Below are 140869 nucleotides of genomic sequence, written 5' to 3'. Positions count from 1 at the left end.
ATGGCGTGTTGCGATGCTGGATTCACGTGTCACCGACGTGTTTGGAGCACCGATCACGTGTCGGTCGGTTGTCGAAGAGTGTTAGAGTGTCGGACACTACACGTAGGCCTTTGATATTGAGGTTGATGTCTTGTATTTTGTTATCCAAGAGATTATGAGGCGGTTTCGAAAGGCCCCTTGACGACCGGACAGCATGGGGGTCCCGCTCCCCGATGAGCGGGCGGGGGTCCGGGGGGGACCACCCCGGCGGGAGTCTCGGGGGCAGCGCGCCCGAGCCGCCATAGGTGTTTTATGTTGAGTCATATAATAATTTATATGGAAAAGTTAAATATTTTAGGCTATGTAGGCAATTTTGTAATTTGTACCATGTAAGATTTCGCTATATATATTTAGGACAAAACAAGTCTCTAAAAGATAGAGAGGGTGTGAGAAAGAGTGGCTGTACACTTTTTTACGTTATTAGTGAAACAGATCTCATATCCCCATGGACGTAGGTAGGCGGAACATCTTCCCTGCTGAAAAAACATAAATTCTTGTGTTGTGCAAATTTCCATTACTTTCTTGCATCGTTGATAGGATCGATTTCAGAAATTCGACATCTGGAGAGTCTCGGTGCTACATAGGCTATCATGCGATTCTCCTTCTTCCTTAAACAACAAGACAAAAATCGCTCCCAAGATCGAGCTTGATTGGTGAACCAAGATTTTTCTTTTCCTGGTATATTTCATCAGGTGGTTCTATATCTCTATCTGCTCATATTGTTTGTGTTATCTGGAACCTTCTTTTCGTATCCATCAGCAGAGACATGACCTGATTGACAAAGCAAATGGGGATAACAATTCTTACAATCTAGTGCCAAGAGTTCTTGACATGAGCAAGATTTTTACATGAAAATGGTAGCCCTGATACCAAATGCAGAAGTAGAAGGAACACCCACAAAAAAAAAAAAAAAAAAAACGAAACTTTAGCAGATTTTCTAGGTTAATTGTCTAGGACTCTTGAGGATGAAGCTCACCATGCTCAGCCCCCTTCTTACCTTTGAGCTTCTCATAGAAAATCTCCCCCATCACTTTTGCGGCCAGCGGCAGACCAGCACTCTTCTTTTCGACCTCTGGTTTCAGCTTTTTGATGCTGTCATCTTTCAATCTTTCGCCATCTTTCTCCACCTCATCCTTGAAGATACACCAGCAGCTCTCACAGTCCGTGAGCAGTTGCAGGTGCAGCACTTTGTCTTCCCCAACCATGGTTTTGGCTACTTTATCCGACCTGCTCGTGATAACAACTGAACCACCATAACCTTTGGGAAACCCATCCCAGTCACAATCGCAATCGCAGTCGCCGTCGCCGTCGCCGTGCCATGGGTTGGTGTCCCGCATGTCGTCGAGCACTATCAAGTACTTTTTGCCCAGTAGTTGCAGGTGGAGAGCGTAGAGAAGGCCGCGGAGGCCGTGGCTCTCGATCGAGCGTATTGTGTCCGTTTCAACTCCCAGACGGGCCAGCAACTTCGTGATGATGGCCTCCCTCGGGTTCTCGGCCATGTTGGGCTGTGGGGATAACGATACCCAGATTCTTGGAAGGAACCGTTCCTTCACTTGTTGTTTGTTGTACACCACTTGGGCTAGCGTGGTTTTTCCGACGCCGCTCATGCCGGTGATCGCGATTGCGTTGAAAGAGTCGGACGATTTTCCTGGTTGGAGAAGCATCCTCTCCAGAGTCTCCACTTCATTATTGAGCCCGTGGACTCTTGACGGAGCGACCCATGTGGAGCTTCCTCGAGAAGCTTCTAGCCTCTGTGCCACTTCATTATTGGTCCCATGCGAACTTGCTATAGATTTCTTGATCTTGTGAAGTTCCTGTTCGATCTTATCCAGGGTTCTACGGATTTGAACAATCGAGGGACTTAGAAATGTTTTGAGATAGGCAAGGCTTTGCTTCCTTGCTAGCGTTTGGCACTCCTCCAAGACATTATTGAGGCGGTACAGCTCCTCCTTGATTGATCCATTTTCAGGGGATACTGAGGCTGGGATGCTCTCGAGCAGGGACTCCAGTTCTTTGAAACGGCCATGGAATTGAACTCTCGGTTCCTCGCGCAACTTCGTTTGAAATTTTTCAGTGAGATATTTCACAATGCTTTCTTCCATTTGATTCTCTGAGTGGTGAGCACTCCTCTCTCCTGAAAACTATCTCAATGCTATGTCGTTCGAAATGGCAGCCTAAATGCAGGGCATGGATAGTTTCCGTGCACCATAACCTTTGGAGGAGTCTAGAGATGTGGAAGTCACACGATGGACCCCTCAAATTGACTGAATAAACAAACTTGTGCTCATTGTTTTTTTTTTGGTAAGGAACTTGTGCTCATTGTTTGAGACTTGAGTGTATAATAAAGGGGACACGTGTGTACTGGAAGTCCTAAAAATTGAAAATTATCACCAAAACGCAATCAAGTCCTAAAACTTGTCAAATTGATGCAATTCGAGTCTATTTAGACCGTGCCGAGGGCTAAATGGATTGGGTGCCCGTAAGCTGTAGAGTTCATGGACAAAGAGATGATCAAAGTCTTGCGGAAGTCCAACCTATGTGGGTCCAGTTTGAGGACGAACCATTTGCACGACACATCCAAGAAAGAATTCTTCATTGCTGATCTTGCGTTCTATTCTGCATACCCACCACGGAGTTCGAAAGTTCGAGAGAGAGAGCTGAGCTGAACCATGGGAGTGGCTTCGTACATCACTGACCATGCCAAGAAGATTTGGGATGTATGGAACCTGAGGGGAGCCATACTCCTGAGTCTCTCGCTTCAGGCCTTCCTGATCTTGTTTGCGACCTTCAGGAAACGAGCCTCCAAGCCTGCGGTCATCATGCTAATCTGGATCACCTACTTGCTTGCCGATTGGGCTGCTAGTTTTGCAGTTGGTCTCATCTCCAAAAGTCAATTTGACCGTCCGGGGCCCGATAACAACGGCGACCTTCTCGCGTTCTGGGCCCCGTTTCTTCTACTCCACCTCGGCGGTCCAGACACCATTACCTCCTTTTCTCTTGAGGACAATGAGCTGTGGCTCAGGCACCTCCTCGGGCTCGTATTCCAGGCGATTGCCGTAGCTTATGTCTTCTATCAGTCGCTGCCTAACAAGTTGTGGATGCCGACTGCCCTGGTCTTCCTTTCCGGAATCATCAAGTATGGCGAGAGGACTCGGGCATTGTACCTTGCGAGCATAAACAGATTCAGAGATTCGATGCACACGAAGCCGGACCCCGGACCGAACTACGCCAAGCTCATGGAGGAGTACTCCTCCAAGATAGAGGCCCATCTTCCAGCCAGAATTGACATGATCCCGGAACCTAACAAAGAATCCAGGATCCCGAACACCACAAATAGCACTGCTATGGATGATATCGAGGTGGTTCAGGAGGCTCGCCGCTTCTTCGAAATCTTTAAGGGACTTTTTGTAGACATTATCTTCAGCTTCCGTGAGAGAAACGAAAGCCGGGACTTCTTCCATAGGACAAAGCCAGTGGCTACTCTCAGATTGCTGGAGGTAGAACTCAACTTCTTTTACGATATCCTCTACACAAAGGTTGTGGTAGTGCGGGATAAGTTCGGATACTTTTGGCGCTTCGTTTGTTTTGGTTCGGTGGAGATCGCTCTGGCGCTCTTCTTTTTCATGGACAAAGATGGCTTCGGGAGATTCAATGTTAAGGTTACCTATATCCTGCTCCTTGGTGCTTTAGCCTTGGATGTCGTTGCTCTCCTCCAGCTCATCTTCTCCGACTGGACAGTTTCAGCATTGAAGAACCCCAAGAAACACTGGGTTTTAGCCGCAATCATCGGAAGTTACCTTTCTCTCAAGAAGTCGCCCTGGTCAGACGAGGAAGAGGAGCCAGAGATCAGATTCTTGGCCTGGATTAAGAGGCACCTGTTTCGCAGGTGGTCACGGTCTATCTCGAGATACAACTTGATTGATTATTCTATCCGGGAACGCCCTCAGAAAATTCAGACCATTTGTGATCGTGTTGGACACTCATTCAGCAAGATCATTGTTCTGATGGGCCTAAAGGATTTTGTAGACCACATGAGGTACTCATCGAGGACATCTTTTACTAAAGAACTATGGTTATTTATCCATCAGGAGCTGCAAGACAAATCAAGGCTCGCTAACGACCTGGGATCTGCAAAGAGGATATATTCAGCCAGAGGTGAGTGGGCGCTTCACAATCCTCATTGGAATGAGCTGTTGCCATTCGTTACTGAAGTTGAGTATGACGAGAGCATTATATTGTGGCATGTGGCCACAGATCTCCTGTATTCCACTGCCACTGAAACTGAACAGAGCAACGATTGTCACGTAGGATTTTGTAAGGATCTCTCAGATTATATGCTCTATCTTCTCGTTGTGCAACCTAAGATGATGTCTTCCATTGTGGGTATTGGACGGATAAGATTCCAAGACACTTGTGCCGAGGCCAAGAAATTTTTATCCAGGAAGGAACTGTCACCCCACGAAGAGCATAAACAAGCCTCTGATTACATTCTCAAGGTGAAAACGACTGTGAGACCTGTCGATGTAAAGGGAGACAGAAGCAAGTCGGTGCTGTTCGATGCGAGTTGGTTGGCCAAAGAGTTGAGGAGATACGAGGATCAGAAATGGAAGATCATGAGTAAAGTATGGGTGGAGTTGCTGTCATATGCCGCGAGTCATTGCACCGCAACTGCTCATGCTCATCAACTGAGCAAAGGCGGGGAGCTCGCCACTTTCGTGTGGCTATTAATGGCTCATTTTGGTCTAGGGGAGCAATTTCAGATCAGTGAGGGTCATGCAAGAGCAAAGTTGATTGTGAAGCACTAGCTTTATGGAGTCTCATGTTCCTGGAATCCTAGCAATAGAAGAAATTAATCATTTGTTGGTTCATCTTGTGGGCTTATCTTGTGGCATGTAATCCTATGACTGAATGTAGAAGTTTCTCCTTTGGCCAAAACCAAAATGTAGGAGTTTCTCTTGTTTGGAGCTCGGTAAATGACTATAAAGGGAAAGTCCTTTTGGATCAATAGTGTGTTTAACTTTGTACTTCGAGTTAAGCAGCTTTCTTTAACATGTATGAATGCTTATCGTGCCACCATGAAAAACTGTCTTTATATGCAATGCTAATACTTTCATTCAAGCAGCTTTATATCTATTCCATCGAATAATCATAGCACGAATATTTTATATTGATGTGCTGCTTTCATTATATCAGGTGTCTTCTTGTATTTCTTTCTATACTTGTTGGGATGACAAGCATGAAGTTCAAAACAGAATTTCGCTCACCAGCATCCTGTGCATTTGATGTCGCAATAGGTACAGAATCACAATTATTCTCGCAAAGTGGAACTTGTCGTCAACCATAAGAAAGGTAGATAGATGTCACACTTCACCATAATGTCGGAAGATGGCGAGGCGACTCGCCTTTTTGACTTGTCATGATAAAAGCAAGATAAGATTCCAAAACAAGAGGTGGTGGTGGTGCTGGTGCTGGTGCATACATCTCTTTCATGGGACATAACCAAAACGTGTTTGTTCTATTTTCTGTCCAATGATTCCTCACGTTATCCAACTTTCAAATTTACATATGCCCAATAAGAGCATAGGATACTTTGGTGTGGTAAGCTTTTAACGTCTGTCCATGGTTTGACAGACTGTGAATTTTGTGTACTGATCTCATTTGTAATGCTGCAGAAGTTACCGGGCTTTTCCTTCTTTTCTTCTGCAAACGCATTTAAGTGTACTGATAAGGGATTCAAGGACAAGGACAACAGTAATGTTATATATTAAAGGCGCACCAGGATCTAGCTAGGTAAGACGGTGGAGCGCGCCAGGACAATCTCTTTGTTTGGCTACCGTTAGGACTTCTTTTCGTGTCTTGCCCGGTCGTTGAGGTTAGTAAAGCATTTCAGGAGCCACAAGACTTTTCGTAGCTAATGCGGGCTTCGTTGTCATTCGAAGTTGTTGATTTTCCTCTATGTTCGTTTGATCCTTTAGTGTCACACCCAGTTTCTACAAGAATAGTACAATGACACGGCTATCCTTTTTCTCAAAGAATGCAGCCTCAAAATATAACACTATTCAACCTGATATCCATATATAGACACACACACATTCACATATATATGATAAAAGATCATGTGGTTATAATAACAAAGCTTTCTTCAAACAGACCTATATCTACATTCATCAAAAGAGCTATCTCCAAAGCTCAACACACCTACGTACACTTCGTAGCAAAAATTCCTCTACCCAAAAATCTTTCGGCTAACGTTATTCTTATGTCCTACCGGCAACTCGTCGAACCCGAAAGACAAAGAAGATGAAAGGAGTAAGATAACACGGCTTAGTAAGTAATACATTTTTTCTAAGCGGATCGAACAATCACTATGCACATTTAATCTTCAAACTATAAGATATTTACATCAAGCTCGAAACATACCAAACCTTTATGATAAAATCAAGTTATATATTATCTTAACATAATATATTCATAGTAAAAGTATCCATATCAGATGATAACATCAAAGCATACATCAATGGTCTAATCCATCGATCAATTTCGTCAAACACATATCAATGGTTTATCCATTGACTAATCTCATCAAATCACATGCCAATGGTCTATACATTGACCAATCTCATGTTCAAGATTCTAACCATGGTCACGTATAACGTCCGTGACAAAAGACAACCAAGATTCCTCCTTGGCAAGGTCTCCACCTACAATGCCGGTGGCTCGGCTCACAAGGATATCCTAAGTAGTATGCACATACCCACAAATCCCATAACCGGGTTGATAGCTATCTTGAGCACCACATAAACAAACAATAACATCCTCCTCATAACCAAAATGTAGCAGAATCAACTTAAAACTAGCAGCACAAATCGTTCGCAAAACGTATAAAAAAGAACAAAACAACAAGAAATATTCGATCTTGTTTTATGCAACAAATAATGTTATTTTCTCAAATCATAACGTACTTAGCATTATCATTTTTGAAATATGAGTTTACAAATACAAAGAAGAAATTGTATCACTCACTTGACAACGCCAAAAGCAAACTATAAAGCTCATTCGGATTGACACGTTCAAAACCCTATCAAATATATGAAAAACAATATAAAAAACTAAATAATATGCTACCCTAAAGCATAACTTGAATGAAAAAGGCCTATTTTTCGCTAAGGCGATACCCATGCATCAACAAAATGATCGCCCGTAGTGGACACGCATGTTGTTCGTTGTGCGCAGCTTGCGCGACAAACTTAAACGGACCGTAACTCCCTCACTCGAGCTTCGATTTAGACAAACTTGTAGTCTAAAGAAAGATCTTTTAATGTACTACAAAAGCCCTAACACGGCTTGACTAGAATATATTAAAAAATTGGCAAGAACGAGCACAATAGTTCTGGTCGAGTGCTGTTTCCTTCGCGCGTCGAAATCTCTCGGATCATATCTTCCTCCACCGAGTTCCGTTTTAAGTGATCTTATAATCCACACAAAACTTATTCGATGTATTACAAGATCCCTAACATGGCCAATCCAACCGACAATCAAAAACTAAAGAAATCAGCCTTCCAAATCTACTGTTCGTATTGTACTATAGCGTACCGCATTTGAAAAAAACTTGTTCCGGGCAAACCGTAAGTCCAAATTGAGTTTTGTAAAGTCCCACAGTTTCACAACACCCTAAACTATCATTCTCCCAGAGAATCTCGACTTAACGACTCCAAAATCTGACTTCGCGGCTCAATTTTTTCATAAATCCTAATTGAGCCTTAGCTACAAAAACCATTCCGATTAGGTAAACGAGGAATGCGAGCACGTGGCGGCACGTAGTGAAACGAGCTCGACGAGGCGTCTGTGGTGGTGGTGCACACGTGCGATCCTTTCTTCCATTTTTCTCTCTCTTCCTTCTCCTTGTTTCTTTCCCTTCTCCTTTTGTTTCACTGATGGGCTTTTTTTTTCCCCCTCGTTTTACCTTATTTATATGTGGAAAAAGATAGTGTTAGGTTTAATTTTTGGGCTTTGGGCAACATGGGCTGGTTTTTCTTTTTTCTTTTTTTTTTGGCCCATTTATTACATTTAGGACAGAACTGTTCTTTAACCAAAGAAGCCTGGAAACTGATAGCATAGACAGTCACTGATCAGCTTTCAAGTGTTCAAGCGTACGAGTTGTTTCACCTCTCATATTCAGAAGCTTATGGATCCAGGTCTCTCTCTCTCTCTCTCTCTGCCCCTCCCTTTGTTATTCATGATATTTCTCTTGAGTTCTTTTTGCTTCTTTACATGCCAAATTTTCCAAAATTGTTGCTTACGTACTACGACCCAATTTAGGTTATGCTGTGAAAATTGTTGTTTGGATTCTAAATGACTGGTCGGTTAGTCGATGAATTAAAACACTTCTGTTTTGCCCTTATGAATAGAAATAAGTTCCTACGGTTTAACTATTGAGAGAAAAGCAAAAAAGAGATAGAGATAGGCAAAATACTGAAAGAAGTCTCGTTCAACTTCATCTCGTTAGTTTAGTTGATTGTAATAACAGAGCACTCTAAGGGAGATCTGTTGAGAGAGGGAGGGGAAGGAAGTTAGTGTCAAAGTGAGGTTCTTCTCATATTTTGGAAATTGTAAGACCCATATTCCCATCTCTACATTTTTTCCCTCTTCTGTACTGATGAAGGATCATTTCTGTACTTTTCAGCAATGTCTTTGACGAAAGTTGAAAAAACAAAAGGGGAGATATTAAAGCTGTTAGAGGACAAAAGTGTGGTAATAGTTGTTATTCGAGGGCTAGCCGGTGTCGGAAAGACTTGGATGGCAAGAGAGATGAGTAAGTGTGTGTTGGAAAAGAGTCTATCCTGCTGCAGTATCTGGGTGTCTTGCACGAGCAAACGGGACATCAAATGCATATATGCAGATATCGGGCATCAGCTTTCGCTGATTCCCCCTTGTGAAAAAGGGGATGGTAGCAAGGAGGGCACTGATAAGACCACAAAGAGCTCAGTCGACCTGAAAGATGAGGTTCTCAAACTTATCGCCAAAAAAACGTTGTCAGATGGTCAGGGAGAGAAGTTTTTTTTTATCATCTTGGATGATGTTCCCACTGAAATGAAAGAGGCCGATATAACCGCAGAACTGCTTGTGCCTCATGGACAGAAGGTTAAGATTTTAATCACAAGAAGAGACTATTCTGGAAGTGATTCTATCGAGGAAGCAGCAAGAACAGTGAAGATTGAGCCATTCCCTCCAGAAGATTTATCGACTATATTGCATAAGCTAGTTGATAAAGAGATCCGCGAGTTCCCAAATTTCAAGACGCTATCGATAGCAATTGCTGAAAAGTGCAGGGGTCTGCCCGCTACGATTGTCATGATTGCTGCTGCTTTTAATTCCATTGCTCGAAACAAATCCAGCTGTTGCAACCTAGAGAGCGTGATGGAAGAAGTTGCCAATAGCGAAGGCCTTCCTGAAGACTTGACCAAGATTTTGCATTGTTGTCATGACATGTTGCCTAGCACAGAGATGGCCAATTGCTTTCGGTACATCAGGCAATTCCTTCCCAGGCATGGTGGGATCCATTACAATGAGCTCATTGCCAACTGGATATTGGAGGGATACTTCAGTGATGCCGACCATGTCGAGAATGCTTATGCAAAGGGTCATTGTGTATTGATGGAGCTTCTGGATCGGCGCCTACTGAAAATAATGCCGAATAATATTGTCTCCATAGAAGGATTAGCGCTGAAGATACCTGACCACAGATATGGTGGATATGGCGGAACGAGCAGTCTAGGACTGGCTTGTGCATTTGATGAAGGTGAATGGGAAGGCTTTGGGAGAGTCACATGGACAGACGGTATGATACAAAAGCTCTGTTGGTCAAAGGACCAAACAATCACCACTCTACTGCTTGACGGAAGCCATCCCATCAGGGAAGTTCCTGAAACCTTCTTTGAGCCCATGAAGGACCTTAAAATTCTCGCCCTCTTCAAACCCAGATTTAAATCTCTGCCCTCGCCCCTGCTCAAAATGGAGGAACTTCTGGTGCTGGCAGTCAGAGGCTCTGATCAGCTTGAAAACATAAATGGGGTTGACAAGCTCAAAGCATTGCTCATTCTTGAAATATCCGGTGCTAGCTCCCTGAACATGATTCCTGATGATATTTTTGAGCATGCTGTCCATCTTAGAACTCTAAACCTGTCGTCCCTCCCAATAACCAAACTTCCTTCTTCATTTCCCAAACTGAGCGGACTGCGTTGGCTCATCCTCAGAGACTGTCCTTGCTTAGAAACCCTCCCTAGCCTTACAACTTTAGGGAACCTCGAGATGATTGACGCTTCCAGGACGAACTTGAACAAAATCTTTGACAAATGCTTCGCCCCACTCGAGAAACTTCAGTATCTTAATCTCTCGCAAACTAAGATTGTGCGGTTGCCCTTAATTTGTGATGCTGCAAGGCTCACATGGTTAATACTGAGTGGCTGTTCATGCTTATTCAGACTGCCCAGTCTGCCAAGAAGCCTTGAGATTCTTGATCTTTCAGATTCTGCCACAACTGAAATCGAACCGGGCCTCAGAGCCACTCAAAAGCAATCAAATCCAGGTGTTACCAACCTTAGACGTCTTAACTTGAGTCGCTGTGGTGGGCTTGAGAAACTTCCACCTACTAAAGCATTTGAGAAGCTTGAGTTACTTGATGTTTCAAATGCTGTTAATCTGAAGGAAATCGAAGATGAATCCTTCAATCATCTGAAACACCTTACAGTACTTAATCTCTCTGGCACCAAAATTGACACCTTACCGCCCCTTCACGAACTTGGCAATCTTCGTCAGCTCTTGCTCAAGGATTGTAAGTCATTGAAAAGATTGCCCATTATGGAAGGTCTTCTGAGACTCAAGGAACTTGATCTTTCGGGTGCCTCCTCTTTGGAGGAAATGGGTCCCCATTCTCCTGACTGCGAGAAATTCAACCTCCCAAACCTGCAAAAGCTTTTACTGGCTGGTTGTGGTCACCTGAAGAAGTTGCCTCTATTGAATACCTTGGGGAAACTGGAGATTCTAAATCTTTCAGGTTGTGCTCTTCTCGACAAAATACCAGATGAATTCTTTGAACACCTGCCTTGTCTTCATCAGCTCAATCTCTCTGAAACAAAGATTCAACGCCTTCCATCCATTGCTAAACTTGGCAATTTGCGCCACCTCATCCTAAGGGACTGTCATCTCCGCACGACTCTAGCTGGATTGGAATCTCTAACAAATCTTCAGGAGCTTGATCTTTCTGGCACGAGCTCCTTGGGGGAAGTCAAAGCTAAATGCTTGGAGCGCATGGATCAACTTCAGATTCTCAAGTTATCTGGAACTAAGGTTGATGAATTATCATCCATATCAAATCTCACCAATTTGACTCAGCTTTCGCTGAGCGGCTGTTCAGGGTTCTCAGAATTGCCACATTTGGGTCAACTGACCAAACTCGAGGACCTGGATCTTGCGGAAACAGAGATCAAATCTCTACCCTCCATTGAAACTCTCTGTAACCTCCGGCAACTTTCCTTGAGAAATTGCATGAGTTTAGAGTTAGAAAAGTTGCCACCTCTTAAACCCCAGAGTCCTGTGGAGGTGCTTGATTTGTGGGGGATCAGGATCAATGAGTTTCCCTATTGGATTTTCAAGATGACTAATTTAAAGTGCCTCGATTTGCCAGACCTCAGAGTTATAGGACAAGTTGATTGGGGTAAAATAAGGTGCTTACCTGAAAAAGTTAACTGGGAGGAATGTGGGATCTTCGAGCTTGTGGGAACTGTTACCACCAGCAACAGGCCTTTCATCTCTGTTCGTGGTACCCACTTTTTTCAGTTGCTGGAGCGAAATTCCACACTGAGAAACACATGCTTCAAACGGTTTCATTTCAGCGTGTACCCTCCTCCCAGAGAACAAGGTGAAGGTGGCGACATTTATCACTATAGGAATGACACCATTTTCAGGGAAGTATACAACAAGATCAGGCATCTCCCTGATCCTGGACAGCCTGACCAGGATCCTGATCCTGAACAGCCTGACTGGGTTCCTGATCCGGGACAACCTGACCAGCTTCCTTGTCCTGGACAGCTTGACTGGTCGGTAGAGTTCCACAGTTTCAAAAGTTTGGGTGAATATCCAACAGAAGTTATCAAGCGCAGTAACTGTATTTCGTTTATCGATGACTCATGCATGCGTCATTTGTCTGATTTGGGAGATGACTACTTGAAGGCACTCAAGGATTGCTGGCTAGAGAGGTGCCATGGCATGGAATGCATTTTTGCCGGATCAGATGTAACTACTTTATGGGTTTCCAACCTTCCAGAGTTAAGAAGCATATATAGCGAGACAGTGCAATCGAAGAGCCATAAGAATCTGAAGAATCTGTACATAGATTGTTGCCCCATGCTCGTGGGGACTTTCTCTTCTGGCCAGCTTCCGGAAAACCTTGAAGTTATCCAGATAAAGTTCTGCGACAAATTGAAGACTCTAATTGAGCATGAAACATCTGTGGAGAGCACGCTGCCAAAGTTAAAGACCTTGCATCTGTTGGGACTCCCCATGTTGAAGAGCATAGGGCTTCAGCTTCTCGAAAGCCTTGAAATCGTCCAGATACAAGACTGTGACGGAGTGGAGACACTGTTCGACCACGAAGCATTGACGGTGTGCACGTTGCCAAAGTTACATACCTTGCATCTATCGGAACTGCGCTTGTTGAAGAGCGTAGGGGTCAGCAGTGCGTCTCTGGGAACACGGGGAGTTCTCAAATGCCCAAATCTGAAGAATCTGTACCTAGATTTCTGTCCCATGATTGTGAGTGTTTTCTCTTCTGGCCATCCTCCGAAGAACCTTGAAGTTGTCCAGATACAACATTGTGACAAACTGAAGAGTCTGTTTGAGGACACATCATCTGCAGAGCACTTGTTGCCAAAGCTACACACCTTGCGTCTATTGGAGCTGCCCAGGTTGGAGAGCATAGGGATCAGCAGAGACGGATCATCTCTGGAACCAGATATTCGCGGATGCCAAAATCTGTCAAAGGGAATTCAAATTCGCCAGCACGAAGGAGCTTTGAAATGAATGCCGTCTGCTGCTTAAATCCTGGAACAGCCTATTTCTTGACGTATTCAGACAGTAACATATGCATGTTCCCTCATTATCCAGTGTGCTTTCCTCTGTCTTCATGAAATAAAGCATGTTTAGAAGTTCTGAAAAGATTCTCGACTTCGAAGTCCGTGTAATTTCTTGTTAGTTGTGGTTTATGAGATTGATTCTAGATTGGATTTTAGATGTTGAATGATGATGATTTGATGGTTAATATTACTATAAACCCGAGTAGGGGTTTCCAGATATGTATACTGGTTTTAGGATATCTTTCTCGGCCGAATCACCAGCTGATAGTAAGTGGAGACCTTACCAAGGGAAAATCTTGATCGCCTTGTAACCTGGCATTTTGAGCAATAGACTATAAACCATTGACGTCCGATTTGATAGAGATTGATCAATAGACTTGATCATTGATGTTTGAATTGTGATGATCGATTAGATGAGTACTTTTGCTTTGTATAAAGCTTTATTAAAGCAAAACGACTCGTATTTGATTCGATATGTATGTTATATCTTAGGTTTGGATTATGAATTTCAATTTTATACTAGCATAATGGAGATATTTACTACTCTTGCTTTTTATACGTGCATAATGGAGATATTTACTACTCCCTAGGCTATGGTTGCTCATATCATTCGTTTTAAATGTTTTTCAAGTTCTCCGGTTACAAAATCGCTTACATTATCGCCAAGGCTTTTTGATAGAGGGGTTTTTTGGGTATGAGCGGTATATGACCGAGATGAGTTTAGTTGTTAGGTGGAGATGCCAACCTATTGGCTAGTTTCGTTCAATCAATTTCTTTTTAATCTTATTTCACTCTTATGTTAATAACCACATACGTAGAATATTATAGATCATTGGGTTAATATCATGAAAAATCTCAAACTGATAGGCATGTGACAAATTTGCCCTAAATTAAAAGTCCCAAACTGATACACTTGTGATAAATTTACACTCCGTTAGTTTTCCGTTGAATTTTATTGTTAAATTGCTGAGTTAGACAAAAACTTCAAACTAGTACTCTTATGATAAATTTGTCCTCGTATCTCAAATTGGTACAATTGTGATAAATTTACTCTCCATTAGTTTCTATTGAATTTTTTGGTCAAATTACTGAGTTAGATGACACGTGTCGGTTGACAAATATATCGGTTTGGGGTTTTTACTCTCTATTTATCACAGATATAACAGTTTGAGATTTTTCTTGGAATTAAATCATGTTTTTTCATCGGTATTAAATCAATTTAACGAAAACTAAAGTGGGTAAACCGATAACATATGTTCCAAATTGGGATTTCTAGTGATCAAAAAATTAATTTTGAGTAAACTTGTCATATATTGTCAGTTTAGAGTTTGTTGTGACAAAAAAAAAATTGTTCCATTGGATTTTTTTGGTGCTATTTGCCCATTTTAGTTTACATCTTTTCTTTATTTATAGAACCCCATATCAATGCAGTAGAAATCAACCGGACTGCGCCAGCTCCAACCAAATTATTATTACTATTATTTTTTGGTAGCAAGCTGTGGATGATTTTCTTTTTTTTTTCGGTCGAAGCTGTAGTTGGTTTGGAAAAAGCATAATTGACGAAAACGTCAAAATCAAGAGGACGAGTCGTCGCCTTTTGAATTTTCTTCGAGTCATCGTGCAACATGAAAAGCCAGTAACGAAGTGGACCGGTGAATAGGAAAAAAGATGGTGTCGTCATCTTCTTTCTGTGGTGCAATTCTATCCGGTGCCACCCAGATGAATCATTGTACGAACGAGCAGTGGGTGTGTCATAAATTTTACTATTGATCAGAGACATTTTCGGAGGATTGATAGTAATCTGATTGATGAATTTGAGTTTGTAAAGAACCATCCTTTTGCTCATCAGTCCCGGTCGGCCATGGGGTACCTGCACTTCGGCCACCGGGATCATCCCCTGGTGATCTGCAGCAAGGCGGCCGACGGACAAGCCCGGTGCGCCGCCTGCGACGACATGTGCACCGGCCTGACGTATGGCTGCAAGGGGTGCAGCTTCTACTTACACTACTCGTGCCTCCTCCTTGAAGAAATCCTCCACCCCGCCCACCCTAGCCACTCCCTCGTCCCCAGACCTGTGTCTGCCGACTTCACCTGCTCCGCCTGCCGCCGATCCCAGAGCAACGGCTTCTGCTTCCTCTGTCCGGAGACTGGCTGCAGCTTTGCCATCGATGTCAAGTGTGCCTTCCCTCTCCCCGCCATCTACTTCCCCGGTCACGGCCATCGCCTCCACTTCTTCGGTGAGGTACAGCCGTTTAAAACCCAATCATGTGTTGTCGGGTTCGAACTTTAGAGTGCAAATTCATTTCTCTCTCTGTTGTTATTTCCCTACCCAGTTGCCGGAAGATGTCGACCATCGTCAGTGCGAGGCTTGTGGCGAACCTTGCAGATCGGCTGTCCTGGGCTGCTTGGACTTGGGCTGCAAATTCGGAGTGCATTTGGTGTGCGAACGCCCCTTGTGCTTGTTCGAGCACGAGGTTTGGCGAACGCTACCAGGGTTCCACTGCCCCAACAGAAATGGCCTCCAGCTAAAGGCTTCCATTGATAAGGTGGACGACCGCCGCCGGCGTCCCTGCCGTTACTGTTCGAAGGAGATAGGGCCCCAGACTCCGCTTTACCATTGTGACTTTTGCAAGTTGATTGCTCATGTTGAGTGTATATTCTCAAGGGTAAGTCGTGTCTGAGATCTCCCGGAATTGGATTGCTCTGTGATTTAATCCTCATCGGATTAGTTCAATTTTTCTCCAACGGAATCAGCGGATATAGCTCAAGAATGAACCGCGACACATCAAGCTGACGAATTTTGCTATGTTTCTTCTGATCTGACAAATTTAAGCTGGTCAATTTGTAGTACATTCTCGGCAAGTGCAAAGTCCAAATACCAACTCCAGATCCCTGTCCTATCTTGGATGCTTTGAAGTGGATCATAATGTTCTTTACCTATTTATGAAGGTGGATCGAGGCGAGGACCTGCAGATGATTCACCCGGAAACGAAGCAAGATGGCAGAAAAGAAGGAAACTCAGAATCCAAAGAGGCGGCGATGCAGCATGGCGAGACCTTCCGACGAATGGTCGATTCTCTGAACAAAAAAGAGGAGGCAGAGCTGGAGGACGTGTACAGGAGGCGGGTGGTGGAAATCATAAAGGTGCTAGCCTGGCGAAAGAATGCCAGGGGTAGCTCCGACGGAGTCCCGAAATCGCCGTTCCTGGACGAGGCGTTCTCAGAGTTCAGGAAGAGGCTTCCCCACGACATCCGGCGGATGACTTCTCTCGCGGTGGCATCCGAAGACGAAATGGTCAGGCCGGTGGCCGAGTACAAGATGACCTGGAAATTGGCTCCAGTCCTGAAAAAACTGTTTACGATCCATGGAGACCTCAGCGAGGAATCCAATTTAAGCCGGAAGCCAAAGAACCTGGTCTTCGTAATGCTGTGCGGTACCATCTACAGCATGGATAGCACCAAGGTCGCCGAAGTCACCGAAGAGTTGCTGTACAACTGGTGGAAGTACCTGATGTTCGTGCACCTCTCGAGGTTCAAAATTGAGTTTGCGATCGACCGGCTGAAACTTGTAATGCGCGCTCACTACAATCTCCGGCACGATAACAACGCCATCTTGAGAATGGCCATAGAGATCAGGGAGCTCTCCCAAGAGATCCAGGAATCCAAGAGCAAATTAGATAGATTGAGGGACGAACACGAATCGATGTTGGAGGACGAGCACGGTTCGACGTTGAACGTGACGGAAGACTTGGTAGAAGCATGTTCGAAGAACGCGAGAGCTTGGAAGTACTGAAACGTAGAGCCATCGCTAACCGGAGGAGAGGAGTTAAAAACTTGTGTGTGCTAGAGTTTGATCTATAGCTATATGTGAGTGTTTGTAGAAACAATTTTTTTTTTTTTGTAGAAGCCAAAATTTAGTTGGATGGTATCATATTGAAAAATTATGGAAGTTTTAAGAGATTCTACATTTTATGACAGCTGCACAAACGAAAGTCCATTAACCAAACGATGTAATTTAAATGGCTTCAAATAACGTTAGTGTTTATTTATTTTTATTTTTTTTGTAAGGGACGTCAATAGAAGTATTGCAACGTTGCAATTGGCACCCCAATTTTGCAAAACCATTTTCAAGGGTAGTTGTCCAAACCTGAGCTTCATATTCTAGGATTTCCAGTTTTCCCTTTGTTTGTGATTTTAATTAGTCGTTATATAATTAGTTATAAATTATGAGATTTTCCGATATCGAGTGGTTCAAGGGAAAGTTGTCAAAAAAGTCCTAAACCTATTTGCATATTTGCCAATTCATTCATAAACATTTTAATTTTGCCAATTCAGTTTTAGACCTTTTGCATTTATGCTTATTCATTCCATCCAGCCAATTTTGACCGTCCAGAGATGACTTGGATGCCGGTTCGCACTCACGTGGACACCGGCCGGCACCGATTGGGCAAATTTTTAATAGTATTTTAATATTTTTTCAAATAATTTACCTTTTATCGATAAAAAAAAAATAATTTACCTTTTGCTTTTATCCTTTTCTTTTTTTTTTTCTTTTCTCTTTTTTGTTCATCTTCTTCCTCCATCCGGCAATCGACCGGAGCAACGGTGACCGTCGAGCCTTGCCATCGCTTAGTTGGGCGCCATAGTTGGGCAATGGCGAGGCCGGACCTTGTCTAGCCATCGATTGACTCGACCTCACCCGGCAACGGTGGCGCTAGCCTTGCCCCACCCTCGGCGGCGCGAGTGGCTAGCTCTCCAATAGGTTGTCGGATCGGCGACGGGATGGAGGAAGAAGATGAATAATAATAATAATAATAATAACAACAACATATTATAAAAATTAACATGTCGGTGCTAGGTAGCGAAAGTTGGTCGGATGGACTAAATTGACACAAATGCAAAAGATTTAGAACCGAATTGGCACAAAAGAAAATGTTTATGACTAAATTGGCACAAATGCAAAATATTTAGAATTGAATTGACACAAAAAGAGGTTTAGGACTAAATTGGCACAAATGCAAAAGGTTTATGACTAAAATTAAAAGGTTTATGATTGAATTGGTAAAAGTACAATAGGTTTAGTACTTTTTTGACAACTTGCCACATGGCTCAAACATTTTTCTGTGTGCGGTAGAAAAAGGAACTCTTGAGTGAAAGAAAGTAATCTTTTTTGGATTTAATCTTACTGACTTATGGTTTTTAATTTTATATTCTCTTTTTCCTCTCTTTTTTTTCCATCATGCTCCATATTGTCATATACAATTAAGTATATACTTATGAGTGCTTTACATGTTAAATAGCGCGAGTGGCTACTATACTAGTCTACCGGGTAGTCGCTGACCGAAATCAACCCGGGTCTTCCTTCCCCAGCTATCGTCCCTAAGTTCCATATGAATGTTTTTCTTTTCCAGAGAAAGGAAATATAGAGAGAACTTACGGGAATATCCCTCTTCCATACCAAGGAGTTCCTTCCCCCCTATCTCTCTTTAAGACCAAGTATTTACTTATGAGTGCTTTATATGTTAAATGGACCCATTTGATCGTGCTCCTTAATATAAAAGATGCGAACGGGATTGATGCATGAAGCAATCATGTAAGTGACACGGACCGAATATTACGTGTCCCCATGCGTACCCGTGTACGATGCGACGGATCGAAAACCCCGTACCCCAACTCCTCCCACTCTCATGTATCGTGGTGAGCAAAGCTTGATGATGTCGTCATGGTGAGTGAGCAACACAACAAGGAAGAAGCAACTAGTTTGTGGGAGTAGCGTTAGGGCGGTTTGTGCTAGGAGCTCTAGGATAGAAGGATTGCATCGCTAGTAGTGTTAGGATGGTTTGTATTAGAAGTTCTAGGATAGAAGGATTGCATCTCTAGGAAGCTTTGAAGGAGGTTTTGGTCTCCTGTATACAAACTAGTCATACCGCTCTCTTGATGAGGTCATGGCGGGGCGAAATCAATTGTTGTTCCTAAAATATTCTACTCGTCTCGCTCGATTCACGGAACTCCCGAGCTAAGATGGGCACGGTACAATCCGATATGAGGAAGCTATTCGCCGTATTGTTCTAAGGGCAACATGAGCAAGAAGGTTGGCCTAGCGTGTTTTCAACCTGCTAGGTGCTGCAGTAGCTGATTTCGCTACTAAAATCTGCCGGTCCGTGACAATTTGGTATTAGAGCAAGAATCCCTTCGGTAAGTGAGTAAGTTGGAAGAAAACCTATCATCCACCCGGTGTTGCGAGGGTGGAGAGCGAATTGCCGGGGCGACCATGCCCAACAAGGAGTGGCTTTTGACTAGCTAACAAGATGACAATGGGGACACAAGGCCGTTGGTCCACCTGGTTCCATGAGAGCGGAGAGTGCCGAGGCAGCCATGCTCGAGTAATGCGCGACTCTCGACCAGCTTCTAGGATGCCGATTGGGGCAAGGCAAGAAATCGATTCCTTATTGAAATGGGATAACATTCCTGGATCAAGGCGGTAAATGTCAAGATGGTCTGCTACCACGTTTTCAACAAGAGGAGAAACCTCCATTGGTTGGCTAGATGTGAGAAGTGCTTATTAGACGAAAGAAGGTGTTGCTAGCTGGCACAGTTGGCCCTAGTGCCACACTTGTCAAGAATGCAAGTGATTGAAAGACCCCGAACAACTGTTGATCCAAAAGAAGCTACTGACGGAGAGGAATTCTTCTATTGGGCGAGCGGCCCCCATCCATGTAGGACCCCACAGCGGCGTTGATGGTGCAATAGCATACGGAAGCAACAAAACAACCCGCAACAGGGATGTTGCGAATTGAGTGGGGGAGAATGACACAAACCATATGTTCTGTATCCCCATCCGTGTGTATATACGAAGTACAAGACCGCAAACTCCTCCTACTCTCATGTACCCTAGTCAGCGAAGTTTGATGGTGTCGTCATGGTGAGTGAGCGATATACCCGAGAAGAAGCAACCGGTCTATGGGAGCAGCATTAGGGCGATTTTTGTTAGAAGTTCTAGGATAGAAGGATTACATTTCTAGGGAGCTCTGAAGGTGGAGTTAGCCTCCTGTGTACCAACTGGTCATGTGACTCTCCCGATAAAGCCATGGCAAGGCGAAACCATTTCTTGTGCCTAAAGTGTTCTACATGTCTTGCTCGATGCATAGAACGCTCGAGCTAAGCTGGGCATGGTAAAATCCAATACGAGGAAGCCATTCGTCGATCTGTTCTAAGGGGCAACATGAGCAAAATGGCTGGCCTAGCATGTTCTCGGCCCGCTAGGCGCCGCACGAGCGGATTCCGAGCTCAAATCTGCCGGTCGTGACAATTTGGTATCAGAGCAAGAATCCCTCTAGTAAGTGACTGAGTCGGAAGAAAACCCGTCGTCCACCAAGTCTTGCGAGGGCGGAGAGTGAATCAGCGGGGCGACCATTCCCGACGAGGAGTGGTCTTGACCAGCTATCGGGATAATAATGGAGGCACAGTCTTGTTGATCCACCCAGTCCTATAAGGGCAGAGAGTGAATCACCGGGCAGCCATGCTCGAACAATGAGGCTCTTGACCAGCTTTTGGGATGCCAATGTGGGCACGGCAAGAAACCGATTCCTCACTAAAATGGAATAACGTTCCTGGATCAAGGCAACAAATCTCAAGATAGGTCTGCTACCACGTTTTCAATAAGAGGAGAAACTTACATTGGTCCGATGGATGTAAGAAGTGCTTAGTAGGCGAAAGAGGGTGCTGCCCGTAGGCACAATTGGCCTCGCTACCACAATTATCAAGAACGCAAGTGATCGAAGGAGCCCGAACACCTGTTAATTTAAAAGAAGCTACCGATGGAAAGGAGTTGGTCCGTTGGACGAGCGCCCACCACCCATGTAAGATCCCCCATCGGCTTTGATGGTGCAGTAGTGCGGGGAAGTCGTAGAGCAGCCCGCAACGAGAACGTTGTGAATTAAGGGGAGGAGAATAACACGGACTGGATGTTTCGTGCCCCCATCCATGTGCATGCACGATGCGACGGACCGGAAACCCCGTGCCCTATCTCCACCCACTCTCATGTACCCCGGTGAGCGAAGCTTGATGGTGTCATCATGATGAGGGAGTGACGTACAACGGAAGAAGCAACTGGTCCATGGGAGTGGTGTCAAGACGGTTTATGCTAAAAGTTCTAGGGTAGAATGATTACATTTCTAGAGAGCCCTAAAGCTAGGGTTGGTCTCCTTTGTACAAACGGGTCATACCGCTCTCCTAATGAGACCATGGTAAGGCGAAACCCGGTTGTTGTGCCTAAAGTGTTCCACTCGTCTTGCTCGATGCACAAGATGTCCGAGATAAGCTAGGCGTGGTATGATCCGATACGAGAAACCTATACGTCGTATTGTTTTACGGGGCAACATGAGCGAGAAGGCTAGCTTAACTTGTTCTCGGTTTGCTAGGCGGTGCATGGGCTGATTTCATAGCTGAAATTTGCCGGCCTAACATAGCTTTCAACTTATATTTAGAGAATGCATCTATGCGGGTTTATCGAGAAAAGTTGGGGTCATCAATTTTAGGGTGAGAAGTTCCGGAGTAGGCGCTTCTCACCCTAGAACCAAGAATCACCCACTAAGGGCTGGTTCCGAAAAATTGAAATCGAGAACCACCCGTACTAGTCTGATCCTTGGGTGGGTCTAATGGAGCTGGTCCTACCAAGCTTCATGCGATCAATGGCTTGTTTTTCAGCAAGCCATGAACCGACCCCATCAAATTTCTTTTTTTTTTTTCAACAAAAAAGGAACACATTGTTCTTCAATTGCCCCGTTGTTTGTAAAAAAAAAATTCAAATTAAAGTGCAAAAAATACTTTACTTTCTTCTCAATAGTTCAAACAGTGAGTAGATTGAAGAAACTAAAAAGAGGTTAATGGCAGCAATTAGGGTTTCCAACTTACTACAAATGAAGGCGATTGAGAGCAAGAGATGGAGGTGATGCCATGAGTCGTGTCTGTGCGGAACGACCCGAGGTACGGCCATGAGTTGACGGGAATTAAGAGTCGAGAGATGGAAAGACTGAGTGAGTTTCTTGAGAGAGTTGAGACGAGATGGCTGGTAAGCGAAATTAGGGATTTAGGGTTTGAATTTTTCTTAAAAATTATATATATAAAAGAGTTACGGTTGGGCGGGTGGGCGGTTCCACACATGGAATAGAGAACCGCACTAGTACTAACCAATTCCAATTTATTGGAATTGGAAATCGGATCGGTTCCCTTGGGACCCAACGGTTTTGTGTCCGATTCGATTTTTGGTGGTTTCTAGTTCCTTTTGCACAACCTTAAGGAAAAGTACTAGAAAAGTCCATCAAATTATATCGTCAAATTGCCGAGTTAGATGACACGCGACGGATAACGGGTATGCCGGTTTAGAGTTTTTTTCCTCTGTTTGTCACATGTGGACTAATTTAAAGTTTTTCGTGGTATTAGCTCAATTTAACGAATACTAACGGATGATAAATTTATCACATGTACACTAGTTTGGGATTTCTGATGGTCAAATAATTAGTTTCGAATAAATTTATTAGAAGTTTAGCAGTTTGAAATTTGTTATGGTCAAAAAAATTAATTTGAAATAATTTTGTCACAAAACTACCTGTTTGAAATTTCCGTCATATTAACTTTACCAAAACTTACGGCCCTTCCGTTCACGCACGGGACAAGATTCCCTTGTTCGTTTCAAACTGGACCAATGCAATGAGGTGTCCCCGCTCCATGGTGGCTACCATAATGATTACGAAATAAAGACAAAGAGGAAGGCAAAAAGTGAAAAGGGCGTGGGGATTTGTGGACTTTCTGCTGCTCAGGGGAAGATAATTTGATAAACGTTTGCTGGAAATAAGCAAAAATGTGGTTTCCACCGATCTATTTGCACTGTGCTTTTATTTCCAGGATAAGTACACGTGCGTGCTTTTATTTCCAGGATAAGTACACTATGAATGTCATAACTTTTGTATGACGTTTACTTGAGGGTCATAATTTTCAAAAATTATTCACTTGAGTGCCATCGCCGACGTGGACTCCGGAAAAGCTCACGCGGCACGTCAAAAAAGCTAATGTGGATGCCAAAAAAGTTGACGTAGCATTTAAATGAACGATTTTCGAAAGTTACGGTACTTAAGTGAACGATTTGTGAAAGTTATAGTACTCAAGTGAACGTTTTAAAAATTATGGCACTCAAGTAAAACCGGTACATAAGTTATGGCACTCACGGTGTACTTATCCCTTTATTTTCAATTTTTTCTCTTTCGTTTTGGCTAGCGACCTCGACAGCTGCTGGGCGAGGGCCAACAAGGCCTTGCCTGCCGCGTGTCCCTCGCCACCAAAATAAAAGGAAAAAAAGGGAGAAAAAAATAATTGAAAAAGGTAAAGAAAACAAAACAAAATTATTGAAATAGTAAAATATCGATGAAAATTTGTTCACGTCGGCCTCGGTCAAGCCATATAAGATTGAGGAGATATATCTTGTGGGATCTTGAGGCAAATTTTAAAGGACGGTTACCAATCATCAATTTATGACTACTTACAACAAAACTAGCATTATCGAGGGTGATTGCTGGGTATAAATAATTATAGAAAATTACTAAAAAAATTTTGAACCTATTGTAATGGTGTCAATTCAGTCGTTCTAAACCTTTTTGCATTTTGTTAATGGGTTAATACCACGAAAAATCCTAAACCGGTACACCAATGACAAATTTACCCTAAATTATTTTTTTAACCACCAAAAATTTCAAACTGGTACACTTATGACAAATTTACCCCCAAACTAGTACACCAATGACAAATTTACTTTCTATTAGTTTTCATTAAATTTAACCGTCAAATTGTTAAGTTAGATGGCACGTGGCAGTTCATGGGTGTACCACTTTAGGATTTTCACCTTCTATTTGTCGCATATGTATCAATTTAAAATTTTTCGTGGTATTAACCCAACTTAACGAAGGGTAAATTTATCACAGATGTATCGGTTTGGAATTTTTCGTGGTAAAAAAATAGTTTGGGGTAAATTTATCACCGTGTACCAGTTTAAGGTTTTTTATTGTAAAAAAAATAATTTGGGGTAAAGTTGTCATAAGTATACAAGTTTAAGATTTTTCGTGGTTAAAAAATAGTTTGAGATAAATTTGTCGCATATGTATCGGTTTGGGATTTTTCGTGATATTAACCTTTGTTAATTGAGTTCATCCGATTAATTTTGACTAGAAATTGATAATATGGATGACAGTCCTACATAATAATATCGGTGCTGAGTTGATTTGTTTAAATTTTTTTTCAATTTTTTAATTTTTTCTCCTTTTTTTTTTATTGATGAAGCCAACAGGAGACCGTCGGGCCTAAGAGCCTTCGTCGGTCACTGGCGAGGACAAGTCCCATGTAGGATAGCCGGTGGAAAAAATCAATAAAAAAAATTATAGAAGTTTCAAGTGAGCTTCAATAGTGCCTTATAGGACGACATGTGGATGGCTAACGTTTATATCATCAATTTTCGGTCAAAATTAGCCTGATGAACTCAATTAGGTTTAGAACTTTGGTGACAAAAAAAAAAGTTTATGGCAGGTTTAAAACTTTTTTTTAGAATTATCCCATAACTTTTTTTTAAGAAATTATCCCATAATTCCACTTATTGCAATTTGAGGTAATTATTTTGCTATTGATTTCTTAGTGAAATGCTGCTTGTAAAAGTAAATCAAATTTTACGATTTCAGCTTAATGGTTGCCAATCGGTTTGCTCGAGATTTTGAGGGGCATTTTGTTTTCTCCGAATAGAAATTTCCGATGAAATATCTCCCCGGCTTTTTTCCGATCGGTCGAGCTCCGTCCGTCAATGGCAGAAATTTGGGGAGAGAGAGAGAGAGAAGGTGGGGCCGTGGGTGTGATTATGGAAGAGAGAAGGTGAGTGGGAAATGGGTTTTAGAAAAATCTGAAATGTGGGCCTTGGTACAAGTGTCGATCATTGAATGGGATGTCTTGTTGCTAATATGGCAAGTCTGATGTACCCAAATAATTTCTCCCGATCGATGCAAGGAGCTGTTCAATCTCCATGGTGGGCACAATAATAATTTGCGAAAAGAAGACAAAGGAGGAGGCAAAAGGTGAAAGGCACGCGGTGATTTGATAGACGTTTGCTGGAAATAAGCAAAATGTGATGCCTGTTGGTGCACTGTGTTGTTGATGCTAGCGTTGCATACTCTTACTTCGACCGATCTACTGCGTGGATTGACAGGCCTGGAATCGCAGTCCCGTCGCTGACACCCGTTTGAAATGAGCGGGTACAGTGTCCGTTAACGTTACTGGTCTAGACTTGTCGTCGAAAAGTCGGGAAGCGGGCGGCAGGCCGTTTTCTTTTGCAGGCATGAACCAATTATCAGCGAGCGAGCGAAAGAGCGAGAGGCGGGAGCATCTCGGAGCTTGAGGCTTCGTTGACAGGTAAGAAGTTCATAGTCTTCATTTGGATCGCTAGTTTTTACACTTGAAAAATCATTTCTGTGTTGAAGAATTCCAAGAGTTTGATTTGTTTAGCCTGTGCCATCTCAGCCCATTTCTGGTGTACTGAAAATTCAAAAACACCAAGAAAAATCCAAAAGAACCCAGCAAGTTGGGATTGTGTTAGAATTAGAAAAAAAAGGGGAGGTTGAGTGAAGGCGGTGGGGTGCTATGACCTGTGAACTTGGGGTTTTACATAACTTTGCTCTTTTTGAATGAGATTAGACTCTACTTTATGAATCTGCAGTTGCGAACTCTCTTCATGAGAATAATAGTGTCCTGCAAAAGAAGATGTGGAACTGAAATTTTTTTTTTTTTTCCTTTTTGGGTTTGAAGTTTCATCTTTATGGGTGTCCTTTTAGCAGAATCTGCGCGATCAGGTCACAGAACATCTTTTTATTTGGCATAGGAAGTTGTGAATCTCAAGCAGTATCTGGTTTGATTGATTGTTTTCATGGACAAGCATAGTTTCTTTCTGAGTGCATTGTTCATGGTGATGGAATCACTATTTGGTGCGCCGCAGATGTGCCGGGAGTGCCTCACATGCTTAATGCTGGAGGGGTAAGAGAGGAACTATGAGGGTCCGAAACCGACAACGGCCCGCGTTGTTCTTGGTTCAGAAGTTCTTTTACAGATAATTAAATGCACTGACTGGGAGCTTACACCAATGTTAATTTGAGCACGAATCGATGGAGTCAATCGGACATTTCAGCCACCCACACTTGTTGACAAGATGCTTGATCAAGGATAAAGAAGAAGTTAAATGCTTTGCTTGCACAAAATGCTGCTCGAATCAATACTATAGCTGCGACGAGTGCCGATTTTTTCTCCACGAGGAGTGCACAAAGTTGCCGATGGAGATCAAAAAGCATCCCTTGCATACTGACCACACTTTGATCCTTGGGCCGACGGCATATTACATCGGAATCGTCTACTGTGATGCCTGTGACAATAGATGCCGTGGTTTCACATTCCGGTGTGAGGAGTGTGACTTTGACCTCGACATTGACTGTGCTCTAAAACTCATCAGTCCCAGAGTAGGAGGGGTCCCATTGCTAGTTAAGCACTTCAGCCATGACCATGACTTGGTGTTGACGGAGGAGATTGATAAGGATGAAAGCGCTCGGTGCGAAGGTTGTGATAGGCGCTGCTTGAGCGACACATACACTTGCAACTTGTGTAAGTTCTTCCTCCATAAGTCATGTGCGGAGTTGAACATGGAGCTCCAACACAGGCTGCACGAGGCGCACAGTCTGAAGCTGCGCACTAGTAGTAGTGTGTACGATGGAAGAGCATGGTGTGATTCCTGCGGGAAAAGGGTTCGTGGCTTTGTGTACCATTGTGAGATTTGTCAATTCGACCTGGATATAGTATGTTCACTGCAATCGGCTCCTACCTCCGAACCTGGAGATCAGGAGCAGGAGAGAGATCAGGAGCAGGAGAAAGATCATTTTAGCCATGAGCACCCGTTGATCATTGGAGAGGAGGAGGAGAGAGATGTCGTCCTCATATGTGCAGCTTGCGGTGGTTATTGCAGCTCGAGTCGTATCTATGGCTGTGAGGAATGTGAATATTTTCTCCATGAGTCATGCGCGAATTTACCTCCAACGATGGAACACCTCTATCATGCAGAACATCCGTTGAAACTCCAGGTGGCAACGTACAACTACTGCGATTTTTGCGAAAATCCAATCGAGGGATTTACGTATCGCTGCGATCAATGTGATTTTGACCTGGACATTGGATGCGCATGGATGCCTTCCATCGAACCTGGAACTACAAAGAAAGATGAAGAGGTGAAAATCCAATTTTTTGGACATGACCACCAGTTGACAAGAAGCATCAAGAAGGAAGAGGAAGATGTTGCTTGCAGTGCATGTGAGAAACAATGCAGTGGTCTGATATACGCTTGCGATGATTGTGGATTTTTTCTACATAAAGGTTGCGCTAAATTGCCGCAAGAGTGTCAACACTTCTTTCATCCGCTCCACAAGCTCACCCTCCAGCGCTGTGATTCGGAGGTTAGCTGTAATGCCTGTGAAAAGAAGTGCCGTGGCTTCACCTTCTCGTGTAGGGAATGCAAGTTCCATTTGGATGTTGACTGTGCTATGAGGGTTGAAAAAATACATCATTTCGGTCATCGACATTCTTTGAAGCCCACTAAATTGGAGTCGAACTCTAAGTGTTCAGCTTGCGACCGATCGTTATCGGAATCAAGCCTGATATATGGCTGCCCGGATTGCAAGTATTTCCTCCATGAATCATGCGCCAAGTTACCGTTAGAGAAGAAACACCAGGATCACCAGAGTCATCCCCTGAAACTCCAAGTTGCATCATGTAACTACTGTGATTTTTGTGGAGAAAAGATTGAGGGCTTCGTGTACCGCTGTGATCGGTGTAATTTTAACCTGGACATGAAATGTGTGGAAATGTTTTCGATCAGCTCTGAAATGACGAAGAAAGTTGAAGAAATGAAAATAAAAAGTTTCGCGCATCCCCATGAGTTGACAGGAAGCATGCAGAGCAAAGTGGATAAAGTTGTTTGCAGTGGATGCAATAAAAAATGCACGGGCCTGACATACGCCTGCGGCTGCAAGGGTTGCAGCTTTTATCTCCACAAGGGTTGTGCTGAATTGCCTGGAGAATATGCGCACTTCTTTCATCCAAGCCACAGGCTCCACCTCCAGAACAGTGATTCAAAGCTTATCTGTGGCGCGTGTCAAGCGAACTTTCATGGCTTCACCTTCTCTTGCAAGGAATGCAATTTCCATTTGGATGTTGTATGTGCTATGATGGCTGAAAAACCAAATCATGGTGACTATATACAGCATCTTAGTCATGGACATCCCTTGAAGCTCACTAAAAAGGAGTTCAAAGGTCGTTGTTTAGCTTGCAATCAATCGCGCTCGGACTCGGACTCAGACTTGGGGAAGATATACGGTTGTGACAGCTGCAGTGTGTGGCTCCATTTTTCCTGCACTGAATTACCGCAGAAACTTGAACATTTCCTCCATGATTTTCGTAAGCGTGACCATGAACGTGACTGTGAAATCACCTTGGAAGCTCGAATCGCCTCAATAGGTGGGCAAGGAAAGTTAGAGTGTGCGGCCTGTCAAAGCGCATGCCGGGGTTTTTTTATATACCAATGTAAACTCTGTGATCTCAACTTGGATGTTGAATGCGCTTTAATGCCCTCGAGGATCCAGGAAGGTACCCTGACAAAAAAATTTCCTGCTGGCCATGGGCACCCGCTACAGCTGTGTAGTATCAAAGAAGATACTAATGCTCCTTCGTGCTCTGTATGCTCCAAACGTTGCACTGATCCTACCTATCGATGCATTAAGTGTGAGACATTCACAGTGCACGAATCTTGTGCTGAATTGCCACGGAGTATCCAGAAACGTTCTCGTCATTACCACCAAATGTTTCTGCGGAAGAAAATCAGATTTACATGTGCAGTCTGTCTCGACATAAGTTATGGCTTCACTTACGACTGCAACATGTGCTCGCCATCATTCAGCCTCCACATTGGCTGCATGAATCTCAAGCCCATCATACAATGTGGTGATCTCAGTCATTACCTTCACTTCCTCGACAATATACACGAGGATGATCCATGTAGGACCTGTCATAGAGTTATATTCTCTTGCTCCAGCAAGGAAATGGAAGTGGAAACTGAAAACAAACAGGGACTTTTCCGTTGTGTGATCTGTAAGTACAGTCTCCATTTACTATGTGGTCCATTACCTTGTCTGATCAAGTCCGACAACCACAGGCACGTTCTACAACTGAAGGACAGGTTTGTTGAGGACGATTCGGGTGAGTATTATTGTGATGCTTGTGAGAAAAGAAGGGATCCAGACAAGTGCGTCTACAAATGTTCTCAAGAAAATTGCCCATACGTCGCTCACTTTGAATGTATGAAACCTGAGGTATGTCTAGTTCCTTTTATAACCTCAATATTTGTGTCACTTGCTGAAAAAGTTAATGGTACTCTGCTGCAATGTCAAAGCAGAGAAGCATGGGTCACAGAATCAGATGCTTCTAAAGTTTTCCTTCCGAACTATGTTCTTGTACTGCAATTTCAGTGCAAATGCAAAATGTAGGACGTGGACATGCTGTAGGAAAAAACGCAGTAGGTTGTCTTTCTCATTCGGGATAAAACAGCTGTCTGAGTTTCATAGGTTTATTCTCTATCTTCTGCCAGTAATGGTAATGTTTCCTAATGGTCGATGTTCGCCTCTACCTATGAGACTTACCTAGTTCTCTTAGTCCTAGAAAAAGAATTGCAGAATCTGAAAATTTGAGTCCGTACAGCAATAGATCAAGAGAAGAGGCTCATGATAATTACTCAATCACTTTTCCAGATAAGAGAGAACTCTTTATTTGGGCTACACCAGCTGATGATACGAAGGACAGCGACCTCAGCTTCATCCTCAAGACTTCTCTTTGATGCTTTGTCTGTGCTTCGTTTACTTTTGCTGCTGCCGTAACGTCCTGATTCTGCTTCAAACTGTTATCTCAATCTATGTTCGATTCTCAGGTGCTACGTTTACTGAAGGGTGAGCAAAAAGAAAAAGAAGTGGAATTAAGATTTCTTGGTAGTGAACGCATTTATAGTAAAGTTATGAACGAAGTCCAGGACATGAATGAGGAAGATGCATCCGGTAGACCAAGAGAACAGGACATACGGACCTTAGAGGATTTGCTAGAAGCTTTCATTCAAGACGAACAAACCAAACTCCCGGGCACTATTCAGATTTTAAAGAAGGAAACGATAGGAACAGGGCATTCATCTTTTTGGGAGCGACTGGAAGGTAGTGGTAGCACCGCAGATGTTTCCCCATACTCACAGCAAACTCTCACCCAGTTCATGGACCGGACAGAACCAAGCATAGAGAACTTAGAGTTCTCTGCGATATTCTTCGAAGACGAAGAACTTGTCGAAGTTGACAAATACAGAGTCATCCAGAGCCTGGCCCCTACTCTAAGGCTGCTGCTCGAGAAGCGCGGAGATATAAGCACCGGCTCTAAGTTGAAGTTAAAATCAAGGAGCCTGATCTTTAACCTGCTGTGCGGGGCAATACGCAGCATGTCCGCCACACCGGTCAACAAGCTCTCGGAGACCTTGCTCCATGATTGGTGGAACCAGGTTATGATGGCCAAACATGCAGGGTTCGAGATCCAATTTGCTTTGGATCATTTGAAAGAAGTTTTTCGAGCTTACTTTGCTCTCCGAGCGGAAGAAATTCAGAGCCACAGGCTGCTAGAGATGGAAGATCAAATCGGAGCATGCCAAAATCAGGCAGCAAAAGCAGAAGAACTGACCCGTACAAGCAGGCAGTATGAGGAATCTGCAGAAGCAAGTTTGAGGCAGGAGCTGCTGGGCAAGGTGAAGGCCTTAGAGGGTGAAACAGTCGGCAGAGGGTTGTTGTGATGCTCATGCTCTCATGGGCCTATGTTTCTAGAGACAATATAAGACGAGGTTGTACAAATGGGTTGTGGTATGAATTTGAGTCACTCGTGTACAACTCATCTATCTGTGTACTGCATTTGCCATTCTCATAAATTTTTCGCTTGATGGAGGGTTGTTGGATTCTAACAGATCTAGCTGCTATAGAACAGATTTGGAAGCAGTAGCGACTCTTGCATCGAAATTTAGCGGTCGAGATGTTCGGCTGTTTGAAGGATCTGCTCCATACCTGCTTCTCTTTAATTGTATCTTTCACCTCCTCGCTCACCTATTAATCACAAACGTTTGGTTCGCACAAGAAGTGTCTTTGTCCGTGTTGAATGTTCGGGAACATGTTACCCAAACAGTAACCACAAAGAAGCCGGGAGCTATATATGCATACACAGATTCAGACATTATTGCGGAGGAGAAGAGTAAGGGAAGTGTAGGGATCGAGAGGCTAATGTTGTCACAGGGAAACGTTACCAGCATTTTCTGCATATTAGAGCTCTGCACTGCAGAAGATTGGAGCTGCACCAGTACGCCATTTTCCTTACATTGCGAGGAAGACGGTATTGCATGGGTAGCTTTTCCACGCTCACACACCAGATATCGCATTTCTGGGCTGTGGATTTAGCAATGGAAAAGACTCATACGGCATTGCTGTGGGTTGCGGGACGTAGTCTGTCCTCTATGTCCCGATTCTCTCACATTATCTATTCAGGCCAATACTCTTGAGTCTATTTTCTCTCTTCAATGTCAGTTTGATCATTTTGTTCATGGTTTCTGAAGAAGGGTGCAGGGCCAACGACCATAGTGATCACGTTGCAATTTGTCATCTCATCTGCTCTTTCTGCTTTTCATGTTCATGAACCAATCGCTTCTTAATTTCGCTTGAATATAACCTACTTGTTCGAATACCCGCTTATGGTTCACTACATCAATTTGCAAGCTTAACAGGAAATCCAGGATCTGTATCACTAGCATTATACCAACAGAGTGAGAGTAAGCCATATGTAATTAGTGTAAGCTTATAAGATGCAAAACCGAAAGAATGCCAACAGCCAAGGTCACCTACCTGGTTATTACCCGCAACAACAGGAGTAGAGTCATACACTTACAGACAAGGGATCTACATCTATCAACAAGTACTGGGTATTCCTATGAGCATAGAAGACAATGATGTGATGACTCATTTGATTGGAAGGACATTTGCCATTCCCCAATGGCTATAATTCAAATGCCAGTGCATGGATTGGAAGAATTTAAAGGAGCTCTTTGGCCAGTCTCACCGGTTTTTCCTTCAGAAATGCAAAATCTCCATCAGGCGAGGTCAGCAGGTGATGATCTAACTCATCCTCTTCGCTGTCCGCTGTTACAGACGATGCAGGTGAGTCCAAGGCATCATCTGCATTACCACAATACCGATCTGTGAGAGAAAGAGGAAAGAAATCGAACAGAAGAACAAATAAAAGAGCAGCTTATTCCTTGAATGATGGGAGATGTTCAGTAGTCACCGAGGACGCTTGTAGAAGTACCGAAAAGGAGAACTTGCCCGTTATCACAACATCTAGTACAACCCTCCTCATGGAAACGAAACCTTTTTCTTTTCTTTTTTTTTTCTTACAAATCTCTCGTATAAACAACGGCGATGCTTGAATAGGGCTTCATCCATATTCACCCATCATATTCGGGTTGTAAATATGATTCTTGTGCATGTGCTAAAAAAAGATGGGTTAATTCCAAGAAAAATCTCAAATCGGTATACCCGTGATAAATTTACCACAAACTAATTTCTTGACGGCAACAAACCCAAACTGGTACACTTTTGATAAATTTACCTCAAACTTATTTTTTTACCATCATAAAAACTCAAAACTAGTACATCCGTGATAAATTTACTCTCGCTTAGTTTTCATTAAATTGAGTTATTATTATGAAAAAAATCCAAACTAGTACACCTATGACAAACAAAAGGTAAAAACCCAAAATTGTTATACCCGCCAGCTCCCACGTGTTATCTAACCTAACAATTTGATGGTAAAATTTAATGGAAACCAACGGATGGTACAGGTGTACCGGTTTGACGTTTTTGGTTGTCAAAAAATTGGTTTGAGGTAAATCACATTACGGTATATCGGTTTATGGTTTTTCACCGTATTAATCCTAAAAAAATGGATTCATTGTTAAGTTTTTGCAAATTCATGTCTTGTTAGAGTTTATTGGTATTTGCTCCAATCTTGTCAATTCATATAAAAATTGTTAGCCCTATGTTTGAAGGATAGTGAAGTGTCGTGGTGTATGCTATTTGCAGATGATATTGTGCTTATTGATGACACCAAGGCTAGGATTGGCGCTAAATTAGAATTATGGAGAAGCATTTTGGAGTCTAAAGGATTTACATTAAGTCAAAGTAAGACCGCCAAATACATGAAGTGTGAGTTCGACACAACAAGAGGAAGAGATCAAGAATCCGTGAATATGCTCGGACAGGAGGTACCCAAGAAAGATGCTTTAAAATATCTCGGATCAATATTACAAAAGGAGAGAGATTGACAAAGATGTAAGCTTTAGAATCAGAACAAGTTGGATGAAATGACACAGTGCATCGGGGTTTTTGTGTGATCGCAAAATCCCTCTTAGGCTAAAAGGAAAATTTTATAGAACAACAATAAAGCTTGCAATGCTATATGAAGCTGGATGTTGGCCAGCACAGAGGCAACATGAGCATAAAATGGGAGTAGCGGAAATAAGGATGTTAAGGTGAATGTGTGGTCATACAAGGATGGATAAGATAAGAAATGAAGATATTCGACGAAAAGTTGGAGTAATACCGGTGGTAGAAAAGATGAGAGAACATAGATTGAGATAGTTTGGGCATATTCTTCAAAGATCCCTAGATGCTTCGCTAAGAACAAAAGTATATTACCGAGAGCATGACATGAAGAAAAGAAGAAGTCGGCTGAAACTTACCCGGGGAAAAGTAGTAAAATAAAATTTAATGAAATGGGAAATAGATTGGCGTACGATTTCTCTTAAGACGGAGTGGAGGAAAGCTATTAGAATTGTGAAAGGACAGAATTCCTATGTTCCAAACTGTACTTTTTAATCCTTTTTCCCTATACATATTTATATATTTTTATTTTTATATTATTATTTCTTTTTCCCTCAATCGGTCTTATTTTTATTTAATTTATTTTTGAATTCATCGATTGCCGACCCCAACTAATTTGGGATAAAGGTGATGTTGATGTTGATGTTGATGTTGATGTTTGAAGGATAGTATTGAAGACTGGGACATTAACATCTATACATATTATGACAAACTTTGAGTCTTATATTTTGATTCACTTACTAACGGCAGATTATCCACACTACTCATTTGATCTATTAATTAGGAACGCTATTACTATTTATTATACATGTAACTAAAACAAAATAAATAATGTAAGTCTTGTAAAGGGCGAAAATGTGGAGAACACAACAGGTGCATCAAACTTACCAGAATACGTTGGATGGTCAGGCAGATGTCGAACTGCAGCAACCTGTATGCTTTGTGGAAGTAAGCAGTTGAAGAATGAACCTGAAACTTCAGAAGATTCTTCAATCAGACTAACAACCAAAGACAAGCATAGCAAACTAGAGCATGTGTTTCTGAAGCCAGAAAATGCAAGCGGGTAAAACCCAATCATAGGAAAAAATCTCTTTTCTTAGTATCATTCGATAAGGGCATCTTTTTTTTTTTCCCCAGACCCCACCGTTTCATGACAAATGGTCTTTCTGACACCCAAGATACGGATGGCAAGATTCACTTCAAATCATGACAGACACCAGTGAGTCAATTTATATGTAATCGTCTAGCAGATATCCACCCCTGCGTACCAGAAATATGTAACTGCTCTAGAAGCAATTGTAACCGGAGAAGGAGCCACACCTTTTTCATGCAGTAAATAGGCACGCAAGAAATGATTTTTGGATTTCAATTCTCACCTAATCGGGCCAGTCTATTTACCCATCCAGGAATGGACTTTCCAGTCAATTCCTTGCACACATCATCAGTGAAATGGTTGCAATTCTTTGCAATTAAATGATAAGTATCTCCATGATATTTTTTGCAGAGGTGCTCCATAAATGATCGAAATTCTGAACGAGACATGTTGGTGCTGCCCAATAGCACTGATCTTCTGAAGATAAAGCCAGGGCAACTTCTTGGCTCCACCTCGAAAACCCCACTTGTAGGATATTCATGAGCTCCAAACGCAAATTCTAGGCCATGGGCTAACCAAACAAAACCACGAAAATGTGTCAGCTTTTTATTGTCCTAGTAAAAAGAAGGGATAATTGCGCTGAACACTGAGCACAGTGACGATGTTAGTCAAAAGCTTCCATTGGATTTCCTTAATTTAAAAGGAAAAAAAAAAGTTAAATATCAACAAAAAAAAAGGAGACTTAAGTTGAAGGATTCTAAATGATTTAGCCTCGCTTTAACCATAAGGAGAAATCTTGATGTAATCAGCTGGAGCAACGAAGAGTGCTTGCAAACCAAATAACTCATGGCAACATGATGAGAGCACCAGAGTCATATTGTCCTTGCAACTTGCAAAGCTCGACGAGTTTCAGCTAATCTCGGAGTTTCCAGAACGGAAAACCAAGTATTGATTAAAACAGAGAAATTCGGATTTCCAACTATTTCTTCCAGAGCAGAATACATTTTAGACTATCTTAGTCCAACCCCACAGAAAGCAAAAATGCGTGGTTAGACACTCAGATATGTGTTTGATCAGAGACTTCTGAAAAAAAGCCTTGTCAGCCCACAAAGAAACGAGTGGATTTGAGTAGTATGAGATGTAACAAGGGAAAATGCAGGAGGAGGAGGTCAAAATAACACGCAAATATATACCAAAAAACAGTAAAAACCCAACAAATGTAAGTGAACATGTTATGCCTAACATAGACATTGATCTCTCCAGCATATTAACTAATACACTCAGCGTTTGGTATGATGCGCTAAAAGCACAAAAAAAGAACAAAAATCCCCACAGAATGTCATTCATCTGGTTGATTATTTCTAATATCTTCACTGACTAGTTATGCCTAATGTGGACATAATCTCTTCCACTCCAATGTTATTTACGCCCCTTTTTGTTGTCTTTATCATCAGAAACTAAAATCCCAGCAACCCCTTCAGTCCACTCCTGCACAAATATTACCCTTGACATTGTCAACAATTTCCAATGAGCAAGACGCAGATAAAACAGCTTTTACTTAAGATCAATCAGTCACTTAATTCTTAAGACCATAGAAATACTTCCACCACCCTTTAAGATAGACCACATATCTGAACTACTGCTGATGCCCAACTCGGTGACAATAAATAGCTTTAACAAGACACCAAGTTGAAAGCAACATATTGGGACCCCATGTCAACTATCAGAGTGAAAAAAAAAATTCACAGCGACGCTGTCCAGCAAAATTACGGATAGAGCTACTCATCACTCATCAGTCGTGCCAAGGGTTTGTAAATCAGGAAGAAAAATGTTTCACTCCGCTAAACATTCATTTCTATCAATGGAAATTTTACAGTGATTCAACTCAGCATCAGAATTTGAAAAGCAGCATGATTACCAGCAATGCCTGCAATAGCCTCAACCAATCACTACAATCTCATAGAACTATAGAGTGAAAGCATTAGTTCATTCTCTTTAGTTCGAACTACATCTTTTCAACGACCTATCAGAGATGTCACAGAATGACATATCTAGCTTGAACAATAAAAAGAACTCACCTTCAATACCCGAATGGAAAATCCCGAGCCCAAACCAGTAGAGATAGTTATTAATTGGAGTGAGATCATAGACATTGAGATACAGCAAAGCATGGTCGCCTCCGTCCTCCTTCACCAGGCTCGAGCCTGAGCTCGACCTCGAGCTCGAGCCCAATGGAAACAACCTCATGATAATCGAATCTTCCCACTCCAATTCTCCAATTAGAGTCACGCTACCACCAGCTCAACATCTTACAAACCAAAGTAGAAAACCTCTTGAAGACACTGGAACACACTGAAGAAAAAAATTTAACCATACTGCATCACATCCCATTTCCAACATCCAGCCTATGATAGAAAAACCAGATAAAAATCTCAAATTGAAGATTCAAGAAAATGCGTGCTTGGGTCCCAGCTTTCTCAGAGTGACGCCATTTCCTTAAGAACCGAAACGACCCAGAATCGAAAAAATTAACTCCTTACCATCTTCATGGTCTCACCTCACTAAATTTGAAACCTTTAGTATCGACAGAGAGAGAGGCTTGCAATTCACAAACGGGAAATCAGAGGGCGTAAAGCGAAGATGATACAAAACGAGACAAGGAAAAGAAAGATTTGGGAAAAAATAGAGATGAGATTGGGAGTTGAAGATCAATTTGGGAGGAAATCTGGAATTGGAGACCAACGGGGAGAGAGAGAGAGAGATCGGAGGCCGACGAGAAAGGATTTCGACGGCATTCACCCCTCCCCTGTTTCTTCTGCGCGTCTGTCTATACCAATCAAGATTTGATGTTCTCTTCCGAGTCACGAGTGACGAGACACTCTCTCTCATGAGCTCAACAAAAAGTGCCATCTTGGATTTTACTCTTTGATTTTTTTACTTGTTTTTTTTTTTTTGTCAGAATTTTTTTTACTTGTTTATTAATATATATTTTCCATTTCGCGAAAATACACAATATAAATATGTTTTCATGAAAAATAAGATAATTAACTAATAAAAATATTTTCATTATGAAAAATATTTTATGTCCAAATATTTTCTTAGGCTATAAAATTATTTTTCATCCATTCATTCTTAAACGGGATACAAGAGGGGAAATTTACACACAAAAAAGAAGAAGTCATAAATATATTGTAATACGCAATATAAGTGGAAAAAAATTACAAGAAAAAAGTCGTAAATCTATTGTCCGAATTGCCATATCCGACGAGGACAAGGCTCACCTGTGGCTGATCACCGAGGCTCTGCAACTAGTGAAGGCAGAAAAAAAAATTAAAATAAAAAAGAAAAAAAATTGTTGAGGCCCCGCAACCGGTGGAGGATGAAGGAAAAATTGGAAAAATTGAAAACTTTCCAGATGCAAAAAAATATCCATATCAATGCCGAAAGGATTAAATTGACAAATCGTCAAAAGGTTTCGGACTAAATTAGTCAAATTAAAAACTTAAGACTAAATTGGTATCCGTACAATAGGTTTATGACTTTTTTTTTTTTTGTAATTATCATGATCTAAGATATCGTTTTTAGAAAAATGTTTTACAAATTATCCATTTTCCGCAAACAAACCGTGAGTAACATGTATTGTGTTGTGCTCGGAGTTAATTATTAAAAGATAACAATTATTTGACAAATTTTGAGGCCAAAAATAACTTAATAGTTCGCGTTAACCAATCCCTCACAATGGTATAATTGAATATGTGATTGAATAACATATATTACATTTTCTTCCTTAGAAAAAAGAAGAAGTGCTAACTAGTTTCTTTATGTTTTTTTAAAAAATAATACCTAGATATAGGAAATTGTCGCTGCTGTGTGAACTGCTAAGATGCTATATAATTTACTGGGTGTTCTTCATAACATACATTTGGTCAATCTTTGGTTTTTTTTTTTTTTCCATTTGGTTAAATCTTAGTTAACCAATACTTATTTGTTTAGCAAAATAGGAAACAACTTAGCTTATGGTTTATATTAGATTGACTGCAAAAGGAGAAAAAGGGTTCTCAAAAAAACCATTTGTCACACAAAATGCTTTGAATAAATCTGAATTTCTACACTAGTCCAGCAAAAGCTGCTATAATTTGCTTATTTTAAGCATATATATACACACGCGCGCGCGCGCCCGCGCAACTGTAAAAACTAAAAAGCCTTGCCGACAACAACAGTCAAATAATAAATAAATAAATAAAAACGGCTGATGCTTTTCAGGAAACGTAGGCCAACCCTCTCTGGAGCATAAACTGTCCTCTGATTCCTAGCACGATATCTTGATCATGTATAGTTTGGTGTCTATCACTGTCACTGGTCAATGCATTATTTATTGGAAAATTTTTTATTGAAAAATGCTTTCCTCACAGTATTATTAGAAACTATATAATTTCAACCATAAACTCATACATCATCACCGACACTCATTGATTAACAAATCGTGTGGTCAAGAACTATTATCAGACCGTCGGGTTATCAGAAGTCGTCTGGTCAGAAACAATTACTGTTAGACCATCAAGTTAGCGGTTTCCTTCTTTATTTTTATTTTTTAATTAATAAGTGTATTAAAAATTCTAAAACTAGTCATAAAATATAATTGAGATCTATAACTTTCAAAAAATGCAATCAAGTTCTTAAATTTGTCACAAAAGTACAATTAAGTCTTTAAATTTTTAAAAAGTTCAATCATATTTTAAAACTTGTCAAATTGATCAAATCAAGTCCTTTCCTTGATTACACTTTTTTGAAAATTTTAAGACTCGGATTGCATTTTCATGACAAGTTTTAAGGCTCAATTTCACTTTTTAAAGTTTTAGAACTTAATTACACATTTCTGATAAGTTTTAGAATTTGATTGCACATTTTGAAAGTTTAAGACTCAATTGCACTTTTGTAACAAGTTTAAATCCCTTATTTTTTGTATAAATATTGCAGACCCGAATAAGAAGGTTTCAAGAAGAAGCTTTGTAGGACAATCACTTTCACTTCATTCATCTTCTCGTGTATTCAGACCAAAAACATATATGGAAACAAAAATCTAGCACAACTAAGTGGAATATACACCGACGGCCTTGTATATACAAATTACAATGCTCATCACATTCTCTGTGTTACGAGAATTACCCAGACCCAGGAAGACCTCTGAAATTACATGTTCATCTTGCCCGTTGCTGCGACATTCAGGACCATGACTGCTGGGGATGGCAATGAAGCTCATATTCAAAAAAACCCACAGAGGCTTCAGCTTGCCTGGCAGTTTGAATCTCGAGAGTTGACGACATTATAGTACAGGGAGGATTGCTTGCCGTCGAACTTGGAAATTACTTGTTGAGCCGATAGACCGCAGTAACGTTGCCCAAGCCGAGCGATGCAGATGTCGATGATTTTCTTGAACATAGAATCGCCTTGGATGAGTGGCTGCTTGACGAACTCTTCCAGCGGCATCCACTGAGTCACAGAATCAATAGAATTTAGATATTAACACTATTTTGAAGTCCAACAGCAGTTTGCTTGATATACAAATTTTAGAGAAATATGGTGAAAAACCCTGGTTGTTTGTTCCACGGTCAAATAGGTACCCACCTTGGCTGCTTCAATCTCAAGATCATCAACAACGATCTGGGTCGATAGTGGTTTTAGCATGCAGATAAAAAACAAGTCTGACTTTTGAAAGGCCACATTGTGAACATGCCTGAAAATAGAATCAACTAAAAATGAATGTCAGGTGTCTCGATTGACGAGACAAAGCAGAAACAAGATATCCATTCAGCTTCGAGATTAATTTCAAGAGGACAATTTGTTTTCGTCATGGCGCTATGCCGTCTTGTAAGGAACGCTGACAGGTCACAGCCTGGTATAACCCTCATTTGAAATCATGATTATACTTGATTGCAGTACTTAGTAATCTTGATGAAAATAACTTCATAACTCATTCCTCCCATATAGACATCCTTCGGTGCCCCATGATATAAATTGAAAGTTTCACCGAGACAGTTTTTAGCACAATATTTAGATCAGAAGCAAATGGGTAAGACACCAATCTTATTACCTGAATGCTATCACTTCCATAAACTCTGTCTCAATCTGCAGAGAGAAAGAACTTGAGAATGATTGAACTAGAAACGATTTATGCAGAACTCTGTACAATTTGTTTTCCTTCTAGACTACATGGATTTTAGACGAGAATACTTTTGCTTAGACAAGTCTTACCACTGTTTCCTCCTTGACTTCTCTGACAGCACCGGCAAAAATCTCCTCCGACTGATGGGAAAAGATAAAATATACAGAAAGAATAAGAAAAGCATGTTCTTATAATCATCTACAATTTTTAAGTACAACATTACAGGTGACACTCCTTAAAATTTAAAGCTCCACCTCATGAATAAATCCAGTCAGTAACTTCCAGAGGTCGAGGCATGTTGAAGGACAGTACTTCTCTCGCACTACGAGAACCTACAGCAAGCTTCTCTCTTTCTGTTACTGAGCTCAACTAGTAAAATTAGATATTAACTCGTCTAGCTGATATAAGAACAATCATAAGCTCCCACAAAATTCATAAACTAAATTAAACTCTATGATACCATCATACCTTACCAGTACTTACTACAACAATTTTCACATTTTGGCAACTTAAATTTGGCTCTGTAACTTCAAAATCTCCATTTAGTTTTCTAAGACATGAGCTTATTATCTTGGATTAGTGAGACACCAAAGTAGATAAGGTGTAAAAGCCACCGGAGAAGGCGTTTCCCAATTTCAAGTGAAAAAGACGAGTAGGTCACTTTGCTCTAACAGCGAATTACTGTAATGAGTAAACTTACCTCATTTTCGTCATTGATAACGAAACCTCCAACTCCTACTTGATGAGAAGCATTAGCAGGAAGCATGCAAGGCCCATCGGGAATCCAGTATGTCAGCATGACATACCCTTTTTCAGCATGATGGTATTGAAAACCTTCCTACATTATTGAAGTAAATTGACCAACTTAACTAATGGATACTCGGCTCACTCTGCGAGTTTCTATTTGGTATTCTATATTTTCGTCTCAACCACCAACCATGAAGATAGCATAGGTAACTCGTCACTTCATTTTCTAGTCATCAGATACTTGAGGACAACAGAAGTACCTTAACTGCTATGGGAACAAACTCAGACAACTCCGATGGTAACTTGAGCCAAATTCCCTTCTTTCCCTGTAATTAATACGAAGAAAGGAATATAAGTGCTATATTCAAAAGAAGATATTGGTCGGAACAGAGAAATCCAAATGCCACTTGAAATGAAATGACATGGAATTTACACATATGAAATTACTAAGCACATTTGAAAATTTTATTATCACCTAATTACCAATCACACCTTTTCCTGGATCCGTAGAACTTGCCTCCATTGGAGGTAATCATTAGCCAAAAAAGCTGAATCAAGATAGTAAAGTTCTTGAGACTATAGCTCGTCCTATCCTTCTTTTAGACTAACACAGATCAAGCACATTTCAATCACCTCGCTCCTAAGCTGCATGTAAAGTGTTATTTTTCTTCTGTATAACTCAGATTCCCTCAATGAAGTGTCTAATGTGTCTAGCAGCCATTTCAGCAAATTAAAAACATACCTCTATTTTCCACCGACTAAGGGATAAACGAAGCATCGAAGCAAATAGATTTGCTTCAGTTGGTAATTTATCTGGATCAATGAGAGCTCCTCCATACTCATCATCATAGGCATCAAGTACTCTCAACTCACAGGAATAAGGACTAGAAGCAGGTTTTAGTCCGTTGATGTGAATTGAATAGGTTTCTGTGGCAAGTTTATCCTGAGCAACCGAACCTACAGCTCTGACTGGCAGATATGTATCCCTTGACATGCTTGAATAAGAAGCCTTAACTAAAGCACCTGAATATGAACATCGCAAAGATAATATGATAAGCCGCAATCATGGCCAAGCCAATTCCTTTGTTAGGAAAAGCATAGCTTGAACGAATTTCAAACTTCAATAAAGAAGACTCTTAAGAAGGAATGCTGATGGAGCAGTTCCTCGTATGTCCGGAGGATATTAAAACAAAATGCATAGTATTTCATTTAACAATTATCATGAATGTACAACTAAACCAGCACGTATGTGAAATTTATTCCCATTCTAACGTTCAGTAAGCGCAGATTAATATCCTCAAAGGATTTGTCTATCCCATTTTTGCATCACTTCATCATCTCCATTCATGTCAGATGAAAAGTCTGATAATCATTGCGAACTTCTAAAATTTCACATACCCATGATTCCAGAAACTACCAATGTAATCCCAAGTATATCCAGCAAAAGAAAATTTCAATTCTTGAGGCGACATGAAAAGTTCACGAGATAAGTTTCCAATCATATCCCCAATAAACTTATACTAAAAGAGCATAAATTCATAAAAATAGTTCCCATAGGCAAGAAGAGCATCACCTCCGCAACAAGAGGCCTGGAAGTTTGAGAATGAGCGGGAGCATAATATATTTTCAATGTGGCTAGCTTCAGATGTAAACAGAGACTTCGCCTCCAACAGTTTCAGCTCCATAATAACAGCTCCCAATTGTCACCCCACACCAACTCACCCTTTTGATAATTACCACCACCACCCCAGAACACCAATCTTACCTTAAATCTATCCTTATATAGTACCTTATTTCAAAGATACACAGAGCTCTGCGACAGATATAGAAATTTCGGAACAAGATAGACAAAAAAAACCAAAACAAGGGAGTCTTGGAAGCGATGCCAATCGGTATGAACTAAGGGGAAAACTCGATAACGCATTACCCAGTGAAAGACTACGAATTAAGAGAAATCGCAAAGGACTCGCAAGCGTGTAAAAACACTTTAAAATATCTGGGTGGTGCGTGCATTTTTCACTATCCCTAAGCAAAGATTCAATTTTGTCGCGGGCATTTTGACAAACTTGTGGTGCAAAACGGGTGGTGCCGGACGAGGACAAAGAGTGGTGGGAACCAACGCCTTTTCCGCGGGGAAAACGCAAGAGGAGCAAAAGATCTCCCATTTCTCTCATGCGCAGCAAGCGAATCAAGAAAATCACGGGGAGTCAATGTAACATCCACAGATTTAAAAACCCAACAAAAAGGGTCGTCAAGAGCAAAGATTAGGAACATGGTTTTCGCTCTCGCTCTCAGCGACTTCGACGACGAACAGCGACAACTACGAGCAGGGGAGAAATCGAGGATTAGGATAGCGCCGGGTTATGCAAATGTTACTGAGAAGAAAGAGAAGCACAACGAATTATCTCCCACTCTCCCTAAATATGTACAAGAAACATGTTTCGATTAGACACTGCATGAGAAAACTTCCGTTAGTATTCCAAATGTGAAACTCCGATATAGTTACTCCAGTCAACTTTCACCGAAAATCGCTGATGTAGCGGCTTAGTCAAGCCATCCTATCTGATGAACACTGCTACTTTAGTGATTTTTTTATGGTAGTTGATTGGAAGGACTATATTGAAATTTTGCCCATAGGTTAGGACACAATTGTCAAAATTGAAAAGTTTAGAATAGAATTAATATCCGTATAATAAGTTTTATGACATCAGATAATTTCTCCTGAAAAAATCAAATAAAAATTCTTCTAATGTCCTAACAAATTAAGAAATCTCGAGAAAATTAATGGTTACACCTTTTTGGTAGTCCCTAATTGGCGAGAGTTTTTCCCATTATACTTCTAATTAGTGGGTTAAAATTTGTTCATGTTCGAAGTACTAGGGGAATGAAAACTGCAATCCCGACAAGATTGTCATTATTTCTAATCCCACGAATTTTTAATTAATAAGTGTTTTATATAAGACACGCGGTGATGATATGTGTATCTACAATCAGAAATAACCGTTTATACCGTCAGAATATCGGGAAGCATTTCCTTTTGGGGAATATGGCCCAATAATGAATTATATCGCTGACGAAAATAAATTCTCCTGCCATGATATTGTTAAGGGCTATGAAATGCCGGTTTAACTCTCGAGAGGAGACGGTTATTATGTATTAGAAACGCCGCGAAGAGTGTCCGACAAGCTCCTCCTCCCGCGCGTGGGAGTTCACTGCAAATAATATTTCGCGGACAGCAATTAAAGCACGTGACTCGTGAGTGGCGGGGACACGTGGACCAACAAAAAGGGAGTGGGACTCTGAGCCGGACTAAGTAGCACCGACATCGCAACACGACACATCAAATCTACACGTCATTTCTTAAAAATAGATAATTTCGACACGTTGAGGCACGTTGTATATTAGAAGTTTAATTTTACATATACATAAGAAAAAATTAACATTTTTATGATTATTTCAATCAAGTTAATTTGATTCAAATTCATAAATAAATAAATAAATCTAGAATGAATTCATACTAAAAATATTAATCTTTCATTTGTTAGTATCATTCATGGTTTTGAATAGATATATTCAACTATATTCCATTCTAATATTCCACTATTTGTTGGTGGAGTTTTATTTGGAATATTAGGTTTCTACAAATTTACATTTCTACTCCTAAAAAATTGAAAATTTTCAAAATTGACTCGTGCATGTCGGGATGCCCGACACGCGTATCAAAAGAGTTGATCACGTGTTGAAGATCCGACACTCCGTTGACCGTGCATCGAGGGTCCGACGCAGCATAGAGCCTCCCGGAAAGTGTCGATGTTACATAGATTAGGACTAGGCTACGATCATGCAACCGTGGTACCCCACGAGGCATTTGATGTTTTAAAAGTGCAATCAAGTCTTAAAATTTGTTAAGGTGGTCCAATTAAATCCTTTCATCTAATGTCATCTAACTTGACAAATGGAAGTTTTTAACAAATTTTAAGATTTGATTGTACCAACTTAATAAGTTGTAAGGCTCGAATGCACTTTTTGAAAGTTTAGGGATTCAATTGTACCTTCGTGACAAGTTTTAGAACTCGTAGTGTATTTATCCCACATGTATGTTAAGATTAAGGGCACAAACACAACAACATAGAGAGTAAGTACGAAAAAGAGAAATTGAGGCCCAAATTTATCCCGATTTACCTCGTCTAGGGTTCCAGTATAATTAGCATTATCTCACATCTTTGTTACAACGCTTGATTACGAAGAAAAAAAAGAGATTGCATATATCAAAAGTTATTCATGGGACTAAACCTAAATTATAAATAAAATACGGGTTCAAACTATAAAAGACATTTGATGTCCAAAGGGAGCTTCTCCCTTCCCCGCCGGCACTCCGGAAAGCGGGATCTTGTGTTTTCCTATGGTCGGGGAGCATGAATCACATCTCAATAATATATATTAACTTCAAGATAGGACCTCGAACCACGGGATCATGCGGACAGGTTTTCAATATATATATAAAAAAAAAAAAGACGAGCAACATTTTGTGTGTGTTACATGTGCAGATGCCCAGATGTTATTATCATAATCCTCGAACAAGATTTTCAGCCCCAGAAGAAGATACGGTTTTGGGAGAGTGTCTGATGTTGTGAACGCCGTGTGACAAAGCAAATGGTGTGCTTTTGCCACGTGGCTCACATCCGTCCAATAAGCATTGATTTATTAACTCGTTATTTCCAAACTTTTCTTTTATCGGGTTTAATTTTCATGAAACGAGACCTGTGAGAAGAAAATACCTCAGACATATACTTCAATATCTATCTCCTTAAATTTTTTTTCTCTCTCGAACTAAACAATTCAAAAGAGACAACATATATTGAGAATTTTAATTATTATCCTTCTGGAACATATATCCTTTCTAATTTTATCTCCTATCGTTTTCAAAATTGGAAAAAAAATGAAAATATCTATGTACTGATTTATTTATCCATTTAATTGGAAAATTTAAGTTAAAATTAGAGAAACATATTTCATTAGGTGAATAAGATTTATATTTTGAAGTATTAACTTACTTCGAGATGTGAATAAGTACGCAATTTATCTACTTAATTTAACGTACATAACTATAATTTGAAGGACAGACTAGGATACGAGTTTTTGGCTTGCTATTCACCACACGATAACATTAATCGATTGAGAAGAGAACCTTAATGTTACAATAACACCAATCTCTTAAAACAAGGTAAACATCCAACGTTTTTAACTTGTTCGAAACATGCATATCGGCATTTCATTCAATTTTAGGTTCTTTTGAAATCTCACTTGTTTTACATGTATCCAACGTCTTTTAAAACAAGGTTCTTTTGAAATCTCACTTGTTATACATGTATCCAACGTCTTTTAAAACAAATATCATTCATTAGAGAGTAAAACCGAGGGAGGGAGAGAGAGGGGATGTGGGTAATTTTTAGACTTAGGCTCTGTTTGTTTCACGAAGAATGAATGATTTGAAAAATATTTTCCTAAAAATAATCGCATGTATCGCTTGAAATAATCAATCATTGCTGATAACAATTTGTATCTAACCATTTACGTAGACGAAGGAAAAACATTTTGTTCATTCATTTCTAATTTTAGGAAAATGCTTTCCAAATTATTCATTTTCTACGAAACAAACGGAATCTTAAAGATATTTTTTTTTTTTTTGGTTCTTTCGTTTTTCTTTTTTTTTTTTTTGGAATTTTATACTTTGTTCAAGTAAGGTTCCCGCGTGGGCGTCATGACCTAGCAATATAAGATTGAAACAGGTTCCCGAGCGGGTGACATGACCCGCCAATATAAACTCAGACGATCTTTACCGACCGATGTTCCATTGTTGAACGCAAATTCCTGAACAGAAAAAGCAAGAAGGGGAAGTCAATGGGATCTGCCACTAACAACTCCAACGTAAACATCCCTACGATATCTCAACCGCAACCGGAACAACTGATCAAACAAGAGCAGATTCTGTCCCACGTTGAAGAGCTCTTCTTGCTGCTTCGTCCCAATGCGTGCTGTGCTCGTGACGCAGTTCAGAGGGAATTTTACCACCAGCACTGATTTCTGCAGCTATGGAGTCCATTGCCGAACGAGCAGGACGAGCTACTGATTACGCTCCAAGTAAGATGCCGGGATCATCTGCAAACCCCACGCCTCCTTGTTACCACCAGCACTGCCCGTTCCGGCGGCTCAGAAAGTTGATCGCCGGTGGCTCTTCTGGTCCCACGGCCGTCCATCCGATCGCGGACGCTGCTTCTCTATGCCTCGGCCACTTTCTTATCAGTCCCTCCTTCCAGATTTGACTTCCTCATTCTCTCGTATTGTTAGTTTAATTCCCTTTCAAGCTTTTCAATGAAAGAGCCAGAAAAGCAAACGAGAGTTTTTAGCATTTTCTACTTGGATTCGCCTTTCGGGGATTGAGTACACAGGATCAAAAGGTCGAACAGCGCGCAGTTGCAAGATTGGTTCATCGTTTGAGAACAAGATTGCCTTTTCTTTTTCTTTTTTTCTGTGGGAGTTGCACTTCATTGACATAGGCCTGCAAGCAAGTTTCAGTCTCGAGGTCCGCCGATAGGTAGTAACTTCAATTAAGTTCAGGGACCGCCTTTTCCTACAACCTCTATTTGTTACTAGTCTGGCAATGGGTCTACCATGCCCACTTCAAAAATTAGCTGGAGGCATATTTTGTCTTTGATTCCGACTTGATACAAATATGAGTAAACGAATGATAGAGAGCTTGCGATACAAGTTACCGTAGTTATTCTCTTCAATTGACATCTCTACGTACATTCCAAATTGCCGGCACTTTGTTCTGCTATCTGTCCCTGCTGCTAAACAGAGATTGAAGGACATTTGGTGCGAAAGAGTCCTCTCCTGCAACGGAATCGTGTTTCTTCGGTTATCAAGAGACGCCTTTTCATCCACATGGTCATCTTCTTTCCATTTTTCTGATGGAAGAGAAGGTAGAACTGATGGCAGACCGTCTCCTGAAGCATCTCGAAGAGGGCCCTCCTATGCTAGACGTATGACAGACGTGGTTCTTGACATCAATACCTTGTGGGTAGCAATATATAGAAATGTCATTTGGTTGAATCATCTGCTGCTGTTCTTTTTTTTTTCCTTTTTTGGATTTTTTCCTGCATTACTTATTTACACACCACTGCAGCAATTTTGTCTTTCTTCTTGTCTGAATTTCCAGTTTCTTATTTTGCGTCTCTCTTTCTCAAGAGTATATTTTGGACAAGTCGCAATGCGGTGGCAACTGCTCTCTTGGGGAGCTAAGGTTAGACAGTTGAAGAGAATGGAGGGCCTATGTTTCCAGTTTCTTGTGAAATGCAACTTGCATCACATGAGTTCATGGTGTGGATTTACTTTGCAGGTTAACCATCTCATCAACAAGGGAAAATGGTGGAGGCTGGCCACATCAAATTTCTTACACGTGAACATCGCGCACCTCCTGGTCTGTTTGCGATTATAAATGCTCAGCTTTTTTATGTATCATTTGTCAACAGATTTTTTACTTAAGCTTGTCCTTTGCAGCTTAGTTCCTTGAGTCTAGATGCCATTGGTCACAAGGTGGAAGCAGTTGCTGGCCCGGAAAATTTTCTAACGGTTTACGCCACATCTGCAATCGCAAGTAACCGCTCGGACATATTGATGCAATCATACAGTCGCATGTTTACCGGTCCTTGATAAAACTTGGCATTCTACAGGTCAAGCGATGAGTTATAGGTTGAGCAAAGCGTTTTCCGTAGGTGCTTCTGGACCAGTTTGCGGACTGGTGAGTCCTCTTGAAATGTCATCCAGCGCAGTGCGAACCTGCCTCCATGGACAGAACATCGAGCCTCTCTTTTTTACCTTTTCTTCCTCTCGTCTTTCTTCCAGTCATTGTTACGCACCTGGTGCTTTATTTAGGTTGGTTACCTGGCTGTTTACTTCTTGAGGCATGGAGGCCCGACCGGAGATGCCGACAAAGTTCTGAGCTTCATAGCAACAATGATTATCTTTAACATGGTATGTTTCTTTCAAGCAACAATAGCTCATTCAAGCTTTTTCAAAATGTGTTTTATTTTTCCGCCATGCTTTCCGCGGCACCTTACTGTATGGCTAGCAAGCGTGCTTTTGCTTCTTCCAAGTTACTGCTCTTGATCGAGCTCATAGAATCGGAAGTATATCTAGGAACCCAGCTTTGGGAAATTTACAAACTCTATGTCTAAGTTAGCATGCTTGTATCTGCAAGAGAAGTTAATATGCTGAATGTCCTCGCTGCAGGTCGTTGGGCTCTCGGCTAAACGTATTGATATCTGGGGACAGGTGAGTATAGCATCAACTTCTCTGTCTCTGTTTGCACAATGTGCTTTCATTTCTACTGGAAGTTCACTTGACCGTATCTTGAACATTGCTTTGTGGTCGTTGTCTTGACAAAACGAAAATCTTCACGATGAACTGTGCGAGGCTGCACCGGGGAAAGATGGAAGTTTTTCAGTCTTCTGGGATGGTAATCCGTCTTTGTCGGATGTCGTGCCCGTCATTTCGAGTGATGTGTCGTTTCTCGAAATTTTTCCTATGCAGGTAGGAGGATTTCTCGGCGGGGCAGCCACATCGTGGCTCCTTGATCCCTTTGGGAAGCTGGAGTATCGGTCTAGCGATGGTTGGAAGATCGCCACCGACATCAAAGGGAGAGAGAAGAGCCGGGGCAGCGGTACGTGAAGCGTAAATGCCGGTGATCAAGATGCAACTCCATTACTCCACCTCCCTGCTGCAAAGTTACTTAGCATGTATGGGCATTGCCATGACAATGTCTGGGTGGGGCTATTTTTGTATTTCCCACTGGTGCAAAGATTCTACCAGCATCCTTCTCTGAAATTTTCTAATAACTCTCTGGCCGCAATCTTTTTATTTTGGGACAAGTGCGGCGAAAGTCCTAAAACTCTTCACTAAAGTACAATTGAGTCCTAAAACTTAAAAAAAAAAAATACACTTGAGTCATAAAACTTGTCACCGAAGTGCAATCGAGTCGTGAAACTTTCAAAAAGTACAATCAACGTAAGGAATTGATTTCATCAATTTGACAAATTCGAGGGTTTGATTGCACTTTTTAGAAGTTTTAGGATTCAATTGCACTTTATGACAAGTTTTAGGACTCAATTGTACTTTGTAGATAAGTTTTAAGACTTTGACTGCACTTACCCCTTTTATTTTATATGGTACCCAAATGGCAAAATCTTTTGACAATTTAAGGAACTTCTCAATTTCATAGTTATAGACGGTGGTTATGCAATGAGAAGCTGCGATTGAGGTCATCCATCAAACAATCTCAACGGGCGCTCAATCTAAAGCAAGAAAAGACACGGTCTTAAAAGTGAACCTAGAGAGGGCGAGAAGCTCGAGAGCTTTCCTTCCATCCCGCCAAAATCACGATGGAAGCGTCTAAGTAGTAAACATTGGGTTGCCAGGAAAGGAGTGGATAACTACCGAAAGTATCTAAATAATAAGCCCATCCCAAGATGAGAAACCTAAAATTTGTCGCAAAAGGGACCGTGTGTGCTCTATCATAACAATCCGTTAATGACCGGTAGATCTACACTCAGGAAATGGAAAATTACCAAAAAAGTCCTAAACTTATTGCAATTGTGCCGATACAGTCCTAAACTTACTCTTTTTTTTTTTTTTGCCGATTCGGTCCTAAATCTTTTTTAATTGAGCAAATTCAGTCTATCTAGGAAATTTTGGCAGGTCAGTGCTGACGTGGACGCCGATCGGCCGATAACGTAATATTTTAATATTTTTAATTTTTTTTGAATTTTTATTTTTATTTGTATTTTATTTTATTTTTACTTCCCATTCCCAGCCCACCTAGGTCTACACTCTCTCTCCTGTTCTTCTTCTTCGTGAGCTTCCATGCGTCGTCAGCGACGCCTCCATGCACTGCTGCTGCCTAGGCCTTGGCCTCAGCTGCTCCAATTACCCGACCCTCTCTCTTCCGAGGACACCTAGATCATTACTGAAGTCAACTACCTCGACGGAACCCTGACTCTCGTTGGCATTGACTTTGCCGACCAGAGTTGCCCAAGGGCCTGCCATAGCCTCACGATCGACTCTGTCTAGCTCGATTACAACTCCGCCGATGTCAATCTTAGCTACTTCTTCAACTGCAGTGCTCCTCTTTCCGAGCCTCATCCGGCGACAGCAAGGTCGAGCCTCGTCATGGCTGAGCGAGGCTCGACCTCGCTAGATCTGGGCTGGCGAGGCGAGCCTTGCCTAGCCATCGACGCTCAGACTCGTAGGCCCCTGGCAAGGCCAGTTGCCAAACCTTAGCAATCGGCTAGAGGAGGAAGACGGAAGGGTAAGAGGAGGACGCCATGGAAGCTCACGAAGAAGAGGAAGAGGAGGGAGAGAAAAAAGAGAGAGAGTGCATATCTCGGTGGGCTGGGAAGGGAAAGTAAAAGAAAAACAAAAAAAAAATAATATTAAAATATTAAAAAAAATGAAATATTATTAAAATATTATGTCGCCGACCGGCGTCCATGTTAGCTCCGGTATACCAAAATTCATTTGATGGACTAAACTAACACAATTGCAAAAGGTTTAGAATTGAATCGGCAAAAAAAGCAAGTTCGGACTAAATCGACACAATTGCAATAGAAATTAGTAACTTGTCAAGAGAAATCGATATAAGAAGCTACGAATACACTTATTGATAATGGAATTCGCTGATAGCGAATGAGCGGTTATCGTAATAAGGTTGACACGTTGTTTTCGAATGCGGCCGAAGGCAAAGAGGAAAGCTTTCGTGAGACTCTCTCTGGCCAAGGGGTCGACTATTTCGACGAAAATTTTCCTCCCGACTCCTAGGACAAACATCACTTATTTGGGTGTCCATGTATCAATTCAGTTTGCTGACTTTAAGCATAAAAGGATCTTTTAACGGAAAAAAGCTAGGACGGCTTTTTACGCGGATAACTGTACTAAAAATCCTAAAACTTATGGCTAAAGTATACTACAAATGTCAAAATTTATGTATAGCGCTCACTTTAGTGCCAAATCTTTCAAAATAACTACTTAAGTATCAAATTTTTTGAAAAACGCTCACTTCGATGCCAACTCCGATTTGAGATGACTAGTCTTGCTAGAAATCCAAGGTGACCTATTTTTTTTAATTAATATTTGAGCTGATGTGTCTTTCCAAAATTGACACCGAAATAAGCGTTTTTTAAAAAAAATTGGCACTTAAATGATTGTTTTGAAAGTTTTGCCACCGAAGTGATCGTTTTTCAAAAATTTTGATACTTAAGTGGTCGTTTTGAAAGTTTTGACACTAAAATCAATGTTGTACACAAGTTTTGGCAATGTAGTATACTTAAGCTTAAAACTCGTCACAAAAGTGCAATTGAGCCCTAAATCTTTTAAAGTGTAATAAAGTCCTAAAACTTATCACTAACGTGCAATCGACTCCTAAAACTTTCAAAAAATGTAATCAAGTCCTAAAATTTGTCACGAAAGTACAATCGAGTCTTCCTAAAAATTTCAAAAATGTGCAATCAATGAAAGGAATTGATTGGGCCAATTTGACAAGTTTTAGGGTTTGATTTCATTTTTTGAAAGTTTTAGGACTCAATTACGTTTTCGAGATAAGTTATATGACTTAATTGCACTTTTGAAATTTTTTAGACTAAATTGTACTTTTGTGATAAGTTTTAGGATTTTCAATGCGCTTGTTCCACTTTTCACGGACACCGATCACGTCCTGTGAGTCACCGGAAATGGGCTGGACTGATTTGTAAATAGGGAAGCTGGAACCTATGGATCAAGACGGCTGTGGTATTATCGGGTGAAAAATTGGGCCTTGAGTTGTTTCAAAGCCCTCGAAATTTGATTGGGGCCTATATTAAGCGCCCCCCCCCCGCACCCCCCTCCCTCTTCTCTCTCCTAACCCACTTTTCCAAATTTTATATTGGCACTACAGGAATTTAACTTTCAAGTGCCATATAAAATTGCTCATTTTATTTTGATGGTGACTATTCCATAAAGTGGAAATTAGCATCGACTTGCTTTCTTGGACCTATCCAAAGAGCTAAATCGCATGGTGAAACAACATAAGACATTAACTGTATGAAACCTTGCGTAAAAGCTCAAAGTACTTCTCGAAAAAGGAAATTTCTTTCTTTATTTAAGGTGGTTCTTTTGAGGAGAAAAAGGAAATGGGAAGTATAATCCCGCAACGGGGTTGTCAACTGTATGAAATCCCGTATATCGATATGAGACATTAACTAAAAATTCATGATCTCGTTATGAAATTTCAAAATGGTGTTTTCTTTAATCAATTCTCTTTCATCAATCAAAGGTGATCATCCATTTTCACACATCTCTTCATGGTACATCTCTAACTTTATTAATTTCAAATGGAATTAAGTTAGCAGGATCAATAACTTGACCATCTTACCTTCCAAGGAAACATTATATTCTATTGTATATTGTGAACGGATAGTTGCTACTTTATAATACATAATACATACATACATACATACATACATACATACATACATACATACATACATACATACATACATACATACATACATACATACATACATACATATTGCTAGAAGTTACTACATAAACATTGTAAATAGTCCTAAACATTTCAATTTGGCTAATCTAGTCCTAAGCATTTTGACATTTATCAATTCATTCCTAAACATTTTCATTATGTCAACCAAATTTCAGTATACACGTAGATGGATTCTTGAGGTTTCGTGGTTAGCTATGTGTTCCCGATGATTCAAACTTGAAAAAAGAGGTATTGCGAGAAGCTCACAGCACCGGATTCTCGATTCATTCGGGAAGTACAGAAATGTAGAGGGATTTGAGAAAAAACTTCTAGTGGGTCAACATGAATAAGGAAGCTGTAAAATTTGTCGACTAATGTCTAGTTTGCCAGCAAGTGAAAATTGAACACTAAGAACCAGGTGGAGAACTAGGGCTTTTAGAGATACCTAAATGGAAGCGAGAGCATATCACCATGGACTTCATAGTTGGTCTACTGAGAGCGCCAAATGGTAAGAATGCTATATGGGTAATTGTTGATAGAACAAAAAGTGAAGCTTCATGAAGTTTCAGTGAGCATTGTTTCTGAATGAGGATTCCATATTTGTGTTTTATTTTTGGAGGAGCTTACAAGGTGCGTTGGGTACTAAACTCAACTTCAGTCTAGCTTTTTACCCATAGACAGATGGATAGTTATAGAGAATGATGTAGACATTAGAGGATATGCTGAGATCCTAAACTATTGCATTTAGTAGTTCATGGGACAAAATCTACATTTGGCAGAATTTTCTTATGGCAATAGCTATCACTCCAGGTTAAAGATGACACCTTTTGAAGCTTTGTATGGTCAGTAAATGCGAAGTCATGTTTGTTGAGATGATGTTGGTGAAAATAGACTAACACGCTCAAAATACATTCAACGATCGAAAGAGAAAGTCAAACTGGTTAGAAAACATCTCAAAACAATACAAAGTCGTTAGAAAAGCTACGAGGAGCTCAAAAGGCGTGGGGGAGAATTCAACGAGGGAGATCGGTATTCCCGAAAGTTTCTCCTGTGGAAGGTGATAAGAGATTTGGCACACATGACAAGTCCAGATACGTGGGACCATTCTTGATCTTAGAGAAGATTGGTGAAGTTGCCTACAAACTAGTCTTGCCACTAGCACTATTCGGCCTACATAATGTGTTCCACGTCTCTTTATTGAGGAAGTATGTGCCAACTCCTAAGCGTGTTACATTTTACACCATCGAGGTTAAGGAAGAACCTAACGTATAAGAAGTACCATATTCTCATCGTCAATAGGAAGGATCAAGTGTTACAACGAGAGACAAGTCCTTTGTGAAGACAATGGTAGAACCAAATGGAAAGAAAGACTACTTGGGAGCTCAAGGAGGAGGCGATACGCAAATATCTTCATTTGTTCAAAAGTTGAGGTAAGTTATCATTTATTCAAATATCGATGACGAAAATTCTTTTAAAGAGGATAAAATGTAAGAGTTGCTTTTTGACTTGGCCAACAGGTAGTGGGACCTACCTTAACAAAATAGAAATAAAAGACATTGACTCAGTAATAATCAATAGCCGACACTCGTCTTATTAAAAGATCATATGCTCGCGACGCAAAGAAAAAGACAAAAGGGGGAGAAGAATAAAGAAGAGAGAGGGAAAATAATGGTTCTCACCGATAAGAAAGAAAGATTAAAAGAGAATGGTATTTGTTCTCTAATAATGGTGTGTTGAACAATGTACATGAGAAGCCTTTATATAGGCTTAGAGGAGTAAATGAGCCTAGCAATCTTCCTATGTGGGACTAAAGAGAAAGAAGAAATGCAAGGGAAAACTATACAACACACTACATTCTAACACCCCCCCTCAAACTCAAGGTGGATCAAATAGCGAGAGTTTGGAAAGAAGAAATTTAAATCGTTGTGATGTAAGAGCCTTCGTAAAACAATCGGCAAGTTGATTCTCGGTTCCAACAAAAGGAAGTGAAATAGTGCGAGCTTGAAGATGATGACGAGTCGGATGACAATCGATCTCGATATGTTTGGTACGCTCATGAAAGACTGGATTTGCACCGATATGAATGGCACTCTTGTTGTCACAATGTAGAGGAGTAGGATCCGGAAGTGAAACACCCATATCAGCAAGTAAGCGGCGAAGCCAAACAATCTCAACAGTAGTGTCGGCCATAGCACGATACTCGGACTCAGTAGAGGAGCGTGAGACAATATGTTGTTTCTTGGAACGCCAAGAAATAAGTGAATCGCCAAGAAAAATGCAATAACCAGTGATAGATTTGCGATCGGTGACATTGGAAGCCCAATCAGCATCGAAATAGGCACGCAACTTAAGAGCAGAAGAAGATGGTAGAAATAAGGAACGCGATAAAGTGCCTCGAAGATAGCGCAAAATCCTTAGAACAGCCGCATAATGAGTTGTTCGAGGAGCAAGAACAAACCGACCGACAACATGAACAGCATATGCGATGTCGGGTCGGGATATAGTAAGATAAACAAGACCGCCAACCAAGGTTCGATAGCGGGTGACATCGAAAAGAGGTTCTCCATCATCCGGGCAAAACTTCTGATTTAGCTCAATAGGAGTGGCAGCAGTACGTGAATCCGATAAAGCAGCCCCGGACAGAACATCGGTGGTATATTTCTGCTGAGAAATGAGAATACCACGTGAACTACGAGCAATCTCAAGCCCAAGAAAATAGCGTAGTGGTCCTAGATCCTTCATGGCAAAATGTTGCTGAAGGTGCCGCTTGGTATGCTCAATATGGTCACGATCATCTCCGGTGATGACCATATCATCAACATAAAGAAGAAGAATAGTGCAGCCTGAAGAAGAGGTATGAACAAACATAGCATGATCAGCCTCACTTTGAGTGAAACCAGCAGACTGAATAGCATCACCGAACTTCTCAAACCAAGCACGAGGGGCCTGTTTGAGACCATAAAGAGCCCGTCGCAAGCGGCAAACCCGTCCGCAGGTATGAGCAAGACCTGGCGGAGGTTGCATAAAGATATCTTCCTGAAGATCACCGTGAAGAAAGGCATTCTTCACATCAAGCTGAAAGAGAGGCCAACTGCGAATTGAAGCAACGGCTAATAAAGCACGGACAGATGTCATCTTTGCTACGGGAGCAAAGGTCTCCTCATAATCGATACCATACTCTTGCGAAAAACCTCGAGCAACCGGACGAGCTTTGTAACGCTCAATACCGCCATCAGAACGAGTCTTAATCTTATATATCCATCGGCAAGATACGAGGGAGCGACCGGGAGGAAGAGGCACAAGCTCCCAAGTACCAGTACTCTCCAAAGCCGAGAGTTCCTCGAGACATAGCCTCGGCGCCATTCTACATGCTTGAACGCCTCGCGATAACTATTAGGTTCTTGTACAAGCATGAACAAGCAGCTAAAAAGGAACCAAACTCAGTAGAATAAGAAGTAGCAGCAACATACCGGGCAGGTGGACGCCGATCTCGAGGAGGATTACGGCGTGGCTCTAGTTGTGCAGAATCGTCGAGGCCAGATTCAGCGGGAGGTGCAGCACAAGGTGAAGATGGAGAAGGTGGCAATATATCTAGATCCGATGTAGAAGAGGGACTAGAAGGGTCGAGTAGAGGATCAACGGGAAAATCCATAAATGGAACAGGAGACGAAACATGAGGTGTAGTATTTGTCGGAAAGAAAGGGATGTGTTCATGAAACGTAACATCACGAGAAATACGTACACGTCGCGCATTTGGGTCATAACAACGATAACCTTTGTGCTCAGTGCTGTAACCCAAGAATGCACATGGGATAGAGCGGGCGGTAAGCTTTGTACGTTCGGTGAGTGGAAGAATGACAAAACAAGTACATCCAAAAACTCGAAGATGATTATAGCTAGGAGGTCGAGAGTAGAGACGCTGAAACGGAGTGTCTTGATGGAGAACAGATGAGGGTAGGCGATTAATTAGATGAACAGCCGTGAGAAGAGCCTCAGCCCAAAACTCGGTAGGAACGGATGTGCCAAGTAAGAGAGCTCGAGTGGTCTCTAGAATATGACGGTGCTTGCGTTCAAGAACTCCATTTTGAGCTGGAACCCCAGGACAAGATAACCGAGGAAGTGTACCATCACTAGCTAAGAGGGAACGAAAGACACCAGAGAGATATTCTCCCCCCGAATCCGAACGAAAAACTTTGATTTTTGTATTAAATTGTGTGGAAACCATGGAAGTAAAAGACCGATAGATGGAAAAGAAATCACTACGTTGACGCATAAGATAGATCCATGTATAACGAGAATAATCATCAATAAAAGATACATAATATTTGAAACCACTCTTGGAAGAGAGCGGGGCAGGACCCCAAACATCGGAATGAACAAGATCGAAAATCGCACTAGTTCTAGAGTTACTAACGGGAAAAGGCTTAGCAGATTGCTTGGCCAAAGGGCAGATAGAACATGGAGGAAGACTACTAGAAGAAATAGGACCCAAAGCACCTTGTTGGTGAAGAACAGTGAGACGAGAAGCCGGAATATGTCCAAGACGTTGATGCCACCGAGCAAGATCGAGGGTAGCCAACACAGGATGAGGAGGAGAAGAAGTTGGAAGATGGAGATGTTGCATAATATAAAGTCCATCCCGTCTACTGCCCTCGCCAATCATCTTGCCACTCAAACGATCCCGCACAAAGCAGGAGCTATTTGTAAAGCTTACGGTACATCCAACATCGGTGAGTTGTCCAACGGATAATAAATTGAGAGCCAAAGAGGGAACATGTAACACATTAGGGACATTGAAATCTTTAGAGATGGTAAGAGTACCCTGTCGGGTAGCTAGTAGAGGAGAACCATTAGCAGAAAAGAAATGTGCTGGTTGCTTGAGCTCAGAGAGCTTAGTGAGAAAAACAGTGGAACTAGACATATGTCTAGCAGCTCCCGAGTCAAGTACCCAAGTAGTAGAAATATCACCCGAAGGTGGAGTAGCTGCAGCAGTGCTCCCAGCAGATGAGAAAGTTGTAGAAGTACCAGAATCGGGAAAAGACCAGGGCGTAGAAGGACTCAATCGTGCAAGCCGGGCCTCAAGAGCAGCAATACGGTCATCCGTAGAGGGAGAAACCAGAGTAATAGGTTGAGAGATTGGAGATGCGGTAGTAACTCGTGGTGATGCAGACGGGCGTGAAGCATTTCTCTTCTTCCAACAATGTGCCTCGTCATGACCAAGACGATGACAATATGTACATGAAAGGCGGCGAGGACCACGAGTAGGTGAAGGACGTGGTGGAGCAGCCAAAACCGTAGGCGGAACACGTGGTGGAGCAGCCAAAATAGCGGTTGAATCAGAAACCGCCGAGGAGGAAAGAAGACCAAGACGAGTTTCCTCGGATCGTAATTCTTTGACAGCGTCAAGGAGGGATGGTCTTGGAGAGCGGTGAAGAAGTTGGCTGCGAACACCTTCATAGGAAGAGCCGAGCTTCATAAGAAAGGAATGTAGACGATGCCTATCTTGAGTCCGAAGCCGAGTAGATGGACACCGAGTACAATTCGGGCATGATGGGCAGAGAATAGGAGCAAGAATATCCAGTTGACTCCAAAGTGAGTGCATGTAATTGTAGAAATCTCGAATAGAGCGAGACCCTTGCGTAGCATTGTAAAGTTCTTGCTCCAATTGATAGACTCGAATGTCCCCCGTGCGGGTGAACATCTCGGCAAGCTAATCCCATAACCTTTTCGCCTCAACAATATTAGAAAATTGTGGGCGAAGAGCAGGATCAATGGAACCAAAAATGATCGCCCATGCCTTCCGATCAGCAACTTTCCATGCTCGAATTTCAGCGGCACGTTTCGCAACTTCATCAGATGAGTTGCTTTGAAGAGCATCGGGACAAGGACAAAGTCCCTCAACATGCTCAAACAGGTCGCGGTAAACAAGTGCTGCCATTGCCGATGGTTTCCAAAGAGAATAGTTTGAACCATCGAGTTTGACGTCAATACGGTCACTAGAATCACCCATGACGACAGAAAAAGAAATCACCGGCAAAGCTAGAAATATGGATTGAGGTTGAAGAGAAAAAAAAAAAATGATCGAAATGATCGAGAAAGAAGAAGCTCGGATTAGAACGAGCAAGGATGATGGCCCAAAAGCCCTAAACTCATTATCTTAATTTCTGATGCGGAAGATCCAATTTATGGCAACCGCAGAGCATACTTTAAAAAATAATGAGCTTATTGTCTTATTTTCCGATGCGGAAGATCCAATTAATGGCAACCGCAGAGCATACTCTTCAAGACAATGAAATGGCTCTGATACCATGATAAGAAAGAAAGATTAAAAGAGAATGGTATTTGTTCTCTAATAATGGTGTGTTGAACAATGTACATGAGAAGCCTTTATATAGGCTTAGAGGAGTAAATGAGCCTAGCAATCTTCCTATGTGGGACTAAAGAGAAAGAAGAAATGCAAGGGAAAACTATACAACACACTACATTCTAACACTCACAACGGATATCTCACCAAGCCAATTCAACTCCGATTCGTAATACCAAGTCAGTACTCGCACCCTTCATTCTTCCAATTGAGGTAATATTTGGAGTTATGACTTGAATTCAAAATTTAGTGAAATTTGAGCCGAGAAGTCTGATTTTTGAGTTGTTGAGCTTTGGGATTTCATGAAAATGGTATATTATGACGTTGTAGAGCTCAGGGTTTTGACAAAACTCATTTTGAAGCAATGGTTTGGTCGGAATGAGAATTTAAGGGTTTTGCGTGTGAGTTAAGCATAGCAAACGGCTTGAATTATTGCTTTAGGTGTTCAATTTGCTTACGCATAAGACTTGTTTTTTTAGCATTTAAGCGTAGTTTAGGCGACTCATAGTTGTTGTAGTATTTTACTTGGTTTTGATCTCAATTTTCGTTTGATTGTTAGGATTACAAGATCGCCGACTCGTTTAGCTGCGTGTTGTTAGTTGTCGACATTCTCATGTGAGTAGTACTATCTCTTTTTTGAAGTTTTAAAACTCATATTTCAAAGTGATGGATTATGCATGGTATGTGTTACCAAATGACATTGTTATTGCATGCAAAGTAGGATTGAGCATTTACTATTTTTTGGTTATTTACAAATGTTTTAGAAGACCTATTATGCAAGGTTGTGAGGAAATATATATGTATTACTCTGCGGATTAATTAAGGAAAAGATTTATGGATGATACAAGAAATGCTTTAAGAAAGGTGCTTCTAGGCTTCTAGCAGATGAAATGTGTTGCAAAAATGTTACTAGTTTCAGTTTATGAAATGTATTGTGGATTTCTAGTATTAAAGAATGATTGTTTTATATTTAATATGAATATAAACTTGGTCGGGGACTTTTGGATATGCACACCGATTTTAGGATATATCCTTCGGGGCCGAACTGCTGGCATTATAAGTGGAGAACTTTTCAAGAGGCGAATTTTGGTCGCCTTATCGGCCGGCGTTGTGTCATGACCATGGTAGTATATTAAGTAATAGTTATTCAATGGAATGGACCACTAACGTGGCTCATAATAAAGATTGATCAATGGACTTGACCATTGATATTTGAACTGTGATGGGGATTAAATGAGCATTTCTAACTTGCTTAAAGCTTTCTTGAGATGAAACAACTCATATTTGATTTGATATGAATGTTACATGTTGGGACTAAAGTATGAGTTCTAGGTATTGCTTTGTATGTATGCATAGTTGTTGTTTGATCATCTTAGAAGAGTGTGATCACCGTGTAACAAGGCAAATGGCATAATTTTGCCATGTGGCTCACATTCGTCCAATAAGCAGTGATTTATTAATTTGTTATCTCCAAACTTTTCTTTTATTGAGGTTGATTTTCAAAAAAATGAGACGGATAAGGCATCTAACAGCTATAATTTAATGTGAATCTGTGTAAATTTTTTCTCTCGAAATAAAAAATTAAAAAGAGACAAAATATATTGAAATTGTAATTTTCATCCTTCAGGAACATATATCCTTTCGACTTTTATCTCTTATTAATTTTAAAATTGGAAAAGAAATGGGAATATATATTGATATATTTATTCAGTTAATTGAAAATTAAATTAATAATAGAGAAATATATCCCATTAGATGAATAACATTTATATTTTTAAATTATTAACTTACTTCAAGATGTGAATAAGTACACAATTTATGTACTCAATTTAATATACATAACTATAATTTGAAGGATAGACTAAGTCACGACTTTTTTTCCTTAATATTCGTTAAGTATAAACATAGTCACAATAACACTAATCTCACAAAAGAAGTTAAATCATTCAATGTTTCTAACTTGTTCGAAACTTGCATATCGACATTTCTTTCAATTTTAGGTTCTTTTGAAATCCACCTGTTTTAGACATATACCAACATCCTTCAAAACAAATATCATTAAGTAGAGAGTGAAAATGAGGGAGAGATGGGTGGTGGTCGGTAATTTTCAGACTTAGGTTTTTCGGGGTTACTTCTTCTTCTTCTTCTTCTTCTTCTTGTTACTTTTATACTTTGTTCAATAGGTGTCCGAGAGCGACATGCATGACCCGCCAATATTAAGATTGAAAGGGTTCATGGGTGACATGACTCACCAATATGAGATTTTCTTTTTTTTTTTTGTTGAAAGAAAATTTCCGTTCATTAAGCTGAATAATACTGGAGAGATACAAAATAGGATTTCAAGCTTAGCAAATCCAAGATTGAAAGAGTAGGGAAATGAAGGCGTTTACGATTTTTTCGAGGTAATCCGCAGCCTCCGGCAGTAAATTCAGATGATCTTTAGTAACATATGTTCCATCGTTGAACGTACGTTCCTGAGCGGAAAAGCAGGAAGAGGAAGTCAATGGGGTCTGCCGCCACAATAGCAACTCCAACGTAAACGTCCCTACAATATCTCAACCATACCCATTCTCTCCCACGTTTAAGAGTTCTTCTTGCTGCTTCGTCCGATTGTGTGCCGTGCTCGTAACATAGTTCAGAGGGAATTTTACCACCAGCACTGACTTCTGCAGCAATGGAGTACATTGTCGAACCAGCAGGACAAACTACTGATTTCGCTCCGAGAAAGGTGCTGGCATCATCTGCAAACCCCACGTCTCCTTATTACCACCAGCACTGCCCGTTCCGGCGACTAGGAAAGTTGATCGCTGGTTGCTCTTCTGGCCCCACGGCCATCCATCTGATCACTGACGCGGCTTCTCTACACCTCGGCCGCTGTCTTACCGGTTTCTCCTCCCAGGTTTGACCTTCTCACTCTCGTATTGTTAGTTTAATTCCCTTTCAAGCTTTTCAATGAACAAGCAAGAAAAGCAAAGTTGTTCACTCGAGAGTTTTCGCATTCTCTCCTTGGATTGGCCTTTTGGGATTCAGTACACAAGATCAAAAGGTCGAACAACGTGCAGTTGCAAGATTGGTTCATCATTTGAGAACAAGATTGGTTTTTTTTTTGTTTTCGTGGGAACTGCACTCCATTGATATAGGCCTCAAAGCAAGTTTCAGTCTCGAGGTCCACCAATGCATGCATCAATAACCATTGGGATTGAAGAGTACTACTGTTTCGGATTGATGCATTTCAGTTAAAAGACCTGAAGTAGCAAAGCCTTGCGTAAAGGTAGTACTTGGCGCCGGGTAGTAACTTTGATTGATTAAGTTCATGGACCGCCTTTTCCTAGGGCAGCTTCAACCTCTATTTGTTACTAGTCTGGCAATGGGTCTACCAAGCCCTTTTCAAAAATATGCTGGAGGCATATTTTGTCTTTCATTCCAACTTGATACAAATATGATGAAGCTCCCTACTTAATGCTTACCCGTAGAGTAAGCCAATGATAGAGAGCTTGCTTGCGATACGAGTAACCTTAAACATTCCTAGTTGCCCACACTTTGTTCTGCTATGTAACCCTGCTGCTAAACAGAGAATCGCTCGTCTCTTGATCGTTTTGCAGAGATTGAAGGATATTTGGTGGGAAAGAGTCCTCTCCTGCACCGGAATCGAGTTTCTTCGGTTATCAAGAGACGCCTTTTCATCCACATGTTCACCTGTTCTCCATTTTTCTGATGGAAGAGAAGGTGGAACTGATGGCACGCCGTCTCCGGAAAAATCCTGAAGAAAGCCCTCCTATGCTAGACTGATGACAGACGTGTTTCTTACCATCAATATCTTGTGGGTAGCAATATATAGAAATGTCATTTTGTTGAATCATCTGCTGCTGTTTTTCTTTTCTTTCTTTTATTTTTTGGGATTTTTTTCCTGCCCACTGCAGCAATTTTGTCTTTCTTCTTGTCCGAATTTCCAGTTTCTTGTTTTGTTCCTCTCTTTCTCAGAGTATATTGTGGACAAGTCGCAACTTGGGGGAAACTGCTCGCTTGGGGTGCTCAGGTTAGACAGTTGAAGAGAATGGAAGGCCTATGTCTTTTCTTGTGGAATGCAACTTGCATCACCGGAGTTCATGGCGTGGATTCACTTTGCAGGTCAACCATCTCATCGACAAGGGACAATGGTGGAGGCTGGCCACATCGAATTTCTTACATGAGAACGTCACGCACCTCCTGGTCTGTTTGCGATTATAATGCTCAACTTTTTATGAATCATTTGTCAACAGATTTGTTACTTAAGTTTGTCTTTGCAGCTTAATTGCTTGGGTCTAAATGCCATTGGTCCCAAGGTGGAAGCAGTCGCTGGCCCGGAACGATTTCTATTGGTTTACGTCACCTCTGGAATTGCAAGTAACAGCTCGGACATACTGATGCAATCATACAGTTGCATGTTTACTGATCCTTAATAAAACTCGGCATTCTACAGGTTCAGCAATGAGTTATAGGTTTAACAAAGCTTCTTCCGTAGGTGCTTCTGGAGCATTTTTCGGACTGGTGAGTCCTCTTGAAATGTCATCGAGCACAATTCGAACCTCAGAACATCGAGCCTGATCTATAGAACATAATGCTTTCAAGGCTAACAAACATGTAGCAGAAATCCAGTTGAAGACCAGCATTTTCCAGTTAACAAAGGTCATTGCTATGCATCTGGTGCTTTATTTAGGTTGGTTACCTGGCTGTTCACTTCTTGAGGCATAGAGGCCTGACCGGAGATGCTGACAAAGGTCTAGACTACATAGGACAAATACTTCTATATAACATGGTATGCTCCTTTCAAGCAACTATAGCTCATTCAAGCTTTTTTAAAATGTGTTTTATTCTTCCATCCTGCCTTCCGCGGCACCTTAGTGTATGGCTAGCAAGCAGTCCCAAGGGGCTTTGGGTCTCTCAAGCCCCTTGGCGAAATGTTGGGGTGTTTGGCAAGCCTTTTCAAACTCAGCCAGAGGTTAAACTACTTTGCATTTCCCCAAAACTCTTTGGGAATGCTGACCCAAATGCAGCCAGAATCAGAAGTGCATCCAGGAACTCAGCTTTTGTCTAAGTGAGCATGCTTGTATCTGCAAGAGAAGTTAATATGCCGAATGTCCTTTCTGCAGATCCTTGGGCTCATGATTAAACGTATTGATTACTGGGCACATGTGAGTATAGCGTCAATTTTTCTGTCTCTGTGTTTACAATGTGCTTTCATTTCTACTGGAAGTTCACTAGACTGTATCTGGAACATTACTTTGTGGTCTTCTGTTGACAAAACGAAAACCTTTGGGATGATCTGTGCGCGGCTTCACCGGGGAAAGATGAAAGTTGTCGGTCCTATTTTGTTTTATGGATATCTATCTTTGTCGGATATCGTGGTCGTCATCTCGAGTAATGTGCCGTTTCTTAAGATTTTTCATATGCAGGTAGGAGGATTTCTCGGTGGGGCAGCCGCATCGTGGCTCCTCGATCCTACTGGGAAGCTCGAGTACAGGTCTGGCGATGGTCGGAAAGCCATCGACGACATCAAAGGGACGGAGGACCCGGGGGCGGCCGTAAGTTAAAGTGTAGATGCCAATGATAAAGAAGCAACTCCATTTCTGCAAATTTTGGGTATCTGTCTGAGCGTTTACTTTGATTTACTTAGAACGAGAGTGTTCACGCCATCTAAATTAGGACTTTATTAGCATAACGGTTTTTAAACCACAGCTTATTACAGACTACAACTTCTTGAAGAAGTGGATCCCACAATTTTGTTATTTATTTTCTCGCTGCTCAGAACAGCTTATTAATCTCACAATGGAGATTAAGGAGAACCACATAATCATCTCTCATCCTCTTTCATCAATCAAAGTTGATGATCCATTTCATTACATCCCTTCATGGTGTATGTAAAACTCCATTAATTTCAAGTTTAATTAAATTGGTAGGATCAATAACTTGATCATCGAGAAAAGTACTAAAAAGTCCAAAATCTATTGCGTTGGTGTCAATTCGGTCTTAACCTTTCGATTTGACCATTTTAGTCCTAAAAATTTTCGATTTGATATCAAATTTAGTCTATCGGTCTAGTTTAAGCCGAAAATCCCTCACATGAATGCCATTTTCCCTACGTGGCACGATCGATGCTGATGTGGTTAAATATTTTGAAACATTTTTTTTATAATTTTTATTCCGTTCTTTTTTTCATTCCATTTTCACTAGCGGTCGGCCATAGGCTACGCCCGGCGAAGCCAACTCTTGCCCAAGTGATGCTGGCAAGGTCACCCTAGCCTAGGTGAGGGTTGGCCTCACCAATGCTCGCCCTTGCCTAGGCGTGGCCTGACGAGGTTGACCCTTCCCTTTGGCCGATGGCCAGCGACCTTCAAATAGAAAAGGGAAAGGAAAAAAAAACCATTAAAACATTAAAACAAATTCTATGTCAGCATCAGTCATGCAACATAGGATATCTGGTATCCACGTTAGCAATTTTTAACAAAAATTGATTAGGTAGACCGAATTGAAACCAATATGAAATATTTTTTTCAACGCTAAATTAGTCCAATTGAAAGGTTTATGGCTAAAGTGTGCCACGTGGAATGGCCGATATCCACGTCGGTGATTTTTAACCAAAATTAGCCGGATAGACTGAATTAGTATCAATATGAAAAGATCTAGGACTAAAGTGTTTCACGTAGGACGGCCGATGTCCACTGTTGACACCTAATTTTGGTGGTCCCGTATTTTATTTTCTTCATAAAATAGAACAAATCAATTTGTTAATTTATGCATTTCTTGTTTGATTGTAAAATAGAAAAGAAAACGAAATATATATATATATATATATATATATATATATATATATATATATATATATATATATATATATATATTCAGATCGGGTGACCTGAACAAGCGAGCGAATCCCGAGCCGCAGACAGGCTCACAGTCACAAACCCAGTTGGCCCATTTCCCTTTCCTTTTCCTCCCACGGCCCAAATTCTTTCCTTTGTTTTTCTTGCACCCACTCCCTCAGGTGCACTCTCTTCCTCTCACTCTCAATTCACGCCCACATACTTTACTCCGCTCACCATCACCCACATCACTTCCTTCATCATGGCCGCTCATCACCCATGGACCTGGACCTCACAAAGTGCATATCCGTTCTTGGCCACATAAGTAAAACTTGCAGGAGGAGGCAACAGAGGGATATTTAGAGAGAGAGAGTCCACCAGAGTTTTCGGGTCCTCAACAGGGCAGTCCATAGAGACCAGAGCGAGTTCCCCAAGAGGAAGATATAGAGTGGGCAGCGTGCGTCTCTGCCCTCAGGCCTCCCACACTCGAGGACCCTCTCGGCCCCGCCCAGTCAGCCGCCCACCGCAGTTGTCCGACGGTGTCCGGATGACATCTCCTTCGACCCCCGCACATGGTGGTCCACAGCGTCACTCAGTGATGGCCAAAGACGGTGCTACCCTTGAGCGAGGTCTTGAGGGAGTAGACAGAGAAGGGAGGCGCGAGACCAAAGGAGGTCAACTGATCGGTACGGAGCGTGCGTCTGTGCTGGACGAGGGAGGCTGCGACGGTTCGAGATGTCGTCAGGTTTTTGTTTCGACGGGGGTCCGGCTTCGAGGAAAGGCCTGTCGAGGGTGGCAGTCGAGGACGGAAGACCGGACTTGACGGCGTGCAGAACAGTGGTGAGAGGATTCGGACCAGTAGCGGCACGCGAGCAGACCCCGACGACGGCATGGCGAGCAGGTTCCAGTGGCCACGAAGGAGATGTCCAAGCAACGCCAGCACCCATCCGGCGGCCACGCGTGGACTAATGGCTTCCGGACAGCAGCTTGGAGGCGTGAGATCGCCAGCGACGTGGCCAGAGGTGACGCGGCGAGCAGAACCTGGTGCTGGTGTGACGCGAGCCGAACTCGACTGCGTGTCGGCCAGACGACGGGCTCGATGGCCAGCTTAGAGGCGACGTAGTAGATTCCGGCGTCGATGGTTCAGTAGCGGACGAGCGGACCCGACGTTTCCTGCGAGGGAGTCCAGGCGAGTGGATCCCGGCTGCAGTCGCTGGGGCCCCGAGGTGACGGACAGCGGCGGAGGCTGTTGGAGGTGGACGGTGATCATGATTGGCCCCAGCGCTGAGGTTTCTCGGCCCCCACAAGATGAGCAGATCCCCAGCGGCTTAGAGTTGTCAGACCGCGTCGGATTTGACCAGGATGGCGAGCAAGACTCGACGGTGGGGGGTGGCGCGGCAACCTCAGCTTGACAGTGGCGGGTGATCGATGGGGGGTTGGTCCCAGCAGTGTTGCCAGGCCTCGCTGGAGGCGGCGGTTTCGTTCGACTGGCTTGGACACCGCGCAGGAGGGCTGCGTCGGGCCGGACAGGTTTGTTTTGCCAGGTTTGGTCTTCCTTTTGTCTGGGCCCTGCGGATGATGAACTGATGAGTGGGAAACGGAAAAGCATGGGCTGCTTTGCTGCACTGCGGTCGGGCCCCGGTTTGTCTAGGTCCTGGGCTGAGAGATGGTATGGCCCAGTCAGATCAAGTGACGGTTTGGTGTGGGGCCAGTGGGGCTTTGGGCCTATGTTAGGCCTTCCTTTGGGAGTCTACCGACTGGGCTCATCTCTTGAGCTCAGTCTGTGTGCGAGCCCAGGCCGTGAAGGCCTTTGCTCTGTTTCTTCCGGGTCGGGTCAGAGAACCTGACCCGACCCGAATTCTTCTAAATAAAAATGACAATGAACATCCCAAAAAACAATACAAAAATAGAAAATATATAGGAAATGCCTTCTATTGGCCTATTTTGTCTTAGTAAGCTTTTATATGCCTCGTTGTCATTTGTCTTTCATGTTCATATGCATGACTTTGTTATACTTCGCATGTGACCATTTAGTTGATTTGATTTATAAGGCATGTCTCAGTAGGTAGATTAGCACAATAATTAAAGTTTAATTCGAGATGCTGGTTTTATCGTTTAATTGACTGAACTTTGCTGATTATCTACTTTGTGTAAGTGCATGTACAGATGCTTGAATACATGAGTTTGACATTCCCATGGCGATCGTTGGCGATGCCCACGGAGCCAACGGCTCGTTGGGGTTTGGCGAGTTTGAAAACCGATGTCCAATTCAATCCATTGTCATGCACCCGATCCGCATATCGGAGTTGTTTTCTTTAAATATTGCCATTATAGATTTTGTTTGCATGTGTTCATTCCAATTTCGTATTTGACATATTTACCTGATTGAATGTTTATTATAACATTGTCTTTTGAAAAATTATCACTTAATCGCTTTCCCTATATTGCTAAATTAAGGATAAGTAGGTAATTGCACGAAATGACAGAAAAATATTATGCATGATCATCTAGCATTGGTTAGATACCTGGTAAACTTAACATGATATGCAGAATGTGTAATCATCTTAGGGAATATTGACTAGTTAGGTACCGAAATGACGTTAATTATTTAGTTAGCGTAAACAAGTCCTCGATCTTAGAAGCTCTGGTTGCGCAAGAATCGAGATAACACTCATGTGTCTTGGTGGGTTTCTAGCCGATCCCAATAGGCTAGTGACGACTCTTAGTAACATTTGAGTTTGCTAATCAATAAAACGAAATCCAACATCATAAGAGATAGGACTTGGGAGAGTGCGCGCCATTGACCTATGACATTATCTCTAAACCCGCAAGACCCTCGAGGGAGGTTTAAGGCAAGTCGCGACATCCACATCAATGATTTCCAGCCGAAGTTAGTTAAATAGACTAAATCGGTACCGATATGAAAATATTTGGAACTAAATGAGTGCAATGGAAATGTTTTGAATTGAATTGATATCAACGTAATAGGTTTATGGCTTTTTTGTATTTTTCTCCTTGACCATCCTACCTTTCAGTTAAACATTATCGTCTTTTGTATATTGTATACGTATAGTTACTAAATTAACATCGTAAATAGTCAGTCGACCTCATTATACAACGATAATCATGAGTCGGGTCTTTTTGTTATGGTACGTAGTCAATGGTCATACAGTAGCAGATGGCAGCCATGTAATAAGTTTCGTCTATGACTTTTGGCAGCTAAATGGTCAGACACACGTGCTTATTACAGCCAAAAACGATGTCCACTTCAAGGAATTAAATAACATTTGAGCGTAAATGCGGTCCAATGACGATATTTGGACGGTAGTTTGAGGCACCAAAATACGAGAGAGGATGGCCAAATCTCGAGCAAGTTGAAGGGCATCTGTCGACGTCCTTGTCTCTGAAAACCGACGTCGTCGCCGCCGTACGCCATCCCATGCAGAAAGAGAAAGACGATCTGACTTTGACCGGTTGAAGTGATCTCGTCTCAGAGTCTGGAAAGGGAAAAAATAATAAATTACGTCGCGAACCCCGTTATTTTCAAACTATCGATGTCAATATCACGTCATTACAGAAATTTGATGGCTGGAGGTGATACCCACCCGTGTAGGTTTTTATCGGAAAAATTGTCAAAAAAAAAAAAAAATCACCATTTCATTTTAAATATTATCCTCAACTGTTTCATGATTTGCCAATTAATTCAATTCGATCAATTCTAGTCTAAAATCGCTGACGTAAATGCAGATCGTTTTACGTGATGCGGCCCGTTGACGTGAATAATTTCTAATAATATACTCTAATTTATTTTTTGTCTTCCCTTCGTCCTCTAGCCGGTCGCTGAGTGAAGGAAAAAGAAAGAAAGAAATAGATAAGAAAATAAAGGGAAAAAAATAATTAATAAAAATTTCGAATAAATATTAAAATATTATTAAAAATTGCTCATGTCAATGAATGCTGTGCCACGTAAGACGAACAGTTTCATGATTTGCCAATTAATTCGGTTCGATCAATTTTAACCGAAAATCGTTGACATAAATGCCGATTGTTTTACGTGGTGCGGCCCGCCGACGTGAATAATTTTTAATAATACTCTTAATTTATTTTTTTGTCTTCCCTTCTTCCTCTAGCCGGTCGCCGGGGAAGGAAAAAAAAAGAAGAAAGAAATAGACAAGAAAATAAAGGAAAAAAAAAGAAAAGAATTAATAAAAAATTTGAATAAATATTAAAATATTATTAAAAATTGCTCATGTCAATGAATGCCGTGCCACGTAAGGCGAACGGCGTTCATCTTAGCGATTTTCGATCAACATTAACTAAATAGACTCAATTGACAAGACGCATGAAAGTTTGGACAATTTCCCTGTTTTCACTCTCGCGTCCTTTCTATTTCAAAGGTGACGACAAGATCATTTCAGACATGTTCACATGTTGTTTTATGTTGATTTGGAAGAGATCAAAAGTGGCCAAGGTGTCATGTGAATTATTCAACAACATGGAAATAATAGTAATATATTATATGTTATAGGCCTATTATAAGGAAAAAGATCGAGAGCCCTTGATTAAAGAAAGGGTTCCAGTTTGAAAATTACTGAAGAATCCAAAAGGGTATGATTATCTTTCGTGAGCCAGTCACGCAATAATAAACATTTGTTGGTCCAAAAGTCATACATTGCTGCTTATAAATAATTCACGTATACCCATGCAGACTATACGTACACGATTCTGGTTCTTCTGCGTTGAATAAGTTAGTTAATAATAATAATAATAATAAAGCTCAGGAAGACTAGCTCTCCCATTTCTTTGACTATCTCTTCCATGTTTGGACAAATACGATGAATGCATCCCTGGTACGTGTGACTTTGACCTAGTTCAGCTCGCTAAGGAACCTTTCTTTGCATTCTTGATCCATTGGCAAGCCTAGAACAACTAAACAACTCTTAATGGAAATTACTCCTTTAGCTGGTTTTTACATTGCTAACAATCTCACCTCGGTGGCTACAACTCTCGACCCAAGTCCCCCCCCAAAAAAAATTGTCATAAACATGCACATTACAAGACTCCGTTTGTTTCGTGAAAAATAAATTATTTGAAAAATATTTTCCTGAAAATAATTACTCGTATCGCTTGAAATAATTAGTCAATGAAAAATATATCCATTATGAGCAAAAATTCATATCTAGAGATTTTCGTGGATGATGAAAATAATTTTCTTCCATTCATTGTTGTAAGCAATATAAGTAGACATTTTTAGGAAAATGTTTTCTGAACCATTCATTTTCGCGAAACAAACGGAGCCCAAAAATTTGTTCTAAGTGACATGGTAAGCGGAGTCGATTATAACTAGCAAGTAGACATTAAAAAAAAATCACTTCATCTTGTGTGCCTTCAATAGTGTAGATGTGTGTCTTCAATGTTTAGTCGTCCCGGCATGGTGAAGATTGTTATAACTTAAAGAGATGGCCATCTTGAGCGCAGCTCAAAATTTGCATTGGAAGACCATAAATATAGGATAAATAACACAAACAGTCACTACAAAAAAACAAGGTTTTAGTCACGAAATTTGCTACGAAAATTTTGGCAAAATTCGTCGCTAATGGATTTTGCGACGAATTTTGCCACGAAAAAAAATTCGTGGCTAATACGGCGTCGCAAAAATTAGCGACGAAAAAATGAAATTTCGTCGCTAATTTGCGACGAAATTTGCGACGAATGTAGTTCGTCACCAATTTGCGACGAAATCCTATCGTCACCAATTTGCGATGACATTTGCGACGAATTTAGTTCGTCACAAATTTGCGACGAAATTAAATTTTTCGTAGCTAATTAGCGACGAACTTTGCGACGAATAAATAATTCATCGCCAATTCGTCGTGGCAATTTAGCGACGAAAAATTAAAGTTCGTCGCAAATTTGCGACGAAATTAGCGACGAACTTTATTTGTTGCAAATTAGCGACGAAAAGTATTCTTCACTAATTTGAATTTGCGACGAATCAAGTTTGTCGCAAATTTTGTCGATAATTTAATTTGCGACGAATTTATAAATAATTTAGCGACGAATTTTGCTACCAATGTTATTCAATGATGACGTTTTATTAATTATTTAGTGATAAATTTTGCGACGAATATTGTATTAAACGACGAGATTTTGTTTTTATCATACGTTTTTAGCGACGAATTTTGCAACGAATATTGTTCAGCGACAACTTTTGGCGATGAGTTTTGCGATAAGATTGCACACAACAAAGATATTAAAGAATATTCAAAACGTGGGCGGCTGCGCCATAGCTAGGAGAATCTTTTATATATGATCAAGTGAACAAGAGGTCAAATATGCACCATCCAACAGTCCAAAAGGCATCCAATGAAAAATGAAATACTAGCAAATTAGAGAGGACAAATATGCACCCTATTTCAAGAATATATACTAGTAAATACCATGTCAAATGAAAAATGAAATCAAAAGAGACGAACCCCCCTAAAAAAAACACAAACCAATGACTAGCATAAGAAGTTCAATATGAGAAGCAAAAGTACCTACTGAGCAAAACTAATGACTAGCATCAGGAGCTTAGAATTGACATTAAAACTGTCGAAACCTCCACTATTTGATCCTGCAGGATGTGTTTGATAGGCAGGAATTGGAGCCATTGAGGGGACGCTACTAGAAGAGTTTGGGATTGGTCCATTCCCAGGAACTGTAGGAAGGACGTTGAATGCAGGAGGCCTTGGCATGCCATTCAGTTGATGGATAGAGGGAGCACCAAGCGGTGGAACCATTGAAGGCATCGTTGAAGGATTATAGCCTGCCAAAAGAAGAAAAAAACTATAAAATAAAATTCATGTTTCTCCATTTATAGCCATTTTATACATGGGCGAGAAAGAGACATATATGAGTAGATGTAGATGATCCAAGCTTACCAAAATGATATCAAACTATTGATGAGAACATATATGGAACTGCTTGCTTGTCAAAAGATCTCCCACATCCAATGCAATGAGTCAAAGCATTATAATAAAATGGTGTGGCATGGAAAACTGAAAAAAGAAAAACAAACTATAAGTCAAACACATATAAGAATCATGGGTGCAAATAAGATAAATAGAGCATGTACTTATAATAAGGACTAATGAGTACCCAGAACACAATGTTTTTAAATCCACTGAGATGAGTCAAATTGGTTTTGGAAAAAAAAAACACTAATCAAGAATAATATGACGTCGTTTGCCATGTAATGGTTATAATTGACTTGTATGTTAATCAATCGTCCTTCTTGCCTCTTAGGAACTGAATATTAATTTACATGTTTACGTAAAATAAAAACAATGAACCTCTACAAGATGGGTATTATTATGAGTATTTCATTCCTTGGCAACGGCTGCATCTTAATCCTAATTCAGCTCCTCCACCTACTTGACCAACTGAGCAATTTTCAAGGGAAATGGCACACGAAAACCTGTTACCTGTGTCCTATCCTTTTGCTTGTAACAGACAAGGAGGGCCACAACTGGGTAGTCATGAAGTTTAAAGAGAGAAATCTACTAGGGCTTGCTGTCAAACCCCGCCGCCACTAAATTAATGATACTCGTAACCTCAACAGCAGCATCTGACTTCCACACATACAAAAATCACCTATCACATTTGTAGTATGTTGACTATTTGTTTGACCTTTTATTGAACCCCTGCTACTGACTGAGGAGTAATACCAAACATTTACCGTCGCATAAAGGTAAGAACTCGTAATTGGATATGATGACCAGAAGTGCCTCGACAATTCTTGTATGGACGGCCAATGCTATCATCGAGAATAGTTGCAATGACAACTAAGAGAATATGACCAAATTTGCATCAGGAGATATCGAAACCAAATTGCCTTTAACAGGAGCAGTAGAGACAATGTACCTGATTCACAACAAAGCCCTTCAGCATATTCATGAAGTCTGCATGCCTTTCCTTATGTAGCCATTCAAGTTCAGTCCAGTTATTTTCCTGCAATAATACTGCCTCAGTTGAAGGTGACAATGCTAAAAACTGAAAATATACTAGTGGCCTTGCCTTCAAGAAAATATCAAAAACAAATCCGCATATTTCAAATTCAACCTCCCTCTACACAAATAAGTTTCTTAGGAGGTACTAAAGATACCCTAACAGTCAACAGAAGCTTGAAACTCAGAAACAAAACCAGAAAATTCAGCAGCCCTTGCGCTTGTTAAAGCGCCCATCTCTCGGAATCAACTAGTGGAGACTCAATACGATCACACGAAGACGAGTGAATAACAATGCACCAAGTATTCGGGGTAATTCATCACTTGAGAACCTAAAGAGCATGATCTTTTTCCTAACCAGAATTTTCGTGAAAATAAACACAATAGCAGAGAAGAATAAGAAATGAAATGAGGCTGGAGTGCACAGACTCTCAAGGCAAATGTGAAAAAAGAGAACTTTGTAAGCCATCTCGATCAGAAGGACACATAAGGAGCAATGTCATGACAATTGCCTGCATTCTCCTGACTTCACTAGAGTAATGGAACGTTTTGCATCTAGAATTATTTCTCGTATATAATCGTGGAGATCATCAAGCCAGTGGTAGAATTATTGAACAATTAAAAAAAAAAAGCAAAGTTCAACTAAGAGAGATATACTAGGTTAAAGAGCTCTTGAAACACAAATTAGAAGCACAAGGCTTGTTCCAGTGTTAGAAAGGTTAGAGGACTGGCTAGTTAACCAGTTACAAAATGCAAATTATAAGATTTTTCTAATTCCAAATTTAACCAAACACTTGGTCAACCTAAACGTCAAGTACTCTCAATCACAGTAGTTGTCTATGTGTACAATGAAAAAGAGTTATTAGGGGATTGTGATTCCACTAAACAACCTAATTTTCATAGTCATTCAGAAATGCCCATGTCCATATAGACATCTTCTTTTGTTTGTATTTTCGTTAAGAAGATATATATACAACCTACCAGAATAGAGAGCAAGTTTTGTTGATCAAAATAACCAGCAAGGGAAAAACAAAATATTGCATTGAAGACCAGTCATGTTTGATTTCGATTGAACATCTAATTTCAATGGTTCTTTTTGCATTTTCTGCAATAGATAGAACAATAAGCAAATACCTGCGTACTAGTATGTATGTATTGAAAAGAGAACATCACCCCACAACAGGATAAAAACATAGAGCTTTAGGGATAATGAACAAAGAAAGAAGTTACTGAAGTCTGATGAATACAACAGAAACAACATGAAATAGTGATGAATTCCAATAACAAGTAAGCCTTTTTATCAGCAGAACAGCCAGCACAAAAACAAATGATTATCCACATATATTCCATGAAAAAAAGAACAATTTCCAAATTCGTTTCGATTGAAACAGAGCATAAGCATGAGGGATCAATAGCACGAACGTCTTAGCTGCACTCACGAGCTCAGTGACCAAGCATAAGCAATCCGACCTGACATTACGAAATCACCTAAATGGGTAGGTGAGGCATCGATTCCACAATGACGAATTGACTCGAAGCTCAAAATCAACCGCACCCACATACATTTCGACAACCCAATTCGACCTTCGGACACATTGAACGAACGAAATGCGACCCCGAGAGAGATGGGACCTTGGAGAGAGAAACGGCGAGAGAGGCGGCCTTCTTGGCAGTGGCGAGCTCCTTATCGTCCAACATGGAGGCGGAGGAGACGACTAAAGCCCGAGAGGCAAAGGAGGAGGGAAGAGAGTTGAGGCTACTGACCACGTGAAGCCGTCCACCAATTCTCCACGGCTGTTTCGGCAAAGGGAGTCGAAGCGCGGGGTCAATTGGTTGGGGATGGAGAGGGAAAAGGAAAAGAAAGAACGCGGCAAAGATTAGGTCAAAATTAGCGACGAACCTTTATTTGTGGCCATTTAGCGACACAATTAGCTACAAAAAATTTTGCCACGAACGGACTCCGTCGCTAATTAGCAACGACTATTACTTTCGTCGCTAATTTTGCTAAATTCTTCGTAACATATTTGCCACGAAATTTGGTTTTCGCCGCTAATCGCACAATAAGGTTAGCGACGAAAAACATTGTTCGTCGCTAATTTTTTTTATTTATATCGTATTAGCGACGAAAACCATGATCCGTCGTTACATAGTGTTAATTTTGCGACGAAATCAACATTCGTCGCTAATTAGCGATGAACGACAATTTTCGTCACTAACTTTTAAAAAAAGAATTTGCGACGCAAAATGTGGTTCGTGGCTAATTAGCGACGAACAAGGTTTTCATTGCTAAATGCTTAGCAACAAATTTGCGACGAAATTTGGTTTTCGTCGCTAATTGCTCAATAGGAGGTTAGGGACGAAAAACATTGTTCGTCGCCAATTATTTTTTTATTTTTATTTTTATCGTATTAGCGACGAATAATACACTTCGTCGCTAAATTACCCACGAAAATATTTATTCGTCGTTAATTTTAATTTTTTCTTTTTTTATTTTTATTCATAATGCTAATTTCGTGACGAAAATAATAGCGCGTCGCTAATTAGTGACGAACATTGATTTTCGTCGCTAACTTTTAAGAAAAGAATTTGCGACGAAAAAAGACGTTTGTCGCTAATTAGCGACGAAACGTGGCCTTTCGTCGCTAATTAGCGACGAATCCTATTTTCGTAGCAAAGGATATAGCGACGAATAATATTTTCATGGCCGTTTTAGTCGCTAATGTGCGACGAAATTTTTTTTGTGGCCATTTTCGTGGCAAATTAGCCACGAAATATTTTTCGTGGCTATTTTCGTTGCAAATTAGCGACGAAATCTGTTTTGTGGCCATTTTCGTCACAAATTAGTGACAAATTTTTTTTCCGTCGCTATATTTGTAGCTAATTAGCGACGAAATTTTTCGTCACTAATTTCGTCACAAATAGCGACGAATATTACTTTTGTCACTATTTTCATTGGAAATTAGCGACGAACGTTTTTCGTCGCAAATTTTTCGTGGCTAAATCCGTGTTTTTTTGTAGTGAGTCCATGAACTTTGAATCTATGTGTAATATGATCCATGAATCTTTAAATTTGTTTAATGTGGCTTTTAAACTTTAGTCCAAAGTGCAATGTCGTCCATAAAATTTTAATTTGTTCAATGTAGTCGTTAGACTTTTGGTACATGTTCAATTTAGTCCATGAATTGTATAAAATGTTCAATATTATCCCTGAACTTGAATAATAAAAGGACTACATTTAGTATTTTCATACAGTCCAAGAACTAAAATAAACATGTACTAAAAGTTTAGAAATTACATCAAACAAATTTAAAGTCCATGGACTACATTGCAAATCGGACCAAATTATTTGTGTCGTTATCTCATAAATGCGTGTATATACATATATACATATACATATACATATACATATACATATACATATACATATATGTATATGTATATGTATATAACACACCATACAAGTTCAAGCATTCTCGCAGTCCAGGTTGCAAAAAGTAACATAAACGCATATATCTAAGAAAGAAAATACATGTATAAACTATAAATCCCTATATGTAGATGAGCTGTCGAACAATATGACCATGACTTTGGAGGCTTCAAAGATTACAAGTTGTGATCATACGGTGACACGGCAACAACCGCAGGCCTCCACCTCCATGTAATGAGACGGCATCAATAGAACAACCTACTTTGACTTAGCATTACACACTTTGTTGCCCATATCGCATAGAGGAAAATAAAAATAATAAAAAAGGGGTTCCAAAATAGAGACTCGAGTCACATCCTTATCTCATGTGTTGAAATATGTTCGAACTTGGGACTTTTCCATGTTTTCATTATTGGATGAGACTTTTCTTCACACTTATAAATTCATCACCAACCCCAGCGATCTACCCCTCACATATCGGGCCCTAAGTTGGAACATGATATCGGTATTGGGTGGTCTTAGGCATCTTTCAACTCAAAAGTTAGCTCAAAAGATAAGGTTTTCCCTCATACTTATAAGCCGACCACCATCCCCTTTCACAACCGATGTGGAATAACCCTAACATTCATTTATTTGGAACATATAGGTTTCTTTTGAATTTACAGTCGAGGTGTTATACAAACGTTGGATGAATGTCACTATAGTACACACACATGTCACTCATCCAAATTAATCAGTTCGTATAAGACCAATTTCATACGAACTGTGCGCAAAATAACAAACCTTCTTCCACAAGATAGATTATCGAAAATGAACTCCTGTAGATCTGTGGAACAGTAAAGCCCAACTAAATCAAACTCCAAAACCCTATTCATGTCTTAAAATTGTAGACCAGTATGGCAGGAGTTACACTTATTGCAGCAAAAATCGTGTATGCATACAAATCGATGTAAACCAAGTCAAAAAGAAGACTGATCTTAACCGGAGCCTTTGCACGGACCCTCGTGGTTGACTTTGAATTTTCTCACATGCGTGCAACCATATTAGTGGGCCATCCATCTGGTGACGAAAGAGTCGTTCGCTTATTAAGGCACGACGACATTCAAACCATACAAACATCCTTGAGTCAACATAATCACTGGGGTAAAGGAACAAGTAACCCTAGCTTTCACGCCTGTCTCAAGTTCCTTGAGACAATTTACTAAGGATGGGTTTATGTCGTGAAAAATAAATGATTTGAAAAATATTTTCATAAAAAATTATCGGCTTTCTTTCCATAATGCGAAGACTACAACACGTTGTACATTCTGTCCACCACCGTTCTCAACATCTAGTATTGTTAACTCTACTCCATCGATAATAGAGGCTGTTCTTTTATACTTTTGGTTTCATTTGATCTGAAGAGATTTTCTAACAAACCGAACACTGATTCGATCAAGACATTAAGCAAATTCGATGTTGCGAATTATTTGGTTAAAAGTTGGGGCTTCTTTTTCTGTGTTTAATTATAAAATCTTCACATTTGCAAAGCCAATTTATTGATAAAACCAGGATTTGGCATTTGGTTGAATTTGGTTCAATCGAGATAATCAATCTTTTTCAATCAATGTCACCTTCATTTTAGCCAAAACATTGTCATTTGCCATGCATTTTACATGCACCTCGAATTGATTATTCATCTCAATAATCAACTTCTCAACTCCTAATCCTTAATATCACCAAACTATGCACATCGTTTCTCCAACAAAGAGGAAAGCAAAAGAAAGAAGACACTGATTATATGACCATGAGCTGAGGAAACCCTAACGTCGGAATCAGAGATAACGGCGACAGCAGAGGAACGTTGAAGATCCCCGTTGCGACATCACAGTCCCAGGTCCCCGACCAGCTAGACGGCGTCAAAGGGATGTCCCTCCACTCGCTGACATTGGACTCCACCACCTTCTCCTTCTTCACGATGTCCTTGCGCTCCTCCTGCTCCTCACGGCGTCGTTTCTTGCCATTGGCCTGGGCTGCCGGAGGCTCGGTCTTCCCAGCTTCGAGAGGGAAGTTGAGGATCGCCTTCGAGCCGCGGAGCTTGAAGGCGGCTCGGTCGTAGGCCTTTGCGGCTTCCTTCGCGGTGTCGAAGGTACCGAGCCACATGCGTGAGCCCTTCCGTTTCGGGTCTCGGATCTCTGCCGCGAACTTCCCCCACGGCCTCTGCCGGACTCCCCTATAGTGCCTCTGTTCGTTGCGTGCTTGATTAGAACCTTTTCGAACAGTCTGATTCAGCTCGGCAAATCGCAGCAACTCGACTTTGCTCGGCAGCGCGATCCTCAGTGACGGCTTGTTGCTCGATTGCAAGGTTTTTGAGGCCGTTTCTTTGATTATTTCTTGTTTCATTTCAAACTCAAAGAGCAAATTCGATTCGGAGCTCATCGATGAACTCGAATTGGCCGCCATCGGAGGTCTTAAGTCGAGTTTTTGAGGTTTCGCTTCGAAAACAAAGCTCTCGCCCTGGTTTTGCTCGAAGTCGTTTGAGTTGACATCGAGCTCGAAGAGATCGGCGTTTGGGAGGCAATCAAAGTCGGAGAAGGAGATGGAGGAGAGAGACTCGGAGCAAGAGGGTTGGATCGCAGGTCCGAAAGTGATGGAGTTGGAGGATGAGGTGGTGACGGGGGCGGTGAGGTGAGCAGGGAAGGTGGCTCCGATCGGGGAGGGTTCGCCGAGGAGGTGTTGCTTGATGAGTTGAAGCCTCGTGGACACTTCCGCGCTCGACGACATCGCCATTTCTGACGGAGCTTCGTGCACACGGGCTGTGGATGTTGGATGAGTGTGGAGGAAGAGAGAGTGGAAATGAGTATTTGTAGAAAGAGAAAGGGGTTGAATTCAAACTTTGGAGGATCTCTTTCGTTGAGTGGTTCCTCCGCCTCTCCTTCTTATCCTCTCTCTCTCTCCTTTCGATCATTTTGTGCCGGTGGATCAACAGCTCGAAGTTTGAAAGTCAAAGTGGCCTTCAACGGCCACGATCGTTTTGCAATTATATTTTTAGAAAGAACGATTGCCGGCCGCAATCACCATTTCTTACTCAAGTTCATATAAAGATTTTGTTAGCATGACAGTATGATAGTATAACGGAAAATTGTTAGTCGTAAGATCAAAAATGGGTCTCGTCATGGTTGCTATATATTTTTTGCCATTCATAATACACGTGGTTGAGATTGTCTTGTTATACTGTTACAATCTCAGTTTCTCAAATCCCTTCATATAATTAGAAGCCTTGAACAATTTACGATCCAATTATTCCATTCAACATTTGCGGATTATATTCCTTTATCAGGGTTGAACAAGAAATGAAAACTTCATAGTTGGTTTTTACACCATTGCTTACGATCTCACCTTGCCGGCTACAACTCTCAACCCCGAGCCCAAAAGAAACTCGTGGAAACAAGCACATTACAGAAGTTTAGTCTCACTAAGATGCTAAGCGGAGTCGATTATAACAAGCAAATAGACCAAAAAGAAAAGGGCACTTTAACACGTGTGCCTTCAACGTTGTAGATGTATGTCTTCATGTCGCAGAAAATTTACATGCTTGCACATATCTAAGAAAGGGAAATGTCAGCATGATCTGTAAATCTCTATTTATGCGTGATCAGTCTAACTATATGAACATGACTTTGGAGCTTCAAAGATTACAAGTTGTGATCATAAGGTGGCCACACAACTACCAGAGGCCTCCATATAATGACACGGCATCAATAGAAGAACCATCTTTGGCTCAGTATTACACCCTTTGTTGCCCATGCTGCATACAGGAAAATAGAAATAGGTTAAGAGAGAGACTCGAATCACGTCCAGATAGGGGAAAGTATCAAAAAATTCTAAATATATTGCATTAGTATCAATTCAGTCATAAATCTTTCAATTGAACCGATTTAGTTCTAAACATTTTCACATTTTATCATTTGAGTCCATCCTGCTAATTTTGGCCGAAAATCGCTGACATGAATGCTTGCTATCTTACGTTGACGGAAATTGCTAACGTGAACAATTTACAATTCTGAAAAGTATACATATTTTTTAATCATTATTTATTTATTTATTTTCTTTCATTTTGGAAGGCCATGGGCTAGGTGGCCCTCACCCAGATATGGCAAGAGCCTGAGCAAGGACTGCCACCCTTGCTAGCAGCCAAGGATGGGCTGCTGGCCTTCAGCCAATGGCCAGCGAGTTTCGCCACTAACCCTTGTGCGGCCAAAATGAAAGAAAAAAATGAATATACAAAAATCGTCAAAAATTAAAATAGTATTAAAAATGTTCATGTCGACATCAGTCCTGCTACATATAATGGCCAATGCCTACGTTTTTTGTGCTTTCCCCCATCCAGACCTCACTTGTCCACATACGTTCAAAATTCCCATTTCTTCATTGGCTCTTAACATATAGGCTTCTTTTGACTCTAAAGTCTATATATTATACCCACATTTGATTAATGTCACTATCACAAAAGTCTTTGAACGCGCACATGTCACTCATTCAAATTAATCAGTTCAAACGTCCAATTTCATACCGAGTACAAATTAACAAACCTTCTTCAATTAGATATATTAATGAAAATCAACTTCTTTAGAATTGTGGAATAGTAAAACCCAACAAATCAAACTCCACAACGCTATTCAACTTTTAGAGTTGTAGACTAGTATTGCCCGAGTTATTCTTCATGAAGCAATACTCTTTTATGTAGAGAAAATTACCACAAAGTTCTTAAATATGGGGCAATCGACACTAGCATCTCTGTGAAGCATAAACAACCAAGTGTTCCGAAGAGGAAACTAGTTAAATTGGGCAAGCATTCCAGTTTCATCCATTCAAGTCCTGGGAATGTAATCTTCTCCACCGTGCTTCCCGGCCATTCTTCCTCTGCAATCACTCCTTCCATTCAGTCTTAAACCTCTTGATTTGACTAGTTTAATCTTATACCTTTTGACAATTTTCCAATTTACTCGTCATTATTTTTATTTTTTAAATTTAGTCCTAGACATTTTGCCAATTTAGTCATCAATCTTTTTGACAATTAGTCTATCCGACCAATTTTGACTGTCAATCGCCGATGTGGCAATCTAGTTAGTGTTGACTTTCTTACTAGGAGTGTCGGGGGGAGGATCGGGTATCATGATAGTTGACCCGAACATAAATGAAATCACGATCTACCCTACCCGATACCCGAGTTGCATATGTCTCAAATCTTCAGGTTGGGCCAATTCAAGATTCGGGTTTTCGTTTTCTTTTTCTCCTTCGCATCCATTGTCCCAGCAATCTCTAAAGACGAAGCACATCCCTATCGTAGACCATTGCTTACTAAAAACACCAAACATGTGCGCTTAGGGTGTCAATCAAGGAGGTCGGGTTCGGGGCTCGACTTTTGAAATTAGAGAGAGAGGGGTGCAATCGATGGAGGTTAGGGTCAGCGGCGCTCGTACTTTTAAATAGGGAGATTTCAAACAAACAAAAAGGCCAAACAAATTCAAAACCCGACCCAAATGGTCAGAATACCATACACTTGGCCGTTACCCGAAGAAGACCAAGGCCCAACCCTAAAAATACCCTAAATTTGTAGGTAATGTCGGGTCGGGTGGGGTTAGGAATGGCTTTTTTGACAACCCTATTTTTTACGTGGCATGGCCGACAATAACATGAACGACTTATATATTTTTAATTATTTCTGAATTTTTTTTCTTTTCTTATTCTCCCACCTTGAGTCGGGTATTGTCGCCTATTGGCTGGTGAGGGCCACGACGCCCTCGCTCAAACCAGGAGAGGGCATCATGGCCCTTGTCATCCTAGAGTTGGAAAAAAACAATAACTAAGAAAACTTAAAATATCTAAAATATTACAGAAATTGTTCGCGTCAACGCCATCAATCCGACCATGCCAAAATTAATCAAAATGACTAAATTGTCAAAAGATTTAGGAGAAAATTGGCAAAGTTAAAAAGTTTATGACTAAATTGATAAATCGTCAAATAGCTTAGGATTAAATTGGTCAGATTAAAAATTTTATGACTAAATTATCATAAGTATAATAAATTTAGGACATACAAGCGATGTAAACCAATTTGAAAAGAGAGTGATTTGAATTCATACTGTTTTGCACAGACCTCTGTGGTTGTCATCGAATTTCTACACATAAATGCAACGATATTAATGGACCATCGATATGATAACAGAAAGGACTTGGCTAAGCTGACCATCCCCCAAAAAATGACAGTTTGACAGTCACTTCATGGCTACAAATTTGATTTGTGAAAATTGGTCACTTGCTGATTTGGTTTCAGCATTTTGACTCCACATTTATTTTCTTTTTTCACTTTATGTGTTTTTATTGTAAGCTAAAATTGGAAAACAAAATATAAGAGGGCCCACACAAACAAGATTCTAATGAAAATAAAACGATTACATGGATGTTGTTCCAAAATAACGAAAAAATTCCAAGTTGAACTTTGCTTGGGTGATAGTATCGTCACTCAATGGTGCAACTTGAACCGTGCATGTCAGACATGGACTTTTGGCCGACAAATACATCATGCAGATATGTGGTGCGCACATGTCGGACGTAGACTTTTGACTGACAAGCATATTTCACGGATATGCGGTGCATATATGTTAGACGTGGATTTTTGGGCGACAAGCGCATCACGCGGATATATGATGCACGTGGGTCCACACTCTTACGGACTATCATTTTAGCTTTTCTCAATTCTTAATAACTCAAAAAAATAAAAACGTAATTATCTTGTACACTTTGTATTCTAATTTTACCTTACAATAAAAGGCATAAAATTAAAAAAAGAAAAAAGGAAAATGGGGAGTCAAAATACTGAAACCGGATTAGCAAGTGATTCGATTTCAATAAATCAAGTTTGTGGGGCAATACAGTGACCATCCCACCGTCCGACATGGGGACGGTCAGGTAAACAAATTCCTAACAGAAAAGTTGAACTTTTGATTATCAAGGCATAATGAAATTCAAACCACATTTACATCTTTTGAGTCAATATAGTCACTAGGGTACAGAACAAGCAAGCATAACTTTCGCGTCGTCTTAAGTTCCTTGAGACGATTGTTAAGGGTCCATTTACTTCGCAAAAAATTCATGTTTTGGAAAATATCTTTTTAAAAATTATTGCTTGCATCACTTACAATAATGACTGAACAAAAACTATTTTTATCGTCTATGATCATATTTAGACGTAAGTCATTGTTAACAATAATTTTTTTTCATTAACTAATTCTTTCAAGCAATACAAGAGATCATTTTTAAAAAAATATCTTTTACATCATTTATTTATTGCGAAACAAATGGAGCTTATATGCTATGAGAATTGCTTGGTCAGCGAATTCAATGTCTTAAATGGTCATTTGAACGTTCTTCTGTGCTCGGACCCAAAAAAAAACAAAGGTTCTTCTGTGCATCCTTTATGCGCGTAGATTTGTTCCAAGGCAGGAACTGATCAAGGAAAGTCATTATTACTTCTTTACGTTTTTATTTATCTGAGTAGACAATGCACTTACTTATGTCGGGAACTCTTAAGTTGGCACGTTTCAACTTTAGTAACTATACGCACGAGGAAAGCTTGCGATACATTTAAGTAAGATATATCATCAAGAGTCATACCATTTTTAAAGAAATATTTACAAAAGGCCATAAATAAAAGTTCGCGTATATTTATAGCTGCGCCGTGCCGCCGCCGTGGCATTTCCATAATGCGACGATAGTCAATATTCGGTTGGATTTAGTTTCAGTCTCGAGAATCGATTTTCCATTTTCCCCAAGTGTTTCGATCGATTAGTTGCCTTCGTTTTAGCCAAAAGATTGGTCATTTCCCATGCATTCCATACACATCAAAATGATCATTCATCTCAATAACCATCTTCTTAACTATCAGTCCTATCATCAGCAAACTGTGCACATCGTTTCTCCAAACACAAAAAAATAAAAGGCGATGAAAGAAAAGACACTTGTCATACGACCAGGAGCTGAGGAAACCCTAACGTCGGAATCGGAGATAACGGCGACAGCAGAGGAACGTTGAAGATCCCCGTCGCGACATCACAGTCCCAGGTCCTCGCCCAACTAGACGGCGTCAGAGGGACGTCCCTGCACTTGCCAGCATCGGACTCCGCCACCTTCTCCTTCTTCACGACGACCTCGCTTTCCTCCTCCTCCTCCTCACGGCATCGTTTCTTGCCACTGGCTGGTGCCGCTGGAGGCTGGGGCTTGCCGGCCTCGAGAGGGAAGTTGAGGATCGCCTTTGAGCCGCGGAGCGTGAAGGCGGCCCGGTCGTAGGCCTTCGCCGCTTCGATCGCGGTGTCAAAGGTGCCGAGCCAGACGCGCGTGCCCTTCCGGTTCGGGTCTCGGATCTCCGCCGCGAACTTCCCCCACGGCCTCCGCCGGACTCCTCTGTAGCGCCTCTGTTCGTCGCGCGCTTGATCCGAGCCTTTTCGAACCGTCGTCTGATTCGGCTCAGCGAATCGCAGCAACTCGACTTTGGTCGGCAGCTCGATCTTCAGCGACGGCTTCTTGCTCGGTTGCGAGGTTTTCGAGGCCGTTTCGCTGGATGTTACCGGCTTCGCTTCGAACTCGAAGCACGATTCCCTTTCGGAGCTCGTCGATAAGCTCGAATCCGCCGGCGTCGGAGGGATTAGGTCGGGTTGTCGAGGTTTCGCTTCGAAACTGAAGCTGTCGCTCTGGTTTTGCTCGAAGGCGATCGAGCTGACGTCGAACTCGAAGAGACCAGCGTCTGGCAGAAAATCTAAGTCGGAGAAGGAGACGGAGCGAGAGAGCTCGATCGCATGTCCGAAAGTGATGGAGTTGGAGGATGAAGTGGTGGCGGTGGCGGTGAGATGAGCAGGGAAGGCGGCTCCGATAGGGGAGGACTCGCCGAGGAGGTGTTGCTTGATGAGCTGAAGCCTCCTGGACACTTCAGTGCTCGACGGCGTCGCCATTTCTGGAGGAGCTTGGGCAGATTGAAGCTTTGAGTGAGTGGGTCAGAGAGAGAAAGACGAGAGGGATTGAGGATGTTGGATGAGAGTGGAGGAGAGAGTGGAAATGAGTATTTATGGGGAGAGAAAGGGGTTGAATTCAAACTTTGGAGGAGCTCCTTCGTTGAGTGGTTCCTCCGCTTCCCCTTCTTCTTCCTCTCTCCTTCTTATCCCCTCTCTCTCTTGCTTTGATCGTTACGCATTTTGTGCCGTTGGATCAACTCGGTGTTTGAAAAGTCAAAGGGACCGTCAATGGCCACGATCGTTTCCGCAGGTAACGTTCACCCCAGGTTTTTTTTTTTTTTTTGTCGCGTACCGTGCAATTTGTAAGAAAGAACGATTGCGGTGACCTTGTCTTCCTGGAGTTGATGGTCAGGAGGAAGGAGCCTCTTTTTTCCACTCCTTTCTGACGGTGGGCACGGTTCAATAATTCAGAACAGTGCAAGTTGCATCGTCTTCTTAGGATTCTAACTTCTAGTTCCATCCTAGAGGAAAATGGTCACCGCGTAACGATTAATTAGAAATCGCTCGTCTTTTATCGTAAATCATTGTGGGGATTGCCCGGGGTGATATAACGTGCTCCAAAATAGTGAATGATGATATGTCATGCGTGAAATTCACTTAAAGCTAAATGCGCTGGAAATCGCCCGATTAATCGTTTAAGCAGTCGGGCGAGTATCTCCCTTACCCGACATTTGAAAATGTATGTATCTCCCTTACCCGACATTTTTTCCTAGTCGAGAAAGCTAAATCGACAAACCGATGATCCCGAGGATCAAAGGAAGTCGATTTGCAAGACCCGAGTTAATCGGTTGCGGGATATGGTTGTGTGACAAAGTTAGGGAAACTTGTCTAAAAAGTCATAAGCTTATTGCACTTTTGCCAATTCAGTCGTGAACTTTTTAATTTTGTCAATTGGGTCATACATATTTTTACGTTTTTCAATTGAGTCTATTCAACTAATTTTTGTAGGAAATTACCGACGTGAATGCTGGCCGTCTTCTATGGCGTGGCCAAATTTCTCGTGGTTCTAGAAATATGTAGTTACAACCCAAAAAGTAAGAGATTCACATGTGTGCAAGCCTTAATGTATGCGTCAACGGTGGATGAAAGACAAATCCAAGAATTGGATGCAACGCAATGCCTGCGTTGATAGGGAAAGGTCCATGTGCGCGTGAACGAGAGAAGATAAGATAAAGGGCATAGAATCGAAGATTTGGTCGCGGATGCAAAGTTGTTTCATTCACAAGGCACGTAATCTCCCCCTCTTCCAAGACTTCGATCGCTTCCCTCTGTTTCTTCTAGATACTCTCTCTCTCTCTCTCTCTCTCTCTCTCTCTCTCTCTCTCTCATCATATGAACGCCCCAAGCAAGTTGCCAGACAAAGTGTGTTTTTCTTACGATACCCGCCTCGCGGAAGCACGAGTTTCGAGGATTTCGCGTAAGATTCGAGCTATTATAGTGCGCAATCCATTCGTTAAAGTCGCGTCGGGCATGATCTGCAGGGGGGCATTGTGGCGGCGACCCTCGCTAGTTTTCCCCACAATTTGTTAGTTGGAAACCGACGTGTTTAGCTAGAATTAACATAACTGCCTCCGATTCGGGAGGATAGTCCGACATATGTATGTCGGGAGAATTACTAAGAACGTCTTAAATCTATTACAATTGTGTCAATTCAGTCATAAATCTTTTTTTTTTTTTGCCAATTCGGTCTTAAATCTTTTACATTTGTGCCAATTCAATCCTTCCGGCCAATTTTGGCAAGAAAATGCCGATATGAACACCAGCTGCCCTACTAGGAACTAGAAGAACCGATGTATCTACAGGAACTAGAAGAACCGGTACAAACACCCTCCCCTGCCGTAATTGTACATGCTCCCGCAACAATAACATATTTCGGTTCGGGCATTTGCTCATACAATCTTTAATCATGTGAACGGAGTTCACGTGCCGGAAAAAAAGGCACGAGAAAAGTAAACTTTTCTTCGGGCAAAAGATGAAAAAAGAACTTATAAAACTCGAGGTTTCTTGCTGAAGCGGGCATTTTCTTTGCAACAGAGAGAAAATTCCACGAGCCTCTCTGATCTGAAACCTGCATTATTGTAATGTTTATTATGGCTTTTAGATCTGGGACGTCACGAAAGGGTCTTCGGTTGAATAACGGGAACAGAACAAGCTGCGGTCCATTCTTGCTGTTGTGCATAATTAATGATTTGCTGTTGGGCCCGTCGTCTCCGACAAGTTCTCCTTTCCTTCCTCCAAAGATCGATTAAAGAAATGCGGAATGGGAGGTTAGTGCCTGATTTGGTAAGCTGTCCGAAAGCATCTCGCCATCTGATCTTTGTCCCCAGGTGGGACCCGGGAAGAGTGTGGAACCATCATTCATTAATTCGGCCCCGCCGGAGCCGGGTCTTGCTGTGTACAGCAGAGAAATTGTCCAATTGATCCGGACGTCGGCATTCCTAAACTTTTCAATTTTGTCGATTCAATCTCAAACATTTGCTCGAAACTCTAATGTAGTAACTTTTGGTCAATTTTCGCTGAAATTGCAGGTGCGGCGCCGAGCCACGTAGGACGGTCTGGGGACAACTAGATCTCCGCGTCAGCTTTTTCTGGCGAAAGTTGATTGACGGGACTACATTGAAATTCACGCGAAGGTTTAGGAATGAATTAGCAAATTTGAAAAGCTTAGGAATGAATTGATATCTATACAATAAGTTCGGAGCTGATTGAGCAATTTTTTCTATGTATTGCCCTAGTTGCTAAGCATTTGAAGCAAAGTGACAACATTTGAGGAACATGTAATTAGGATGCACTCATTGTTGGAGTTAGCTTGAAGTATATCATCATCAATTTTTTTTTTTTTTAAAAAGAAGCCCAGTACAATACGTCGAATTCTTTAAACACTAGGCGCGAGGGCGCAAATTCGATTTCGATTTGGTATACCCTTTTAGCCCGGTCACGAGAAAATCCTTCCTTACTCATCTCTCGAGAATCGGCTTGGATGAATTACGTTCGATTGGACAGGTACGAAGACGGTGGCCTTAGCGGATATGCGAAGGTCGGCTCTAAATACGGTTCGACCCCCGCGGAAAACCGGAGAGCCTAATTTCCGAGGCCTAAAAGCGGCGAGAGTTCCTCTTTCAAAGCTAATCTCCAACCTTTCGTAATATCGGCAAGAGAAGCAAGGTCAGTGAACCCGTTTTAATTTGTCAAACCCCAACGTGCAACTAAGTTGTCCTTGTTGACCCTCTCGCCTGAATGGCTAGCGCGAAATTGTCAAAAACGACGAATGGAAAAACGCGATTGCGGCGTGCCCAAGGTTTCAGCCAGTGTAATAGATTGTGCCGTTGAAAATTCGTCCGCTCAAATTAGCAAAACAAGCATTGTCCAAGATTTGATTTGTTGACTGTATTTATGATTACACCGTCAGGCTAGCAGCTTTCAAAAAAAAATTACTTCAATATAAAATCATGTCGAACTTGATGATCCCATCAGAAGTGGCAGACGAGACCCATATATAGAGGCATTGAGGGTGAGCACCGGTCCCGGTCCAATTCAGAAACTGTATCGAATCGGACTGAACTAGCCGGTTCCGGGCAATTACTTAAGTTTTAGGACAATTAGAGCATCTCATATGCACTAATAGCTTCCTAATATGTGCCCGATTTGAAGTCCCTCTCGTGCCTCCATCGCTGTTTATTCCGACACTATACTTGATAGGTGTTGACACCGAGAGTAAAAATTGGGGACGAACATAAAAGAAGCTGATGGATCAAAACAGACCATATGCTTAATCCATAAGGTCCACTAGATAGAATGTCTAACAAGCTCATAGGTGATAACCATAAGATTAACCCAGAAAGCTCACAATAGAATATGCCTAAAGTGCTCACAGTCGTCGATCATGTGTTTCATATGGATAGAATATAAGTGAAGTCGGAGTTCGTAACACGTAGCAGTGGTCGTTCGAAAGATGAAAGGAAGCGGAAATTGGAGTCCATAAGGATCCATCGATCAAGGGGTAACTATAACTAAAAGATCGACAACATTTACGGATCATTTCTAAAGTAGCACGCAAATCAAGAGACAATTAGAGATTCTTGGAGACTAAGATCAAAATACATAATGAAATGTCCCATTGAACTGGAATCAAAGTAAAGTATATGTAAAGCATATCTCTGAACACACTCAACAAAGAAATGACGCTACGAACAAGAATCAAGAGACATCAAAAATCGCGAGAAGCCCATTTCAAGTTAAAATCATTTAAATTAAAATTTGTCCGAGTTCCAATTAAATTCAACTAAGTTTTTTTTTTTTTTTTTTTGTAAATTCTAAGACTTTGTCTTTTATTGTAAGAACTTTCTAGCCCTGTCTTGTAAGTTTTTGACTTTCCCTGGGCACTTCAGCGAGGCATATTAAATATTACTTATTTTTTTTATTTTAAGTCAAATTTATTTACACATAAAATAATCAGAAAAGGTGCAGAAAATGGGCCTAAAAAAAGGCATACGCCTTTGAAGCCCATGGATTTCGAGTCTAAATACTGACTTTTGGTATTACGGGACTCGTAATTCCCCCCGTTCTAGAGATTCAACAGTCCCTTTTGATCCATGTTCACTAGTAGTGTGATTGAGTTCTAAAACTTTCGAAAAGTGTATCGAGCCCTAAAACTTATCAAATCGAAACAATCGAGGCATTCTATTAATTCCCTCCAATTTGGCTAACAAAAAATGCTGACGTGCCTTTTAAAAAAATGTATATATTTTCTCTCTCCAACATGGCTAAAACGACGTCGTTTTGATCCAAATTTATTTTTTAATTTAAAATTATTTAAATTAATTTTTAAAAAAAACCAGCTTGATAATTGACAAGTGCTTTTCGACCAAAAAACAAATTTTTATGACGAGTGCGCTTCGGTTCCTATTCTCGGCCCATCTTTTCGTTTTCCGGTTACTTAAGACATTCTAAAAATTCATTAGCAACAATGAAGCGTTGTTCACTAAAATGTTCAGGAGCCCCTTTCACAAATTCCATGCCAACCACTAATCGATAATAGGGCCGTATGCCTATTAGCTATTGCCCTGTTGATGAGAAGAAAATAATAAAAAAACGAAAGCGAAAAAGAAACGAACCCCGAGCATGTGGGTGTCCGCACACGTGTGGCGACTTGTTCATGAGAGAGACCCAAAATAGAGAACCGGAGACCATTCAAAGTCAAAGTCAGGTTTGACCGGGGATGGTCAACTTCATCTTCAAAGGTTTTACTCGGCCGACGTGGCGCTGCCCCCCTTCTTCCGCCTCGTAGATGTGTATTCTATATCGGACGGCAATGAATGTGCTTTGAATATTTTTTCCGCTTCACTTGATCACATGATTATGATCGCTCTCCTAATCTTTCAAATAATCAAATTATGCTCATCACTATACGACTTATGAATTTTCCGACAGCATCCCCCCAGGCAGAATTATGAATAAGGCTATTAATGGGCGGGGAATACGATTCGTCGTCAATGAGATTCAAAGGCGAGATCTGGACTTCTCTTTTCCCCGAACGCCGAATACCCATTTCAAATCCACATGTTTTAGTTCATAGTCAAAACGGCGGAAATAACCAAATCTTTTGTGGCGATCAAGTTTGCTATGAAACCCATTTGCACATGTGGGAGTGTCATCACGTGCCTGAGATCGACGATCCAATCACAACCTTTTTTGGGTAGATGTAGACGATGTCAAGATCTCCATGAAGACGAAATGGATTGGATGGGAGGTCACCGTCTTCTCTTTTGGAGCACACTTAGGTTAAAAAGGGCCACAAAGGGAGCCTTCCCTTCGAAAGGAAATCTTGGAAAATGATTCGTGTCGCAAGTTGCAACCATCCCTTCCTCACCAACCAAATCAAAAAGTTACCAAAGAAAAGCATCAGCACCACTTAAAATTGAAATCACCAACTAAACGCTAATTCGATGCAAGAAGAGGCCAAAATCGACCGCCCGCTCCTTCCAAGAAAGGACATGAAAAGGAGGGAGCCTCGCAAATTGGTGGAGTGGGCCGCCACCACAATATCTTAATGTGGGAATTTTGACTTCGTGTGGAAAGACTTATCCACAAGAGAAATCACAGCGAATTGTGGCTAGTGCCATTGCATACACAAGAGCTTGAAAAGGGTTTAAATAAATTATCTCAACCATGAATGATGTCGCGACCGACCTCGGTTTATCGAACCATTTCGTGAATGTTTATCGAATTGCAATCATGCGACATAACTTAGCTTGTCGAACTTTTACATATCGTTTGATATATACTTCGGATCGAAGCAAGGGAAAAATTATTCGAAAAATTTCAAATCTAATGGCCAATTCAAATACTAAACATTTTGGCGCTTTGTCAATTAGTCCTTTCGGATAATTTTGGTTAAAAATTATTGATGTGTACGCTAATAATCTTACGTAACAATTAACGTTGGCACGAAATTTTTTAGATTTTGAATTTTCTTTGTTTTTTTATTGATGTTTTATATACTTTTTTATTATTAAGGGCTAGCAGGGAATCGTCGGCCACCGACCGAGGCCCAACGAACCCCAGCAGCTATTGACCGAGGGCCTCGAGCACTTACCGGCCACCGTGAAGGTCATTACCCTCTCTCGGCTCTAAGCGAGGGTCGCAATTGGAGAGGGCTCATGGCCCTCGCCTACGTCCGGTGGTCAGCGTCCCCAACCGGCCCTTAACAATAAAAAAGAAAAAAAAACGTTATAAATTTTTTAAAAAATTCAAAAAACATATTCTACATCAATGTCGAACGTGCCATGTGAGACCGCCTTTGTCCACATCATCATATGTTCCATTTACTCGTTGTTTTCCTTATCTAAACATCCTGAATTTGTTAATGAGTATGAACTATGGAGGATGAAGTTGTTCCATGTGAATCCTCTGATTTTATAATCAACTTGAATTTATCTATTGCAAGTGGATGCATAGACGGAATTGAATTTGATGCGTGAGAAATATAGGGTTAAAAAAAAATCCGACTTTTTAGTATTAAACAAAAGCAATTTGAATAAGAAACAATTGACCGACAACATGCACTGACGGGCAAATGGACAAAAAGCTGCCCGCAGTTTGACGCTACGAAGGCAGCGAAATCGTCTTTGCTTCTCTCTTTTTACCGATTATGATAAGACTATTCAATTGTGGATTAGAGCACGTTTTAATTTTCGCCTGAAAGCCCACTTGCCACACTTGGAACTTTCCTGGAAACCGAGGGTTTCCCGAGAAAATCAAAAAAATCAAAAGATCAAAGAGCAAGAAAATTTGGAAAAGTTTTTTAAAATTACTTCCAAAACAGGAGTCGTCGTGAGAAAAAATATCAAAGTACATGAATCTCTCCTCCTATTTAAACTCATCTCCTCCTCTTCAATCTTCCGACAATTCCCTTCCGAGCTCAAGACACTCTCTCTCTCTCTCTTCTCTCCTCTCTCTCTCAGGATACAATACAAAGTGAAATTTGACGTGCCCAAGATTGGATTTTGAGCATTTTTTAGCATCGGAAATCGGTGTTGGAAACCATGTATGCACCGAGCTTCCAGGAGTCCGCCGACCTGGCCCTTCTTGAATCCATAAGGAGGCACTTGTTACTTGACGACGCGGAGAGTCGGCTCGTCGCGAGTTGTCCCAGCGGAGCTCGGCCGTGGAGCACCAACCTCGGCGGGGACTCGTGCCCTTATCTGGCCGAGAGTTGGGGAGAGCTCCCTCTCAGAGAAGACGACCCGGACGATATGGTCCTCTACGGGTTCCTGAACGAGGGTTTCTCCGCCGGTCGGGCCCCGTCGGGCCCACAGGAGGCCCGCCGGTCCGGCTTCGCGGCGGAGGTTTCGGTGAAGCCAGAGCAGGAGTCATTCCCGGTGGCAACTTGGTCGCCGGAGTGTGTTGCGGCTCCACCGCCTGCAACGGTCCCGGCGAAGGGGAAGCATTATAGAGGAGTGAGGCAGCGGCCATGGGGGAAGTTCGCGGCGGAGATCCGCGACCCGGCGAAGAACGGGGCCCGGGTCTGGCTCGGGACCTACGAGACATCGGAGGACGCGGCGCTGGCCTACGATCGAGCCGCCTACAGAATGCGCGGCTCGCGGGCCTTGCTCAATTTCCCGCTCCGGATTAACTCGGGCGAGCCCGAGCCCGTCAGGGTGACGTCGAAGCGGTCGTCGCCGAAACGGCCATCACCAGAGCCGTCAACTTCCTCATCGTCATCGCAGGACAGCGGCTCTGGGAAGAGGACGAAAAAGGCGACGATGGGATCCTCGGCGGCTGCCGCGGCGGCACGAGTGGCCACGTTAGAGAATGGGGCGGAGGGATTCCAAGTAGGACACCACGTGGCAATGTCCACAAGTGGCGGACAGCTATTAGCTAGCCTATGATTGACATCTTCCTTGTGGCCGACGTGGCGGCCCAATGTCGGTCACTGTCAGGACGGTGAAGGTGGGAAGCTTTGTTGGGAATTCTTTTTTTTTTTTTTTTTGGGTTTCGTTTTGGTTGTTTTTCCGCCGAGGATGTCTTGTGATAATGTGAACCAATAAGAGGCAAGTGAGATGAAAAGGACTCTTCCTATATATTTTGGGCTTGGTCATTTCTGTTCCTTCGCATTTACACCGATGCCTGATGGTCCTTTCATTGGAAGGAAACGAGATGCGCATTCAGATGTGGGCATGCCAAATACATTCAGATGTCGGCAACTAGGGTCTCGAGCATATACCAACGCAGAGTCGCGCATCGGCCTTGCCCTCGACCGCAATCTGGTCGAGGGCTACGGCCCTCACCACGTCCGACAAGGCCTCGACGACCCTCTCGTTAGCCATTTTAGGGGGGAAAAAAAACCTAAGCCTAGAAAAATTAAAATTAATAAAAAAATTCAAAATAGATAAAATATTAAAACATATTAAAGTCACCGCCACCCATGTCATGTAGAACGACCGGCGTCCATGTCGGCGATTTTCAACTAAAATTTGTTGGATGGACTCACTTGACAAAACGTAAAAAGATTTAGAACTCAATTGGTAAAATTAAAAGGGTGAGAACTGAATTGATAAAATTGTAATAAGTTTATGATTTTTTGGATAATTTCTTCTTGAAAGGAATGACTGGAAAATTTCTATTCCATGATAATGAGGCGAAACGTTGTCACGGAGTAGAAGAAAGTGATTGATCGACATGAGCCACACGGTTGTAATTTAGAGATGTGCATTCCCGACACGAGGATTCGAGATTTGGCATCTTGGCACTCATTCCCATTGAAAAACAGGGAAATTTACTGTATATTCTCAAAATGTATATGATGGACAAATGTATTTCTTCGCTCAGCAATGACGCGGACATGTGTGAGAAAAGGAGAGAATGCTTCCAAAGTATGTAATATTTTCCCGAGTCCTATTAGTATTAGGGGTGAGCAAAAAGGACCACCTGAACCGGGACCGCCCGGACCGGATCGGGACCGATGGTCCGATTCCCAGTTTTAGGGGGATTCGGTCCGGTTCCCGGTTCCTAAAATTGGAACCGGTGACCGGGCGGTCCGATTCCCGGTCCCAAGGCCCAGGACCGGACCGGTCGTTTTTTTTTTTTAATTTTTTTTAAAAAACAAACCTAACGTTTACTTGTTGTTTAGGTTTAGGTCATTTAGAGTTCGATCGGGAGCTGCCAATTGAAGAGGCCTTGACTCCGCCGAGCTCGTGGTACACCAACCCTTATTTCCTCGACCTTGAGCTCGACCACATCTTCTATCAAAGTGTGCATACACTTTTCGGAACCGCGGACCGGAAACCCTTAGAACCCCTCGGGAACCGGACCGGACCGGCGGTCCGATCCAATTCTCGGTTCCGAGGGTGGCCGGTCCGGTCCGCGGTTCCAAAAAGTGGGAATCGGGACCACCGGTTCGGTTCCCGGTTTTGTATGGGAACCGGATCGGACCGGGAACCGCTCACCCCTAGTTAGTATGACAGTATGATCGTATCACGGCGGAATGGCGGACATAAGATCAGAGGTGAGTCTCGCCATGATTGTTGTATATTTTTTGTCATTCATAATATTTACAGTTGAAATTGCATGGCTATACTGTCATACTGTCGGTTTCTCAAATCCTTATTTTCTCCAATTCATACATATAGGTTATCCCGACCACAAACGAAGAATTAAAGTACGAATTCTATATAATCAAAATCAATCGAGGGTCCTTCACTCAAATTTTTGTATCGTCTAGGGGCATTTGCCCTAACCCATTACTTGAATCCATCAACAATGGGATGATTATAACAAAAAGTGCTTAAATGGACTGGCATTTATTCTTCAACTTTTTAATTTGATCAATTTAGTCCTAAATTTTTTGACGACTTGTCAATATAGTTCGCTAACGTGGATACCGAACATTCTACGTAGAACAACCAACGCCGATATAGACAATTCTTGTAATTCTTTTAGGAATTTTTTCTGAACTTTTTTTTTTTTAAATTCCGTATAGTTTTGTATTTTTTTAATATCATTTTCACCACCCTTACCAGCCCAAGGTGAAAAAAAATAAAAAATAAAAAATTTATAGAAAATTACGTCGATAGTACTACGCAGAATGGCCAACGTCCACATTGTCGGTTCTTGTCCAAAATTAGCCGAAAGAACTATATTGAAAAACCATCAAAAAGTTTAAGACTAAATTGATCAAATTAAAAGGTTTAGAAGCAAATTGACATCCATACAATATATTTTAGATTTTATTTTTGGTGATTTTTCCCACTTATAATTTACACCCACTTTAACATCTTACTTAATTACAACTTTATTAAGCCCGTCTCATGTTACGGAGCTTGGCTATTTGACAAAACCTTACCTAAATCCTCTTGAAAGAAATCGGGGTCCGTTCATGAACCGAGTTTTTCCGTTATTATGCGCCAAGCGACGAAGGAAGCGACTACTCTCACGACTATTCTTATAAGCAAAGCCGACCATGAGGTTCACGATGCCCAGCGGACAAAGCAAAGCTACTGGTAAGACAGCGGATTGGATCGTCCCCTGGTGGCTCAACACAGATTCCACGAACCATGATCGGTCGCTGGCCTCCGTCGTATCATCGTCCATCGCTAGATCTCTCTTTCTCTGCCCACGACGAAAGTTGTGACCCAAGACTTTCTTCCGGTTTTGGCGATGTCAATGCCGTGATTTTCATTTTCCTGGCTTCATTTCAAAAGGGACGACCCCTGTTCCTCTCATGCTTCATATATCTCGTGAAGAGGAAGCCAAGCGTGTAAAGAAACTATCTCTAGGAACATAATTTAACCTTGACGTTTCAACTCCCGAGCGTGTCCGTCGAGGCCTTATCTGTGCATACTACCGAAGCATGTCATGGTTTTTCCAACCTCTACACTGTAGGCCTTGTCTGTATCACCTCATGAACTAGTAGTACCAGTAATGTAATAGAAACCCCTGAAAGCATATAAGGAGATCATTTTGTACATCCCGTAAAGTAACCATGTCGTTCGAAAGCGAAAAATTCATGATGCATACCTTCCACATAAAATGTCATGAACTAGTCAAGCCGTGATGAAGCATAAAAAAGGAAGCTGTCTCCTTTGCAAATCGATAGACTTACATGTCTCAGCCGCCTAACATCCGTTTCACCACTTCTGGACACAGCAGTACGATCTAAGCCCCCGCTCCCCCGGCACCACAATGCCGTCAGTATAGTTTCCACAGGACCCGACAAATACTAGATAACACCTAAGGAGGCAAACTAGAAGATAAAGTCCAGAAAAATTGACAGCGCTAATAACCTGCAATAAGCAGATTGGCGAGGATGGACTATGCGATATAGGACCGGACTTCCTTCCATCCAGCTCATACAGTTCACCTACATATTTGTGGAGGCAACTGATCCCATTAGATCAACAGACTTGCGTCAAGTGGCTGGTGAGCCTAAAGATAAAACACATGTTTGCTTGCGGGAAAAAAAAAAAAAAAACGCAGAGAGAGAGAGAGAGCAGAGGAAGAAGGGGGCGCTGCTTACCATCTACACATGTGAAGCAGATAAAAATGTGTATCAACATTGTCTGATGCCTGTCAAGAATAATTAGCAGGACAGGATGAGCCAGTGCTCAAATTGAAAGTTAACAAGGAAAATTTAGCTCATAGCTCCAGAACAATCCTTTTACCATGGATTTATGTAAAAAAACCAAAAAATGATCCATGACATTCTGCATCTAAAGTTCACAAGGATAATAAAAACTTACCTGTGTATCACCCGCTGTAGCAGCTATTGAGTGGGCAACTTCCATATCCCTATCATTCTTCAGAAACGCAGCACCCTAAGGACATAGAGGGAGAAGGATGCAAAGACTGTGTCAACCAGAGGCAATTATTGCCAAACAGATTGAGGGAACTCTATGTTAGAATGTATTTTATGTGTGGGCTTTATTGGCTATTATTATAATTATTAATTGGTCTATTAAAGAAAAGATATACAGTTTCCTATTTAGTCTAATATGGAGCTGGATAGTGCAGGCCGAAATAAACCTTATCTATAATTAGGGGATAAGTTAAAATTTCTATAAAGAAAGCTTAAGTCCCTCCTCTAAACCATAATATCCACATAACCTCATATAAAGAGTCGGGGAGCGAAGTGAGGGGCCGTGAAGCCAGTGTTTAATGGGGTGTATAGAGGAAGAGCTATTGAGCATCGGATCGTCATAGTCCCGCATTAAGAACAATGGATCCGAAACAAAGTGCGTACAATCCTCTACTCAATTACTATGATTCATGTATTTGATTATGGTGATCTTAGGATGCTACTTAAAGTTATAATTGCAGCTTCCACTCTATGAGCACAGTGTGCATGAGAGAGAGAGAGAGAGAGAGAGAGAGAGAGAGAGAGAGAGTGTACCACCGGTCAATCATCCTACGGAACGGACTCGTGATTCCTATGTTTGCCTTCGACAGCTCTCTTGACAAGAATTTCCGAGGTTTTCGGGGATGTATGCCTCTTCACAAAATTATAATGCACTTACAAAGTGCAAAGACCGTCCAAATAAAGGAAACTAGCAGAAACTTACAGAGCTTAACCTCTGAAGCGAGATTCCCAACAGCACGCAGAAGTCCAATTGTTCCACAAGCATTGCCCACAGTTTGTTTCATGGAATAAACTTTACTGCTAGACTCCTAACATCAGGATGACAAGCAGAAGTCATGACCAAAGTTTACCAAAATTTTTAGAAAGAGAGATGACTAATTACTGTAAAATGACTATCCAAAAGCCCTTTTGAAGCATTATCGCACACCATCATAGAATAGTAATTGGCAACAGAATAAATAGGAGTGAAAACGAATGGGATTCATCCATATTTAACTCGAAAGGCATCATTGAAAGTATGTTCGCAATAAACATTCTTCACTCTTCACCTATCAATCCATTTATGACATGCGTAAAAAGAAATACGAAGATAGCCTACCTTCTTCAAACTTTCTTGCAGTATTCTCTCCTCTTGAGACTAAAACAGAGAAAGTAGCAACGCAAGTCGGCATGAAGTATCGTGTCTCACTATATCCACAATGAATTGACACACACACTAATAAGGATCGAAGCGCAACGAAATCTAGGCACCTGCGCCGTGATGGGAAAGAGGACCAAAACAGCGAGTGCAGGCTTCGGGACCATCTCCAAGAGTTCATCATCTAACCAGAAGACATCAAAGCACTCGACCTCATCCTCTGGAAGACCAAGGCCCCCACAAGAACTGAAAAAGAAAAGAACCCAGATAGCCATCCTCTAAGAAAATTTTCTAAATAAACCGACCTGCCGGTAATGTGATACCGACCAAAACCAAATAAATCCATGCATGTCATTCTACATATGCACGGCAAAGCAGAACACTGACAAGAGGTTGTTCTTCGTCCTCCTTTTTCCACTCCTTTCTGACGGTGTGTATGGTTCAATAATTCAGAACAATGCAAGTTGCATCGCCCTCAGGGTTCTAACTTCCAGTTCTAAACTAGAGGAAAATGGTCACTGCGTAACTATTAATTAGAAATGGGAAATGCTTTCCTAACAAGACAGTCACGGACAATACAACCTCAATCGTAGATCCACACATCATAACCGCATGTCTTGCATAAAGTATTCATTGATTAGGAGATTATGTAGTCGGACATAACCGACAAGATTGTCGGACCATCATGCTAGCAAGGCCCATTAGAAATCGCTCCCCTTTTATTGTAAATCATCATGGGGATTGGTCGGGCGGTATAACGTGTTCGAAAATAGTGAATGTCGATATGTCATGCGTGAAATTTACTTAAAGCTAAATGCATTGGAAACCACCCTATTAATCGTTTAAGTTGTCAAGCGAGTATCTCCCTTACCCAACATTTGAAAATGCATGTACTTTTTTGCCTCTAGCATCACTTAGCCGACATTTTTTTCCTAGTCGAGAAAGCTAAATTGACAAACTAGTGATTCCGAGCATCAAAGTGACTCGATTTGCATGAACCGAGTTAATCGGTTGCGGGATACGATTGTGTGATAAATTTAGGAAAAATTGTCTAAAGAGTCCTAAACTTATTGCAATTTTGCTAGTTCGGGCGTGAACTTTTTAATTTTGTCAATTGGATCCCAAACATTTTCACATTTTGTCGGTTGAGTCTATCCAATCAAGTTTGATAGGAAATCACCGACGTGAACGCCAGCCGGCCTACATGGCATAGCCGAATTTATCGAGGTTCTAGAAATCCCGTATGTATATATCAACGGTGGATGAAAGACAAGTCCAAGAATTGGATGCAACGCAATACCTGTATTGATAGGGAAAGGTCCATATGCGCGTGAACGAGAGGGATAAGATAAAGGGCATAGAATCGGAGATTTGGTCACGGATGCAAAGTTGTTTCATTCACAAGGCACGTAATCTCCCCTCTTACAAGACTTCCATCGCTTCTCTCAATTTCTTCTAGATACCCTCTCTCTCCCCCTTATCATATTAACGCGCCAAGCAAGTTGCTAGACAAACTTGTGTTTTTCTTACGATACCCGCCTTGCGGAAGCACGAGATTCAGGGATTTCACATAAGATTTGAGCTATTATAGCGTGCAATCCATTGCTAAATTCGTGCCGAGCATGATCCGCAGAGGTGGTGGCGACCCTTGCTAGTTTTCCCGCTATCCGTTCGTAGGAAACAGACGCGTTTAGCCGTAATCAACATAATTGCCTCCGGTTCAAGCAGACAGCCCGACATATGTGTTAGGAGAATTACCAAAAAAATCCTAAAACTATTGTAATTATGCTAATTCAATTATGATACTTTTTTTTTTGGCAATTCAGTTTTAAGACTTTTGCATTTGCCTCAATTCAATCATTCCCGCCAATTTTGATCGAAAATCGCTAACATGGACAAATGCCGTCCTACAACAACTAGAGGAACTGATGTGTCTACAATAAAGACGTCAAATAGGTGGGTCGGGTTGGGTTTGGGTTGAGGTCGGGTCGAAAATAGTCCGAGTCATACTGATCCATTTAACTCATTTTCATGCTATACAAATTTCTTGCCAACAACCGATTGACGACTCTAGGCCCTCGCATAGGAGGACACATGGCTGGCCCTTGCCTGGTGTAGGCGACGGTCGGCCCGCAACTCACTGGATTCCATGAAAAAAAAAAGAGAAAAATCAAATAAGAAAAAAAGAAAAAACCAAAACCAAAAAGAAAATAAAAAAATTAGGAAACTTTTTTATGACTCACTTAAGATAGTTAGGTAACCCATTTAAAGTCCATTTAAGACCCATTAAGTTATTAAGTGAATCATTTTTTATCCACACTCTTAAATGTGGGTTAAAATATGGGTTTTTGACCCATTTTGTCACCTCTAGTCTACTGGAATTAGAAGAATAGGCACTGAATGCCCTCCCCTGCTGTAATTATACATGCTTCCATAACAATAACATATTTCAGTTCGGGCATTTGCTCATGTAATCTTTAATCATGTGAACGGAGTTCACGAGCCTGGAAAAAAGTCCGATAAAAGTCAACTTTTCTTCGGGCAAAAGCCAAAAAGAACTTTCCGAAGTGGGCATTTTCTTGGTGACAGAGAGAAAATTTCACCAGCCTCTACGATCTGAAACCCGCATTATTGCAATATTTATGGCTTTTAGATCGGAGACGTCACGAAAGGGTCTTCGGTTGAAACCCGCACGAGAAATTGCAAGCGTGGCTCTGTGCCACTTAGGATGATATGGGGATAACTAGATCATCACGCCAGCATTTTCTGGCGAAAATTGGTTGCGGGACTGTATTAAAATTTCGGACAAAGATTTATGACTGAATTAGCAAAATTGAAAAGCTTAGCAATGGATTGCCATCTGTACAATAAGTTCAAAGTTGATTGAGTAATTTTTCCTATGTATTGCCCCAGTTGCTAAGCATTTGAAGCAAAGTGGTAATATTAGAGGAACATGTAATTAGGAAATTGCACTCGCTGTTGGAGTTAGCTTGAAGTATATCATCGTAAAAAAAGCAAGAGGCCCAGTACGATTCGTCAAATCCTTTATCCAATAGTCATGACTTTGTCTTCAAAAGCCCGAGGCCTCGAATTCGATTTCCATTCGACTTTATCCTTTGACGCGACCTAAAATTCGGAAATTCCCCGAGCTCGAACTATCTCAAGTTCTATCAAATCATGACTTATGGTTTAAGTGATTTTCCCGCAAAGGATTTTTAATTTTTCGAAGCCGCCACTAATCGAGTTCTATCAAATCGTGACTTATGATTTAAGTGATTATCCGACAAAGGATTTTTAATCTTTCGGAGCCGCCACTAATCGATTTTTACCAAATCGCAACTTATGGTTCAAGTGATTATTCGGTAAAAGATTTTTAATTTTTCAGAACCGCAACTAATCATTTTTTTGGTAGGTCAATTAGAAACCTTAAGTTAGTGAGAGAATTAAATTACTTCTACGAACTAGAGATTTTAAATTCAGGACTTGGTTACATTAATTTTTCAATTAATACCCTTTCGATATCAATTTTCATGAAAAAATCTTCAGTTTGGCAATTTTAATGAATTCCGACTTATAGTTCAAAGGTGCAATTTTTTGGGTTTTCTTTTTATGATTTTTTTTGTGGTATTTTTGATGTACTTCCAAAATTAAAAATTAATGAAAAATGAGAGTGAATTGGTTCAAGATTATCTTAAAGTTTTCGGATTTAACTTGCATTAAGCCCCAAAATTTTTAAGAAAATCTTTTTACCCTATGTCTACATCTTTAAAAGATTGAAATGGATTTGAAAAGATTTTTATTCAAAGATGCAATCTATTAGATAGGATTTCTAAAAAAATCCTATCTTTTAAAGATGATGATGTGTGGTTTTTAAGAAACCATATCCTGCTATATACTTTTTTTTTTAATTTTCTGAGATTTTGCGAGAGGAATTAAAGATGAGCCATGAAAATTTCTTTTTTAAAAAATTTTGAATTTTTTGGATTTTCTGATTTTCAGTTTTTATGAATGAACTTAAATTCAAATTGCAAATATTTTAGTTTAAAGATAATAATCGTTGTTTCTCGAATTAAGTTTCAAACTAAAGCCTAATAGATAGACCCTAAAAATTCGAAATTCCTATTATGAAAATAATTCCATCTAAAGCCCGATAGATAGACTTTTTCCCATGTATGCAGTTGCAAATTAGTAGATTTTCGTAAACGGTCGATATCTTGAGTATCTTTAGGAAATTTTCAAAAGATTTTAAAATTTTCAGATTTTATTTTGACCAAATCTTTCAAATTAGGCACGTCATATATTGCACTATTCTAATCAAACAACAAAAATCTTGAGATGTTCAATTTAGATACGTAATCCATCAATTCAAATAATCAAATATTGCATTTTTCTAAGTCAAGTATCAAGATTTTCAAAATATGCAATTCTTACCCCCTTTAGGATCGTGATTTCCCAATCAAAAACACTCTAATCGTATATGCAATATACTCTCAAATTGGCAAATAAAGTCAAATCGATTCGATCTTGCTTGCGGATGGGACCGGCGATGGTGCGAACGGCAGTGACTGGACCTGCGAGAAGTTACTGATTGCGGATCAAGGCTGGCTCGTTTAAGCAACATCCGCCGATGGTGGGTTGCTAATTTTCAAGTCTGCAGGTCACGTTGTTAAAAAAAATGACAGAAAGCTGCTGGGTCTTGCAAAACAAAGTCAAAGATGTGGGCTGGCTTTGACTGGAAGCGTGATGGACCGTCCCCGTTAAGGACCAAATTTCTAGTTGCTCCTTTTGGCCATGGTGTCCAAGACAGCGAGAGAGGCAAGACTTGGATTTTGGGCGACGTTGAACTATTTGTTGCGGTTGGGAGCAACGGATCGCTGCGGGGGTTGGTGGACAGCAGCTTCGTCCCAGCGTGGCCTTGTCACGGTGGAGGGAGGCGGTGATCAGCCATCGGGGTAGCCGCTCACCGGATGGACTCAAGTAGGCCAATCGGAGGATTCAACCGGGACTCAACGAACGAAGCTGATAATGATCCTCGACGATGACGGCTGCGGCTAGGACGAAGAGGAGCCAGCAGCGATCGTCGGGAAGCTGAGACTTGTCGGTGAAAGCGGATCAACGACTGGTGAGCACGAAGGGTCGAAGCAACCCCATGGTTGACGTCAGTGGACGATCCGCTCAGAGAGAGAACTCCCCACGCTTGCAAACTTCGGCAACTTGAGGATGAGTGGGCTTGACCGAAGTTCACAGTGATTGTGGACCTTGATTTTCCTAATTAATTTTAATGGCTGAATCAATCTCATGTTAGGCCCCAGGGCCTTAATAATTTTGAGCATTTATCCCTTTATGCTAGCCGAATTCTTCGCTAAGCGCCAGCCCAGTCCGCTCGTTAGTTTCAAGTCCGTTCTTGCCGCCGGTTAATTGAATGCCAATGTAAATACAATGCACGAGTGCTCAAATTAATGAGGAAAATGATTTAATTATTCTTAGTAAGAACTAAAACTAATTCCTGTTGTTTTTTTTTAAATGTAAAAATAAATGATTGAAAAGATTAGTGAAAATTTAGGCGTCAACACCCTTTTAGACCGTTCACGAGAAAATCATTCCTTGCTAGTCTTTCGAGAAAGAATCGGCTTAGGAGAATTTCGTTCGATTGGACGGGGATGGCGGACTTAGCGGGTACACCAAGAAAAATTGACAACACTATCAGACTGTTAAGCTAACAGTTTTCAAGAAAAATTTCCTTCGGTATAAAATCATGTCGAACTTGGCGACCCCATCGGAAGTGGCGGACGAGACCCATATATAGAAGCACTAGAGGTGAGCACCGGTCCTGGTCCACTCCAGGAACTAGATCGAATCGGCCCGAGCTAACCAGTTCTGGACAATTCTCGCGGGAAGCGGTCCCGTTCCCAGTCCCTTTGTGCCGAACCGAGTTGGACTGGGCCGAACCTTTCATCTCAAGCTTCGCGGAATCCACTCAAGCTCTCCGTAACTCTCGCTCGATGCTTTCTTTTGCGCTTGCTGGTTCCCTTAATTATGTTTAAGCTTGGGCAAATCCGTATCCTATCCCTGATTATCTGTACGGTATCTCCCCCCCAAACTCATGAGTTCTTTTCTCTACAGAAGCTCCCACTATTTTCCTTGCCTCATTAATTTCCTTTTTGTTTTGTTCTTCATCAATGGTAGGGGTGTCAATGGGCTGGGTCTCGGCCCGGCCCGAAACCAAACAGTACCTAGCTTGGCCCGGCCCGAGCCGGCCAAAGCCCGAATTACATACGCTCCAACTTTTCAGGCCGAGTTGGGTCAGGTCAGATTCCCTTCTTGTTTCTTTTTTTTAGAATCAAAAGTACTTGACAAGCCAGTCAAATGAAAGAATATAAAAAAAAATAAAAAAAATAAAATTAAAAAGAAAACATGGGTGTCCAAAAAGCCGGAGCTGGCCCTGTCCGAGCCTTACGCGGACAATACCAAAGTCCAGCCCGAAAAGGCCCGAAAATTTGGTGAATTTTCGGGCCAGGCCGGATCGGGTCGAGTTGGACCGGCTTGGGCTTTTTTGACACCCCTAGTCAATGGCTCTCTATTTCATACGTAGGCTCTATATGCTAAAGAATTGGAGATTACCAAAGGTGTGTGTTGCTCAGCAAAGCAGTTAAAATAGCATTTGAGATCATTAATCACCTTTTTTGTTCTGTAATATATGAAGCACCCCATCTTAAGGTGAATATCATCAAGGAATTCAAAAAAATAAATAAATATCAAGCCGGTCCGGTCTAGGCCGGTTCGAAGGTCAACAAGTCGGTTCTTAATTCCACAAACTGGAAAATGATCACGACCGGGTAAGTTCGAGTTCTACGGTGAGAATCGAGCCCCCCGGAACCGATAGCCCCTACTAGGCACATCTAATTAAAGTTTTAAGATAATTAGAGCGTCTCGGATACACTAATAGCTTCCTGATATGTGCCCAATCAAAGTCCCTCTGCCGCCTCCATGGCCACCATTTCCACCACTATACTTCGTAGGAGTCAACATCGGGCACAAAAATTGGGCCCAAACATAAAAGGAGTTGATGGACCAAAGCAAAACCTCCACAATCTGAAGGGAACCAATTCCAATACATATGCAGCGGATTACAACAGAATTAACAAGCCCAAAATCTTACTTGAATCACTTATCATAAACAAGTACATCACACAAAGGATGTACCATAATTTTCACAAAAAAAATGCCCCAGTGCAGCCTCGAGAGAGTCTTTAGTCTATTTGAGGATGGGGAAGAGAAGGGAGAAGCGTCATCGTATTCGTCGCTGTTCTTTCTCTCTTTTGCTCTTTGTTATGTGGACGTAAGAAGTGACAAAAACGAACGACGTCTAAAGACGTGATCTTTTGTCACGTTCAAAAGGAGTAACGGCCTTTTGGCAGTTATTTTTGTGGCAAAAGGCTGGGATGCCTACACGGGCATACCATGGTACTCCCATACACCCTTAAAGTCCCCAACACAATCCATAAGGTCCACTAAATAAAAAAGCAGACAAGCTCATAGGTTATGACGATACAATTAACCCAGAAAGCTCATGATAGAATATGTCTAAAGAGCTCATAGTCATCAGTCATGAGTTTCTGATGAATAGAATAGAAGTGAAGTTAGGGTTCGTAACACACGACAATGATCGTTCGAAAGATGAAAGGAAGTGGAAGTTAGAGTTCATAATAATCCTTCGATTAAGGGGTAACTATAACTAAAAGAGCGACAACAGTCACATATCATTTCTAAAGTAGCACGCAAATCAAGAGACAATTAGAGATTCTTGGAGATTAAGATCAAATGGAATGTCCCATTAAATTGGAATCAAAGTAAAGTATATGTAAAGCATATCTCTGAACGCACTCAACAAAGAAAAGACACTACGAACAAGAATCGAGAGACATAAAAAATCGCGAGAAGCCCATTTCAGGTGAAAATCATTTAAATTAAAGTTTGTCCGAGTTTCAATTAAATCCAACTAGGATTTAAAAAAAAAAAGGATTCTAGCACTTGTCTTTTATTGTAAAAACTTTCTAGCCCTGTCTTGCACGTTTTTCACTTTCCCTGCTCACTTCATTGGTATGTTTTGATTCAGTAAAATTCATTGCAATTTCTTTATATGGTTTCAATTTATTGTCTGCTCATTGGTTTTTAGTTATACGGATTTTACAAAGTCAGTGAGGTTTTAAGGCATATTAAATATTAATTATTTTTTATTTGGAGTCAGTTTTTGTTTTTTTATACTTAAAGTAATCAGAAACGTTGTAGAAAATAGGCCTAAAAAAAAGCATACACCTTTGAAGCCCATGAAGAGATGATGATGGATTTCGCTGAATACGACTTTGAACCCCCGCTGTTCTAGGGATTTGCTGGCAATAATGCTGGCGCTGTTTGCTAAAAGGGGAACAAAAAAAATAATCGTCCAATTTCAACAGTCCCTTTTCGATCTATATTTACCGTAAGTCCTAAAACTTATAGCGAAAATGTGATTGAATCTTAAAATGTGCAAAAAAGTGCAATCGAGTCCTAAAACTTTTTAAATTGGTGCAATCGAGTCATTTCTTTAACTTCGTCCAATTTGGCTAAAAAAATACTAACTTGATTTTTTTTAAAAATATTTTCTCCATCCTATGTGGCTAAAAAGGCATCGCTTTAATCAACTTTTTAATATGAGTTTATTTTAATTAATTTAACAACAAGGTAAATTAAAAACAAAAAAGAAGAAGCAGAAGTAGAACCAGCGGGGAGGGCCGCCAGTGAGATCTCCAGATAAGTAATGCATTGCAAGTCCCGCGACTCCTTCTGGATCAAAATTATGGCTCGTTACTTGACAAGTGCCTTGGTTCCTATTCTCGGCCCATCTTTTCGACTTCCGGTCACCTAGACATTTTAAAGAGTTCATTAGCAACAATGAATCGCTGTTCAGGAGCCCGTTTCACAAATTCATTTACTACTAGAAGGCCGGTGAAAAAGTTTCTACTACTTACATGGGTTTTAAAATGGGTTAGTTCTCAACTCAACAAATTATTTGTTGCCATAGGTCAAGAAAGAATCAGCACAAGGCGGTACCTAGACCCAGTGCCTCCGGATAAGAAAAAGTGGATCTTTGATCGTGTCCTTTCTGCATATCATCAAGCTGGAACAAAACGAGGAATGAAAGGGATGGATGAAAATATCTATCGAATGGAGCAGAAACTGCATTAAACTAGACAAACTGATTGTAGGAATCACGACCGCCGGTACAACTATCAATAGGTGATCGCAAGAGCTATTAGCCCGTGCAGACAGCTGCCGGATAAAAGTCTAAACCCATTTTGCTACCTCTAGTTTAAGAGGGGGAAGATCGGGAAAAAGGTATAATAGCGGGCATGTTACTCGGGGAAGCTGACAATTGAAGGAGAAATTACTGGTCGACCTAGAGAGAAGAGAAACCCGAGGAGAATGACGGCCCAGAAGAGCCCAAAAAGATATGATTGCGGGTCAGAAATTCTCTGCACCAAATGGGCCCATCTGAATTCGACCCGTTTGACGGCCATTGTGGTAGGTCCTGGACAAAAGCTACGGTATCGGATCTGACCTCGATGATTTATGATCGCTCTCCTAATCCATCCAATAATCAAATTATGCTCATCACTATACGATTTATGAATTTTCTGACAGCATCCCCTAAAGAGAATCAATAAGAAGAAAAACACATTTCTATTGTATATATTTGCTTAAGCCAACTAAATGGATCAGCTGACTATATAAATTGTACCATATCTAAAGAAGGCGACGTCATCACATCCTACCACTTTTACTTTTGGACACATGCAATAGCTTGTGCTCATGGTTTCCCACAAGTCGATCGCATCGCTTTCAGGCCGTGCCTTTTGTCCGTATTAAGCATGCCAACCGAATACTCAATTTTCTGTTACCTACCGTGCACCTGGGTGGGCGACAATATGACTCGTCGTCAATGAGATTTGGGCTTCTCTTTTTCCTGTACGCCGAATACCCATTTTGGATCCACATGTTTTAGTTTATAATTAATATTAAATTTATGTCTTGAGTTTACATCGCTTATAGACATTTGTCGGTTTGTTAAATCGATATGTCAAAGATGAAGAAAATCCTTAACCGATGAAGACTTTACCTTACCGTACTGTAGATTGACCACGTTTCCTATCATACCAATTTTCCGTGGGGGATCAGCTAGAGTTTAGAGAGAAATTACTTTTGAAGAAAATCTTGGGAAATGATTCATGTCGCAAGTTGCAACTTGCAAACTTCCTCTCCTCACCAACAGATCAAAAAGCACTTTTGATCAGCACCACTACACTTAACAACGCCAAATTAAACCCTAATTCTAATGCAAGAAGAGGCCAAAATCGACCGGGACACGAAAAGGATGGAGTTTTGGCCAGTCGGTGGGAGTGCCGCCACCACAAGTGCCGCCACCACAGTGTCTTAAAGGGGGTTTACGTAAATTATCTCGACCATGAATGATGTCACGACCGAACTCAGGTTATCGAACGATTTCGTGAATGTTCATCAAATAAAATCGTTTACTCGTCCCATCTAACAACCATTTGAATGATGCGACGTAACTAAGCTTATCAAACTTTTATGTAACTGTTTGATATGTGCTTCAGATCGAAGCAGGGAGGAAATTGTCCATAAAGTTCTAAGCTTATGATACTTTTGGTCAATTTAGCACTAAACATGTTGGCAGCTTGTCAACTTAGTCTTTTCAACTAATTTTGGATGAAAATTACCGACGTGAATGCCAATCGTCTCACCTGGCACAATCAACGCTAATGTGAAATTTTTTTTAATCTTTTTATTGATTTTTTATTTTCTTTTTTTATTGTTATCAAGGGTTGGCAGAGATTTGCTAGCAATAATGCTGGCGCCGTTTGCTAAAAGGCCAAAAAAAAAAAAAATCGTCCATTTTCAACAGTCCCTTTCAATCTTTACAACAAAAAAAAAATCGCTTTCAAATCCTAGTACATTTTCAACCATAGAAAAATTCTAGAGAAAGTATAAAAAAAATAAAAATAAAGGAATATGTTCATTAGAAATCCTAAAACTTATCACTTCGTTCAATTGAATTATAAAACTTGCAAAAAATGCAATAAAGTCCTAAAACTTGTCAAATTGATGCAATTAAGTCTTTTCATTAACTCCGTTCAATTTGGTTAATGAAAAATGCAAAAAAAAAATATTTAAAAAAAAAACATTTTTCTCTCTTCTACGTGGCGAAAACAATATCGTTTTGGTCTAAATTTGATTTTTAATATAAATCCAGCGGGGAGTGCCCGTTGGCCCTCGTCCAGATTTGGACGAGGGTCGCCAACCCTTGCCCAGATATCTAGATAAGCAATACATTACAAGTCCCGCGACCCCTTTCAAATCAAAATTATGGCTCATTAATCAACAAATGCTTTTCGACCAAAAAACAAATTTTTTTGACAAGTGCACTCCGGTTCCTATTCTCGGCCCATCTTTTCGATTTCCCGTTACTTAGACGTTCTAAAAATTCATTAGCAACAATGAAGAGCTGTTCACTAAATGTTCAGGAACCCCTTTCACAAATTCCATGCCATCCCCTAATCGTTGATAAGCGTAAGCAGGTCCAGACCAAAAATGTTTTCTATGCACTTGCCCATCTCAAAGTTCCATCGCAATTCCCTACATGATCATACGTGTACGACGAAATTCACTCTCATTTTACCATGAAAAATGAATCGAAGCTAACCTTATTTAGTTTCGATTTATTTTAGCTAAAATAAATATCGATATATCAAGCAATTTGGAGATTGATAAGAGGATAAGATAATTTAAGAAATGCTTCAACATGCGACTATCAAAGCACAAATATCTTGCTTTACTTATATAAAGCTCATTAACTAAATCAAAAAGATGGGCTGACAATAGGAACCGGCGCACTTTTCAAAAAAAAAAAAATTTTATGTGGGTCAAAGCACTTGTCTAAGCCATAATTTTGATCCGGAAGGGGTCACGAGACTTGTAATGCATTGCTTATCTAGAGATTTGGGTGAGGGTCGAATTTGGACGAGGACCATCCATAAAATGATCGGCATTCACGTCAGTGCTCAGACAATGATGACAAGGCCGGTAAGGTGAGGAAGGTTGTTCGGGGAGACGGCAAACTTGCAGATGTCGTTCTCAATTTTTCCACAGGACGTATTTGCAGTGGGGACAGACACGACGGCAATGACCACGGAATATTCGTTCGGGGAATAATATGTCCAAAATCGACCGGGAGAATGGAAAGGATGGAGTTTCCCAAAGTTGGCGGGGGAGTGTGCACTGTACAGCGCCGCCGTCACGGTATCTCTCCCCCTTATTTTATATATCGAGCTCGTACATCTTCTGACAATTCCCTTCCCAAACTCACAACATTCTCCCTCTCAAGATACAAGGTGATTTAGCCTTGAGAAATTATGGACGTACCCAAGATTGGATTTTGAGCTAAAAGGGCAAAAAAAATCGTCCAATTTCAAAACTCCCTTTCAATCTTTGTATTGTCCGGATGAATCGGGCATTGCGGATTTTATTTTTCGGAGCTCCCTCAAAACAGATTTTTGCGTCCGCCACTAATACAGCGACACAGCAGAAAAAAAAGAAAAAAGAAAAACCTTTTTCCAAAAGTGAGTTTCGCTTGGAAAGTTGAAGAAGATCCGGAGAGAGGGGAACGTCTGGCTTGTTTTTCATTCAATTCTTCTTTGTTCGCCTCCTTTTGTGCAAGAATCCAACACCAAAAACCCAACATGATCCAAATGTCCAAGCTACAATGACAATTTGGCATGGAGAGAGAGATTTGGTGTGTCGCTAGTCGCTTTGCAAAGCTCTGTTTTTTCCGAGCCATGTGCCAAACAATTGCAAGTCTACTTCACGAAAGTGACTTGCCATCCCCATTTCTTTGCTTGCTTTTTTGGTCTTTGTTAGTGTTCTCTCGTTGCTCTTTCGCCTTTTTCTCATCTGGCCGCCCTCCCGGGGCTTACATCGCAATTACTCATGGTCGTGGCTCGTGAATTTGCGGGGTGGCCGTTGTAAGTTTTTTGGTGTGAAGTGGTTTTTCAGGTCGTGTCGTGTGTCGTGTAGGCAGAGTAAGAAATTAGCGGATAGGAATTCGAACTTGAAAGATTAAATTGTCGGACTAAGAGCATTTACGAAGCAACCGATGTAAAAATTTTGGAGTGAAGTGGTTTCTAATGTCGTGTACGCAGAGCGAGAAATTAGTGGATAGGAATACGAATTTGGAAGATTATACTGTCGGACGGAGAGCATTTACGTTGCAACCGATGTAAGTTTTTTGAGAGAAGTGATTTCTGATGCCGTATCGCATACGCAAAGTGAAAAACTAGTAGATAGGAATTCAAACTTACAATAAAATGTTAGATGAAAAAATGAAAAATAAATCTCTTTCGATTCTTTTGTGACGGTTACATGGTTGACTTAGAGAAGCTAGCCAAAGTGCACACATGTTTTATACAACAGGTGGCAGTAAACTCACGAAACATCACATGATATCAAAACAAGATGTTTTGAGTCGAAATCTTTTCATGTCACATTTATCTCAAGAAGTCCAGCTTTGGATTATGAAACATCGGGACTCTAACAGTTTTAAGTTTTTTTTTTTTTTTTTTGAGAAAATTGTTATTTGTTATAGCTCAATATAAACAATTATTATACCTGATTTTCTTGTGTTTGGAGTCATGTTTTCCTTTATTCATGCTAAAAAGAAAATGTAGTCCTTTCTGTTTAAGATCAAAACATTATTAATATCAAATCATTTACCCTGGATTAATAACTATCTTTATCACGAACATTAAACAAACTAATGCAATTTTAGACATCTCGTTCTATCTATTTTGGCCACATCTAAAATTTGCGCTCGCTTGTATACCTTTTCGTTGGGATTCGACTCTCAACGATCGCGTCTTGAGGACTTATCCGGTGACATTGACATACCCCCACCACTCCGAGGAATAATCCATTGCACGTAGGAAATCTCGGTTATCAAAAAAAAAAAAAATTACAAACCACAGAATCTGAAAAATAAAAAAAATAAAATTCCAAGAAAAATCGTACGGATGGTTTGCCCACGCGTGTCTTTCTTCTTACTCTTCGTTCTATGCAGACATTTCTCAGTCTCACGTGCAACAAAGATAGTCACTCCATGGAGAAATTTCCCGACTTCAATTACTTTAAGTGCTACAAATTATCCATTCATCATGGATTATGGCAAGATGGGAAGTGAGTCAAACATGTGTGTCCAATTGATCACATCACTAAGATTAGCGACGATGGGGAGGTCAAATAATCTACCGACAGATTAATATTAATTTTGAACGTAGGCACACAGCTTTAGTCCCCCGGCATCTCTTTCACGTGTCACGGTAATGGAAAGGGAGGGAGTTTCGTAAAGCTCGTGGGAGTGTGCCACGGCTGCCATCACAGTATCTTTCCCCCTTATACATGAGCTCAAGATTGGATTTTGAGCCAAAAGGGCAAAAAAAAAAAAAATCGTCCAATTTCAAAAGTCCCTTTCAATCTATATTTACTATAAGTCCTAAAACTTATGACGAAGATGCAATTAAGTTCTAAAACTTGCAAAAAGTGCAATAGAGTCCTAAAACATATTAAATTGATGCAATCAAGTCCTAAAAATACTGACGTGATTTTTTTTTTTTTTCTCTATCATATATGGCTAAAACGGCATCGTTTTGATAAGCTTTTTAACATGAATTTATTTAAATTAATTTAGCAATAAGGTAGATTAAAAACGAAAAAGAAGAAGCAGAACCAGAACCAGAGGTGAGGGCCACCAGTGAGATCCCTAGATAAGTAATGCATTGCAAGTCCCATGACTCCTTTTGGATCAAAATTATGGCTCGTTACTTGACAAGTGCGCTGGTTCCTATTCTCGGCCTGTCATTTCGACTTCCGGTCACCTAGACATTTTAAAGAATTCATTAGCAACAATGAATCGTTGCTCAGGAGCCCGTTTCACAAATTCCACGGCATCAACTAATCGATGATGAGCAGGTCCATAACAAAAATGTTTTCTATGCACTTGCGCATCTCAAAGTTCCATCGCAATTCCTTATATGATAATACGTGTACGACGAAATTCACTCTCGTTTTACCATGAAAAATAAATCGAAGCTAACCTTATTTAGTTTCGATTTATTTTAGTTAAAATAAATATCGATATATCAAGCAATTTGGAGATTAATAAGAGGATAAGATAATTTAAGAAATGCTTCAACATGCGACTATCAAAGCACAAATATCTTGCTTTACTTATATAAAGCTCATTAACTAAATCGAAAAGATGGGCCGAGAATAGGAACCGGTGCACTTTTCGAAATTTTTTTTTTTTTCGTCAAAGCACTTGTCTGAACCATAATTTTGATCCTGAAGGGGTCACAAGACTTGCAATGCATTGCTTATCTAGAGATCTGGGCGAGGGTCGAATCTGGATGAAGGCCGGCCAGAAAACGATGGGCATTCACGTCAGTGCTTAGACCAAGATGACAACGCCGGCAAGGTGAGGAAGGTGGTTCGGGGAGACGGCAAACTTGCAGATGCCATTCTCAATTTTTCCACAGGACGTATTTGCGACGGGGACAGACACGTCGGCGATCACCACAGAATATTCTGGGACAGACATGGCCAAAATCGACCGGGATTACGAAAAGGATGGGAGTTTCGTAAAGTTGGCGGGAGTGTGCACTGAGCAGTGCCGCCGGTACAGTATCTCTCCGCCTTATATATTGAGCTTGTGCCTCTGACAATTCCCTGCCCAAGCTCACAACATTCTGTTGGAAACCATGAATGCACCGAGTTCCCCGGAGTCCTCCGACCTGGCCCTCCTTGAATCCATAAGGAGGCACTTGTTACTCGACGACGCGGAAAGTCCGCTCGTCCCGAGTTGTCCCGGTGGAACTGGGTTTTGGAGCACCGGCCCCGGCGTTGACTTGTTGCTCTATCTGATCGAGGAATGGGGAGAGCTCCTTTTCATAGAAGACTTTCTCCACGGGATCCTGAATGAGCCTTTCTCGGCCGATTGGGATCCATTGGCCCCGCCGGCAGCCCGCCGGCCCAGCTTCGAGGCGGAGGTTTCGGTGAAGCCGGAGCCCCTCCTGGCAGCGTCTTGGTCGGTGGGGTGTGTTGCGGCTCCGCCAACTCCGCCGCCTTCGGCGGTCCCGGCAAAGGGGAAGCGCTATATAGGAGTGAGGCAGCGGCGGGAAAAGTTCACGGCAGAGATCCGCAACTCGGCAAAGGAGGGGGGCCGGGAGTGGCTCGGGACTTTCGAGACAGCAGAGGACGCGGCGCGGGCCTACGATAAAGCTGCCTATAGAATCCACGGCCAGTGGCACTTGCTCAATTTCCCGGACCGGATCAACTCAGGCGAGCCCGAGCCCGTCAGGGTGCTGTCGAGACGTCGGCCATCATTAGAGCCATTGACTTCCTCCTCCTCCTCCTCCTCACCGGCCAACGGCTCCGGGGAGAGGACGAAAAAGGCGACGACGGCTGCCACGGCAGCGGGAGTGGCCACGTCAGAGAATGGGGGGGAGGGGGGTTCCAAGTAGGATACCACGTGGCAATGACCACAATTGGCAAAAAAGCTGTTAGTTAGCTTATGATTGACATCTTCTTTGGGACCACACGTGGCGCAATGTCTACCAGGACGGTGAAGCTGTGTGGAAATACTTTTTGTTTTTGTTTTTTTTGTTTCGTTTTGGTTGTTTTTCCGCCGAGGATGTTTTGTGATAATAATGTAAACCAATAAGAGGGAAGTGAGAATGGAAAGGGCTCTTCCTATATATTTTGGGCATGGTGATTTCTGTTCCTTTTCGGCGAGTTGTGTCTCGCATGTATAACACCGATGCATGATGGTCGTTTCATTGGAAGGAAACTAGATGTGCATTCAGATGATGTCCGAGATGCGGACATTCCAAGTTAGCCCTCTAGAAACCATGACCTCCCATTTCTTTTTCTATCATCAGCTCCACCTCCCTTTCCTCCCGTGTCTCTCTCGCCTCTCTCTTTCCTCTTCTTGCCCGCACGGCGCTCTCGAGCTGCCACAACCGTCGTCATCGGACCTCGCTCGATCTCTGACCTCAGCCCGTGCCCGCGCAACCCAGCCGCCACCCCTTGCTGGCCGATTGGCCAGCGAAACCTGGGTGAGTCTTGTTCCCCCGCTTTGCGTGTGTACTTGTCAGATCGCTAGTAGTGGTGTCCCACCCGGGGCGATCAGAACTGCCGGTGTGCACGAGAGACATGGCGGTGGCGGGGCAGATTTTCTACGTAAGCGCGATCCCCGTCCACATCCCGTTCTGTTTCCAACACTAATAGAATGGGCCAACTGCGAGCGAGCGAGCTTCCTCCACTTCACTTGCACTTTCCCGTGCGCTAAAGTCACTCACCCTTTTTGCGCCCCCCTCTCTCTGTGAATCGCAATCTGTCCATCTCGGTTGCTTCAAATTGTGAGAAGCTTCACGCCCGCTATCGGTTTTATTGGCATGTACTTCCCAAGCAAAGTCGAGATTCAGCCATGGGTTGCACGAATGCAATGGCGAGACCAGCAACATTCCCTCCTGACTCGCGATCGCCAACTCAAAGAGCTTGCTTTCGTGGCCTCGACCTCTTCCTCTTCCCTCCTCAAATTCGGCGCCTCCCGGTTCCATCGGCTCAGTGGGAAGATTAATAGCGCTAGAAATACCTCGGCTCTTCCTCGTTATCAGAGCCGAGAGCAGCACCACAGGTTCGTGGGGAAAATGTGTTTCGATTATTTGGTCGTTGCGATATTCCAAGATTGGTCTGGGCTTCTTGTCGGTATGATGGTTTATGTGTTCTTTCCTTGTTCATTCGGAGTATTTTCCAGATGCCAATTCTACAAAATAGAGGCGATTCTAAGGTATGCTTCTCGATTCTCATTCTTATTGTCAAAATTGGGCTGTGATTGCATTCTTGCATGCTGCAAATGAACGTGCTTTCCGCTATACTTGAACAAAAAACCCAATTGAAAGAAGTTTAGTTGGTTTTTTTCCTTCTTTTTGATGGATGAAGTCAAAATGACACAAGCCATAGCGTATCCCTCAAGTTTCCTCGGTAAGTTCTTGGAGCAAATTTCCCACATTTTTCCTCTTTCTTTGAATTGCAGAAATTGCACTTGTGGCATTATGATAGAAGATGAGGAGCATATTTGGCCTGCTTGGATCAGCATTTGAGTACTGCTTCATTGCTAGCTCAGTATACTGCGATTGCATGCCTTTGGGTTGAAACTTGGTCTGTGTGAGATGCTGTTGATAGATTCGATTCGCAATTCTTTTCACGCACTGCATGATTTGAACTGTCTGAACCTTTCATCCGATAGGGACAATCTTCATTTGATGGTCATTGCTTGACTTTTGAGTGCTTTGAAACATCACTACCTGCTAATGAAAAGGTTGTATAACTTGTCAAAACTCTTCAGGAAAAAAAAATATGATTCTGTATTAAGAACTCGTGAAAGGATGAAGATTTCTCAATAGTTTGGTTAGTAGATAAGTGTTGATTCTGGAAATGTATTATCTAGGGGTATTACACATGATATATTCAATCAAGGTGTGCGGGGGAGCAAACACTTGTTGAAGTGGGTCGAAAGATGATAATGTTGGTTGTTTGTCCTTGAAGTGAGGAGCTTTAATTTTGCCGGGTCCAAATGGTTGCGTCTAATCTAATTTTCTGAAGATAAGTTCCTAGCTAAGGTCAAGATGGAAATTGTGGTGAGCAAGGAGCAGGTATCATATTACTAGCCATTAAGCTGCTCTTTGACTTAACTTTCCTGGACGTGTATATTTTGCTTTGTCGCTCAGTGTGCTGAAACAACTTTGGTTTCTAGTGTTGTGATCTCATCAGTTCCATGATTTACTCTTCCCTAGGTTGAAGCAGTAATTGGCAAAATAATTGAGGAGGCAAGAACAGGGGAGATTGGCGGCGGCAAAATTTTCTGTAGGCCTTCCATTCATTTATCTAGCATGCATACATTGTCTTGCGGTGATCCCTCGATGCTTTGGCTAATCTTATCATTCTTGTATTCTTCTCTGGTGGCTACCCATATGACATATCAGCGCTATCTGCAAAGTTAAGAAAACATGGAATCAGAGTTATTAGATACAACCAGCATTTCGATAGATGGGGAATGTCTATTATCCTGGATTATTGATCTCGATAGATGAAGACGCCCTGATAAAGCTGATGTTCAGGTGAGTGTGGAGATAAGGCCCGAGAGAATGAGCAGAGGCTGCGCCAACATGTTCTCGACTTCCTAGCTTTATGTGAAGCTTTAGTTAGCATCCGTTACGGACTCCATCCTTCCGAAAGGTTCCGAAATGTTACCCTCACCGATCTTCCGTGGTCTGTTTGAAGAACTTAGAAGTCCAGTCATTGGACCATGGTTAATTAGGATTAATTACTAATCATGTTCATGAATGTGTAATTGACCATACTATCCAAGAGAAAGACATGGATCTGAATAATTGGCTACTCAATCGGGGTTGCCTTGTCTGTACGAGATCGTTTGAGCATTGCTAATAGTGTCTAGCAAATTTGCATAGCGCGAACAACCGGGCTTCTATTCTCATTGCTAGTGTTGTGCATCTCCAATAAAGACATGAGCCATACAAATAAGTGCACAGAATAAGTTGAGCCAATTTCTCAAATTAAGCGTGATTTGCTCAAATAATATGCTGCAAAAAAAATTGTAAGTAATTGTGTACAACGCATGAACTGCTGCATTTGGCCTCTTCTCTTTCGAAGGTTCTCAAGTGTTGCTCTCTCTGGAATCCCGAAGCTCGCCTCTCACATGCTCGCCTCTTGAGCTTGAATCTCGCATGGCCGCCGCTTGAGCTCGCATGGGGTCTCCTTCACATTATTCTCAATACAAACGTATAAACATAGCAGTCATTGTTTTGTTTTTCCAAATTTAAACAAATTCAAATAAAAAAATCTAAATATGTCACATTAAATGACTTTCTAAATATATGTTTACCAAACGGCATTTGTCCAAACTTTCTTTTCAATGCACTTTTCAATTACAATTTTACCAAACAGCTTTTGTTTTTCATCAATTCTCTTCGGACCGAAAGCATTTGCGTTTTCTCTCAGACTTTCCCCAAAAGCCTTTCCAAACGCAGCCAATGTCTTGTGACCCTTGTCGGCTACTTTAAGAAAAATAAAACAAAGAAAAGATAAATTAATAATTAATAAAAAGTTTAAAATAGATAATATTATTAAAAATTATCAATGTTAACGCCGCTCATGTCCCGTAGGACGACCGGCGTCCATGTCGATAATTTCCAGTTAAAACTGGCCGAATGAGACTCAATTGACAAAACGTAAAAAGATTTAGAGCTTAATTAGTAAGATTAAAATGTTTAAGACATAATTGGTAAAGGTAAAATAAATTTATGAATTTTTGGGTAATTTTTTCCTTCGAAGAACGACGGCAAATGTCTATTCCATGATCATATGAAGCCAAGTTGGCCAACCGTTGTCATGGAGCAGAAGAAAGTGATCAATCGACATGAGCCACGCGTGCGTGCAAAGCAGAGAATGCTTCCAAACCACCCACTTCGATGGAGGAGATTGGAGAATAGTCAAATTTACTACTTAAAGCAATCGTATCTTCATTCGCCGTCGAGTCGGACAGTCAATACGTCCTAATTTGGGAAGTGACACGTGTGAGTTGCTCTAAAACTTTTTCGAGAAATGCTTTGACTAGGACAGATTTATCTTTTGATATTGACAGGAACCCCTTTTAGAAAAGCCTAATGGCAATTTCCTTGGGGAATTAGTCAAAAAAGGGGGCCCACTTCCCTTTTAGAAAAAATTTCGAGAATCTTCACTGATTTTATTTTGCATATCTATTTACATTTTCAGTTTTAAAACTCTTTCATTTGCATGTCCAGCGGATACATCCAAACGATAAGTACACTCTCTCTCAAGGCCCGACTTGTCTAGCGAAAAAATTTGGAAAAAACGAAAATAAGATCAGCTGCCTAAGAAATATAAGCATTATTCTTAAGGATGATTCTGTCCCTCAAAATACGAAACTTGATACAACTAGCTTTATTCACTATTCTCCCAAAATATAATAAACCTTTCACGCTACTCTGCACAGAATAATAGAGAAAGGAGGAACAATAAAAGTATGCGTTAAACCTTGGAAAGGAAGGAAGAAAGAAATGAAAGAAGAAGAGGAAATTTTCTTTTTGAGTTGTGCTTTATTTGGAGTATGATTTGGGGTTTTTATTTATTGGCAAATGAAAGAGAGGATTGGTGAAAAAAAAAATTAAATCAGCCGGCAGTGATATTTAAAAATCAAGCCGTTTGTCCTTCATCAATTCTTGCATCATCTTTTGTTTACCAAGTCTAAAAATCAAATAGTTTTTCATCAAATTGATAGCTGTCAAAACCATTACAAAACCGCTACAAAATAATTTATAGTCATCATATTAATGGCTGCTAGAAAGGTTTCAAAATGGGAAAAGATAAGTTGATGGTCATATGATTAAGACTGTGATATGCTTGCCATACAAATTTATCACAATTTATTTTTTGTTTATTTGCCAGTCACAAGTTTGTGGTTGGTAGGCTTTCAAAATCACTACAAAATAATGTATTTCAATTTTCATAATTGTTGAAATATTTAACAATCCCCCATATAATTTACACTGTCATTTTCTCAAATCTCTATTTTCTCCAATTGATACATATAGGTTATCCCGACCACAAACGCTAAATTAAAGTATGGCTTCTATCTAATCAAAATCGATCGAGAGCCCTTCACTCAAAATTTGGTATCGGTAAGGGGCATTTGCCCTATCCATTACTTGAATCTATCAACACTGGCTTGACTATAAAAGAAAGTGCTTAAACCTACTCGCATTTAATCCTCAACTTTTTAATTTGGCAAATTCCTAAAAAATTTTATGATTTGGCAATACATTTCGTCGACGTGGACATTGGCCGTCACACGTCGGCAATTCCTGTAATTCTTTTTGAAATTTACTGATTTTTTTTATGAATTACATATAGTTTTGTATTCATTATTATTTGGACGACTCTTGCCAGCCCAATATGAAAAAAGAAAAAAAAAAGAAAATAACAAAAGGTTTATAAAAAATTACAAAAGCTATTCACGTCAACGCCGATCCGGCGTCCACATTATCGATTACTGCCCGAAAGTAGCAAGAAGAAAGGTTTATGGCTAAATTGACAAAATTGAATGGTTTAAAATGCAATAGACTTCAATAAATTTTGGTATTTTTCCCCACCAACAACATAAACCCACTTTAACATCTCACTTAATTACAACTGAATTAAGGCCGCCTCATGTTACCGAGCTTGGCTACTTGATAGAATTTTATCTAAATCCTCTTGAAAGAAATCGGTCCGTTCACGAACGGGGTTTCTCTGTTAATATGCGTCCAGCAACAAAGGAAGCAACTACTCTCACATCTATTATTATAAGCAAGCCGACCATGAGGTTGGCGATGCCCAACGGACAAAACAAAGCTCAGATAAGACAGTAAATTGTATCGTCCCTTGCGGCCCAATACAGGTTCTACGATCCATGACCGGTTGCTGCGCCCCATCGTATCGAAGTCCACGGTAGATCTCTGCATCGTCCGCTCCCTCTCGTTCTCTGACCACGACGAAAGTTGTGACTTTTCTTTAGGTTTTGGCAATGTCGATGCGTGATTTTCATTTTCCAAGCTTCATTTCACGAGAGACGACCCTGTTCCTCTCATGTTTCATATATCTCTTGTGAACTTCTCAAGGAAGCCAAGCGTGTACAGAAACTCTCTCTAGAAATATAATTTAACCTTGACGTCCTACTTCCGAGCATGTCCTCGAAACATGTTATGGTTTTTCCAACCTCTACACTATTGGTCATTTCTCCCCCTTTCCTTTCCGTATCATCTCATGAACTAGTACCAGTTAACCCCTAAAAGCATATAAGCAAATCATTTTGTACATCATGTAAAGTAACGATGTTGTTCGAATGAGAAAAGTTCATGACGCATACCTTCCACATAAAATGTAATGAACTCATCAAGCCATGATGAAGCATCAAAAGGAAGCTGACTCCTGTGCAAAGCAATAAACATACAAGTTTCAGCCGCATAACATCCATTTCACCACTTTTGGACACAGCAGTACCATCTAAACCCAAAGATTCGTTCCTCAGCCGATGGTTGTTCAGGATGGATAACTCACTGAGCCCACACGTGACAAATTACAGTCCAGCTAGTGCGTAGCAAGTTATTCTTATGGATGCTTAACATGATACTAAAGGACTGACATCCTTCTGGGAAAGTGACCACCGGTATGTCACTGGTGAGGGTAACTTTAAAGAGCTCCATTATAGACATTATATGCCTCAAACCTTCTTGGAAAGGGCTATGACGTTGAAGTTGAGTGAATCTGGATTTTTCTGGATCATTTCTTGGATAACTTTAGCTGCATCCTGTCGTGCAATAAAATGGTTAGATAAAACTTCAATAGAATGGGTGATAATAGTAGATTTTTTTTCCGGTCTTAATAGTGGATGACCAGTGCCACACCCAAAAAAAAAAAGAGAAGAGAGAGAGAGAGAGAGAGTGAAGGGTGACAAAGTTGCTAAAACATACGAATGAAAGAACATCAGGAAACATTCCTATGAAGTAGGCTGTCACACACACACACAACGGAAACTCATTCCAGCCCCAGGACCCCCACCCTCACTCCCCCGACACCACAATGCCATCAGTATAGTTTTCATAGAACCCAAGAAATCCTAGATAACAGCTAAGGAGGCAAATTAGAAGATAACATCCAGAAAAATTGACAGCGAAATAACCTGCAATAAGCTGCTTGGTGAGGATGGACCATGTGATATAGGACTGGACTTTCTTCCATCCAGCTCATACAGTTCACCTACACATTTGTGGAGGCAACTGATCCCATTAGATCAACAACTTTTGTCAAGTGGTTGGTGAGCCTGTCTTAAGATAACGCGTTTGCTTGCAGAGGAAAAAAAAAGTGTGCAGAGAGAGAGAGCAGAGGAATAAGGGGCTGCTGCTTACCAGCCACACATGTAAAGCAGATAAAATGTGTATCAACATTGTCTGACGCCTGTCAAGAATAATTAGCGGGACAGGATGAGTCAGCGCTCAAATTGAAAGTTAACAAAGAAAATTTAGCTCAGAGCTCCAGAACAATCCTTTTACCATGGATTAGTGCAAAAATGATCCACAACATTCTGTATCTAAAGTTCACAAGGATAATAAAAACTTGCCTGTGTATCACCTGCTATAGCAGCTACTGAGTGAGCAACTTCCATATCTTTATCATTCTCCAGAAACGCAGCCCGCTAAGGACGCAGAGGGAGAAGGATGCAAATACTATGAGTTAACCAGAGGCAATTAATGCCAAACAGATTGATGGAACACTATGAGCAATGTGTGCATGAGAGAGAGAGAGAAGAAGAGAGGAGGGGGGGGTTGGGGGCGCGGGGGCAGAGAGAGATATTTACCTGATAAGGATCCATATTTGCGGTGGACTTGAAGAACTTATCAAAATAGGATCCCTCCACTGAAGTAGAGGAAAAGGAAAAACATATGTCAAAAGGAGTTTAAATAAAGGCAGCTATCTAATTAAAATACCGAAATATTATCCTCTACATAAAAAAAATGTACTAGTAGCAAAAATCCTGATAAAGAGCATAGCTGTCATTGCAGATATGAGATTGCATTATCCACAACATAATTCAAACTTTTGCCTTCTAGTCACGAAAAAGTTAGTATGAGGTCGTAAATGCAATAGCTCTAATCCATGTAAAGAAGATGTCCATGCATTGTCCTTTTCTCCAAAGTGCTCTGGATGGCAGTAGCAGTTTTCCTCTCTTTTCTTTTCCCTTCTTTTGTTGTTTGGACTTTTTATAATTTTTTTTGTGCTGTTTTTTTTTTCTTTTTCATTGCTAAGCCCGTCTAGTAAGGTTTAATTATATCTTAGACAGGCCAATTCCAACACTTTAGGGTCCTAATAGTATCATCATTCCTCCATATTCTCAATGATTCTTCCCTAAGTCAGTTTGATTGAGGTGTGAAGTGAAAATGTACCACCAGTCAATCATCCTACAGAAAGGACTCATGATTCCTATGTATACCTTCTACAGCTCTCTTGACAAGAATTTCTGAGGTTTTTGAGGATGTATGCCTCTTCACAAGCTCATAATGCACTTACAAAGTGCTAAGACAGTCCAAATAAAGGAAACTAGCAGAAACTTACAAAGCTTAATCTCTGAAGCGAGATTCCCAACAGCATGCAGAAGTCCAATTGTTCCACAAGCATTGCCCACAGTTTGTTTCATGAAATAAACTTTACTGCCAGACTCCTAACATCAGGATGATAAGGAGAAGTCATGACCAAAGTTTACCAAAATATCTAGAAAGAGAGATGACTAATTATTGTAAAATGACTATCCAAGAGCCCTTTTGAAGCATTATCGCACACCATCATAGAATAGTAATTGGCAACAGAATAAATAGAAGTAAAAACTAATGGGTTTCATCCATAATTAACTCGAAAGGCATCATTGAAAGTATGTTCGCAATAAACATTCTTCACTCTTCACCTATCAATACATTTATGACATGCATAAAAAAAAGAAGAAAGCCCACCTTCTTCAAACTTTCTTGCTGTATTCTCTCTTCTTCAGACTAAAACAGAGAAAGTAGTAATGCAAGTCAGCATAAAGTATTGTGTCTCACTATATCCACAATGAATTGACAAACATAGTAAGAAGGATGGAAGCACAACAAAATCTAGGCACCTGCCCAGTGATGGGATAGAGGAACAAAACAGCGAGTACAGGCTTCGGGACCATCTCCAAGAGTTCGTCATCTAACCCGAAGACATCAAAGCACTCAACCTCATCCTCTGGAAGACCAAGGCCCCACAAGAACTGAAAAGGAAAAGAACCCAGATAGCCATCCGCATAAGAAAATTTTCTAAATAAATTAACCTGCCGGTAATGTGATACCGACCAACCCAAATAAATCCATGTATGTCATTCTACATATGCACGGTGAAGCAGAACACTGACAAGAGGTTGTTTTTTGGCCAATTCAATAGAGGTGATCATGGAAAAACTACAGATATTGCACACTAAATTAGTTTCAACGGAGACCAGAACAACATAGCCATAATCGAACAATCTGGACAGAACCAGCTTCAAGAATGGTCTCATTGATGAATTACATGCGAAACCATAAACCAGTTACTTATGGACCCAATAATCAGAACCCAACTTCACGATTAAGTATAATCACCGTGAACATTCATTTAAGTAATTAAGATAACGATCGCCCAGTCACTTCAGCAACAACAAAATTAGCCAATTCAGGCCATGTTTGCTTTTGCAGTCCAGATCAATCCACACACATCTCTACGAACAAATTGTCAGCTGCAGAGTACGAATAAAATTCTCTTCACCGGTCAACATAATCCTCAACCAATGTGTAAGAACTGTTGCGTTTGTTTCACACAATCATCCGCTTCGAGATCGACAGACAACTCTCAAACGCCCGATCGTGAAGCATAGCTTCCTTTCACTGACGGAATCGAACTACTCTACTGAGGTCGAAATGGAAGCACTCAACGCCGAATCAGGCGCAACCGATTTCAGTTCCTGTTAATCCGGGCTCACGCGAGTACCGAAAAGCCAAAAAAAAAAAAAAGAAAGAAAAAAAAAATGGAGCAGCAAACACATCTACCTGGTTCATGACATCGGGGTTAGCTTCAAGAGGAAGCCACCTCTTAGCAGATGGGCTCTCGTCGATCGTCGCCATTGAAAGTGACCTTCGAGTTTCTGCAACAAGAAGTAAGAGAATCTCTCGATGTAGAAGTGCGAGGGGTTTCGATTTCGATGCCAAGCGAAGCGAAAGAGTCGGGGTTTTTATAAATAGGTTTCGCTTCGAGCTGATCCGTCGCCGCCTCAACTCACCCAAGCTTCACTTTTCTGTGCCTCGCGAAAATTTATGGTTATATCACTTCAAATAATTAGCCAAAAATATATATTTATTATCAATAATAATTATTTATGCCTATTGTTTTTTATGGAAAATCAAAATACTTTCCGTTTATTCATTTTTTTAAGCTATACAAGCGCACATATTTGAAAATATTTTTCAAATTATTCATTTTTCGCGAAATAGAGTTTGTTTAAATGAATGGTTTGAATTTTTTTTTTCTAAATACGACGACTCGTATTTTTAAAATAATTAGCTAATGAAAATGTTTTTATCATCGATGTAATTTATATCCGAAGTATTTTTTAGCATAATGAAACCATTTTTCGTCCCCTCATTTATATAAAAGATAAAAGCAATCATTTTTAAGAGGACGTTTTTTCAATCATTCATTTTTTACGATACAAATGAAGCATAAATGTGACCGGTCGAGCTTGAGATAAAGCGAATTCCCAATTAATTGTTTCATCGTTGTCTAAGTGGCATTGAATAAAAATAGATTCGAGATTCATATTAAGTGTATTAAGAGTGACCTATGAACTTCTTATAATAAGCAACACACCATTACAAGTGGGTATTCCAAAAAGGAGCCTTTTAACGTACTCTTGGCATGAATAATTTCTCGTTTAGATTCATCATTGCTTGAATTCACTGGGCCAACATGGGGAATTATGTTTGCAAGATTGTTCGAGAAGGTGGATCAGTCGAGGTGCATGAAAGCCGAACCAAGGATCACCCTACCTCTTAAGGATTTTTTTTTTTTTTTATTTCACAGACACTGAAGTTATAAGTAATAATGCTAATTATCCACCACGCACGATTTCCTGTAATTACATCATGTATAATTTGTGTTAAATGGCGGCACCTTATCTCATAAAACATCATCTCAATCAGCAATTAAGTAATAAACAAGCATTTGGCCATATTAGGTCTAACACAGGTGTACATTTTGTAAATTAAATGATAGATGACCATTGTAATCATAAAAATAAGCTTGGATTCCTGAGTAATACTTTTCCTACAAATAAGCTTGTTTGGGGGAACAAAATCGAGTCATCCTCACGGTTTTTTTTTTATACATAACCTAAGGGCACGACCGTAATTAATCGGCTACGTGAAGGGAAACTAACACAACAGCTCACTGTAATGACCAAATCCAAGTGCCTCGGAACGGGAATCACACCCGCAACAAATGATTTTCTTAGCCGAATCCACAATCATAAACTATTGTGATCCCCCAAGGTGATTATTCTCGGTAACAGCAAAATATAAATTCCACAATGATCATCAGATCATGATTTTATTCACTATTTTCTACTTGATTATCATCAGATCGAAGAGAACACTGATTTTCTGTGAAGCTAATATCGGCAACGAAATGCGAGCATGCACGAACAAGTCCCGCTCGAATCTCACCACATTGACCTTACCACGCATGATGTGTTCATGAAAGACGCAATCAGAAGAAGCGCGAGAGGCAGAATCGAGACAGCTATATAGACTCGTTTCATGAGGCTTTCAACATTCAAATACAAGAAGCTAACCACAATTTCCAATCCGGTTCTATATGAATAACATGTGATCCTTCCCTAGCCGGGTCACTAGAATGAAACTAAAATCAGCTGATTGAATTTGGGTTACCTATAGTCAATTGTTGAATGCTAAGTTAATTGGCAGGATCAGTCTTTCGCTTTACAACGGGTCCCTCGTTCCGATAGTTCTCGAGGATCGCGTTACAGTTGTTCATTGTGGATGCGTCAAGAAGGCCATGATTCCACAGTTTTATCATAAATAATCTCCAGCACCTGAAAAGCAAGAACCAGCAGAATTTGATCAAGCTTGCATTTCATATGCTGGCAGAATAATAGCATTTGGCAAACTCGAATAATGGTTGATTTGGATGACCAGGGGCGAACAGGCTTTCATTCAGTATAAAAAACATTAGATCCAAAGCACCAGAGAAGCTACCAAAAGAGAGCTGGAGATACGACAAGCTCCTGGCTGTGAAGTTTTGAGAACGCTTCGCATGCCCAAGGGACATGACCATCTGCCAGAACCCTGCGCCAATCAAGAATGACTTACGCGTGATGCAATAACTGATGAAAGAGACTCGGTAAAATAAATAAGGCGCCTATTAGCATTCACTGATGAGAAAAATATCAAATAGTAAATTTCAAATAATTTTGGCTTTTTGCTTTTCGACTGATAAACCATGAGAGAGACATGACAATTACTTCTGTTTTCTGACAAATGAGTTCCAGAGATGCATGAGATGTTTTTCGTCCTTGGTGACATCCACAAAATCATCCAGCATCTGCAAACAAAAGATTTCACTAGTGATTGACACTTCTCATTAACAGGGTGAGAAAAAATTGTTCCACTGGGTGCAACTGAGAACTGTTGATGGTCTGAATAGACAAATGTTAGTTTGAGCAAACATTTATCATTTTCCACTTCTCCACTGAGCATCTCATGTAAGTACCCAAATCCCTTTTGACACATCCCTAAATTGCCATGTCAAACAAAAGGGGATCTAAACGAAAGTACTCTTAAAATCCCCAGGTTTGGCAATTTGGAATCCCTGGGAGTAATTTTTGAACAGGCAAATTCACAAATTATTGCTCTTCTATGTATATATGGCCCATCCCGTTAGATTGCAGTAGCAGAACTCTGAAAGGAGGAAGCAGATCCGTCCATTAAATCTGAAGTGCGGTGAGTAGATCCTGTTTCTGAATTATATATGTCTCTGAGCCATGGCAATGAACTAGGAAAAAGCTGTTTCTATAAAGCAGCTTCAGTTAATCTATTCTTGCTCTAAGATGGAGCAGCAAATTAAAAGCTGTCCTTATGTTTAAGGTCTCTTGGCTACATGACAAAAGCATCCACTGTTAGCTGTAGAACCAATGCTGAAAAGGGGAAACAAAACAGCAAGCAGACAGAGAAGCTGCAAACCTGCTACTGATTTATATTTGAAGATACAAAGTTAAGACTGATTAGCCCAAAATCATTGGAATGCTTCCAACAATATGTCACCTTCTGTTTCAAATTTCAGACAAATTCTAATTCCAATGTCTAGAAAATTCCAGTTTTTCAGTTAAATCAGATCTGAGTATGCCAATTCTCTTTCATATCATTAAATAGAAAATGGACATACCCTTCGATCCTCAAAATCTGCAATGTCATCATCTACTTCATCCTCACTGTCCTGATCCGATAACACTTGCTCCACTGCCATAGGCTTCAAGAAAAGAAGCAAGTCCATTGAAATCATGTCAGGCACATTATTTTGGTAGTGTATTAGGATCGCATGAACATTTTAGTGAAAAGATTTCCAGACCTCAAAGAGATACTATTTTCGATTAGGTGGAATATACTCTTAAAGAAGGAGGATGATCTGGCCGAGAAAAGAGGAGCCAAACATGATCTTTACCAAATCTTAAGGGAGTAACAACAAAAACAACATCCTAACTGAGGATATTCCCACATCTTCATAGTCTAAGGAGGGTTACGCTCACATGGAACTCATAAGTGTGGTTGCAAGAAGGCTGTTTCCACGACTTCAAATTTACGAGATCCAGGTAATCACAGTAAAATCTCGACTAGAAACATCACTCTTGGTGAAAAACAACAAAGAAGAAAAAAAACAAAAACATAAACTGCCACTCATTATGTCACACCTAATCCTATAGACACAAAGACCTGATCATAATTTTTACTTGCATTCAAATAAACCAAATCAATCTGGAAATCTAGGTAGACTTTCACAGAGATAAGAACATGATAATGCGGACATAATTGCTAGGCAACTAAATTATTATTAGATAGTGCCAAACCTTTAAAAGGAAAGGCCCCCGGCTGGATGAGTTAGATCCACTAGGCAATTCAAAAAAGTTCACACCTTCCATTATTACAAAGAGTTGCTAAAATATATAACGAAATGCTTCTGTCAGAAAGATTTTTCTCAGCATCGGTTGTTTGCAAGATCCACAGGTTGAAGAGAACAAATTGAATACATGGATTGGCAAACCATAGAGGGATCCGACTGATGACGATAATCTAATTCAAAGATGGAGTTAAGTTTAACAATCACCTGAACTCTGTGAGAGTGATAGAACTGTCGACTCAGCAATTGCCCGCGGCTGAAACAAACGTCAAACAGGTGAGTCATTAGTAGACACAATATGCACTCCAACTGATCTGTTCAGGCGGAAGTTAACAGCCCACTGAATGTGCTTCAAATGGATGACGTGTCAAAGAATTGGGTGTACATACTTTCTAGGTTCTGAACGTTCCACCACAATCCTCCTTGCTTTTGAAATTTGCAGAATAGCTGGATCACTTCCAGCTGATGATTTGATGAATTCATGGTCCACAGAAGATTGAGCCATAGAAGTTGAAGTCCCTGAAGCATTAAAGCTGGATGCAACATGCTCTAAACACTCGGCTGTACTAGGATACTCGGGATAGAAATTTTCTGCTTCCCGCACTCCATTCTGCATAGCTGCAAAACATAAAATAGGTCAGTAGCCTTTCCAACCATCAAGAGAAGTCATCCTAATATAATTATACTAGAACCTTCAAGGCTGCATACATACAGGAAGAAACTCTGTGATGAAAATGCGACTTTGATGAGGCAAGATATTGTTAGTAACATTTGATGACCAGTGATTGCTATGCGAATAATCTCTGAAATACTTCCCCATAAAATAATGGCTCTTTCTCATTTCCCACATATTTTGACGATTTACAAGTTCATGTTCTTAGATATGCAATATTCATACTCTACGATATGTTTGTTCCATTTTCGAACATAGTTAATGGGAGAAACTTTGCAACTAGCAACTATCAAATAAGAAGAATTAGACTCATCAATACATTTTACCAACTTTTCTAAGAGGAAATCCATGATGATGTGACAGTGGTCAGAATGATAACAACCAATATAACAATTTAACAGTCCGCATAGAATTTGATCGACATGAGGTTATGCATATACTGTCAAGTTCAAAGAATAAGAGCAAAAAAGAAAAACGTTCACTGAGTATGTGAAATTCACCATGCTATCAAAGTAAGATCTCAAACCTCAAACCAGGGTAACAGTACACAAATAAACTTCATGCAACTGCTAAAAATGTGCATCGGCACACCAAGTATAAGGGGCATTGTCAATCACTATTCACACATCAGCCAGTACCTTTCAAACTAAGTGAGTGAGGATAACAAAAATATGCCAGCAGAATTGTGTTTTTTTTGTCAAGAATGATTTGTGGCAATAGCAACCAATCTTATTTAAAAAGCAAAATCAGCGGGGATAAAGGTAAGCTCTTTGAAGAATATGACTAAAGTATGCTAAAACTCTAAGGCTGCGTTTGATCGTCCGGATTTCTAGTCACTATAGGGTTGGATAGGATTGGATACGAAATCCAAAGATTTTGCCATATCTTATCTAGTGTTTGGTGAATCGCAGTAATAGAGCCGGATATGTTCATATCATATCATGTTCATTATTTGATATTTACAACATATCAATGTAAATGAATATGAAAATACACAAACGAAAACCGTAAGAATATCTCATAATTCACTGCCAAATCTAGTAAGAGAAAGAAAATATAACCATTCATCTTTGTGACTATGAAAAGTTTTGTCTCTCTCACTATATTCGTTAAACTTCAACATGAAACACAAAGTTACGAAGGAGGTTTGACTCTTTTTCTACTTTTCTTAGACTTTTGATGTGAACCGGAAAGCTAAGAAGGAGAAGAAGTTTCAACTTTCTCGTTGTTTTTGTAGACTTTGATCATGAACTAAAAAATTACAAAGTAGTCATGAAACTTTCGCATTAACTAAAAATATAGATGAGAAGGATATGGGATGCGAATTTTTTTTTAGAAATTTCATTGCCCCTCATTCTTCGAGAATTAGAAAAATCATTTCAAGTTTGAATATATTCACTTAAAATATGAGCTTTCCTAGTCCATTTTTACTTTTTTTTTATTATAAATCTCTTTTATCATTATTTTGATTCCCTTCCATCATTAATTAATAATTTTTTTCATTAAATAATAAATATACTATTATACTTAAAATATGTAATGATATAGATACTAGGATATATATGTACACACACACACACACACACACACAAACTCTATATTATAAAGAAACTTTGTATTATAAAGAAGAAAGAAATTAAATTATAAATAAGATTTATAATAGATAAAAAAAAAATTAGTTTTTTTTTTATTTTGAGTTTTCTTTTTAACATTAGAATTGAAATATATTTAAATATAATAAGTATTTTAATTTTATTATATAAGAAGTTTGTTATTCGGAAAAATAGTTTTTATACCATGAACAAAAGAAATCCTATCCACCTTTATCCTCCCTCTCCCATGGGATAATTATATCCAGGCTATGTCCCCTTTCTATCCCACTATATCCTATCCCGAGCAGATAAAATTTATCCTATCCTAACTTTTATCCCGATCGCCAAACATAGCCTAAAGACACTATGTATGCAAATCCAAACTTTCATATTTCAATTTTATTGTCATCATATGAAGAATTAAAGAGAAAAATTCTCACTTCTTTTCAGATTCCCAAATCTTATTAACAAACTGAGGCAACAAAGAAATTATCATTGTGCATCAAGTTTAGAGAAATTAAAATATAGACCATGCGTAAGTCTAATTGACAAGAAACAAGATCATGCCAGTGGCTGTTTACTATTTGTAGTGCTTTAAGAATTAATAGCAAAATTATCACCATTTTCAACTTCCTGAAGTCCTTTCTGCATCCCCTCACTGGCCATTTGGGATGGATCAAATTCCAAGAACTCAACTTGGACATGCTTCCTATTTTGAGCAGGATATTTCGGCCTACGCCTTCGTGGTTTTGGGCTGTAGATATAGTTTGTATTAACCTCTAATTCTGGTACTATTCAAAGACGAGGAAGGGAAAGGATAGTGAAGAGTGTGAAAATGAAAGAATGAAAAACTAACCAGAAGAAGAATGTCCGCAATCTAGGGTCTGTTTCTTCTGTTAAAGCCTGCAAAACATTGAATGCAAGAAATTGCATGGGCATTCAATAACTTCAGAAAAGAAAACATAAAAATTCTCATTTAGGCTACATTTCAAATGAAATGAATGAAAATACTCAGGCAGAATAACAAATATGTGCTTATCCCGTATGACATTGCTTTTCGTCAAAACCCCATCACCAGAATAAGGTGCCACATACCCCAGCCACCCCTCTTTTCATTCAGATAAGGCAAAAGGACCCACCAAAGTGATTCAGGTGATTTAGCCCCATCTATGACAATACCGCACTTTTAAAAAAGTTACAATCTGGCACTTATTCTATCCCATCGAATTGAAGTCGTCACAAACAATTCAAATAATCTCTGCTCGCTTCTGATAAATTTGGGAAAATAAGAGGCAAAAATTTAATGGTAAGGGACCCAAGTGCAGCCCACAAACATAACATTCCACTAAATATTAATGGAAACAATCAATGCATAATGGTTGTGAGCAAAGAGTTAAACATCCAACAATCAAAGCAATTGACCGTAAGAAAGTTATTTTGAGTGGAAATATATTACCTCGGATCTCAGCATATCAACTTTAACAGAGACGTTCACTGCCTGATACTCTTCAAAAACCTAAAACATTACTTCCAGTTCATCAGCACGTGCTGGAGGAAAAAGTAGCATTTTATATATCATTTCGGTAACTGGTTACCAACCCAAAACTCGAAGTTGAATAAGTCATGCGATGAGCATAAATGCACCCTTAGACCCTGAAAACAAAGATATCAAGGAACAGTTAATTTGCTTAATATATTGTGCTAAAAAGTTGTCAAGTGAAAATTTCTCAAGAATCATGCTGTTCAGAAGTACTTTCTGAAGGGTGAATGAAAGAGTACATTAGGTGTTGTTCAATGGACAAGTACAGAATAAGTTGGCATTAATAGCTGGGTGCCATTCCACTATAGAGAAAACCCTCATTTTATATGTGCCCAGAACAACTCAAGCTATGGCCGGAGTTCCAAAAGAATTAGAAAGCAACGTGAACTCTAAAATGAGGCAATTGAGAATAGACCAAATGCCAGCTGGATTAAGAGCCTAAAGTACATAGAAGCCCTTGTCATGTGAAACCCCAAGTCCTCTATGCATAAGACGTACATAATCACAAATGAAACTTTGATAAGATGCCAAATGCTTGTTAATTCAAAACTCTATGAAGTGACAAAAAGTATGCAAAATGCCTCAAAAAAGCAGTATTTATTTCTTATTCAAACAAATAAAAGCTCTAGTTTCTTCATCAAAATTATGCAGACATGCATGAGTTGAAAAGAGAGATAAAAAGGATAGAGCATGATACAAGAGAAACCAATGATATAAAACCTCACCTTAAAGCTTGCACATTGCATTAAGCAAAACGGGCAAGAGAAATCTTCAGTTACTGCATATTTAAAACAAAGATACCAATTAAAAAGTTTTTACTACTGAAGCTTGGGCCATCCTTGTACTAATAGAGCAAATCTCGACAAGGAAGAAAAGAAACAGTGGCTTCAAAGAGGCGCTGCGATTCAATGATGTCACTGCTGTGCTTTGGGAGGTAGACACTTGTGAACCTCAGTCTAAAGCTCTGAAGCAAAGTATATTTTTTAGGACGTTATGGAATTTGCTCATTCTACACCCACTCAAAATCCTTTCCTATTACAAGAAATGATGCTTTAGAAGCAGGGTGAAAGGATAGAAAGGTTATTTTGAGACAAAAGTAGCATTGCCGCAACACAGCAATTCAGCGAGATTGCCATTAACTTGTAGTGTATCGAGAGCGAGAGAGAGAGAGAGAGAGAGAGAGAGAGAGAGAGAGCAAAAGTTCCGGGGGCTATTTTTCGTTCTGCATTTCCAAGGTAACTATGTTTGCATTGCACGTATTTTTACCTTCTTCTCACAAGAAGAGTAAACCGATATCTAGCCCTAGCATATGTAGTGTAGTCCCTTCATGTTGCATCAGAGAAAATTAATGGCAACAAAATGATAAGATGGAGAAGATGCAAATTTCAAACGACAAATGAATCCATGTACCTTCAATCTTTCGATGCACGTTGTTGCGGTCCCTATAGTTGAAAATGACTATTCCGGCCCTCAACCTAGACAAATAGCACAAACATTGTAAATGTTACAGGAACCCCAAAAGCAGAATAACACGCTAAAGGACAATAATAAAGTGGACAGACAGTTTCGATAAAGAAAAGAAAAGAGAGAACATGACTAGAATGAGAAAAGAAACTTGTGAGGAAAAGACAAGAGAGAACATGGCTAGAAATGTGTCATCTTGGCCCAAAAAAAAAAAAAATTGGAAACGACTGCCGTTCTCTAGCAGCCTAGTCAATCAAATGAGAGCATGAGAACAAAAATATCGCATGCCCTGCTACTTGTGCATCAAAAAACAAGGAACTAACAACAGCAATGACATCAAAAACACCACCTTAAGGGGTCAACTTTAAAAGCTATTTCAACAAAAAAGGTGCTTGGTTTACCACTCTATTGGAAAAATAGCCACAAACATGAGGACTTTGTACATATTGTTTCTCTTGCGTAAAAAGCCCATTTATGCAATAACACTTCCCTACATGCAATCGAAAGGCCATGAAATATTCCTAAAAATTATTGAATAGTAAGTACATACAAACTCCTTTACAGGGTGTCAAAGTTACATAGAAGAGCATGAGCTTGGACAAAGAAGCACTTCGGGAATAGCCACTAGAAGCACTAAAGTACTGTAATTTTAAAGAATGTAACTGGAAACTAAAATAAAACTCAACACAAAGATCACATAGCGATGATGAATAGTAGCCTAGTAGGTACTTGGATGAAAACTCTCACCTCTTATTACACTTACGCCTTGCTTGTATTTTGAACCGCAAACATCTCCGGAGGAAAGAAGGCTAGAGCACAAAAAGATGCTTGATCAGCATATTAGAATGGACAGATCCAAAAATTCAGAACAAGGAACATATCTTAGAAAAATGAAAGCCATGAAAACCCGAGGGATGTCATATCTTAGCCCTCATGCTGATAGCATTCAGATATCATCTGCTCAATAGGATCAGGACAAAGTATGGACTTATCAACGCCTAAAATTATCAATTGACTAACCCAACTTTTGATGAGACCGGACGTTAATTCTTTTAAGAGTACAGCCCAAGAGGTAGCATTTAAGATATGTTTCAAAATGTTTTACACTACAAAAATATCTGCGACAAGGGACTATAACACAAGTTTCCTTCACTTAATAAACCCATCTACAGCCAAAGTTCATCATCCCATGGTGTTTCCAGGGAAGAATACACTAAGGAAAAGCCAAAACATAGAGTTTGCAAAAGGGAGCATCATGACACAATTACATTGTGTATGGCACGGCGGCGTAGAATATTGTATAGCTCAACAGGCTTGCAATACACCAGGAGACTCTCTTCTGCTGCAGTTGCATCTTCATCAGAAAAATGTTCACAAGAACTTTGATGGCACATTGTAACCAAAGTAAGCAATGGCAACCAAATCTGTTTCATGAAAATAGACACTTGTGAGAAGTGGTTAATTTAATAATGGAAGGATTGTCTTGGGACACATAATAGGTAGATGGATGAAGTCAAAGATAAGGAAACAGGTTCAATGATATCAGTGCAAGCACCAGCAACTAATCTTCTGAATAATCTTACTAATGAAAGGCCAGTCCTTGGATAATTTCCTTAACAGATGTACTCATCACATATGTGAATAAGTATATAACTACTTTAAAAAGGAAAAAGCATTAACCTGACATCATATAGGAACAACTCATAAGAAGAGTGTCAGTCAATATCTCTTGAAGTTAATTTTTTAAAAACACTAACCAACCATTAGATTTTATAGGACATATTAGAAGACAATCTTAACAATGCATTTGGTAAGAGGTTACAGTGTAAAAACAGGAACAGGGGACAGAATTGCAACAAAAAGGCCAAACCAACACCACTGATCACCATGTCAAACCAAAGCAACGAAACCCACAGCTCCACCGCCACATAACAGGTAGTGCCGATTCATTCCTTCCTCAACATGCACAGCTCATAGGCAAAAGCTCACAGCCAAATTCTCATGAGCACAGACATATTAAACCGTATCAAACCTAACGACTTCCACTGCCACCGTCGAGGCTAGACTTGGCGGCTTCTCGGTGATACTCTCCAAGCCTCCAGTGGAGAAAACTCACGAAGACAACAAATGCATATTGAAATCTGAACTGCGACACGAGCAACAACACACAACAATCATGTCTCTCCGTCAACGAATCGCCATTGCAGCAACAGATACCAACATCCAAGCCGAGTCACCAGATTCGTAGACAATTCTGATAACGAGAATCGCCTCGAACAACAATTATCCGACTGATTCTCCTCTCTTCCTTTAATACCGTCGGAACACGGATGCCGTGACGCAACCAGATCGTTAATGTCGCATCAGAGCAGCGCATCGACCGATGAATGAAACGATTCAAAGCTAATCGAACGAAAATCACGCTCCAAGCGGAGAAGGTTCGAGCTGAACTCACCCGGTTGCAACGATCGAGGGAGTGGCGATTGATGAGGTTTCTCCGTCGGAGCTCCGGCGAACGAGCTGCGATTGAAGAGTCGTCGTCAGGTCAACCAACGGATTTTTGATTGATTTCACTTGCTTTCGGTGTCTTAAGATTGATAGATGGACGGCGGACACTTGCTGACGTGGCCTTTTAGAGACTTTCGATGAATTCTAATTTCTTTTTCACAAATTCGGTAGTATTGTCCTGTCTAAGAAAAGATAGGAACAAATTCCTTAAATTTTCTTAGTTTTTTAACCAAATCAAAGTGAATTTTTCACTCAAGTTCCAAATCGACCAGCCCACTCACCCAAAAATCATTGTTAGCTTCAAAATTATCAACATCAAGAGCCGGTTAGAGGTTGATTATCGGAATCCGATGTTGATTGTTTTTGAAAAGATCAATGGCGATTTCTAGATGCTTAGGCGAATTTCGGATTAGAGCGAAAGCTTAAATTTTTTTAAAGATGAATAGAAAAGGTTCCGTGAAAAATCAAGATTGGGCATAAAGTTTGGGAATTTTTAGGAAATTAGCATAAAAGTTGGTGAATTTTTGGGAAACTAGCGTAATGCTATGGTCAAACAACTTGACATAAGTGTCAATCCAACTTGATCTAGTCATAGGCCCAATTGCTTACTGGCATTGAGCCCGAAGACAAACTTGGGCGGGCTTGGA

General features: G+C 40.8%; 15 protein-coding genes and 1 pseudogene across 23 annotated transcripts in view; 8 read left to right on the top strand and 8 right to left on the bottom strand.

Moving 5' to 3' along the window:
* The window catches only part of LOC115743153, a 13309-nt gene extending 8335 nt beyond the window's left edge, over positions 1-4974 (top strand). Inside the window, exon 2 of the mRNA XM_030677811.2 lies at positions 2689-4974. Within this exon, the coding sequence (XP_030533671.2) occupies positions 2709-4844 (2136 nt within the window). The 5' untranslated portion in view covers positions 2689-2708 and the 3' untranslated portion in view covers positions 4845-4974. The remainder of the gene's footprint in view (positions 1-2688) is intronic.
* LOC115743154 (probable disease resistance protein At5g45490) lies at positions 746-2141 on the bottom strand. Its single transcript, XM_030677812.2, has 2 exons — positions 1037-2141; positions 746-810 (listed from the first exon to the last, which is right to left on the bottom strand). The coding sequence occupies exons 1-2, from the start codon at positions 2139-2141 to the stop codon at positions 746-748; spliced, it is 1170 nt and encodes a 389-aa protein (XP_030533672.2).
* Positions 4975-5777: 803 nt separating the features above from the next.
* On the top strand, positions 5778-13364 carry LOC115743158 (putative disease resistance protein At4g19050). Its single transcript, XM_030677818.2, has 3 exons — positions 5778-5911; positions 8111-8234; positions 8723-13364. The coding sequence occupies exons 2-3, from the start codon at positions 8225-8227 to the stop codon at positions 13114-13116; spliced, it is 4404 nt and encodes a 1467-aa protein (XP_030533678.2). The 5' UTR covers positions 5778-5911; positions 8111-8224; the 3' UTR covers positions 13117-13364.
* A 1571-nt stretch (positions 13365-14935) lies between these two features.
* Positions 14936-17049, top strand: LOC115743130. The gene is made up of 3 exons (XM_030677774.2): positions 14936-15411; positions 15503-15835; positions 16119-17049. The coding sequence occupies exons 1-3, from the start codon at positions 15031-15033 to the stop codon at positions 16959-16961; spliced, it is 1557 nt and encodes a 518-aa protein (XP_030533634.1). The 5' UTR covers positions 14936-15030; the 3' UTR covers positions 16962-17049.
* An 8480-nt stretch (positions 17050-25529) lies between these two features.
* Positions 25530-31480, top strand: LOC115743129. 2 transcript variants are annotated; one of them, XM_030677773.2, is made up of 3 exons: positions 25530-25609; positions 26190-29598; positions 30210-31480. In XM_030677773.2, exons 2-3 carry the CDS (start codon positions 26356-26358, stop codon positions 31101-31103), a joined length of 4137 nt encoding a protein of 1378 aa, XP_030533633.1. In that variant the 5' UTR covers positions 25530-25609; positions 26190-26355; the 3' UTR covers positions 31104-31480. The 2 variants fall into 2 exon arrangements, with proteins under 2 accessions (XP_030533633.1, XP_048132580.1); XM_048276623.1 differs by having other exon boundaries at positions 25563-25609; positions 25718-30233.
* A 638-nt stretch (positions 31481-32118) lies between these two features.
* LOC115743188 (deSI-like protein At4g17486) lies at positions 32119-37711 on the bottom strand. Of its 5 annotated transcripts, none has more exons than XM_030677882.2 (5): positions 37366-37711; positions 36904-37230; positions 35109-35396; positions 34621-34707; positions 32119-32526 (listed from the first exon to the last, which is right to left on the bottom strand). In XM_030677882.2, exons 2-5 carry the CDS (start codon positions 37070-37072, stop codon positions 32384-32386), a joined length of 687 nt encoding a protein of 228 aa, XP_030533742.1. In that variant the 5' UTR covers positions 37073-37230; positions 37366-37711; the 3' UTR covers positions 32119-32383. The 5 variants fall into 5 exon arrangements, with proteins under 5 accessions (XP_030533742.1, XP_030533741.1, XP_048132581.1 ...); XM_030677881.2 differs by having other exon boundaries at positions 36904-37167; XM_048276624.1 differs by having other exon boundaries at positions 37383-37711.
* A 2120-nt stretch (positions 37712-39831) lies between these two features.
* LOC115743213 (nudix hydrolase 8-like) lies at positions 39832-44113 on the bottom strand. The gene is made up of 9 exons (XM_030677931.2): positions 43309-44113; positions 42478-42758; positions 41996-42061; positions 41689-41826; positions 41243-41320; positions 41078-41128; positions 40917-40951; positions 40451-40559; positions 39832-40315 (listed from the first exon to the last, which is right to left on the bottom strand). Exons 1-9 carry the CDS (start codon positions 43418-43420, stop codon positions 40109-40111), a joined length of 1077 nt encoding a protein of 358 aa, XP_030533791.1. The 5' UTR covers positions 43421-44113; the 3' UTR covers positions 39832-40108.
* Positions 44114-47778: 3665 nt separating this feature from the next.
* LOC115743050 (RHOMBOID-like protein 10, chloroplastic) lies at positions 47779-50465 on the top strand. The gene is made up of 9 exons (XM_030677635.2): positions 47779-48034; positions 48562-48812; positions 48984-49038; positions 49135-49215; positions 49296-49392; positions 49469-49536; positions 49671-49769; positions 50028-50069; positions 50328-50465. The coding sequence occupies exons 1-9, from the start codon at positions 47828-47830 to the stop codon at positions 50463-50465; spliced, it is 1038 nt and encodes a 345-aa protein (XP_030533495.2). The 5' UTR covers positions 47779-47827.
* Positions 50466-63350: 12885 nt separating this feature from the next.
* On the top strand, positions 63351-66347 carry LOC125314167 (RHOMBOID-like protein 10, chloroplastic). Its single transcript, XM_048275661.1, has 10 exons — positions 63351-63569; positions 64273-64490; positions 64652-64706; positions 64799-64879; positions 64957-65053; positions 65130-65197; positions 65367-65465; positions 65800-65841; positions 66103-66231; positions 66324-66347. Exons 2-10 carry the CDS (start codon positions 64459-64461, stop codon positions 66345-66347), a joined length of 627 nt encoding a protein of 208 aa, XP_048131618.1. The 5' UTR covers positions 63351-63569; positions 64273-64458.
* Positions 66348-80662: 14315 nt separating this feature from the next.
* Positions 80663-81753, bottom strand: LOC115743061 (ethylene-responsive transcription factor ERF105-like). The gene has a single exon (XM_030677653.1). It carries the CDS (start codon positions 81691-81693, stop codon positions 80701-80703), a length of 993 nt encoding a protein of 330 aa, XP_030533513.1. The 5' UTR covers positions 81694-81753; the 3' UTR covers positions 80663-80700.
* Positions 81754-86911: 5158 nt separating this feature from the next.
* LOC115743062 (ethylene-responsive transcription factor 5-like) lies at positions 86912-88015 on the bottom strand. The gene has a single exon (XM_030677654.2). It carries the CDS (start codon positions 87909-87911, stop codon positions 86928-86930), a length of 984 nt encoding a protein of 327 aa, XP_030533514.1. The 5' UTR covers positions 87912-88015; the 3' UTR covers positions 86912-86927.
* A 7380-nt stretch (positions 88016-95395) lies between these two features.
* On the top strand, positions 95396-108898 carry LOC115743063 (ethylene-responsive transcription factor 2-like). Its single transcript, XM_030677655.2, has 2 exons — positions 95396-96372; positions 108887-108898. Exon 1 carries the CDS (start codon positions 95516-95518, stop codon positions 96359-96361), a length of 846 nt encoding a protein of 281 aa, XP_030533515.1. The 5' UTR covers positions 95396-95515; the 3' UTR covers positions 96362-96372; positions 108887-108898.
* Positions 98973-128530, bottom strand: LOC115743064 (ubiquitin carboxyl-terminal hydrolase 3). Of its 2 annotated transcripts, XR_004015636.2 has the most exons (10): positions 128308-128530; positions 127365-127496; positions 127213-127251; positions 126821-126926; positions 126066-126124; positions 125829-125903; positions 125617-125665; positions 125391-125467; positions 124769-125018; positions 98973-99041 (listed from the first exon to the last, which is right to left on the bottom strand). XR_004015636.2 is itself a non-coding variant. In XM_030677658.2 (9 exons), the coding sequence occupies exons 1-9, from the start codon at positions 128380-128382 to the stop codon at positions 124932-124934; spliced, it is 699 nt and encodes a 232-aa protein (XP_030533518.1). In that variant the 5' UTR covers positions 128383-128530; the 3' UTR covers positions 124508-124931. The 2 variants fall into 2 exon arrangements, 1 of the variants encoding a protein (XP_030533518.1); XM_030677658.2 differs by lacking the exon at positions 98973-99041 and having other exon boundaries at positions 124508-125018.
* Positions 99599-101739, bottom strand: LOC115743049 (annotated as a pseudogene).
* Positions 117331-118434, top strand: LOC115743048 (ethylene-responsive transcription factor 1A-like). Its single transcript, XM_030677634.2, has one exon. The coding sequence runs from the start codon at positions 117331-117333 to the stop codon at positions 118090-118092; it is 762 nt and encodes a 253-aa protein (XP_030533494.2). The 3' UTR covers positions 118093-118434.
* Positions 128531-130034: 1504 nt separating the features above from the next.
* LOC115743060 (polycomb group protein EMBRYONIC FLOWER 2-like) lies at positions 130035-140329 on the bottom strand. 3 transcript variants are annotated; one of them, XM_030677649.2, is made up of 15 exons: positions 140171-140329; positions 138983-139138; positions 138462-138523; positions 137661-137725; positions 136976-137028; positions 136310-136363; positions 136167-136226; positions 135567-135613; positions 135331-135464; positions 132835-133063; positions 132653-132701; positions 131717-131800; positions 130797-130876; positions 130531-130620; positions 130035-130367 (listed from the first exon to the last, which is right to left on the bottom strand). In XM_030677649.2, exons 2-15 carry the CDS (start codon positions 139106-139108, stop codon positions 130229-130231), a joined length of 1272 nt encoding a protein of 423 aa, XP_030533509.1. In that variant the 5' UTR covers positions 139109-139138; positions 140171-140329; the 3' UTR covers positions 130035-130228. The 3 variants fall into 3 exon arrangements, with proteins under 3 accessions (XP_030533509.1, XP_030533511.1, XP_048132146.1); XM_030677651.2 differs by lacking the exon at positions 140171-140329 and adding an exon at positions 139747-140118; XM_048276189.1 differs by lacking the exon at positions 140171-140329 and adding an exon at positions 139537-139719.
* Positions 140330-140869: the final 540 nt, after the last annotated feature.

This window comes from Rhodamnia argentea, chromosome 3 (assembly GCF_020921035.1).
Source record: "Rhodamnia argentea isolate NSW1041297 chromosome 3, ASM2092103v1, whole genome shotgun sequence".
In the NCBI taxonomy this organism is placed as follows: Eukaryota; Viridiplantae; Streptophyta; class Magnoliopsida; order Myrtales; family Myrtaceae; genus Rhodamnia; species Rhodamnia argentea.
The sequence above is the reverse complement of the archived record's forward strand: the minus strand, read 5'-3'. Positions and strand labels throughout refer to the sequence as shown.

Bases quoted from the DNA above. Each gene is read 5' to 3' on its own strand.
- LOC115743062 (XM_030677654.2), bottom strand. From the start codon at position 87,911: ATGGCGACGCCGTCGAGCACTGAAGTGTCCAGGAGGCTTCAGCTCATC.
- LOC115743130 (XM_030677774.2), top strand. From the start codon at position 15,031: ATGGGGTACCTGCACTTCGGCCACCGGGATCATCCCCTGGTGATCTGC. The intron at 15,412-15,502 runs GTACAGCCGTTT...TTCCCTACCCAG, and splicing joins GCCTCCACTTCTTCGGTGAG to TTGCCGGAAGATGTCGACCA. The intron at 15,836-16,118 runs GTAAGTCGTGTC...CTATTTATGAAG, and splicing joins TTGAGTGTATATTCTCAAGG to GTGGATCGAGGCGAGGACCT.
- LOC115743213 (XM_030677931.2), bottom strand. From the start codon at position 43,420: ATGGAGCTGAAACTGTTGGAGGCGAAGTCTCTGTTTACATCTGAAGCT. The intron at 42,759-43,308 runs GTGATGCTCTTC...GTTCATATTCAG, and splicing joins CCAGGCCTCTTGTTGCGGAG to GTGCTTTAGTTAAGGCTTCT. The intron at 40,316-40,450 runs GTGGGTACCTAT...TCTGTGACTCAG, and splicing joins TTGAGATTGAAGCAGCCAAG to TGGATGCCGCTGGAAGAGTT.
- LOC115743063 (XM_030677655.2), top strand. From the start codon at position 95,516: ATGTATGCACCGAGCTTCCAGGAGTCCGCCGACCTGGCCCTTCTTGAA.
- LOC125314167 (XM_048275661.1), top strand. From the start codon at position 64,459: ATGACAGACGTGTTTCTTACCATCAATATCTT. The intron at 64,491-64,651 runs GTGGGTAGCAAT...TCTCTTTCTCAG, and splicing joins TTTCTTACCATCAATATCTT to AGTATATTGTGGACAAGTCG. The intron at 64,707-64,798 runs GTTAGACAGTTG...TTCACTTTGCAG, and splicing joins TGCTCGCTTGGGGTGCTCAG to GTCAACCATCTCATCGACAA.
- LOC115743188 (XM_030677882.2), bottom strand. From the start codon at position 37,072: ATGAGGTTGTTTCCATTGGGCTCGAGCTCGAGGTCGAGCTCAGGCTCG. The intron at 35,397-36,903 runs GTGAGTTCTTTT...TTGTTTGGTTAG, and splicing joins TTTCCATTCGGGTATTGAAG to CCCATGGCCTAGAATTTGCG. The intron at 32,527-34,620 runs GTAAGTTTGATG...GTGGTAATGCAG, and splicing joins TGACCATCCAACGTATTCTG to ATGATGCCTTGGACTCACCT.
- LOC115743154 (XM_030677812.2), bottom strand. From the start codon at position 2,141: ATGGAAGAAAGCATTGTGAAATATCTCACTGAAAAATTTCAAACGAAG. The intron at 811-1,036 runs GTAAGAAGGGGG...TTTGTCAATCAG, and splicing joins TTTCTATGAGAAGCTCAAAG to GTCATGTCTCTGCTGATGGA.
- LOC115743061 (XM_030677653.1), bottom strand. From the start codon at position 81,693: ATGGCGATGTCGTCGAGCGCGGAAGTGTCCACGAGGCTTCAACTCATC.
- LOC115743129 (XM_030677773.2), top strand. From the start codon at position 26,356: ATGGAGTCAATCGGACATTTCAGCCACCCACACTTGTTGACAAGATGC. The intron at 29,599-30,209 runs GTATGTCTAGTT...TTCGATTCTCAG, and splicing joins TTGAATGTATGAAACCTGAG to GTGCTACGTTTACTGAAGGG.
- LOC115743050 (XM_030677635.2), top strand. From the start codon at position 47,828: ATGGAGTCCATTGCCGAACGAGCAGGACGAGCTACTGATTACGCTCCA. The intron at 48,035-48,561 runs ATCAGTCCCTCC...AATTGCCGGCAC, and splicing joins TATGCCTCGGCCACTTTCTT to TTTGTTCTGCTATCTGTCCC. The intron at 49,537-49,670 runs GTGAGTCCTCTT...TGCTTTATTTAG, and splicing joins CTGGACCAGTTTGCGGACTG to GTTGGTTACCTGGCTGTTTA.
- LOC115743060 (XM_030677649.2), bottom strand. From the start codon at position 139,108: ATGTGCCATCAAAGTTCTTGTGAACATTTTTCTGATGAAGATGCAACT. The intron at 137,029-137,660 runs GTACATGGATTC...TTAAATATGCAG, and splicing joins CGTGCATCGAAAGATTGAAG to TAACTGAAGATTTCTCTTGC. The intron at 136,364-136,975 runs GTGAGGTTTTAT...CTTTGTTTTCAG, and splicing joins TGCAATGTGCAAGCTTTAAG to GGTCTAAGGGTGCATTTATG.
- LOC115743064 (XM_030677658.2), bottom strand. From the start codon at position 128,382: ATGGCGACGATCGACGAGAGCCCATCTGCTAAGAGGTGGCTTCCTCTT. The intron at 127,497-128,307 runs GTAGATGTGTTT...TTTCCTTTTCAG, and splicing joins ACCCCGATGTCATGAACCAG to TTCTTGTGGGGCCTTGGTCT. The intron at 125,666-125,828 runs GCAAGTTTTTAT...TATTCTTGACAG, and splicing joins CTATAGCAGGTGATACACAG to GCGTCAGACAATGTTGATAC.
- LOC115743048 (XM_030677634.2), top strand. From the start codon at position 117,331: ATGAATGCACCGAGTTCCCCGGAGTCCTCCGACCTGGCCCTCCTTGAA.